Below are 106,977 nucleotides of genomic sequence, written 5' to 3' on the forward strand. Positions count from 1 at the left end.
AATCAATGTCGAATTGAGGTGGCCTATACTGATAAAACAGAGTAGCCTATGCCTGGGTTTAATAGTAATAACTAAATAAATAATAGCCTACTGAAACACTTGTGATAATCATAATCATAATCATAATAATCGTAATGCAAATATAAATAATAATAGCCTATTTGTTTTTCTGGTTGACGTTAAGTTGCAGCGACGTTGAAACTATATAACTCACATTTTATATATATATATATATATTGTATCGCCCTACAATTTAAAAAAAAATCATAAATCAAATCGCACAAAGGCACGCACTCAACCACTCTCTTTCATTCTCTCTCTCTCTCTCTCTGTCTCACACACTCACACACGCTCGCGCGCACACACACGCCAAGGAACTATTGGCTCTTCTTATCCAAGGCCTGTTTCGTCATGGTGAGATGCTTAAGATGTCTTTTTTCTAAAGATTTAAAGATCATTTACAATAAAGGACGCGTTTACATTGTAGGCCTATTGATGAGGTTTGTTCGAAACTGAGCGCATAAACTGCAAAATCGTAACTTATTGCTACATTTTAAAGCAGGCGAAAATAGAAATGATTGGTTATTCGACATATAACTGGAAGGGGTAAGATGTAAAAGAGACCGAGTGAATAGAAACGATTGGCCTCTCTTTCTCACTATAGGCTGACCGTGCATGTTTCATTAAACATATAATGAGGATGGTCCATGTAGACCACGATATGGAAGACGGGTATCACCAGTCGGTGTATTACCAATGATCTAGTTCCAATATGAAATCTGTGTCAGGCATAAATATGTATTCGATAATTGATTGATGACCACATTAAGATTATAATGGATTTGTATCGTTTTCTATCGTTTGCAGAAAAGCAAGCCATATAGCCTATAGCCTAATTGGAAAAATGTCGCAGTTTCTTCTCTATCGTCAAATTCGTCCCTGTTACATATGTCACTGATATAATAATTGCAATGCCTATCTATTTTGAAATATCCGTGACAATTCAAATGCAAATTATTAATACGTCATTGCTTTTGTAAAAAATAGGTTTATGTTCACGCAGCTCTCTATTATTACACTTTGCTGTAGACCTTGTTTGGGTCTGTATCTTGCTTTAGCCTAACCGTCAAATAGGTGCTATAGTGTGATTGGAACTGCACATGTATCTAGTTCACATAGCTGACATGCCTCACTTGACATATTGGTTCAAGTGCGTCACACTATTCCATGTTACAAATTCGAAAAAGGGTGGTTTGGTTTTACAAGTGGCAAGAGCAATTGATGTGCAATAATCTTAGAATGCACGCAACCCCATGCGTGTTTGTCAAAACAAACAACTTGCAGGTCGATGACAGCATGTACCCTGTTTGGAGGGAAAAATCTTTACGTGTGCCCGTCTGACCACTTCTATTGGGTGACACATAAGAGGAGCAGTTCGGGAAAAGGTTCACTTTTGACGAGGAGGCTGAGTTACGAGTAGGGACTACGGAATCTCCAACGGCTCGCACAAATAAATTGGGCTGGAAAATTGGCGACGACTTGATTGAGAGCGCGTGCATAGCCCAGCAGGAAGATTTGAATGGTGATGTAAAATATAAGGGTAAGTTAAACGTATCTCGTTTAGCCTAGCCTACTATATATAATGTGTTGCAATTCGATTTGATACAGCAAAACGCTCATTCTAAACCAATCATTGTTTGTGATTTAAAAAACGATAATGTCTACTAAAAATTCAACAATTAGCTACTTCAAGACAATGGTTCATAAGTCAGTGTTTCATTCCGTGTGTAAGTGTGTGTGCCCGCGCGCTTCCGCAAACGCGGCCTGTGTGCGCATCATTAGCCAATACAGAGGAAATGTCGCCTGTACATAGCCAATAGAGATACATACTGTAAGGTGGGTTAACACTTAACATTATTCAGATTATTCAAATGACCATAGGCTACATGTAGCCTATATATTTTTGTTGTTGTTGTAAAACACAATCCCGAGCACCTTTCCTGGAATATAGGCTAAATATAAATCCAGGTATCCTCAGCATTATTATAGCACTGAATCCCTTCCATTGATTGGCTGCTAGAATCTTATACATATCTTTGTCGAGAACAATAATAATATTATATTTGACAGTTTTACATCATTAGTCAACTTACAAACTTTCTGTAGGCCTATTGCCTTATTTTAACCCATTATAATCGGAATAGTCCTTTTTTTCAGCTGATAGGCTATGTGAAATTCGAAATACTGTAGGTTAACGCGTGTAGGTGCGCGTCATCATCCATAAATATCCATTGCAATCACTACAACCTAAAGCAAACGTAATAGCATGGAAAACGAAGAATAGAGAAAAGTAAAGCAATGCAAATCTACCTTTTACATATGCAACAATATAAAAAATAATACGCACGCTGGAACCAACAGCATCGGAGCATTGAGAATGGCAGAGTGGCTCATCTCATTATGCATGGGCGATTTCCCAGGCAGAACCCTTGGTTTCTTCACTTGATGTCTCCAAAGCACACCGCTCACACACCCTCGGAGCTTTGTCAAAAACAAACAGGACAATGTTCGCTTTCCAAACGGCAATCAAATACCCAAGAACCGGTTGGGGGAAATTGCTCTGGCAGCGGCTAGACAGACTATGTAAACTGGATTTGCATATTTTGATGCACTAATTTCCTTGATGTATTTAAATATGGCTGCACGTAGATGATATGCTTGTCTACGTCATTGAACGTGACCTCGCTGTTAAACCAAAACGTGAATCTGGTTAAATCACATGGATATGCCTGCAATTAGGCAGGGAAAAGACTAAGAGAGCTGTAGGAAATGACTTTGCCCTGATATAAATGTAGTGTTTCACAAAAAAAGGACATACTTTATCTCCTCCAAACTATCAACAAGGCATTTGAACCTGTAATAAGCGTAGCTATGTTGATAGTGTAATAACAAATAGGCGATAATAGTTGTAGTAATAATACTAATAACAAGAAGAATTGCAATTCATTACATTACCTGTATTACCTATTGTAACTTGTTAGTAACAATACCAATATTTCCATTGTCTGTAGGCTAGATATGTAACAGCCCAAGCATATCATGGCACATGGTCCTTCCACACAGGGGTGTCATGCACCCCCAAAATCTAAGGGGGCACAAAGTACCTGAGGATGGCTGGGGGTGGAAGTTAGAGAATGTAGCATTTGTCAAACACTTGAAATAGCCTTTTCCTGCAATCTAGAGCCATAATCACTACGCTTAATTCTATATATAAAAAAATATATTTTTCTGTATATCTAAGCATACCTCTTGAGCTGTAAGTATCCTACTGACTGGTGGTTATTTTAAAGAAACTAAATGTGCTTCTCTGCATATCTGCTAAAATCTTGGTAAAAGATTTAAAGGAATGTGAGTCTTATTGAGTACTTTTAGTAATTGCTTGCTTTTTTAAAGTCTACCAACCTTGCAAGTAGGCAGGCCAGCTAAGATAGTTAGACAAGCTATCTAACTTGATTGGTAGGCTGAAATGGCTTCTTGGTACAGGAGCTAGTTATGAGGTTGGGAGATTGGGAACCTATCTGAGCTAGCTAAAGCCAACTTCATAAAATTGCTGGGACACATCTGAGGGGGTCTGTGTGCCCCCTATGGGCACTACGCCTCTGCTTGCACAACATAGGCTAAAGAACAAGTTAGGGCCACACATTGCTTCCATCTTATAGCTGACTACTTTTTGCGATCTTCCGAAATTAATTTATCACAAGTTCAATTGGTACATCATTGTTACATTGTATAAGTCCTCTCATCATGGTGCGTGTGTGTTTGTGTGTGTGTGTCTGTGTGTGTGTGTGTGGGGGGGGGGGGGGGGGTGGTGTATACAAATTAACTAAATCCTTAGGTGAAAACATTTTGAGTGGAATTATAAAATGTTTTTCCCACAAAGACTATGATGTATTACTGGCCTCCTTCAGTCTTGGTTTGGGATTGTATCAAACACATTATGTTCACCCTTTTGTCTGAACGACTGTAAATATGTTCCGTTTGTCATAACGCGTTAAAGGAGGGCCTGCAGCAAATTCATTACCGACCGCCATCACTCCGTAACCTGGTCTGGGAATGGGGGAGTCCAGGCCAAAAGACGAACAATGCCTCTTCAGTTCGTGCCCAACAACAGAGCGAGAGAACTTGTTTGAATTTCAGAGCACGTCCTTTCTCACAGAGAAAGGATGGACCCCCCCCCCCCCAAAAAAAGAAGAAAAAAAAAAGAACTTGCAGACTCTCACAGCTTCAACTGTGCACTTTCTATTTGGTGCCGCAGACGTTATGGGAAAGTTCGGTCTCCCTCTCCCCTCCCTCTATCATGTGCTTGGAATATGCTCAGGCTTACTCAGAGCAACTGAAGCACGCATAATGAACTGAGTATTAGCGGCAATTTTAAATGAAGTGACGGCCGAGGACGGCTGGATATTTGGGGGACTGTCCACCGGGTCCCACAGAACATATATCCTACCTGGGATGATTTCTGATTGCTGTGTCTGATTGCGGTGATGCTTCTTGCGCAATTTGAGGAAGTAAGTTCAATTTTGGTGAAAATCCCTTGACCGCGCGTAAAGTTTATGTAGCTTGATGTGCGTAAAAGTTACAGTAAAGTTGAATGACTCGGTGAATAATAGACTATATTCATTGGTTCTTATTGGCTAGTGGACGTAATGTATAGAGATAATTTGTTTTAGCTGAAGAGGACCATGTAGGCTACGATTAGCTTTCATATCTATTTGAGCAGTTGCAGTTCATACTGCTTCGTAGGGTTGTAGTGCTCTTCCCTGGCACGTAAATACATTTGGTCACATTTGGAGATTTTGTAGGCCTACGTAATTCGCTGAAATAAATAATCATGGTGAAAACTCGGAGCATTTTTCAGACTGTTTGCATGAGCTTGTCGCAACCACAGGCACATGCACAGTGCAAAAGTAGCCAACGCCTCTCCATGCATTGAGCCAAAGTGCGGACTTTGCGCAATGACAAGTTCAATTATTGGTAGATGGTTTGTGCAATAAGTTAAAACGGCCAGCTGTGATTATTAACTAACTGAGAATGTCTTAAATTGCTCCGAACATCAGTTTATAGTGTGTTATGCCGGGTCAAATTGAATGTAGGCTACAACGTATGCGTAAAGATTGGGTTGCACATCGTCTCATGATGAAAATTGGGTAGGCTACCTCTGTATCGTATCGTACAGACTGACAACATATAAAACCTACAGTATAGGATCACGGTTGCAGGCTAGTCTATATGTTGCAGGGCAAATGTTCCATGCTGTATGGCGCGCAAAAAGCCCAAGGTGGGAGAAATGTTTGCTTTTTATGTTTAAAACTCACTTCTGTTGAAATTGAGAAATAATAGTCATATAGATTATAATATTATGTCAGAACTATTGGGAAATTTCACTTCACTGTATATAGCACTTTGGTAGCCTACTGTTAAAATTGTAGGCCTATGTGGGGTTGTATGATACAACAAATGCGTGGTTGCGGCCTGTGTTGCCTATGTTCAGAACTTAGGGTTTACCCTAACCCTACCCTGATTTGCAAATACATTATTAAAAAGTATAAAAATAGACTTTAATAAATGGGTCACTCTGAAATGATACATAATTGGATAGAGTCGTGCATGGCGCATTCTTGGAGGGACATTTTATTAGTTCATTAGCCTTCAAATCTCTGTCAGTTGGATCAACCGGTGTCACTTCGAAGGAATTTTAATATCAAGGCTACCACTTATGAATACTTTAACTTGCAGTCAGATTTTAACCGCGTTCCAAATAATAACTGTGCTTAATAATTGCACAGGGCCGGGTTTCGTGATCATATAAACGTTGAATTTAGAAGTGTTTTGGCTGTGCAATTGGATGCCTTCCAACCTATTTGGGTCTTTCATGTTAGCACCTGAACGACATGTTTCAATAGGGCCAATACATGAATATAGCGCGCAGCAAAAACACAAGTGAACAGGTCCATGTCACGACATAGATGGAAATGAAAAACATTTCAGTTAACGTGCAAAGATTAGGCAATATCGTAGGCTATAGGGTCTATATGCAGTTAATTAGGCCTACCCGTTGTTTGTAAAATACAGATAATTAAATAAGTGACTACAAAGTCACATTTTGTGCGGATCATCTCTGCGTTGTGAAAATAACCCAAGTTTGGAACCACAATTAGTATAGCATGGAAATATCGATCTTGTTTAGTTGGCCTATTGAAATCGCAATATTGGTGTATCATATAGCCCAATACCCTAATTGGACCTTACTGCTTCCGCCCTCCTCTCGCGCTCTCTCAATTGACACACACACACACACACACACAAAGCACACAACTATCTTGCTTTTTTGGTGCCAAATTTTGAGAATTCTTGCTAACAATACGTATACAGTAACCTACCCTATAGTATGGGTAATAGCCCTGGCATACATCCCAAACTCATATTTAAAATACATTTTAAAAAACGTCCGGGCGCATGAACACATATATCGTTAATAGTTAGGTTATTGAATATTTATATTTCCTACTAAGTATGATAAATATGAATATATAATTATTGTATGTTTGATACAGACAAGATGAAACGTTTTAGGTGTGTCACTGTGTAGAAAGATGAACGCGTATTTGATAATGCGACATCGCCAGTATAGCCTACCTGGAAACCATTGTAGCTTTTACATCGGTCTCGACGATGAAAAAACACATGAAGCCAATAGGATTTCGACTCAAATCGAGTCAATGAAAGTGGCTTGACTCGCATTCTCTCTCACACCCGTATATTCGATCAACCTGGCCCAGTTCCAAACTACAGCAAAGACCCTACTCGGTACTAGCTGCGACGAAAATACAAGACAATGCTCTACTCAGCCCTGGAATGCTGCCATATGTCCTCCATTGATTTGAGCTCTTTTATTTTGTGGTTTAAACTGCTGGCTATTATACCCTTACTGGCTTAAAAATGTATCAAGATGATCGTGCTCATACCATCGCACAATCATTTTGTCTTTCCGTCCTTTTTTTTGTCATTCCACAAAACGCGTGCAGACCGCGAGCGGAAACGCAATTATTCCGGTGCCTTGGTAATGACGCGATGAGATTTGCCACTTGCTCGTGCATGAATATCAGCGTGCATTTGTGATTTTTCATGACATCGTCATCATTACTTTACACTCCCGTGGTCTGAGGCCTTTGACCTCGCCGGGTTGGTCCAGATTTTGGCATTGGAAGCCCAGCCCTCCTCCCCATTTCCCCCCTTTCCTTGGGGATGGCCCTTTTCCCACTTCTTTCAGACGGTTGGCAGAGGCTAGCCAACATAACGGAACCCTTGGCTTAGAGTCCTCGGCATCTCTTTCCTCTAGCACGCTGGATACGTGCGGACAACTTTATATTTTTTTGGTCACAAACAAGGTCCTCTCCATATCCCGAAACAATCGCGACGTTGATCCTGTGTCATTTTCGCACTTTCTCCAGGAAACGGATTTTCCACCTCCTCCGTATCTTCTTCGCTGGCCTCACAGGATATCTATTGCGCCTGCCACAACGACTTAATAGGCGAAAGAGCCTTTTGTGGGATTGAATTAATTTGCATTGCAAATCAGGGCCTGTGCAAGGATGACTGCACCATACAGTTCTCCACCTTCCTTCAACTCAGTAATGTTGGCTAATGTCATCTGAATATGACAATCTAAACACATTATATTATATTTTTTGGATATTATATTTTTTAACAACTGGTGTGTGGAAGTTTGGGGCACTCGTTCCATGGAAATGGCCTTTATGGAAATAAAATAGGATTATGTATGGGAGTAATATTAGGCGTACTTCTATATTTTGGTTTATTTGCCTCAAAGTATGGGTGACCACTTCTGAAAGCAGGTGCATAATCCAACGCCCGGAGAACAGAAGACTATTATGGAATATTTTTGAAGAATGGGAAGTGGGTTGTTATCTTTGGTTATCTAGCTGTATGAGTGTGATGGCCGTCATAAAGCTAGATAACCGAAAGTAAAAACTACTTCCAGACTCATCGAGGACCTTGGAAATATAAACTGGAAATAACAAGACCCATAAACCTACTCTATGCACAAAATAAGAACCTGACGTTAAAATATTATTGAAAAAGTCTTAACATTTGAAATAATTGCTGTTACAGCTAGCATTGACGGGACATTTTCACCTATTGGAAATGTGAAAGAGTTGTATTTATGTATTACTTATATTAGGCTATATGTTTGTGTCAGGCTATTACTTTTGAAAACTTCAGGTAGCCTAGACTATAACTAATCATAGCATGAGTAAATGTTGCATTCACACTCACTTTTTAAGTATATGCTTAGGCTTTTATAGGCCTTTGGCAGATTCAGAGTGTGAGAGTTCTGATTTTGTATCTATCTTGTTCATGCTTCTTGCTATATTCTTTCTTGAAATACGTTATTATCTATAATTAAATGTGGCAAATAGAATATAGAACATATATCTGTTTGAGTTCTAGCCTAGGCTAGCATGCATGCTCCATCTGTTTGGCTAATGTAGGCTATAGCATTGAGAATGAGATTGACATTTAGGATGCGCGCCCTCCCCATTTTTTTATTTCAGCATGATCGACTCCAACCAGGAAACGGCGCTGGCATCCCAAACAGCAATAATTAGAACGTATACAGGGCTGACAAAAACGGAGAGGGGGGTTTGGTGTATAGGCTAAGGAGGAGGGGGAGGTGGGAGGGGTCTGTGTAAGTGAGGGTCGGCCCTGCTTAATTGATTCCGTTAACCGCAGTGCTGGAGATGTGAACGACTGGACGCTCCCATTCCCACGCTCGGGGCAAGTGGCAATGCCATGCTCAGTCCGAATATGACAGACAGGAAGGGAGGGGGGGGGGGGAGGGGGGGACCATGGGTGATGAAAAGATGTCAAGTGCGCCAGACTCATCTGCATCCCCATAGAAAGAGGCGACGTTTCCCACCCAGCCGACGCGACCTCCAAACTTGAGTAGCAACGGTTTTGAATGCGTAATGCATTGCCAATTATCTTAAAACTGGACGTGTTTATAAATCCAATCAACGATGTTATATAATTATGGAATTGTAGGCCTTTAATGGCCTAGCGCTCTAACGCTGATCTATTGTTTGTCTCGTGAGAATGAATTTGACAATGCAATATAGGCCTTAAGAAGTCTGCCAAATTGAATAGACGATATCCCTGCATGTGCTGTATTTGAACTTGACCCTGATTAATATAAAGGAATGTTTATAGAAGTAGCTAAAGCCAACATATTTATTTTATTCTGATATATAGTACATCCGAATAAAATTCATTTGAAAGAAATAGCTTAATAGTGCAGGCATAGCTTCTGGCCTGGTAATTTTGCGTGTTGGATGCTATTAGCTATAGGCTACAGGCCATTAGGCTTATATTAGTCACCGGTGGATTTGTTTATAACAAGGGAGCACGTGGCATGCATTAGGCACATGGTGACTAGCGGGTTAGTTGTCTTGTTTCTTTATTGATGGTAGCACAGTTGGATAGAATGTTACAAACACCATAACCATTAAAATGCTTTGTTGGCAACCCAATAGAGTTGTAAAAACCATTGTTTCTCAACGATGGCTTTCCAACAAGATCTATTTATGTTTGAGAATAGCCTCTGTGTATGGTGTCAATTGTAACCTAGGCTGTTTGTTTTCTTCATGGATGTTAGAAGAGTCTATTGTCTGGAGATGAGGTGATGTTTATTATCTACACTTGTTCTTGAGCTAGATATCTGCTTTTAATTGAGTCATAGTCTACATTTTTCTTTTGTGATTTTTTTTACATTTCAGATAGTATATTATTATTAATAGTAGGCCTTTTCATATGGATGTACGTTTTTTTTCGTGTAAATTGTGTAATGTCTTATGACTACTTTAAAGCCTATTAAAAGATTGATTAGCTGTAGCCTAATTGATGAAATTGCATTTTTTTTTGCCCAAGTGCTGGCCTAAATGTATTTTTAATTGATAGGCCGATGTGGAAGCGCCAGAGTTCTAGGCCGAAACCATCAGTGTATGCAGTGGTAGGCTAGTGCACATGGTATTATTCAAGTTCAATGTTAAATAGGCTCACAGTGGCTGAATTCAACACGGTCTTGCTGAAAGGGTCTCTGGCCGACTTTCTCACACCATCAGACAAAACTAGTGTGTCTTGTTCTGACCCTTATCAAAGAGTGTATACGATACTGGGTCATTATACGTTAGCCCAACATTTTATTTGAGAACACAATTTGGGAAAGCAGTGAATAACCAAGTTTCATTGTCCCTGGTTAAGTCGATTGAAATCACCATCTAGACTCATGAATGGCTGCATTGTTTTCTACTCTGGGTCCATACTAAATGTCAGCAGTGTAAAGAAAAACTTGAAGTCTGTAAGTAAACCAGCAAATATAAATCAGTTGATTCTCCACAGCATAAAAGGCCAGTGCACTAAACTGACTGAATCAAAAGATTTCTTCATCATTGGTAGTCTGAAGACGTTTTATGGTGTGAAATTGACCTAAATTCAATTTGATACTTTTGACCAAAAAAATGGTCTACCATTTCACCAAATTATTCCTCAGCCAATTGATATTGGTGGAGACATTTTCTTTTATTCTTCCTGTGTAATTATTTTTTATTTTGCCTGAAATACAAAACCAGTAGGCTATATCATATGGTAGCCTATTTTATTTTGTGTCTTGTATTTTGTATCTTATTGGTTTGCAGTAGCCTACTTTCATGTCCTTTCTAGGCTGTCATACACTATGTTTCCCCATATTGTAGCACTGTATCAAACAGAGGATGTTAACCCCAGTCATTCTCCTCAAAAAGTGCAGCATCACAATGCAATGCTAAATGTAGCCCAGTGTTGCCAGGAGAGAGAACAGTATCACATGTCTGAAACTGTTGCAAGTCACACTTGCATCTCTCTCTCTTAGTCACTCTCACTATTCCTGCTGTGCATACTGTAACAGTGATATTGGCTGGCAACGGTTTGCATTGGGCGTGCACTGCCTCCAGAGCATTAGTGTATATCACATTAATATTTTGTCCTCTTGCGAACACTGCCAAATCATGCATGAGTCTGTGGTAATATAGTAAATACTCTATCAAGCTGTAAATTTAGCTACAATTCATCTAATAACCGACAGCAGATAGTCCTACATACTTTTTCTCCAGCTCATCTTTGTTGGCTGAGTAGTGTATCTCACAGTAGGAAGTGCTTGGAGTGGCTGTGAGCAGGGGCGGACTGGGACCAGAAATCCGCCCTGGCATTTCTAACACACCGGCCAATTTCGTTTCGCTGAGGTCCCCACACTGGCCCATTTTTTTCCTCAAGGCCTCCACAACGGCTCAATTTTCCCTTCAGGCCCACATTGTTAGCCAAATAATGATCATTTTGTGCAACAAAAAAAAACCTAGTTAGACAGGCCCACTCAGCTAAAAATGGTTCAGCCCATCTGACACTTGCCTGAAATGCCAGATGGCCAGTCTGCCCCTGGCTGTGAGGATGCATGTGGTTATTTATGAAACTGCCATACAGGCAGGGTGGTGGAAGGAGAGGAGGAGAGGCCTTGCCATCCATTTCAAAAGGCCCATTTTCACAGAGAAATATAGACGTGTGATTTGACTATGTGTATAGAGATGGGTGGTGACAGCACCTTTCTCTGCTCAGTAACTCTGGCTCTGCTGTCCACTCCCTCCCCACCCACACTTACAGTCCTCCGCAGCCATTGTTGTCATGTGATTGGCTGAGTAACATAACCATGGCGACCATGGCAGGTTTTCCATATTCATTGGACGAGCAATCAGCATATTTCACACCAGCCCAGCGTGCCAGTTTTTTTATGTGCCTTCTTTCTGTGCAGAGGGCTCATGTTGTAATAATACAAGTGCAAACTGGCAGGTAGTGACCTTATGATGAGGTCCGTCTGGGTCATTTCTATGCTAGACAAAGGATTTCAAATAGTCACCATGTTGTTGCATCTGTTATTATAGTACTGTATTGTCATAACACAATGTGGTTTACACTGGGATTTAATTGCATACGGGTGGGTGTTCAGACCTAGCACATCCTTTTTTGTAATTTGTCTGTAGCTGTTACATAGTCGTGGGAAATACTTACTTAAGCACAGAAAACATCACACAAATCCACATATCCTTCAGCTGGATTTCCTAAAATGTCAAGCTATGTCAAGCAGAGACAGGTCACACCAGATCCAATGCCGTATTCAACGTTCGTCCAGGTCCCAAGGACGTTGGGAGATGCCTGTAGACGAGGAACAATGGTTGTGTCTCAGTAGCGTCTGTTCTGTCTGGCTTCACCATGTCTCTCTCTGTCTCTTCTGGACATGAACTTGAACTTGAGACAAGCAGCCAGACGCCATTTGTGCTCGATGGCTAATGAATTCAGGGCATTCAATGGAGGTTTAGCGCCACCATTGATGAGCAGAGGACCCTCAGACTGAGTTAGCTCTTCATCACTTATAGAATTCAGTCACCAATTCAGCTGTTAGTCCCATTTTTTTTGTTTTTGGAAATAAAAGTATGTGTGGGTGTTTGTGTGTGTTTAATGTGGTGGTCATACCTGCAAGTGTGTTCATGACTGTGATTCTCTATACGTTTGTGTGTATACATGTTACATTTACATAATCATGATAATACACATATTTGTGTGTGTAAGTGTGTGTTTGTAAATGTCTGTTTTCCACCTTGTCGACCGACTATTTCTAAGTAATCTAATTTCAAATCCCAGGCCAGCCATTATAAACAGGCTGCCGTGCTAAAGTCATTGCCTTGATAATTGAAAGGGCCGGTTTAGTGTTTCCCTAATAACTAAGGCCTGGTAACTGAATGAGGCGCTAGTGCTTAAACAAGCCCTAGCGCTGTGTGAATTCCTCAGGCCCTCCTTACTCCCGCTCAGGCATCTGTCACACACACACACACACACACCAGGATTTTCCCTCTGGTTGGTGTCGCCGTGGCAACGAGAGGTGAGCTCACGGTGTGCATGCCGGCATCAGTACCGCTGGAGCAGGACAGGTTCCTGGTTTTATTGTGTGTGTCTGTGTGCGTATGTGTGTGTGTGTGTGTGTAACAGACTAGAATGCCACTCTCTCCTTGTCTCCTGGGCTCAATTTATTGGATTCATTCCACACATTGAGGTGTTGCATTGTATTTCCTGTCAGGTGACTTCTCCATTAACAGTGGGGTGATGGATATTATTAGCAGTGCACAGGGTGACCAAAGCTATGTAGACCACATCAGTAGGTATGGCTGCTCATCTTACACAGTGACGACAGCCTGCCACTGTAGATGCTGTTTCAATCTGCATCAAACATATGACATTTCAGTGCATCTCCTGATTTTTGCACGTCACACACATACACACACCAAATATCTATTGACTCGTCTTTCCACTGGTTCACCATTTATAAGGATGTGGTCAGCCTCCTGCATCCTTGCTCATAAACGATCAACCAGCCATAATATGGGCTAATAATCCATTGTTGAATGTCATGGTTGGGCCCTTTTTAATGAAATCATGCATTGCCACTTGAGCGTCGTCGTGAGGAGCAGTGGACATGCTGTGCTCTGCCACAGTGCCCCTCCCTTTAGCAGCCTGCGTGGAGGTGGTCCCAGACATGGTCTCACTGCTACCAGTACATTAGCTACCTCCATGTCTCACTGTCCATGCCATTACCTTCTGAACATGACTGGATCAATGTCGGCTTAATAGGACATTAATGACAGTCAGTGTATTGTACGCTCCCACACCAAATGTGTTTTTATGATGGGTTTGTTTGTTAATGGGAAGTGTGAACGGGACATTGATAATTATGGTATTGTTTGAGCAAAACGTTGAATGAATTGAAGGACACTAAAATGAATGAGGAACAAAGCCTATTGTACAGTAACATCCTTTAAACTCACATAAAACATTTTAGTTTGTCTCATAACCACACATTGTTACTTACACACAGATCATGTGGGTAGATAATAGATAATACATACAGTAGCCTACATGTATAAAATACATATTTTAAAAACATATAGGCTCAAACATATTAAAGGACAAAATAGTAAACATTTGTTGATTTGCATTTTTCCAACATATCTCTCTGCCCATCCCATATAATGTTCAGCAGACTTCCACAAAGATGCTAATGCTAGCTAGCTACATTGCACTTATGTCATCTTAATTGCTAATGCCATTGATGCTAACAACACACAGCAGAAATTCTGGCGGCCACAAGATTAATATGACTGATGTTGTGAGCATTGGCGTTAACAATAGCTAGGCTGGCTGCATACGCATGAATGGCAGCTTTACAGTATACGGCTAAACCAAGCTGACTGGCTGCCTTTCCTTTTCGATATCTCTGTGCTCCACTGGCTTTTGATTATGCAAATACCCCTGCTATAAATAATTGCATCTGAAATACGCTTCGAATCCTCTCGTAAGATGAAAGCTTGTAAATAATGTATTTCATGTTACTGCATTATTCATTCTCAATTAATTAAAAATAACCAAAAGTGACACCTTGTGCCTTTACTGTTCTGACATACATTATGGCGACACTGACTGTACTTTTCCTTAAATGTTGCCAAATATATAATTTTGCTCTGGTATGTTAAGGCAGTGGTAGATCACAATGTAATTGTACATTTTCCCTTGCATTCTTTCAATTGCTCATGCATACTCTGAAAATACAGTCATTTTTCAGTATCTAATATTAATAGTTCACGGTGTCTTTCATGTGAACATATTTATACATTTTTAAGCAATAGTTGTAGAACCCACCTACCAATTCTTATGGCTCAAATAAGTACAGAATGTTTTATTTAATGCATGACGCCAACTACTTTATCTGCCGTTTTTACAATGGTGGGGGGGTTATAGGAGACTTGAAATACGCATAAACAGCTGTAGCGCTGCTACAATTAAAACAGGACAGTCGTTCTCCTTGGTACCTTAATGTGTTTTGAATACAGCGAGCCAATTGAATACGGCGTACTGTTTCGCAATTCAATTATGTGGGATCTTGGCTTGTCTAGGGAGATGGCAACGCTGCATATAGAGCAGTAAGCACTGCTAGTAGTCGTCACAGTTTCATTAGCATCTGGACCTTTTATGCAAATTTAAAGATCCGGCACCAGAGCCGGCGCCTTATATCCTTATTAGAAAGGGGGGAATTAAATATTTATTAGGAGGGCAGGGGTTAGGGAGGGGTGCCTGCCCAGTGTTGTTGTGAAGACCTGTGGTAGAGGAGGAGAGAGAGGAGGTGGTGCCTGGTGTCTCTCTCCCTCAAGGTGCCACCATCTTAAGGCGTTTGGCAGTGGTGAGCGCATGAGGAGGGTAGACCTAAAATGTCCGCTAGCACACACACACATACGCACACACGCACACACACACGCAGTGTGGTTGGTGCGTGTGGCGCTCTGAAGCCAATTATTCAATTAGCGCCGTCACCAGCCATGCCTGCCAAACATCTCGTTTGCATACATTAATCCTTTGATTACTGTCATCTTTGTGATTTTCTCGTGTCTTGCTTTCCAATGTTGGTCTCCCACACTGTATTGACCGTAACTGTCACACTGGTAAAGTGTGAACTGTATTTGTTAATATTGAATAGATTAGTTTTACATTTTTAAGGAAATTCTTGGCTATAGCCAAATAAGATATTTGTGTCACATAGCATGTGAACATTTTTATTCTCTCTTTGGCATTCTTTTAAACAATTTCAACTGTTGGCAAAGTTCGCTTGCAGACCAAAAGTAAAACTCAAAGATGGATTAATTTACTAAAGTCCATGATACAAAGATAAGACAGGAAGCCATTGCAAAGTAAGTAAATCACGTCCATATGCCATACCACATTTCTGCTATCATTAGCCTCAACCACTACACATCAAAGAAACAAAACATAATTTCACCTCATATCTGAAATAACATAGCTACAGTTATATATTCCAAACAGCAGTAAAGACGCTAAAAAACTATATTGTTCATGCTTATGTATTGTTGTTAGAAATGTTAAAAAAAAATATAAGACATATAGACAACAAAGAATCAAAGCAGTAATTTTCTATTACCCAATGCAGGAGGAAAAAGGAAGGCGGGTAACAAACAGTTTCAATATATTATACACTCAAAGAGGATGTAGCATAAACATAACCACTTGTAACATATGGAGTTGCATAAATATACGCAATTCCCAATGCAAAGTTACACCTCACTATTTTATTTTTTTTAGTTATTACATAAAACCGATCAGAATTTCGAAGAATGTTTTTTTTTTACTAGGGTCGATGTAATATGGAGAACTTGGCAAGCCAGCCTATTCCCTATAATGTAAGTGTCAGGCTGTGTATGAAGGCAAAGTCAGGTGCAGGAGAGCAGAGTAAGATAAATGAAGCGCACTTTATTATAGTTCCAAACCGGGAGCACAACAAAAACAAACGCGCTCAAAAAAACGGAACAATACAGTAAAGCGCTTAACAACCACAACATAACATGAAAATATTTACACACAAAACATGATGGGAAATAGAGGGTTAAATACAAGTAGATTGATTGGGGAAATGAAAACCAGGTGTGTATGAAAACAAGACAAGACAAATGGACATATGAAAAATGGAGCGGCGATGGCCAGAAAGCTGGTGGCGTCGATCGCCGAACGCCGCCCGAGAGGAGCCGACTTCGGTGGAAGTCGTGACAGTACCCCCCCCCCCCGCGGCTCCAGCGGCGCGCCGACACCGGCCTCGAGGATGACCCGGAGGACGAGGCGCAGGGCGATCCGTCCGGCAACTGTGAAACTCCCGCAGCAGTTCAGGATCCAAAATATCTGCAACCGGAACCCAGCACCTCTCCTCCGGTCCGTACCCCTCCCACTCCACGAGGTACTGAAGGCCCCCTACCCGACGCCTCGAATCCAGGATGGAACAAACGATGTACGCCGGGGCCCCCTCGATGTCCAAAGGGGGCGGAGGGACCTCCCACACCTCAGATTCCTGGAGCGGACCAGCCACCACCGGCCTGAGGAGAGGCACATGGAACGAGGGGTTAATACGATAATCAGAGGGAAGTTGTAATCTGTAACATACCTCGTTCACCCTACTCAGGACTTTAAATGGCCCCACAAACCGCAGACCCAGCTTCCGGCAGGGCAGGCGGAGGGGCAGGTTACGGGTCGAGAGCCAGACCCGGTCCCCCGGTGCGAACACAGGGGTCTCACTGCGGTGACGGTCCGCGCTGGTTTTTTCATGACGCGTGGCTTGCTGGAGATGGACACGAGCGGCCTCCCATGTCTCCTCCGCGCGCTTAAACCAGTCGTCCACCGCAGGAGTATCGGTCTGACCCTGATGCCACAGTGCCAGAACCGGCTGGTACCCCAATACATACTGAAAGGGGGAGAGGTTAGTAAAGGAGTGGTGAAGCGAGTTCTGTGCCATCTCGGCCCAGGGCACGAACGCTGCCCACTCCCCCAGCCGGTCCTGGCAATAGGACCGCAGAAACCTGCCCACATCCTGGTTGACTCTCTCTACCTGCCCGTTACTCTTTGGGTGAAAACCTGAGGTAAGGCTGATCGAGACCCCCAGACGTTCCATGAACGCCCTCCAAACTCTCGACGTGAACGGGGGACCCCGATCCGACACTATATCCTCAGGCACCCCGTAGTGCCGGAAGACATGTGTAAACAGGCCTCCGCAGTCTGTAGGGCCGTAGGGAAACCAGGCAGAGGGAGGAGACGACAGGTCTTAGAAAAACGATCCACAACGACCAGGATCGTGGTATTTCCCTGTGAGAGAGGAAGATCTGTTAAGAAATCCACTGACAGATGTGACCAAGGTCGTTGTGGAACGGGTAAGGGATGTAACTTACCTCTGGGCAGGTGTCTCGGAGCCTTACACTGGGCACTCACCGAGCGGGAGGAAACATAAACCCTCACGTCCTTTGCCAAAGTGGGCCACCAGTACTTCCCAGTCAGACAGCGCACCGTCCGACCGATCCCCCGGTGACTAGAGGAGAGAGACGTGTGGGCCCAAGAGATCAACTGGTCATGGACAGCAGACGGAACGTACTTACGCCCAACGGGACACTGGAGGAGAGCGGGCTCCGTACGCAACTCCTGCTCAATGTCTGCATCCAGATCCCACACGATCGGCGCTACCAGGCAGGAGGCCGGGAGTCTGATCCATGGGCCGCTCCTCTGTGTCATACATTCTGGACAGTGCATCTGCCTACTTATTTTGGGAACCTGGTCTGTAGGATAAGGTAAACACAAAACGAGTAAAAAACATGGCCCACCTTGCCTGACAAGGATTCAGTCTCCTCGCTGCCTGGATGTACTCCAGGTTGCGGTGGTCAGTCCAGATGAGGAAAGGTTGTGAGCCCCCTCAAGCCAATGTCTCCACGCTTTCGACACTTTAACCACAGCCAACAACTCCCGGTCCTCCACATCATAGTTACGTTCCGCTGGATTGAGCTTCTTCGAGAAGAAAGCACAGGGGCGGAGTTTTGGTGGCGTGCCCGAGCGCTGTGTCCTATCCCAGCCTCGGACGCGTCCACCTCCACTATGAATGCCAAAGAGGGATCCGGATGGGCCAGCACCGGAGCCGAAGTAAACAGAGCTCTTAGCTGCCCAAAGGCCCTGTCCGCCTCAACCGACCACTGTAACCTTACAGGACCCCCCTTCAGCAATGAGGTAATGGGTGCAGCAACCTGGCCAAAATCTCCGGTAGTAATTGGCAAACCCTAAAAATCGCTGCAACTCCTTTACCGTGGTGGGAGTCGGCCAATTACGCACGGCTGAAATGTGGTCACTCTCCATCTCCACCCCTGATGTGGAAATGCGATACCCTAGGAAGGAGACGGCCTGCTGAAAGAACAGGCATTTCTCAGCCTTGACATACAGGTCATGCTCCAACAGTTGTCCAAGTACCTTGCGCACCAAGGACACATGCTTGGCGCGTGTAGCGGAGTAAATCAGAATGTCATCGATATACACCACTACACCCTGCCCGTGCAGGTCCCTGAAAATCTTGTCTACAAAGGATTGGAAAACTGATGGAGCATTCTTCAACCCGTACGGCATGACGAGGTACTCATAATGCCCTGTGGTGGTACTGAGCGCTGTCTTCCACTCGTCTCCCTCCCGGATACGCACCAGGTTATACGCACTCCTGAGATCCAGTTTCGTGAAGAAGCGCGCCCCATGCATTGACTCAATCGCCGTAGCGATAAGAGGTAGCGGGTAACTGTACCACACCGTGATTTGATTGAGACCTCGATAGTCAATGCACGGTCGTAAACCTTCACCCTTCTTCTTCACAAAAAATAAACTCGAGGAGGCAGGTGAAGTAGAGTGCCGAATGTACCCCCCGCAGGGATTCAGAGACATATGTATCCATAGCCACCGTCTCTGCTTGCGACAGGGGATACACGTGACTCCTGGGAAGCGCAGCGTCTGCCAGGAGATTTATCGCACAATCCACCCGTCGATGAGGTGGTAATTGAGACGCCTTTTTTTACAGAAGGTGAGAGCCAAATCGTATATTCTGGGGGGGATGTGCACGGTGGAGACCTGATCTGGACTTTCCACCGTGGTAACACCAACGGAAACCCCTACACATCTCCCTGAGCACTCTCGCGAACACCCCGTGAGAGCCGTCTGTTGCCAGGAAATAGTGGGGTTATGCAGAGCCAACCAGGGAAGGCCTAGTACTACAGGAAATGCAGGTGAGTCAATGAGAAAGAGACTGATTCTCTCCTCATTCCCCTGCATAATCATGGCCAAGGAGATGGTGGCCTCCCTAATTAGCCCGAACCCTAATGGTCGACTATCTAGAGCGTGTACCGGGAAGGGTCTAACTATAGGAAAAATGGGGATCCCTAACCTAATGGCTAATGCTCTGTCGATAAAATTCCCAGCTGCGCCTGAATCGATGAGCTCCTTATGCTGCGAATGTGGGGAAAACTCAGGGAAACAAACAGGCACAAACAATTGATCAACAGAGGACTCTGGATGAGTGTGGTGCAAACTCACCTGGAGTGATGCCAGAGTGCCCTGCCTGTTGCCTCGACTCCCAGAGGAACCAACACGGCACTGACCAGCAGTGTGTCCTCTGCGGCCACAGATGGCGCACGTGATGGCTCCTCCTCCCGTCTCCCTATGAGCTGCACCTCCTAACTCCATGGGCACCGGAGCGGGGTTGCTGGATGATGGAACCAACAGAGCCCCCTCTGGACGTCTGCGGGTGACCAGCAGGTTATCCAACCGGATGGACAAATCCACCAGTTGGTCAAAGGTAATGGTGGCCCTGCAGGCCAGCTCACATCGGACGTCCTCTCGTAGGCTGCATCTATAGTGGTCAATGAGGGCCCTGTCGTTCCAGCCTGCTCCGGCTGCCAAGGTTCGGAATTCAAGGGCAAAGTCCTGGGCGCTCCTCGTCCCCTGCCTCAAATGGAAGAGCCTCTCCCCCGCCGTTCTGCCCTCAGGTGGATGGTCGAAGACAGCCCTGAAGCGACGGGTGAAATCCTCGAAGTGGTCTGGAGCCGTGTCTCCTTCTCTCCACACGGCGTTTGCCCACTCCAGCGCTCTTCCTGTGAGGCAGGAGACGAGAGCGGCCACTCTCTCCCCTCCCGAGGGAGCTGGGTGCACAGTGGCCAGGTAGAGGTTCAGTTGTAGCAAGAATCCCTGGCACTGTGCTGCCGTTCCATCATACTCCCTGGGAAGGGAGAGACGCATCCCCACGGAATTCTGGTCGAGGCACTGGAGAGACCTCCTGTCTCTCCCAGCGGTCCATGGCCTGGACATACTGCATGGCCGCACATGCCCCGCCTGCTTCTTGTTTACATCCCACTTCCTGTGATTGGTGGGTTGTAGCTCACTATCGCCAACACTTAGTCTGGAATGTAATTACATGTTAGCATGGGTAGTGGCTAGCGTTAGCCAGTTTGAGCTAACTACCGAGCTAGCATACAAACTCGGTAGCACAGAGTAGATCCTCCGTATAAGGTTGAGAACTAGTGCATTGTGGGTAGTTTAAAAGATATACGGAAATTAGCTAGCAAATTATTAGAAGATAGAAGGTACATAGTTCAGAATACACAAGCTGAAACATACACACACACAAAAAAAAAACATATTTCATTGACAAGCTATAAGTGAATTATTGATGACTAGAGCTGGAAACATTTCAGATGGCTTCCACAACATGTGAACAATATCAGAAAAAACTATGGGATTGAAAGACCTAACAACAAGAAATGGGCAGATGTTTTAGTAAGTGGTGTCAGGTGTGATCACGGGACGTTTCCAAGTGTCCCTAAACTTCTCCAAAGTGGCATATGTCTGTAAATTAGATAATTCCAGTGCTATTACATATTTGCAATCCCTAAATGCTATTTCTTCAGTATAAAACAAAATTTCTACCATATCAACCTCACTCAAACATTGTGGGGGTGTTATGGGGTATCCAGGGTACATTCAAGTGTTTTTTCAACGTCTCCAAAGTGTCCGAATGTGGTAATTAAGCTATTGTTGCACACTGGATGTGCCTAAAAGTTTTTGTTCACTATAAAAACTACATTTCTACAACACCAACCTCTCAAACATTGTGGTGGTGTCAGGGGACAAACAGGGAATATGGGTGCCTACAACACGTAAGCAGGTAAAATCATATTTTTGATACGCAAAGATATAGTCACTCAGTGGACATTCGATGTTGCCATTAAGTCAAACATCATCAGATAACATTGGCTAGATTTGTTCCTACCAACGTAAGGATTCATTTGATACCCCCCCCCCCCCCATGTAGCTGTAGCGCAAACACAGACCAAATCGAAGCTTACCTTGTAAGATGTTTGCTGTTTGGTGAAAATGTTTAGTAAAATAAAAAATTTGACTCTCTGGGCTGGGGATCAATAACGATAGGTCACAGGCAGACACATAAGTTATACTCATGATGTGTGAAGTCTCGGCTTTCAGTGTGTATCAACGTATTCTGTGTTTATTCCGTTTATGCTTCACAACGCTAACCGGAATGTAAGTAGCAGACATCTTGAAATTAGGTAAACGGCTCGGCCTGCCCTTGTAAATTCGTATGCCTATATATGGTAGTAAGTCATACCAAAGATTTGAAGGCACCGATCAATAGCCAAGATACTCAGCTTTCGCAGACACCCTGCTTTTGCAGATAGGGGCTACCGTTCTCATACCAAACTGAACTGAATAAATAAAAACAATCAAATAGGGTCCCCAAATATGGGGACTTTACATTTTAAGCCTGTTGCATGCTTCCCAGTCGAAACACTTCATGCATATAGTGCCTTCAGAAAGTATTCACATCCCTTAACGTTTTCCACATAAGTGTTGTGTTACAGCCTGAATTTAACATTTATTACATTGAGATGTTGTGTTACAGATCTGCACACAATGCCCCATAATGTCAAAGTGGAATTTTGTTGGTAGAACATAAAAAACAAATGTTTAATGACAAGCTAAAATGTCTTAAGTCAATAAGAAATCAACCCCTTAGTTATGGGAAGCCTAAATAAGTTCAGGAGTAAAAATGTGCTTAACAAATCACATAATAAGTTATAATAAGTTGCACAGACTCATTATGTGTTCAATAATAGTGGTTAACATGATTTTTGACTGACTACCTCATCTCTGTTCCCAACACATACAATTATGTGTAAGGTCCCTCAATTGAGCAGTGAATTTCTAGCAACTTCTCCTTTTCAATCATGGTGGTGGCTGCATCATGTTGTGGGTATGTTTGCCATCGACAAGGACTTGGGAGTTTTTTTAGGATAAAAATAAACGGAATACAGCTAAGCACAGGCAAAATCCTACAGGAAAACCTGGTTCAGTCGTCTGTCCGATAGACACTGGGAGACTGACTCACCTTTCAGCAGGACAATAACCTAAAACACAAAGCCAAATCTAGTTGCTTACCAAGATGCAGTGGTGTAAAGTACTGAAGTAAAAATACTTTAAAGTACTACTTACAGTTGAAGTCGGAAGTTTACATACACTTAGGATAGAGTCATTAAAACTCGTTTTTCAACCACTCCACAAATGTATTGTTAACAAACTATAGTTTTGGCAAGTCGGTTAGGACATCTACTTTGTGCATGACACAAGTAATTTTTCCAACAATTGTTTACAGACAGATTATTTCACTTATAATTCACTGTATCACAATTCCAGTGGGTCAGAAGTGCACATACACTAAGTTGACTGTGCCTTTAAACAGCTTGGAAAATTCCAGAAAGTTATGGCACGGCTTTAGAAGCTTCAGATAGGCTAATTTACATAATTTGAGTCAATTGGAGGTGTACCTGTGGATGTATTTCAAGGCCTACCTTCAACCTCAGTGCCTCTTTGCTTGACATCATGGGAAAATCAAAAGAAATCAGCCAAGACCTCAGAAAAAAATTGTAGACCTCCACAAGTCTGGTTCATCCTTGGGAGCAATTTCCAAACGCCTGAAGGTACCATGTTCATCTGTACAAACAATAGTATGCAATTATAAACACCATGGGACCACGCAGCCGTCATACTGCTTAGGAAGGAGACGCGTTCTGTCTCCTAGAGATGAACGTACTTTGGTGCGAAAAGTGCAAATCAATCCCAGAACAACTGCACCGGACCTTGTGAAGATGCTGGAGGAAACAGGTACCAAAGTATCTATATCCACAGTAAAACGAGACCTATATCGATAAAACCTGAAAGGCCGCTCAGCAAGGAAGAAGCCACTGCTCCAAAATCGCCATAAAAAAGCCAGACTACGGTTTGCAAATGCACATGGGGACAAAGATCGTACTTTATTGAGAAATGTCCTCTGGTCTGATGAAACAAAAATAGAACTGTTGTTTGGGCATAATGACCATTGTTATGTTTGAAGGAAAAAGGGGGATTCTTGCAAGCCGATGAACACCATCTCAACCATGAAGCACGGGGGAGGCAGCATCATGTTGTGGGGGTGCTTTGCTGCAGGAGGGACTGGTGCATTTCACAAAATAGATGGCATCGTGAGGCAGGAAACTGATGTGGCTATATTGAAGCAACATCTCAAGACAACCTTTAAGTAGTTAAAGCTTGGTCGCAAATGGGTCTTCCAAATGGACAATGACCCCAAGCATACTTCCAAAGTTGTGGCAAAATGGCTTAACAAAGTCAAGGTATTGGAGTGGCCATCACAAAGACCTCAATCCCATAGAAAATTTGTGGGCAGAACTGCGTTTGCGAGCAAGGAGGCCTCCAAACCTGACTCAGTTACACCAGCTCTGTCAGGAGGAACGGGCCAAGATTCACCCAACTTATTGTGGGAAGTTTCTGGAAGGCTATCCGAAACGTTTGACCCAAGTTAAACAATTTAAAGGCAATGCTACCAAATACTAATTCAGTGTATGTAAACTTCTTACCCACTGGGAATGTGATGAATGAAATAAAATCTGAAATAAATCAATCTCTCTACAATTATTCTGACATTTCACATTCTTAAAATAAAGTGGTCATCCTAACTGGCCTAAGACAGGGAAATGTTACTAGGTTTAAATATCAGGAATTGTGAAAAACTGAGTTTAAATGTATTTGGCTAAGGTGTATGTAAACTTCCTACTTCAACTGTAAGTCGTTGTTTTTGGTGGTGGGGGGGGGTCTGTACTTCACTATTTATATTTTTCCAACTTTTACTTTTACTTCACTACATTCCAAAAGAAAATAATGTACTTTTCCTTGACACCCAAAAGTACTCATTACATTTTGACATGAAAATTGTCCAATTCAAACACTTTTTAAGAGAACATCCCTGGTCATGCCTACTGCCTCTGATCTGGTGGATGTCTGAGTGTTGGTAGTTTGAGCCCAGGCTATCCGTAAATAAATACAGAACAAGAAAATTGTGCCATCTGGTTTGCTTAATATAAGGAATTTTTCATTATTTATACTTTTACTTTTGATACTAAAGTATATTTAAAACCAAATACATTTAGAGTTTTACTCAAGTAGTATTTTACTGTGTGACATTCACTTTTTCTTGAGTCATTTTCTATTAAGTTATTTTTACTTTTGAGTCCTCTTCCACCACTGCCAAGATGACATTGAATGTTTCTTAATGTGGCCTAGTTAGAGATTTTACTTACATCAGCTTGAACAACCAACTTGACAGCGCTTGAAGAATTCTTAAAAGAATAATGTGCAAATATTGTACAATCCAGCTGTGCAAAGCTCTTAGAGACTTACCCAAAAAGACTCACAGCTGTATTCAATGCCAAATGTTTCAGACATGTCTTGTCTCAGGGGGGTGAATACTTATCTAATCAATATACAGTGGGGAGAACAAGTATTTGATACACTGCCGATTTTGCAGGTTTTCCTACTTACAAAGCATGTAGAGGTCTGTAATTTTTATCATAGGTACACTTCAACTGTGAGAGACGGAATCTAAAACAAAAATCCAGAAAATCACATTGTGTGATTTTTAAATAATTAATTTGCATTTTATTGCATGACATAAGTATTTGATACATCAGAAAAGCAGAACTTAATATTTGGTACAGAAACCTTTGTTTGCAATTACAGAGCTCATACGTTTCCTGTAGTTCTTGACCATGTTTGCACACACTGCAGCAGGGATTTTGGCCCACTCCTCCATACAGACCTTCCCCAGATCCTTCAGGTTTCGGGGCTGTCGCTGGGCAATACGGACTTTCAGCTCCCTCCAAAGATTTTCTATTGGGTTCAGGTCTGGAGACTGGCTAGACCACTCCAGGACCTTGAGATGCTTCTTACGGAGCCACTCCTTAGTTGCCCTGGCTGTGTGTTTCGTTTCGTTGTCATGCTGGAAGACCCAGCCACGACCCATCTTCAATGCTCTTACTGAGGGAAGGAGGTTGTTGGCCAAGATCTTGCGATACATGGCCCCATCCATCCTCCCCTCAATACGGTGCATTCGTCCTGACCCCTTTGCAGAAAAGCATCCCCAAAGAATGATGTTTCCACATCCATGCTTCACGGTTGGGATGGGTTCTTGGGGTTGTACTCATCATCCTTCTTCCTCCAAACACGGCGAGTGGAGTTTAGACCAAAAAGCTCTATTTTTGTCTCATCAGACCACACGACCTTCTCCTATTCCTCCTCTGGATCATCCAGATGGTCATTGGCAAACTTCAGACGGGCCTGGACATGCGCTGGCTTGAGCAGGGGGACCTTGCATGCGCTGCAGGATTTTAATCCATGATGGCGTAGTGTGTTACTAATGGTTTTCTTTGAGACTGTGGTCCCAGCTCTCTTCAGGTCATTGACCAGGTCCTGCTGTGTAGTTCTGGGCTGATCCCTCACCTTCCTCATGATCATTGATGCCCCACGAGGTGAGATCTTGCATGGAGCTCCAGACCGAGGGTGATTGACCGTCATCTTGAACTTCTTCCATTTTCTAATAATTGCGCCAACAGTTGTTGCCTTCTCACCAAGCTGCTTGCCTATTGTCCTGTAGCCCATCCCAGCCTTGTGCAGGTCTACAATTTTATCCCTGATGTCCTTACACAGCTCTCTGGTCTTGGCCATTGTGGAGAGGTTGGAGTCTGTTTGATTGAGTGTGTGGACAGGTGTCTTTTATACAGGTAACGAGTTCAAACAGGTGCAGTTAATACAGGTAATGAGTGGAGAACAGGAGGGCTTCTTAAAGAAAAACTAACAGGTCTGTGAGAGCCGGAATTCTTACTGGTTGGTAGGTGATCAAATACTTATGTCATGTAATAAAATGCAAATTAATTACTTAAAAATCATACAATGTGATTTTCTGGATTTTTGTTTTAGATTCCGTCTCTCACAGTTGAAGTGTACCTATGATAAAAATGACAGACCTCTACATGCTTTGTAAGTAGGAAAACCTGCAAAATCGGCAGTGTATCAAATACTTGTTCTCCCCACTGTATATTAGTGTTTTAATTTTCATTAATTTCTCATAAAAAAATAAAAAAATCCTTCCACTTTGATATTACAGAGTATTTTGTGTAGATCATTGACCCAGAATAACAATTACATCTATTTTAATTCCACTTTGTAATACAACAGAATGTGGAAAAAGTCAAGGGGTGTGAATGCCTTCTGAAGGCACTGTATATTATCACGATATTATCATTTTGTTTGTTTTTGTTTGTTTTTGTGTGTGTTTTTTTATTCAGCTTTTTATTCAGCACAAGACTTGAGACAAGTCAAAGTTCGTCAGGAAAAGTCCTAGTATAAGTGGGAACTATGTACGGGATTCTTAAAAAAAAGTGTTTGTTGTCATTCAACGAGAGACGAGTAGTTTCCATGCACATTCTTCCACTTGAGAAATACTGCACCAAATATCTTAGTTAGATGTAAAATCGCACAATTTAGACCTAAAAAAATTGTTCTCTCTCTCTTCCTGTCACCCTTCTTCCTGGTAATGCATGGTATGCCCCAGCGTACTCCTAGAGAAGTCTGGATAATTGAACAACTGCGGGTTTGAGCCTGGCCTCTGATAATGGATTGTTAATGCGAGGAAGTGAGACAGCCAACACAAGTCAAACTCTGATAACATTACTGCTGTGTTACTAGCATTTACACAACATCATAATATTAGGAAAGTTAATTGAAGTGAATTATTAGTGGCCACAGAACACAAACAGTTTGAATGTGACTATGGGCTCTATTCAATCCGCATCGTGGAAATTCAGCGTTTTAGCTTTATGTCACCTCTATTGGAAATTATCTGTACATTTCTATTGCAGAATCTGTAACACTTCAGCACTACAGATTGAATTGAGTTTTGTATTCAAGCTCGTGTGTCTACCTGTGCCGTTGTGCTCTGTGGTTGAGACTTGGTACTTGAGCTTCTGTGGCACAGTGATTATCTGCATGTAGGCCAGAAGCCACAGAGCGAGAGGAGGGGGATGGGGGGCAAAGGAGAGAGATGCGATGAGACAAGCCACACAAGCCTCAAAGGGAACAGGGTGGGGGGTGCCAAGCAGCTACCCTAAACCCTGCCGTAGGGCTAGGAACAGACAGACTCGGTTAACCACAGAACCACAAGAACATACAAGTGCACATACAAAGAGGGTGAGAGAGAGAGAGAGAGAGAGAGAGAGAGAGAGAGAGAGAGAGAGAGAGAGAGAGAGAGAGAGAGAGAGAGAGAGAGAGAGAGAGAGCGAGAGAGAGAGTCTACAGTATGTGTGCGTGTGGAATACGTTTTTAATGAATCATAGCGTGAAATCACCTACCTATATTGAAAATATATATAAATGCAACACAACAATTTCAAAGATTTTACTGAGTTACAGTTGAAGTACGGAAATCAGTCAATTGAAATGTATTCATTAGGCCCTAATCTATGGATTTCACATGTCTGGGAATACAGATATGCATTTGTTTGTCACAGATACCTTAAAAAAATAGGACGTGGATCAGAAAACCAGTCAGTATCTTTGCATAGAGTTGATCAGGCTGTTGATTGTGTCCTGTGGAATGTTGTTGGATATTGACGGGAACTGGATGTTGCTGGATATTGACGGGAACTGGAACACGCTGTCGATCCAGAGCATCCCAAACATGTTCAATGGTTGACATCATGTCTGGTGAGTATGCAGGCCATGGAAGAACTAGGAAATGTTCAGCTTCCAGGAATTGTGCACAGATCCTTGCAACATGGTGCCATGCATTATCGTGCTGAAACAAGAGGTGATGGTGGCGAATGAATGCTATGACAATGGGCCTCAGGATCTCGTTAAGGTATCTCTGTGCGTTCAAATTGCCTTCGATAAAATGCAATTGTGTTCGTTGTCCATAGCTTATGCCTGCCCATACCATAAACCCCACTGCCACCATGGGGGCACTCTGTTCGCAACACAGCAAATCGCTCGCCCACACGACACCATACATGCTGTCTGCCATCTGCCTTGTATTGTTGAAACCGGGATTAATCCTTGAAGAGCAGTGGCCAACGGTGTGACAGTGGCCAACGAAGGTGAGCATTTGCCCACTGAAGTTGGTTACGACGCCAAACTGCAGTCAGGTCAAGACCCGGTTGAGGACAACAATTACACAGATGAGACCGTTTCTGACAGTTTGTGCAGACATTATACGGTTGTGCAAATCCACAGTTTCATCAGCTTCCCGGGTGGCTGGTCTCTGATGATCCTGCAGGTGAAGAAGCCGGATGTAGAGGTCCTGGGCTTGCTTGGTTACACGTGGTCTGTGGTTGTGAGGCTGGTTGGACGTACTGCCAAATTCTCTAAAATGACGTTGGAGGCGGCTTATGGTAGAGAAATTAACATCAAATTATCTGGCAACAGCTCTGGTGGTCAATCCTGCAGTCAAAATGCCAATCTGTAGCATTGTGTTGTATGACAAACAACACATTTTAGAGAGGTGTGTTATTGTCCCCCAGCACAAGGTGCACCTGTGTAATGATCATGCTGTTTAATCAGCTTCTTTATATACCACACCTGTCAGGTGGATTATCTTGGCAAATGAGAAATGCTCACTAACAGGCATGTTAACACATTTCTGAGAATTCTGCTTTTTGTGCGTATGGAACATTTCTGGGATCTTTTATTTCAGCTCATGAAACATGGGACCAACACTTTACATGTTACGTTGATATTTTTGTTCAGAGTAGATTCAGTCCTTTGATATGTTTTCTGAAAGTACATGCTTTATTCAGCAATTTCAGTGCACTCAATGATGCAGGGATGTAGTACTCTTTCACACTTTTATTGGTCTTATTATAGACTGGCAGACAACTTCACGAAAACGATGCGCACGCGTCGATAGAGCCGGAAGCCGTACTTTGTTATGATTCTAAACGGTGACATAGCTCGCATCAATGGCAAGAAGCTGCAATGTGAAGATTCAAAGGTGGCTCGTTTCAGCTAGTTTTATCTTGGTATTGATATCATGTCAATGCTAATATGGCTAAATCTTGCTAGATAACAGCATTTCAGCGACAAGTGCTCATTGTGCCAATGTATTTATGTTTTCAATAAACATTTGGAGACTAAATATAGTACATGTTGTCATCATGTATTTGTGCGTGTGTGTGTGCGTTCATCCTAGTTTGACATGGAGGCTTAATAAGAACTGGCAGCTGTCAGTCTCCTGTTGACGTCTATCAGGAAGGCCACAACCTCACATGGGCACACAACAGAAACTCTCGAAGACAGTGGAAAGATACTTGATATAAAGATAACACGCATTGTAAAGCCTACCATCACAAGTGCCCACAAGACACGTGTTTAGACAGTAGGTCAGGATGAAAATAACCATTCCAGTTTTGCCAAATAGACATCTTTAGCCATTGAGATAAAGGCTATATATATATACACACAGTTCCAGTCAAAAGTTTGGACACACCTACTCATTCAAGGGTTTTTCTTTATTTTTACTTTCATCTACAATATGTACTAATAGTGCAGATATCAACACTATGAAATAACACATATTGAATCATGTGGGAGCAAATAAGTGTAAAACAAATCAAAATATATTATTCAAAGTAGCCACCCTTTGCCTTGATGACAGCTTTGCACACTCTTGGCATTATCTCTACCAGCTTCACCTGGAATACTTTTCCAAAAGTCCTGAAGGAGTTCCCACAAATGCTGAGCACTTGTTGGCTGCTTTTCCTTCACTCTGCGGTCCATCTCATCCCAAACCATCTCAAGTGATTTGAGGTCGGGTGATTGTGGAGGCCAGGTCACCTGATGCAGCACGCCATTACTCTCCTTCTTGGTCTAATAGCCCTTAACCAGCCTGAAGGTGTGTTGGGTCATTGTCCTGTTGAAAAACATATGATAGTCCCACTAAGCGCAAACCAGATGGGATGGCATTATCGCTCAGAATGCTGTGGTAGCCATGCTGGTTAAGTGTGCCATGAATTCTAAATAAATCAGACAGTGACACCAACAAAGAACCCCCACACCATAACACCTCCTCTTCTATGCTTCATGGTGGGACTCATCAGACCAAAGGATGGATTTCCACCGGTCGAATGTACATTTCTCGTGTTTCTTGGCCCAAGCAAGTTTCTTCTTCTTATTGGTGTCCTTTAGTAGTGGTTTCTTTGCAGCAATTCGACCATGAAGGCCTGATTCACGCAGTCTCCTCTGAACCGTTGATGTTGAGATGTGTCTGTTACTTGAACTCTGAAGTATTTATTTGGGCTGCAATTTCTGAGGCTGGTAACTCTAGTGAACTTATCCTCTGCTGCAGAGGTAACTCTGGGTCTTCCATTCCTGTGTTGGTCCTCATGAGACCCAGTTTCATCATAGCACTTGATGGTTTTTGCGACTGCACTTGAAGAAACTTTCAAAGTTCTAGAGATTTTCCAGATAGACAGACCTAGACTGACATGTCTTAAAGTAATGATTTAAAGTAATGATGGACTGTAGTTTCTCTTTGCTTATTTGAGCTGTTCTTGCCATAATACGTACTTGATCTTTTATCAAATCTTCTATCTTCTGAATACCACCCCTACCTTGTCACAACACATTTGATTGGCTCAAATGCATTAATTGAAATGTATTTCAGGTGACGACCTCATGAAGCTGGTTGAGAGAATGCCAAGAGTGTGGAAAAATGTCATTAAGGTAAAGGCTACTTTGAAGAATCTCAAATATCTAATATATTAATATTTATTTTAACACTTTTTTGTTTACTACATGATTCCATGTTATTTAATAATTTTCAGTGTTATTCTACAATGTAGAAAATACTAAAAATAAAGAAAAACACATGAATGAGTAGGTGTGTCCAAACCTTTGACTTGTACTAATATATATACTGTATATATATATATATATAAATAATAGTACCGTGGCTTGCGAAAGTATTCACCCCCTTGGCATTTTTCCTATTTTGCCTTACAACCTGGAATTAAAATATATATTTTTGGAGGGTTTGTATTATTTGCTTTACACAACATGCCTGCCACTGTGAAGATGCAAAATATTTTTTGGGTGGCAAAGTCATTACTTTGTCGAGCCACCATTTCTCGGGGCATGTCTCTATAAGTTTGGTACATCTAGCCACTGGGATTTGTGCCCATTCTTCAAGGCAAAACTGCTCCAGCTCCTTCAAGTTGGATGGGTTCCGCTGGTGTACAGCAATATTTAAGTCATACCACAGATTCTCAATTGGATTGAGGTCTGGGCTTTGACTAGGCCATTCCAAGACATTTAAATGTTTCCCCTTAAACAACTCAAGTGTTGCTTTAGCAGTATGCTAAAGTATGACCCTAAGGTCATTGTCCTGCTGGAAGGTGAACCTCCGTCTCAGTCTCAAATCTCTGAAAGACTGAAACAGGTTTCCCTCAAGAATATCAGTGTATTTAGCACCATCCATAATTCCTTCAATTCTGACCAGTTTCCCAGTTCCTGCCAATGAAAAACATCCCCACAGCATGATGCTGCCACCACTATGCTTCACTGTGGGGATGGTATTCTCGGGGGGATGAGAGGTGTTGGGTTTGCGCCAGACATAGCATTTTCCTTGATGGCCAAAAAGCTCAATTTTAGTCTCATCTGACCAGAGTACCTTCTTCCATATGTTTGGGGAGTCTCCCACATGCCTTTTGGCGAACACCAAATGTGTTTGCTTATTTTATTCTTTAAGCAATGTTTTTTTTTCTGGACACTCTTCTGTAAAGCCCAGCTCTGTGGAGTGTACGGCTTAAAGTGGTCCTATGGACAGATACTCCAATCTCTGCTGTGGAGCTTTGCATCTCCATCATTGTCTCTTTGTTGCCTCTCTGATTAATGCACTCCTTGTCTGGTCCGTGAGTTTTGGTGGGCAGCCCTCTCTTGGCAGGCTTGTTGTGGTGCCATATTCTTTCAATTTTTTTATAATAGATTTAATGGTGCTCCGTGGGATGTTCATAGTTTCAGATATTTTTGTATAACCCAACCCTGATCTGTACTTCTCCACAACTTTGCCCCTGACCTGTTTGGAGAGCTCCTTGGGCTTCATGGTGCTGCTTGCTCGATGGTGCTCCTTGCTTAGTGGTGTTGCAGACTATGGGGCCTTTCAGAACAGCTGTATATATACTGAGATCATGTGACACTTAAATAAAGTCCACCTGTGTGCAATCTAACTAATTATGTGACTTCTGAAGGTAATTGGTTGCACCAGATCTTATTTAAGGGCTTCATAGCAAAGGGGGTGAATTCACATGCATGCACCACTTTTCCCGCTCGATTCCCGTTAGCGGGATTGATTTGACAACATCCAGTGAAATTGTAGCGCGCCAAATTCAAACTACAGAAATATCAATATTCAACCTTCACGGAAATATAAGTGCAATACATCAAAATACATCTTAACTTCTTGTTAATCCAGCCGCTGCCCTGCATACAAACACATGAAAATCATTTTTCAACCAGGCAGGAAAGACACAAAAGTCAGAAATAGCCATATAATAAATGCCTTACCTTTGAAGATCTTCTTCTTTTTGCAATCTCAAATGTCTCAGTGACACAATGAATGGTCGTTTTGTTCGATAAATTCCTTCTTTTTATCCCCAAAATTTCAATTTATTTGGCGCGTTTGATTCAGAAATACACCGTTTCCAACATGACTACAAAGTATCTAATAAGTTACCTGTAAACTTGGTCCAAACATTTCAAACAACGTTCCTAATCCAACCTCAGGTATCCTAAAATGTAAATAAACAATCAAATTTAAGACGGAATAAATTGTTTCGAATTCCGGATAAAAACAACGTGAAGCGTGTTCCAGTTCACACGCAACAAAAAACTAAAGCCCTTCAGAGTGACACCTACAAAGCACAGCCCTATTTCTTCAATTCTCAAAAGAAAAACATCGAACAATTTCTAAAGACTGTTGACATCTAGTGGAAGCCATAGGATCTGCAATCTGGTCCCTAATAAATCAGGTCTCCCATAGAAAACAATTGGAAAACACAGTGACCTCAATTTTTTCCCCCCTGGATGGATTGTGCTCGGGATTTTGCCTGCCAAATCAGTTCTGTTATACTCACAGACATTATTCTAACAGTTTTAGAAACTTCAGAGTGTTTTCTATCCACATCTACTAATTATATGCAAAGCCTAGCTTCTGGGCCTGAGTAGCAGGCAGTTTACTTTGGGCACGCTTTTCATCCGGACGTGAAAATACTGCCCTCTATCCCAGAGAGGTTTTATTAAACAAGTTATTTTTTTTCATTTCACTTCACCAATTTGAACTATTTTGTGTATGTCCATGACATGAAATCCGAATAAAAATCCAATTTAAATTACAGGTTGTAATGCAACAATAGGAAAAACGCCAAGGGGGATGAATACTTTTGCAAGGCACTGTATGTGTTGTCATTATACAATGTCTCATCAATCACATCCCTTGATCAACCAGAACATTGGTAGCCACTCAAATTAACTTTGCAAGAGTAAGGGGACCAGTTAGGTTACTCTGGCTTCACTCAATTGTATATGAAGGTCAATACATTTGGTTGACTGGATACAGTTGTCAATGGTGACCTTCTCTATGGAGCGCTATTACAGAGATATGGATTAGAAGGCTTCATATATTGTTCTCCATTGGTTGTGGACTAATCCATTCTCTGTGATGTGGAGGCCATCACTAGTGATGCTGTTGTCTCTGGAAAGTAAATTAGATTCTTCTTGGTGGGTTGCAGAGTAAACCCTTGACCCCAGAGGGCCATGTCCTCCTGAGAACAGGGTCTAGACCCCACTCTCCCACCACCGCCCCCTTCTGTCCACAGAGTGGGGTCAGGGATCAGGGAGACATGGCAGCTCATGGAGCATCGGTATGCACCGAAACACCTCTACAAGCAGCTCTAGACAAGGCAGTCTGGGCTACAATTCATGCCATACAGTATTTAGCTATTTCATATGTTTTAATATATTTTATCAGGCCTTGGGATAACACTTCTTATACATATACCATTGCTGCTGCTATTCATTTTTATCCGCCATTCTAAAGAACAATGGCGGATACAATGTTGAACATATCAGAGTAGGCTATTGTGGGTTAATTTCATCACACATTGCGCATATCTTCAGTCAATTGACATTGACTGAAATTCTTTCACTGAAATATAAAAATAAATAAAAATCTAAGTGAAGCGAAGCAGTCATATGACATCAAGGTGTTAGAGCTGCTATTTGTGGCTGTGTGTAAAGGTTCAGCAGCGTGAAGTTATTACCAATTTGAATTCTGTAGAGCAAACTTAGCGCTGGTAAATGCTACCTCTGCTCGCAAGCATCATGTGATCACCCATCTGCCTCTCCTCTGGAACATGTTAATTGTGATTTACTCTAGAAACTATATTTGACATGTAAAGGTTACTGGCTGCATGGAAAAACATTACATTGACACTTTTGCCTCTGTGTGTGTGTTCCCTTGTGTTGTAGGGTTGGAGGAATATGGCCCTGATTCCCCTGCTGTCGGAGAGAGGCCTAATGGAGATGTCTGGGACTTGGCCTACTGCTAAACCAACATGAGGTGAGCTCAGGTTAGAAAGCCAAAGGGCCCAAAAGACACAAAGAAGCAAATGCTCAACTGACCATGCTGTGTGTGTGTGTATATATGTTTGTGTGTGTGTGCGCATGTGCGTGCACTCTGTTCTTGTTCATGTGAGCGTCTGTACATGTGTGCTTGAGCGTGTGTCTCTGCATGCCCGCAGCAAAGTTAGCCTCTGTGTTGAGTAAACCCTTGGATATTAGTAGAGGTCCAGGGAACACAGTAAACAGAAAAAAAACACTGGTTTGAGGGGAACTCATGCAATGTGGCCATAGGCAATATCAAATCCAATGACCCGTTCCTCTGCCCTCTGGTCCGTACCAAAGACATGAGTCAAAGGGGGGCAGAGGCTAGCATTCCCTGTTTGCCATCAGCACAACCTCACAGTCTAAAAGGTGGAACCCATATTAAGGTAGTACAAATGGCTATAGTCATTGCAAATGATGTACAAACAGGCACGGTTCTTGTAGAGGTTATTTGGAACATCCCCGTATTATTCACCACATGATCTGTGCATGATGTGTGGATGTAGCGTTGTAGTCGTACTGCCATATTGGTTGATCTATGACATTTAATATGACAGAGGACTACACAATTAGCTTGCTTTAGTGATGTGTTGCAGAAGGTCTTGTTTCGTGATATTTTTATGGCCTATTTCCTCAGCATTTGTTTTATCCTTGATTGGACCTTTGACCTTATCCTTTTGTATAACTATCTCAGACACAGCTGGAGAGATTGACAGGATGTTAGTTTCCTGGGATATTGAATGTGCGTGCTGTGCACCATATGCTAAATCAGTAGACATACAACTCTGTCAGCAAAAATATTCCGATAGCTAAAAATACCGACCTCTCGCTCACTCTCAAAACAGTACCAATACCAAGAGCTTACCCCTAGTACCATTCTGACCGAATGTTCTGGCAACTCCAAAAGGCTGTTTGTATGTATTGGTATTCCAGTAAAGCTGATTTCTTGTGTGATGTTGTGGAAATCAAGGGTTCAAGAGAGTGAGAGTGATGTCAGCACCCATGGGCCTCAGCGTCTGGTAGTGTACCCACTGTAATTACTCCCTCCACTCCCTGTCAACTGGTGGAGTGCTCTGAAGGGCCAATTAGGGAGGGCAGCCCGAGTCGCCGGGCAGGAGAGTCAGCAGCAGAGTCACTACCCGCCATTTAAACTCCAAGACCTTTAGCTGTCATAGAGAGGAGCACTGTTATCAAATCATTAGTTTATTTTTAAACCATTGATACAGTCAAGGCCAAAGATTTGTGAAAAAATACCAACAATACTAATTTCTCAGACTGAGAATGTGGTTTAGAGTTTTGGTATTAAATAGCAAGAAGCACCCTGGCATGGTAATATTGTGTGTATTGTAATTCAAATCTAACTCTACCTCTCTCTGGAAGGATGCAATTTACGCTGTAGCCAGTGTTGGCTAAGATCATACGCTATTGTCCGTCTGGTTGGTGTTCCATTGAAACGAAACAAAAAAACTCCAGTCCATTATGTGGGTAAATGATACCATATGTGTCTTCAGGAAAGCGTTGTGTTGTGGACTTGTAAGTCAGGAGGAAGGTAGATGGATATTGTTAACTGGAGTCTTTCAGTATCGGGCCATTGGTTTGAGTTCATTCTATATTTCAAATGCTGATCAAATGTGAATGCAGGCTTTAACCATGGTCCTCTCCAAAATACTAAATCCACCTTGTTTATGATGTTTTTACAACAATACCAGAGCATCCATGTCACCATCCTAAAAGCAGTGTGTTTTAATCATTAGACCACTATATCCACTGTTGCATTTAGGTAGACTGCAATGGAAGATAACTGGCACACTACGCCTTTTAAGAGTCAGAGTGGTGTCTAACCTCCCATCAGCCATTGCCTGTGTAAGCGCATGGTCGGGGTCATGGGGTTAAGGCCTAAACAGGAAGAGATGGCTATTTTCAACTCTCAGATCAAGACGTGCAGTGACACTCCTAAAACATCCCCCTGGAAACAGGTCTAATGCAGGCCTATCATTTCTATCTCCCTGTTATACTCCCCTGACCATATCCAAATTACAATCATTGCTTTTGTGTTTAAAAGTTTTAGAACACCTACTCATTCAAGGGTTTTTATTTATTTGTACTATTTTCTACATTGTAGAATAACAGTGAAGACATCAGCACTACGAAATAACACATATGGAATCATGTAGTAACCAAAAAAAGTGTTAAACAAATCAAAAAATATAATTTATATTTGAGATTCTTAAAAGTAGCCACCCTTTGCCTTGATGACATTTTTGCACACTCTTGGCATTCTCTCAACCGGCTTCATGTGGTAGTCACCTGGAATGCATTTCAATTAACAGGTGTGCCTTCTTAAAAGTTAATTTGTGGAATTTCTTTCCTTCTTAATGCGTTTGAGCTAATCAGTTGTGTTGTCACAAGGTAGGGGGTATACAGAAGATAGCCCTATTTGGAATAAGATGCCCATATTATGGCAAGAACAACTCAAATAAGCAAAGAGAAACGAGAGTCCATCATTACTTTAGGACATGAATGTCAGTCAACACGGAAAATTTCAAGAACTTTTAAAGTTTCTTCAAGTGCAGTAGCCACAGGAATGGAAGACCCAGAGTTACCTCTGATGTAGAGGATAAGTTCATTAGAGTTACCAGCCGCAGAAATTGCAGCCCAAATAAATGCTTCAGTAACAGACATATCTAAACATCAACTGTTCAGAGGAGACTGTGAATCAGGCCTTCATGGTCGAATTGCGGCAAAGAAACCACTACGAAAGGACACCAATAATAATAAGAGACTTGCTTGGGCCAAGAAACAAGCAATTGACATTAGACCGGTGGAAATTAGTCCTTTGGTCTGGAGTCCAAATTTGAGATTATTTGTTCCAACCGCCCTGTCTTTGTGAGACACAAAGGGTGAACAGATGATCTCTGTATGTGTATTTCCCACCGTAAAGCATGGAGGAGGAGATGTTAAGGTGTGGGGGTGCTTTGCTGGTGACACTGTCTGTGATTTATTTAGAATTCAAGGCACACTTAACCAGCATGGCTATCACAGCATTCTGCTGCAGTGATATGTCATCCCACCTGGTTTGGGCTTAGTGGGACTATCTGCTGACTATCTGCTGCATCAGATGACCTGGCCTCTACAATCCCCCAACCAAATTGAGATGCTTTGGGATGAGTCGGTCAGCAGAGTGAAGGAAAAGCAGCCAACAAGTGCTCAGCACATTTGGGAACTCCTTCAAGACTGTTGGAAAATTATTCCAGGTGAAGCTGGTTGAGAGAATGCCAAGAGTATGCAAAGCTGTCATGCAGGCAAAGGGTGGCTATTTGAAGAATAAAATATATTTAGATTTGTTTTACACTTTCTTGGTTACCACATGATTCCATATGTGTTTTTTCATAGTTTTGATGTCTTCACTATTATTCTTAATTCTAATATATATATATACACACACACACACACACACACACACACACACACACACACACACACACACACACACACACACACACACACACACACACACACACACACACACACACACACACACACACACACACACACACACACACACATACATTTTATTCATAGAATAGCAACCATGAAAATGCAAAATATCACACGTTTATATCCTATTGCTTTTATATGACACAGCGTTACTTGTACAATTTAGCACTCATGTTTATCTAAAATAGAACCTGTGGAAATATGATAGAGAGTGGTTGTTAGGTGTTGCGGTTCAGAAGGCACAGCCTATGTTTGCCTAGAGTAGACCTTTCAGAATATAACCGCATGCAGCCTCCATGTCATTAACACTAGGCCACAGGACATAATGAAGTCCCCTGCATGTGTTTGCATGATTAAAGAGAGGTACAGTGTGTGTGTGTGTGTGTGTGTGTGTGTGTGTGTGTGTGTGTGTGTGTGTGTGTGTGTGTGTGTGTGTGTGTGTGTGTGTGTGTGTGTGTGTGTGTGTGTGTGTGTGTGTGTGTGTGTGTGTGTGTGTTCATCTGTGTGTGTTAATTTTTGTGCGTGTGCTTTGGCACACAGATGACATTAGGTGCCAGCGTACAACACGGCTTTTGGAAGTCCATAAGCAAAAATCTACAATATGAATTAAGTCTTTAATATCGTGCAATAAATGCGTAATAAACAAATAGTAGATCGTGGTAATAAAGCAGCAAGGTTAAAGCATTACCCAAAGAAAATAGGTCATTTGCTAAATGTATTTATATGAAAGCTGCTATTTCATTAAAATTATTTATTTTCCATCTATAATTTTCCTATTACCTATTCATCATGTAATTCCATATTTCATGCCTGGGTGCGATCCTTCCACCATGTTATATATTACTGAAGCTTGTGCCTCTTAGTGATAGCACATTCTTTCCGGCATTTTCCCCCCCACAAAACCGTAACATTTCCATATTTTTTGCTCATTTTGATTCGCGGAATTACCAGGAGTAGGGCATTTGGGGTGGGGGGTGGGGGGGGGGTTGACGACATCAGTTATCAATTTATAATTAAAAGGAATAAAACTGCAGTTTTTTTCTCCATTTAATATCCAAGTAGCCGTCAGTGGAGTGTGTAATAGCGCTGCGTAGGTAGGGTTTCTCCTGCATCATCATTTTACAGCGAGAACAAAGAATATGCGCATAATAAAATCATGCAAATGAATGCAAATCGCTGGCAGCAAGGAGGAGAGGGAAGGTGGAAGGAGGGAGGGGAGATGCAGAAGCCAAGAGGAGTGGTAGGGCTTGGTACTTACCCTCGCTAGGCAAACCTCATGCCCTGTACAATTTAAGATATCGCTATTTTGACAAAAGGGGTAGATGGCCAAAAAATATTGCTTCATTTATCTCTGTCTTATTCCAAACCCTTCTTTTTAGTTGTAGATTTGTACCGAAGTGTTTTTGAATATCCCTCCTTTGGGCCTGGATGGACCAATTTGAATTCAGATTCTCCAAATGCCAATTTCGAAGTTGCAAGACAATGCAAAGCCCAAACAAGATACATCTTGCATGTGTCATTTCCCTCAGTTACTCCTTATTCTCCTCCCTTCCCTCCTTAGCAACATTTTGCATAAATGTTTTTTGAGAATTACATAATCTATTCTCAATCCTTTTTATCATCTGCTGAATGCAGTGAATCGAAATGAAAATGTGTCTCTTGTGTTTTGATGGAAGAGACCAGGTTAGGGAGGGCAGGGCAGTACTTCGTGTGTTGGCTGATGCAACGCTGCTATGGCCCTATACAGCATCAGAGAAATGCAAAACATATATTACTAACACCACAGCTAATGAAAGTCTCCCCCTTACCCCCCCCCCGTCCGTCCGTCCGTCCGTCCGCTCACTAAAAACCAGCCGACACTTCAACCTTATCAAAAATGTGACATTTTCCTGAGTACGTTCATTAAGCCCAAGCGAGGGGGATTAGGGTTTGACAACCACCCCCGCCCTTTTCTTGCCCTTAGCCCTTTTCACAAATCACATATTCACATTATATTCCTGGATATTCAAATCAGTGTACACCATGCACATTGAGATTTGTTTGTAATGTATTATATATACTTGGGATGAGGAAAATGCACTCTGGTCATGCAGGTTGTATGTGTAAAAACATTTTCAATAAACATTTTACAGTGAAAATTTGAAATACAATTTGCCTTTCGACTGCTCAGTGTTTTCAACTGGGAGATAGCTTGCTAGCAGATTACAGGTATGCCATTCTGTGTACATCTAACCAGGGATGGTGTACTCAACCTTAAACTTAATTCCAATATAATTCACACATTTAAGATAGCTTTGACTACTTTTACTTTTGAACAGTATTTTGTAGTTTAATATAGCTTATAACTGTGAAAAAGGCATAGACTGAGCTGAGCTGCCCATATTTAAACAATGATCAGTGATTTGTGTGCAGTAGCATATAAAAGAACACTTGAATAATTACATCTCGCGCACGCACGCACGCACGCACGCACGCACGCACGCACGCACGCACGCACGCACGCACGCACGCACACACACACACACACACACACACACACACACACACACACACACACACTGGACTACTCTTCAGCCACAATATGGCGAGTGAGAGGAGAGGGGGAAGGCATAGACAGACACTTACAATAATGCATAATGATGTTAACATTCCTGCATGTCTAATAGAGGCGGGACTGAGACAGACAATGGCCAGGCCGTCGTCTTGGTGTGTGTGTGTGTGTGTGGGTGTGCATGTGTATGTCTGGCAACAGTTAATAAAGATGAATTAATTGTGGCCTGGTGGGTGTACTACAGAGGTATTGCTCATGTTTGTTGGGTGCCATGCCGAACTGACTGAGAAACTTTGGCTAAAGCATTAATCCAATCAAAGATTATGGAAGATCTTGCATGTGTGTGCGTGAACGTGTGTGGGTCTGTTAACTAAGCATGTTTATGAATATACAGTACCAGTCAAAAGTTTGGACAGAGGGTTTTTCAAGGGGTTTTCTTTATTTTTACTATTTTCTGAATTGTAGAATAAGTCATTAAAACTTTGAAATAAGACATGGAATCATATAGTAACCCAAAAAGTGTTAAACAAATCTAAATATATTTGAGATTCTTCAAAGTAGCCACTGTTTGCCTTCATGACAGCTTTGCACACTCTTGGCATTCTCTCAACCAGATTCACCTGGAATGCTTTTCCAACAGTCTTGAAGGAGTTCCCTATATGCTGAGCACTTGTTGGCTGCTTTTCCTTCACTCTACGGTGCAACTCATCCCAAACCATCTCAATTGGGTTGAGGTCGGGTGATTGTGGAGGCCAGATCATCTGATGCAGCACTCCATCACTCTCCTTCTTGGTAAAATAGCCCTTACACAGCCTGAAGGTCTGTTTTGGATCATTGTCCTGTTGAAAAACAAATGAAAGTCCCACTAAGCGCAAACCAGACGGGATGGTGTATCGCTGCAGAATGCTGTGGTAGCCATGCTGGTTAAGTGTGCCTTGAATTCTAAATAAATCACTGACAGTGTCACCAGCAAAGCACCCCCACACCATCACACCTCCTCCTCCATGCTTCACGGTGGGAACCACACATGCGGAAATCATCTGTCCACCTACTCTGCATCTCACAAAGACTCGGCGGTTGAAACCCAAAATCAAACATTTGTACTCATCAGACCAAAGGACAGATTTTCCATTGCTCGTGTTTCTGGGCCCAAGCAATTATATTCTTCTTACTGGTGTCCTTTCATAGTGGTTTCTTTGCAGCAATTCGACCATGAAGGCCTGATTCACGCAGTCTCCTCTGAACAGTTGATGTTGAAATGTGTCTGTTACTTGAACTCTGTGAAGCATTTATTTAGGCTACAATCTGAGGTGCAGTTAACTCTAATGAACTTATCCTCTACAGCAGAGGATAAGTAATGATAGACTGTTGTCTCTTTGCTTATTTGAGCTGTTCTTGGCATAATATGGACTTGTCTTTTACCAAATAGGGCTTTCTTCTGTATACCAACCCCACCTTAACTTTCAACAAAGCACACCTGGTAATTGAAATGCATTCAAGGTGACTACCTCATGAAGCTGGTTGAGAGAATGCAAAACTGTCATCAAGGCAAAGGGTGGCTACTTTGAAGAACACTTTTTTGGTTACTACATGATTCCACATGTTATTTCATAGTTTTGATGTCTTCTCTATTATTCTACAATGTAGGAAATAGGAAATAGTAAAAATAAAGAAAAACCCTGGAATGAGTAGGTGTGTCCAAACAAAACCAATGCGCTGGAAGCTATATGACATCCACAGTAAAAACCGAATAGGTTGCATTTCTACAAATAAATCCTTTATTTAATCTCATTTAAATATTTAATAAGTGTGTCAAAGGGGTGGGGCTTAATTATGAGTGTAAGCATACACATCACCAAGTTCTCCACCAATGTCTATTCTCTCTAAACCTCCCGTCACGTCGAGCGATACATAACCACAGAAGATAATGGATTGGATATCAGAACTGAAGGAAGTGATACAGAACGGAGATGGGGAAAGACAGGGCAGTGTCTCCAGACGAGGACTGGCAAAAATGAAGGTCCTTTTCTGTGGGCACCCGTGGCATCTGGATTGCAGATCACTGAATTCCCCCCGAATGCGTTTCCGGGCTTAGGTGAGGGGGCCTTGGTTTATAGCCTACGAGGCCCCATCTCTGCCTCGGTACACTTTGTTTTTTTCCTATTCAAAATATGCATTTAGTATTTCTGAATCAAATGTCAAGTTCATTTCCTGTGTGCCATGAGTGGTGTGTGTCCTCCCCTTGGGTGTGTGTGGCAGCACCGAGGATGTGTGTGTCCTCCCCTTGGGTGTGTGTGGCAGCACCGAGGATGTGTGTGTCCTCCCCTTGGGTGTGTGTGGCAGCACCGAGGATGTGTGTGTCCTCCCCTTGGGTGTGTGTGGCAGCACCGAGGATGTGTGTGTCCTCCCCTTGGGTGTGTGTGGCAGCACCGAGGATGTGAGTGGGGGAAGGGGGCACTGCGAGGAAAGGAGAGAGGAGAGGAGAGGAGAGGTGTGGAGGCGGGGGCGAGTACAGTATACTAGTGTTTGTAAATTGGCTCTCTCTGAAGCGCCGGAGTGGCGGGTTGCGTGCATGTGTGTACATACAAAGAGTAACTGGTTGTGTTTTTGGTGTTCATTGAGTGTGTATGTGTATGCATGCATGCACGTGTTCCCTTGAACACTTACATTTCTAAAACTGTTTCTGGACGTGAAAGTGTTTGCAGGTGTACTTGCTTCAGTCTGATGCTATTCCACGTGATTATTTTGTCATTTATGGATTTTCTGTTTGAAGTTATCAAGTTATCAGCATTATTATTTTCAATAATCATTTATCATTTCAAGTGTGTTTTCCTATTGGAATTCTACACCTACAGCCAATGATATCACAAAACGAACCTGTTATGTTATCATGTGGCGCACATTCCACCCTCATTAAGGAGAATAGTCCCTTATGACACGGCCAATCAGAATGCTATCTTTCTATATTTCAGCTACAGGGAGCTGACCCATGGGCCCTGGCCATTAACTAATGATATCTCACTGTTCCATCATTATCACAGCCTCTCATCTTCATACTCGACCACAAAGACCTCTGTGTGTCTGTCTGTGTGAGTCTCTCTGTGCGTATGTGTCCATGAGTGTGTGTTAGAGCAATGTGCAGTTTAGAGTGCATTATCTCATCAGCAGTGTCCTATCTGTAAACTGATTTAAAACATAACCCTATCACTAATGTCACCCATTACATGTGATCTTTCAAACATGCATGTGCTCTATTATTATATTCAATAACGCTTCTCATGTAGGATTTCTAGCTTCTGTGTGGCCTTCTGATGGCAGTCTCGGTCTCTTTCTGCCACTGTGGACTCTTGCTATATTCATTGAGGTTTTGTTGATTTTCTTTCCCAGTCCCCCCTATTTGCATTGAGTAATTGGGTGCTTCTGACAATCCTCATGTCTAGTGTACGTGTCCCTTTCATTTACGGGGTGCATCTTTTTTTAGTATTCTTTGTGTGAAAAGAAACAAATACTGTTGTTTTTTGAGAAACAATCAACACACTATTTGTATATATTTTATATGATCAGTCAATATTGTTATGCTGGAGTTAGTGACACAATATTTTAATATGAAATAAATAAAATTATAGAAAATCATGCAATATTAGTATTTTAATGTCAACAGCCACTCTCATTTGAAATGTGCATGTGTTGTGACAGCCATCATTCCAGTGTCTATGAGTGTACAATAAGGTGCTATCTAGAACCTAAAATGGTTATTTGGCTGTCCCCATAGGAGAACCCTTTGAAGAACCCTTTTTGGTTCCAGGTTCAACCCTTTTGGTTCCAGGTAGAACCCTTTTGGGTTCCATGTAAAACCCTTTCCACAGAGGAACCCAAAAGGGTTCTACCGGCGCTTTAAAAAGGGTTCTTCTATGGGGACAGCCGAAGAACCCTTTTGGAAACCTTTTTTCTAAAAGTGTATGAATGTGTATTTGCGTATTGCGACAGCCCTGTAAAACGCGGTAATGTGAAGAAATGGATCATTCATTTGTCATGTGTGCTTTCGCTGATGTATGCTCCTGCCCCACAAAAATGTCACATCCCATAACCCAGAAAAATTACACCAGTCCCACCTAATTACACATATTCATGATGCTGCTTTGCATGGCGCAGGTCTGTAGCGAGGCACCGCGATCCAGCGATGTGTCAGAGCAAAAGGCTCGGAATCCACTGATTCACTGTGTCTCCTCACAAGCGTAGGTTGGATAACACTCCCTTCATTCATGTACATTTTATTATGATTCGAGAGCACTTGGAAAGCATTTTTGCATGTGGTGGTATAGCCTCTACATGCCCGCAACATTTAATCTGTATTAAAGAAATTAGCTTTGTCCTGGATTATCAAGGTCATTCTGAAAGAGAGGATTTTTCTTTTAAAAGAGAGGAACTCTCTTTTAGCCATATCTCTTTCTTCATATTTCAAAATAAGTTTTTTCCTATTGTTCTCTCTTTTGCACTCCCTCTTTTTTCCTCCCCGTCTCTCTCTATCTACCTCTCTCTCATTCTTCCTCTACAATCTCATGAGTGTGGTTATGCGTGGACATTGATGAACCTTGCTGACCTTGATGAACCATGTGCAAATCAGAGAGGGAATGCTGTTCACATCAGAAATAGGGACGAGGATGAGACCGAGCGAATGAGAAACAAACCAAGATGGAGGAAAGAGTGATGATATCGGGAGAGAGATGGGAACAAGGGGATGGAAAGAGAGGAGAGGAGGAGACGAAGGGTCCTAGTGGTTGGCTCAATGGCCCTTTGTAGCAGCTTGCATAGCGGAGGGAGCAGACTTAATCAGAGGACAGGGTTTGGGCTGTGCCACTGCTTGGGTAAACAGCGATTGTTCTCAGCGCGGGGTTCCAAACACTGCCAACAATGGCACCATTGTCCCGCCAGCTCTCATTAGGGAGAGAACCAGTGGCAAGAGGGGCAAAGAGGGTAGGGAGAGAGGAGGGGTGGTTGGGGTAGATGGAGAGACTAGGAAGCTGACAGGAACAGGGAGTGGGGGGGGGGGGGGTAGAGGCATCATCCTTTCCCTCTCTCTCACTCTCTAGCTTCTTCTCGTTCTCTTATACACTTGAAGTCGGAAGTTCACGTACACTTAGGTTGGAGTCATTAAAACAGGATTTTCAACCACTCCACAAATTTCTTATTAACAAACTATAGTTTTGGCAAGTCGGTTAGAACATCTTCTTTGTGCATAACACAAGTAATTTTTCCAACAATTGTTTACAGACAGATTATTTCACTTATAATTCACTGTATCACAATTCCAGTGGGTCAGAAGTTTACATACACTAAGTTGACTGTGCCTTTAAACAGCTTGGAAAATTCCAGAAAATTATGTCATGGCTTTAGAAGCTTCTGGTAGGCTAATTGACATAATTTGAGTCAATTGGAGGTGTACCTGTGGATGTATTTCAAGGCCTACCTTCAAACTCAGTGCCTCTTTGCTTGACATCATGGGAAAATCAAAAGAAATCAGCCAAGACCTCAGAATAAAAATTGTAGACCTCCACAAGTCTGGTTCATCCTTGGGAACATTTACAAACGCCTGAAGGTACCACGTTCATCTGTACAAACAATAGTACGCAAGTATAAACACCATGGGACCACGTAGACGCATACCGCTCAGGAAGGAGATGAGCGTACGTTGGTGCGAAAAGGGCAAATCAATCCCAGATGAACAGCAAAGGACCTTGTTGAGATGCTGGAGGAAACAGGTCAAAAGTATCTATAGCCACAGTAAAACAAATCCTATATCGACATAACCTGAAAGACCGCTCAACAAGGAAGAAGCCACTGCTCCAAAACCTCCATAAAAAAGCCAGATTACGGTTTGCAACTGCACCTGCGGACAAAGATCGTACTTTTTGGAGAAATGTCCTCTGGTCTGATGAAACAAAAATAGAACTGTTTGGCCATAATGACCATCGTTATGTTTGGAGGAAAAAGGGGGATTCTTGCAAGCCGAAGAACACCATCCCAACCGTGAAGCACGGGCGTGGCAGCATCATGTTGTGGGGGTGCTTTGCTGCAGGAGGGACAGGTGCACTTCACAAAATAGACAGCATCTTGAGGAAGGAAAAGTATGTGGATATATTGAAGCAACATCTCAAGACATCAGTCAGGAAGTCAAAGCTTGGTCGCAAATGGGTCTTCCAAATGGACAATGACCCTAAGCATACTTCCAAAGTTGTGGCAAAATGGCTTAAGGACAACAAAGTCAAGGTAATGGAGTGGCCACCACAAAGCCCTGACCTCAATCCCATATAAAATTTGTGGGCAGAACTGAAAAAGTGTGTGCGAGCAAGGAGGCCTACAAACCTGACTCAGTTACACCAGCTCTGTCAGGAGGAATGGGCCAAAGTTCACCCAACTTATTGTGGGAAGCTTGTGGAAGGCTACCCAAAATGTTTGACCCAAGTTAAACAATTTAAAGGCAATGCTACCAAATAATAATTGAGTGTATGTAAACTTCTGACCCACTGGGAATGTGATGAAAAAAATAAAAGCTGAAATAAATCTCTACTTATTCTGACATTTCACATTCTTAGGTGCCTTGCTCAGGGGCACAACTACAGTTTTTAATCTAGTCGGCTCGGGGATTACGAACCAGCGACCTTTCGGTTACTGGCTCATCGCTCTTAACCGCTAGGCTACCTCCTCTCACCCTCTTTGCCCCTCTCCAACCTATTTCTCTCATCTGCTTACCTTACTTCCTTGCTGTATCCTTCTGTTTTCTCTAACTCATCTTTCCATCCTCCTACCACTTTCTTATTTCCTCCTTTTCTCTTTTCTTCCTCTCATCCTCCCATTGTTATCCTGGCTGTGCCATTTGGGGCGGTAGAGGATGCCTTGCCTGTCATATCACCCAACCACTAAGAGAGAAAGAGGCAGAAAGAGAGAGCGGGGGGGGAGAGAGAAAGGGGAAAAACTAAAAAGATCATGTTGTTTCCTGCGATAATGAACATGGACGAATGATGAGCATAATCGAATACATTATGCTCTTGTTAGCCTAGGCAATCAAGTAGGGGACAGCACACCATCCGACTTGACTTGGGCACCATCTTTTTCACACCTTAAACCAATGCTTCCGCCTCACCACTTTCCAACCCTCAATACCCAATGGCCACAAAAGATCAGATTTGATTCTTTAATGTGAAGGAGGACATAGTGTTGCATATGCATTTTCCTTCATTCATTCATTCATTCCACATTCCCGGAAATATTAGTCATGTTCCTCTACATTAAATGGTTTGGCAGTGCGTGTGTGTGTGTGTGTACGTGTGCGTGTGAATGCTGCATGAGCATGCAAACAAATTTTGGCAGATTAAACAGATGACACGTATTTTTTTTACTTTTATACTTATTATGTTCATATGGGTAAGCCTCAACCATATGGACAAACTAATACAAAATAGATAACACAACCATAATCTATTTAGTAAACCTTCACTTGCTCTCCAGAACTATGCAAAGGAAAGGGGAAAAGCGAGATGGCTGGTTCCCCTGAATTCCAACTGTATTCTGACACTTCTAAAAGAATGTCTGTGGTTTAAGGAGATGAGAATCCGGCCTGACAATGTCTCTGAGTGACAATGACAATTGCATACAAAATTGTCATTCAAGTCCCATCAGCGATTCATACAGAGTTTGGAGAAATTCCTCTGTCTTCTTTCATGTTTTTCTTTTTTTTGCCCGCCATGCAGAGAAATGGCCCCGGTAATGGTAGCAATCTGTACCCAGAAAGGCAAGGGGCATTTCAGCTCCAACACAGGCACAAATCATGTCTGTCTGGAGGATTTGAGAGGATGTTGGCAATCAGTATAACATATAGACTTTCACGAAAGGAACTCTGTGATCTAAGTGTTTTTTAGAAGTTCAATGAGACAAAAGAAAGGAAGAAAGAAAGAAGAAAGAGAGAAAATACAATTAATACTGTGAGAGAGATGGCCTCCTGTTCAAGGGCAGGAGGCTGGGTTGCTATGGCTCCAGGTCTCTGATATGCCCATATGCAGCACAGAGAGGGACTCATTTAAATGCGTGTGCATGTGTGTGCGGGTGCATTTGCATGTGTGTGCCTTCTATAGAAGATTCTGAAAAAAACTCAAATTATGTAAGGGATAATCAACGAGGGGCTATGCTTTCTATGGAAAATAATGAACGACATGGAAGGTGTGTTCCACGGCGTGTTAGCGGAATGGAACTGACCTTCCATGGAGTTGCATTATTACCCTTAGAACGCATTGCATTATTTCCCTTAGAACGCATAGAGCCCCGAGTTGATTATCCCTTTTATACCATAGCTATAATGTAACACATCTGCTGCTAGAAATGTCTTCATTTGCAGGTAGAAATGTGTTCAACATCCACTGAAGTAGCTAGCAGGTTGAGTAGATAGCTACAGTAGTTAGTTGCCTTGGTAACCAAACAAACAGACTTGCTAGTTTAGCTACCCAAACTATCTGTCCTAGCTTGCTATTATGAAAATCGAATTCAACAAGACTTTTGCTTTCAAAAGCAGCTCAAACGTAGGACATGTAAGAATGTACTATAGCCATTTAGTTCTACTCTCTAGAATGCCCTTCAAGCCAATCAGAAACGAGTATTCAAGAAATATATATCTGTACAGTATATACTGTAGCAATTGTTCCATCAGTGCACTTGAACTCCCTATGAACTTACAGATTCCTAGAATCAAATCAAATTCAATTGCATTTCTCACATGAGCCGAATACAACAGGTGTAGTAGACCTTACAGTGAAATGCTTACTTACAAGCCGTTAACCAACAATGCAGTTTTAAGAAAAAATAAGAAATAAAATCAACAAATAATTAAAGAGCAGCAGTAAAATAACAATAGCGAGGCTATATACAGATGGTACCGGTATAGAGTCAATGTGCGGGGGCACCATTTCATCGAGGTAATATATACATGTACACTACCGTTTAAAAGTTTGGGGTCACTCAGAAATTTCCTTGTTTTTGAAAGAAAAGCAATTTTTTTTGTCCATTGAAATAACATAACATTTATCAGAAATACAGTGTAGACATTGTTAATGTTGTAAATGACTGTTGTAGCTGGAAACAGCTGATTTTTAATGGAATATCTCCGTAGGCGTACAGAGGCCCATTATCAGCAACCATCACTCCTGTGTTCCAATGGCACGTTGAGTTAGCTAATCCAAATGTATAAGTTTAAAAGGCTAATTGATCATTAGAAAACCATTTTGCAATTATGTTAGCACAGCTGAAAACTGTTGTTCTGATTAAAGAAGCAATAAAACTGTCCGTCTTTAGGCTAGTTGAGCATCTGGAGCATCGGCATTTGTGGGTTCGATTACAGGCTCAAAATGGCCAGAAACAAAGACCTTTCTGCTGAAACTCATCAGTCTATTCTTGTTCTGAGGAATTAAGGCTATTCCATGCGAGAAATTGCCAAGAAACTGAAGAGCTCATGCAACGCTGTGTACTACTCCCTTCACAGAACAGCGCAAACGGGCTCTAACTAGAATAGAAAGAGGAGTGGGAGGCCCCGGTGCACAACTGAGCAAGAGGACAAGTACATTAGAGTGTCTAGTTTGAGAAACAGACGCCTCACAAGTCCTCAACTGGCGGCTTCATTAAATAGAACCCACAAAACACCAGTCTCAATATCAACAGTGAAGAGGCAACTCCTGGATGCTTTTCTTTCAAAAACAAGGACATTTCTAATGTGATCCCAAACTTTTGACCGGTAGCGTAGGTAGAGTTATTAAAGTGACTTATGCATAGATAATAACAGAGAGTAGCAGCAGCGTAAAAGAGGAGGGGGAGTGGCAATGCAAATAGTCTGGGTAGCCATTTGATGAGATGTTCAGTAGTCTTATGGCTTGGGGGTAGAAGCTGTTTAGAAGCCTCTTGGACCTAGACTTGGCGCTCCGGTTACACTTGCCGTGTGGTAGCAGAGAGAACAGTCTATGACTAGGGTGGCTGGACAATTTTTAGGATCTTCCTCTGACACTGCGTGGTATAGAGGTCCTGGATGGCAGGATGCTTGGCCCCAGCGATGTACTGGGCTGTACACACTACCCACTGTAGTGCCTTGCGGTCGGAGGCCGAGCAGTTGCCATACCAGGCAGTGATGCAACCAGTCAGGGTGCTCTCGATGGTGCAGATATAGAACCTTTTGAGGATCTGAGGACCCATGCCAAATCTTTTCAGTCTCCTAAGGGGGAAGAGGTTTTGTCATGCCCTCTTCACGACTGTCTTGGTGTGCTTGGACCATGTTAGTTTGTTGGAGATGTGGACACCAAGGAACTTGAAGCTCTCAACCTGCTCCACTACAGCCCCGTCGATGAGAATGGGGGTGTGCTCGGTCATACTCTTCCTGTAGTCCACAATCCTCTCCTTAGTCTTGATCACGTTGAGGGAGCGGTTGTTGTCCTGGCATCAAACGGCCAGGTCTCTGACCTCCTCCCTATATGGTGTCTCGTCGTTGTTGGCGATCAGGCCTACCACTGTTGTGTCATCGGCAAACTTAATGATGGTGTTGGAGTCGTGCCTGGCCGTGCAGTCATCAGTGAACAGGGAGTACAGGAGGGGACTGAGCACGCACTGCTGAGGGGCCCCGTGTTGAGGATCAACATGGCAGATGTGTTGTTACCTACCCTTGCGGCCCGTCAGGAAGTCCAGGATCCAGTTGCAGAGGGAGGTGTTTAGTCCCAAGGTCCTTAGCTTAGTGATGAGCTTTGAAGGCACTATGGTGTTGAACACTGAGCTGTAGTCAATGAATAGCATTCTCACATAGGTGTTCTTTTTGTCCAGGTGTGAAAGGGCAGTGTGGAGTGCAATAGAGATTGCATCATCTGTGGATCTGGTGTGGCGGTATGCAAACTGGAGTTGGTCTTGGGTTTCTGGGATAATGGTGTTGATGTGAGCCATGACCAGCCTTTCAAAGCACTTGGCTACAGACATGAGCGCTACGGGTCGGTAGTCATTTAGGCAGGTTACCTTAGTGTTCTTGGGCACAGGGACTATAGCACTTGAAACATGTTGGTATTACAGACTCTTTCAGGGAGAGGTTGAAAATGTCCGTGAAGACACTTGCCAGTTGGTCAGTGCATGCTTGGAGTACACGTCCTGGTAATCCGTCTGGCCCTGCGGCCTTCTGAATGTTGACCTGTTTAAAGGTCTTACTCACATTGACTGTGGAGAACGTGATCACAGAGTCGTCCGGAACAGCTGATGCTCTCATGCATTTTTCAGTGTTACTTGCCTCGAAGCGAGCATAGAAGTAATTTAGCTCATCTGGTAGGCTTGTGTTATTGGGCAGCTCTCGGCTGTGCTTTCCTTTGTAGTCTGTAACAGTTTGCAAGCCCTGCCACATCCGGCATCAGAGCCGGTGTAGTACGATTCGATCTTAGTCCTGTATTGACGCTTTGCCTGTTTGATGGTTCGTTGGAGAACATAGCGGGATTTCTTATAAGCTTCCGGGTTCGAGTCCCGCTCCTTGAAAGCGGCACTTCTATCCTTTAGCTCAGTGCGTATGTTGCCTGTAATCCATGGCTTCTGGTTGGGGTATATACGTACAGTCACTATGGGGACGACGTCATCGATGCACTTGATGATTGATGAAGCCAGTGACTGATGTGGTGTACTCCTCAATGCCATCGGAAGAATCCCAGATCCTATTCCAGTCTGTGCTAGCAAAACAGTCCTGTAGCTTAGCATCTGCTTCATCTGACCACTTCTTTTTATTGACAGAGTCACTGGTGCTTCCTGCTTTAATTTTTGCTTGTAAGCAGGAATCAGGAGGATAGAATTATGGTCAGATACGCCAAATGGAGGGCAAGGGAGAGCTTTGTACGCATCTCTGTGTGTGGAGTAAAGGTTGTCTCGAGTTTTTTTCCCTCTGGTTGCACATTTAACATGCTGGTAGAAATGAGGTAAAACTGATTTAAGTTTCCCTGCATTAAAGTCCCTGTTTCACTAGGAGCGCCGTCTCTGGATCCATAGGCGAGAGGTTTTTATATTTAGCCCTTGAGCTAGAATATGATCAAATGTATTCTTTATTTGTGCCTTTGTTTCCTTACAGCGATCTATAATGTATTGAATCTCCCTCATTGTCACCCCCGAATCATACTCTGCTTCTCTCCTATAGCGTATAAGAGCATTTCTGCAACTATTTACGCTATATTTGTGTTGTTTGCATTAGTGTTGTTTACTTGCCTCACATCTCCACCACAACCCAGCTTTTAGCCATCATTTTCTTAGCACTCCATGTTTTGCTCCAACCATCTTAAGACAGTACGACCATAGTGTGTGTGTGTGTGTGTGTGTGTGTGTGTGTGCGTTTGTGCATGTGTGTGCAGGTGCGTGCGCACCCGTGCACGTGTGCATGTGTGTCTGTGTTTGAGTGTAGTCACATTGTTAATTGTAATCATTGTAATCAATTGCAATCATTATTCATTGTCATCACATTGTAATCACATAATCACATTATTATGAATAGTGTTGACGTCAAACGGGAGAACCAAGGACACGGGTGGCTCCTAACGTTGTGAGATTCTCGCTAGTGTTTAGAGAACAACTGGTTCTGAGAGATTAGGATCAGGACCTGCAATCGTAACAGTAAGCAACTGTAACAAAATGGATGACTGCAGTGTAGCCGTTATTCTGAGTACATGTTTCATGGTTTGCTAAGGCATAAGAATATGAACGTGTGTATTCTTATTTGAAATGTACTGTATGTAGTTCTGTACCTGCTTAATGTTATGTATTATGTCATTTCATGTAGTTATGTCCTTCAGCCGTAAATGTCTACTAATTGTATGTATTATGTCATGTTTTGTATTTTGTGTGGACCCCAGGAAGAGTAGCTGTAGCTTTGGCTGTGGTTAATGGGGATCCTAATAAAATACTAAATACTAAATGCTTTGTCAGTCTCTGCACTTGAAACTTGAAATGTTCAATATTTCATAAAGTGGGAGCAGGAGTAGGGGTTACGGTGTGTATTAATGATTATGTGTGACTGGAGACTCCCTGTATGGGATCAGCTAGCTGAATATAGTTCAGTGACAGAAACCCTTTTAGAAAAGCCTTTCGCTTTAACAACCTATGTGTTCAGTCATAATGTTTCTAAGTGGCTTCTTACTGTATCTGCAAATCTCTGTTGCTCTGTTAGTTAATGTCCATTAGCTTATTTTAGTCTGAACAATCATTTTGGTCACATACCTGTAACTAACACTGAGGGTATGTCTCCATGTGAATCATTAGCCTCCGTTGGCTCATTACATCACTGATTGTCTTAGGGCCTCACACTGATAGGTCCACTTGAAGGTGGCCATGCCGGTGACATTTATGGCCGTGCAGGTCCCACTGACATGGCCTTTACCACCTCCTGCTGGGCCCTGGCGCTCTCCCCGATCTCCCAGCTGGGATCCTCGACCCCATCCCCCCCAGCTACAGCCCCTTTATCCTGGCAGTGTCCATGTTCAGCTCTTCTCTAGCCTGTTACACAGCAGGATACACGCTGTGGAGCAAGCCTAGGCAAACTCTCGCTCCAGTCAACCACTGGCGAACAAATAGTCCCACTCACCAATCAGCAGTCTCCTTCTGATGTGCTGTAGTGAACTGTCTGAACGGGAAGCTAAGATGTGAGGGCAGAGTAGCTCTGTCCGTAGAAATTCTTCACTGGTTCCCCTTGATTTATTTAACTTTTATCTGCCTATCATGTTTATTCTGAGATACAGTACATTATAAAGTACCTCTCTCACACACACACACACACACACACACACACACACACACACGCACGCACGCACGCACGCACGCACGCACGCACGCACGCACGCACGCACGCACGCACACGCACACACACTGTCCCTGCAGCCATGGGAATCGAGAATGCTGAGGTTCAAGGTCATTGCTAGTATTCAAGCTGCCTCGGGCGCTTCATTGTCTGTGCACAACATCCCCATCACACACATCCTCACACACTTAGGTGGGCAGATTCACACCACATGCACATACCTAGCTCCCTCCCCCTCTGTTGCCTTCTCATTCTCTCTCTCTCTCTCTAAAGAGCCTAAACAGAGACAGTACACTGTCTATCAGGTGATAACACAACCTCAAAACACACAATAATTGGTGTGAACACCTTCTTCCGTACATCCTCCGTCATTTATACACACCTGCAGCATAGGTCTACACACATCAGATGTTAAATCATAAAACAATAAAATAATGGAATACTTTTCATTATTAGTAGCCTGTATTTATATGTGTAATTGTCATTGAGTCATTGACATATGTAAATTGTCCTGTACATTGTGTGCCCAAACTGTTTTTTCTACATAGACTTACATACATATGTGTCTATATCTAATGCATGCCTTTATCTGAACACATACAATAGTTTGACCTTTGTTTTACAATACATAAACATAGATAACTAACTGGTAATAGCAAATTACTCTCTAAGATAGCCTCTCCGCTAGCTGCTCTGCTAGCCAGTCAGATTGCAGGGGCCTGATGTGGGAGGTGGTTGGGGAAAAGATTGAGTAAGTCTAGGTCCAGTCGGAGGAAAAAGCGAGATAGAGATAGAGAGAGAGAGAGAGAGAGAGAGAGAGAGAGAGAGAGAGAGAGAGAGAGAGAGAGAGAGAGAGAGAGAGAGAGAGAGAGAGAGAGAGAGAGAGAGAGAGAGAGAGAGAGAGAGAGAGAGAGAGAGAGAGAGAGAGAGAGAGAGAGAGAGGGGTAGAGAGAGACAGGGAGCCCCTGTGATTAGCTCCTTTGTTGGAGGTCTGTCGTGCTTCATTGGCTCCAGAGAAAGGCCTCCTAATGAGCCCAGCCAAGCTTGTCCCAAACTTTGTGCGGAAGACAAACTAAGTTATGGTGGTCCGGCGGAGCGCTGGGGGGCTGGCAGGGTGATATACAACGCCTGGACATATGGTGCCCTCCCCATCAGGACCTCTCCCAGACACTTTCTCACGTGCACTTTGCAGTGTGTGTGTGTGTGTGTGTTGTTTTGTGTGTGTGCACTGTATGTGTTTCTATTTGTGTCCAGAGGTGCATGTTTTGGTGTATCTTGCATGATGCTCAGTAAAAGCGACATAAGCCTTCTCACAGGGCTGAAAAGAGAGCTGGAGGCTTTGTCTCTATACCTCTCTCAACAAAACAGAATCATGTCTGACACATATATTCACAAACAAACAAATAACTGAAAATCCGGCAAGCTGCGGTCAGACACAGAAATAACTGATACACAATGAAACGTTACAGTCAGATTAGTTTGTTATTCACACAAGCACGCACGCACACACACACACACACACACACACACACACACACAAGCTCTCACAGTCTCACTGCAGAATCCGACGTTTCTCCATAAACTTCAAAATTCAATGGTTAAGTTTAGGCATTACTTCCAAATGGTTAAAGGAAAGATTTTGTGCATCTCCGAGCAATGTTCTATCGATTCCTGGGTATTTGATGATTTCATGTGTATTTGAGCTATTGCCGTTCAAGCAGGCAGAAATACAGCCAGTATGACGAGTTCTGCATCATATGATCAAATTCAAAATGGATGAATCTTTCCTTTAAGTTTAGGGTTAAGTTTTGGGATACGGTTAAAAGGACTGTCAAAAGACTAAAGTAATTAATAGGGTTAATGGCATTAGTTAATTGTGATTAATCACAATTGTTTTTATTTGCTCAAATTTGGCCCTAACGAAAGCTTATTCCATTGAAATATGCGTTACAGTATACTATGCTTTGATTGTAAGGGACGGAAACAAACATTGCTCTACATTGGAATGTTTTAATAGCATTTTCACCATAAACAATTAATGCTCCCAATGTTTAAGTAGGCCTACTCCCTCTTATCAATGTTCTTGAACTTTAACACTTGCGCACAGCACACACACACACACTTTCTCTCTTTTTCTCTCGCTCTCGCTCTCCCTAACACTAATTCTAACCTTAACCCTAAACCCCCTAGAAATAGCATTTGACCTTGTGGGGACCAACAAAATGTCCCCATTGGTCCAATTTTTCTTTTGTTTACTATTCTTGTGGGGACTTCTGGTCCACACAAGAATAGTTAAACACACACACACACACACACACACACACACACACACACACACACACACACACACACACACACACACACACACACACACACACACACACACACACACACACACACACACGTTAAGTGCTTAAGTACTGTTTAAAGCTTCCGGCATTCTAAATGAGTGTGACTATAGGAAAAAATAACCAGCTCTATGGATACAAAGACCAAGGAGCTTTTAAACTTGTCCAACGATGTTATGAAAACAGTGTGACCATCTGTACTGTTCAGATAACTTTACACACATAGGTCTACACACTCTTCCTCCCTTCCTCCCACACACTATCACCGGGCGAGTTAGTTTTGCCCTGGGTTTTGAACAGTTTAGGCCATTTCATTGGTCCATATGTGAAATCTCCACCCATCCGTGGAACCGGGCCATGCAAAATGATCTTGCCCGCTTACTCCCGCTCTCACATGCATCCTCTCACACACACAATCATTCACACCCCACTCTTGCATATGCATCCTACCTTTGAGGCATCTCTGAGTAGCCTATTCCTATTCTGTTCTTCCTGTGCATAACTGTCACGTTCCTGACCTATTTTCTGTTGTTTTGTATGTGTTAGTCGGTCAGGGCGTGAGTGTGGGTGGGCATTTCTATGTTTTGTGTTTCTATGTTTAGGTCTTGTAATCAGCCTTATATGGTTCTCAATCAGAGACAGGTGTTTGACGTTTTTCTCTGATTGAGAACCATATATAGGTTGGCTGTTCACACTGTTTGTTTGTGGGTGATTGTCTCCTGTGTCAGTGTATGTGCACCACACGGGACTGTTTTGGCTGTTCGTTCGTTTGATGTAGTCTGTTCCTGTTCGTGAGTTCTGCGTGTAGTATGTAAGTTCCATGTTCAGGTCTGTCTACGTCGTGTTTGTTATTTTGTAATTTTCAAATGTTTTCGTGTTCATTTCGTATTTCAATAAATATCATTTATGTCATCATACCTCGCTGCGTGTTGGTCCGACCCATGCTCCTCCTCGTCTAGCCAGAGCCGTCCAGCCAGGACCAGCCAGAGCCGTCCAGCCAGGACCAGCCAGAGCCGTCAAGCCAGGATCAGCCAGAGCCGTCCAGCCAGGATCAGCCAGCCAGCCAGGATCAGCCAGAGCCAGCCAGCCAGGATCAGCCAGAGCCAGCCAGCCATGAGCGTCCAGAGCCGTCAGCCAGCCATGAGCGTCCAGAGCCGTCAGCGAGCCATGACCAGCCAGAGCCAGCCAGCCAGGATCCGCCAGTCATTCTGGTGTTGCCCCCCATTCTGGTGTTGCCCCTTAATTTAGGTGGGGTTATTTGGAGGGTGGTCATTTTGAGGAGGCTACGGAAGCTGGGATTGACTATGGTGGGGTGGGGACCTCGTCCAGAGCCTGAGCCACCACCGTGGTCAGATGCCCACCCAGACCCTCCCCTAGACTTTTGGTAGTGCGTCCGGAGTATGCACCTTGAGGGGGGGGTTATGTCACGTTCCTGACCTATTTTCTGTTGTTTTGTATGTGTTAGTCGGTCAGGGCGTGAGTGTGGGTGGGCATTTCTATGTTTTGTGTTTCTATGTTTAGGTCTTGTAATCAGCCTTATATGGTTCTCAATCAGAGACAGGTGTTTGACGTTTTTCTCTGATTGAGAACCATATATAGGTTGGCTGTTCACACTGTTTGTTTGTGGGTGATTGTCTCCTGTGTCTTTCGTGTCAGTGTATGTGCACCACACGGGACTGTTTTGGCTGTTCGTTCGTTTGATGTAGTCTGTTCCTGTTCGTGAGTTCTGCGTGTAGTATGTAAGTTCCATGTTCAGGTCTGTCTACGTCGTGTTTGTTATTTTGTAATTTTCAAATGTTTTCGTGTTCATTTCGTATTTCAATAAATATCATTTATGTCATCATACCTCGCTGCGTGTTGGTCCGACCCATGCTCCTCCTCGTCCGAGGAGGAGGCAGATTTAGAACGCCGTTACAATAACCTAGTCAGTGGTCAAGTTATCAGGTTGCTAGCTAGTTAGGTAACATGACTAGCTAGCTAAACAATGTTGTTTGTTATCAAACCAAAATAGCGGATTGCGAGTAGTTTAAAACAGCCCACGACATGCGCATGAATCCGCGGCAGAAAGAAAAAAACATAGCTCCGGTAATACTGGGCATACTTTTTTGTTCCGTGTTGTGTTCTTATGGAAACGTGCGATTAAAAGGTTCCGTGTGGTGAAGAAATGGAGGCGCGATTAAAAGCGGCAAAGAAACGTATGCCGATTAACACGTTAACCTTGACAGCCATAGTTTAAAAAAAAGTTAAACAAGTGCCTAACATTGAACATACGACCCTTAGAGCTGGAGCTTGCGGTTTATGCCAATCCTCCATCCCCATCCACAACGCCCTAGCAAAACCCAAGCCTACTTGACGGTAAGTAATAGCGCTCACCATTGCCCCTGATTCATCTACCAACTTCCTGCTTACCTGGATGGACGTTACATTTCGCAGTCTATCTTGAGCGACCTGGCTGTGCGCGCACGCGCTCACACACACACACACAAAACAACACGTTTGGGGATTTGAGATGATGTGTAGTGAGGTGTGTGAGGTGGACTAGAGGGTGTTTTGGTTGTTTGGTAGGAGCTGGTTGTTTGGTAGAAGTAGGAGGGGGAGTCTCTATTTGCCTCCTTGTAGTTTGAGGCTAATTGTTTGGGTCAGGGTGGGAGCATGGGGATGGGGCCGTATGTGTCCCGGCAGCCAGGCCCTAGGTAACTGAGCCGGCGAGGGGGAGAATAGGCCCACTCCAGGGCCACACAGCAGGCTCAAACAGCACCTATTCTCCTGGCCAAACTGTCAGCCAGAACAACTTCATTGTGCCCAAATTGGAGTTGAAAGTGAGGGGGTAGAGGGAGTGAAGAGCTGGGGGAGGGAGTGGGGGACAGAGGGGTCTGACGGAACATGGGGGACTGGAAAAGGGGGTGTCCCAGAGAAAGCAGGGTCTCTGACAGGGGAAGAATAGGCAAAGCCGTGTGAGCTCATTTAGGAGGAGGATTCCCATAGATTCTACATGAGGGGCTGCCGGCCTGGAGTGGGGCAGTCAATGGGATGTACATTTATTAAAATAGTTTCTTGGGAAGGAAAAAGGTGCTGCAGTTTTTTCTTCTTCTTGTGCCTAGATTCCCCATATTGTGCCGTCATAAGCACAGTGCTAGGACAGCGGTGACACAACACCAACATACAGTGTACCTTCACACACACACACATGCGCACACACACACACACATCTGCTTTAGACAGGGTTGTAAAGTTTGTCCTTGTGGGTAACCAGCCGGACCCTAACCCATATAATCACGACTGTTTTAAACACCTAGTCTATTTTTCACTCCGAGTTTGGGCAAATGTAAAATGCCTTCGTTTGTGCGCTGGCGCGTATGTGTGTAGAGTTCGTGTATATTTGTGTGTGTGAGCATGTGTGTGTGTTTGATCCGGAGCTAGCCCCACAGGGACCCAATAAAAGGCCTCTTCTATCAATTGTATGAGCAGTGTTTTACCCAGGAGAGGCTCAGTGTGAGAGGGCCCGGATCGCTTTCTCCTCACATGGATGTTTATTCGCTCTGTGGTCCAGCAGGCTGCCTGCCTGTTCAAAAAGACTCCCCTTACCATTTTGACATCTATGACACACACTTCAAGAAGAGAGAGAATGAGAAAAAGTGCCTGTCTGTTATCAGCTGTCATGCATGGTTTGTTGAACTACTGTTTGCGATGGGATATGGACGGCCATTTTGTTTGCTCCTTGTCTTTACATCGAGTTCCTTGTCAAAGTTGGTCATGATTTTAGATCCACCTTAATGCGTCCAACGAGGTTTCCCTGACTTTCCTGACAACCCTCTACAATGTGATGTACTTGTTCTTTCATCTGACGAGAGCTACTGAGGGTCTGGTGTTGGTTGTCTTTTGTGGGGCAATCTTTTATCAGATTTTCTGTTGTGGACTGCTTATAGTGCTGATGTAGTTCGCTATCATGTTGAACAGCCAGAGAAAACCAAAGACTTATCTCTCTCAGCATGTCTGTATGAAGACTAGGAGATCTACACTGTCTTTCCATGACATAGACTGACCAGGTGAATCCAGGTGAAAGCTATGATCCCTCATTGATGTCACGTGTTAAAAGTTTTTCACGCTCAACAGTTTCCCGTGTGTATCAAGAATGGTCGACCACCAGAAGGACATCCAGCCAACTTGACACAACTGTGGGAAGCATTGGAGTCAATATGGGCCAGCATCCCTTTGGTACGCTTTCGACACCTTGTAGAGTCCATGCCCCAAAGAATTTAGGCTGTTCTGAGGGCAAAACGGGGTACAACTCAATATTAGGAAGTACACTCAGTGTATGATCCCCAATAACAAACCAAGCTGAACCCTATCATAAAAGAGATGTAGTAACCATACATACAGTACACTTAAAAACACACTTTTTCAAGTTTTTGGTATTTTCACTAATTTGAGTACTTTGTGTAGACATTAATTCACTTGTCCTCAATATATATTTCTTCACCAGTTTATATTGGCAGCTTCAGCTATCTGAGGGCTTTAACCCTCTACACTTGTGTGAATTGGCCTATATCGACAAGGCTAAATTGAAAATTGTCTTACAGAAGAAATATGAAAAGCATATACATAGCCATTGTAGAAATTGAAAGGGAACAGTTTGGAGATTATGGGAAACGTATTAGACCAAAGGGGAGGATACAACAGTTCAACTGACACAAGACGGTATCCAAGCATTACAATGCTGATTTCATGTGCATTTTACAGGAACTAGAGCAAGCACACTTGCAATTGTTTTGTTTGGAACACAGCCCCGCGTCCACGCCATCACGCAATTTACTGTTGTTGTTTACCCAATCCAAAAACGGTCCATTACAAATTTCAATCTGGGTCAGGCGGGCATAATTTGAAAGTTCCATTGCAAACACGACTAACTAAGTTATAACATACGATCTTACGGTGTTACACTCTCACAATGCAATTCAGGGAAACGGATCATCATTTTGGTGCGCATAGACAGGAGTCATGAGTATATTCAGGTGTATGTGACCCATCAATGTTCTTCACAATAGACAAACATAGGCTCAGAACTTCCCAGGGTATAACCCTAACCCTAACCCTAACCCTAACCCTAACCCTAGCTGTACATCAAACACAGTGATCATAAACGTTGACACTGTGTGTGACGTGAGTTTTATGATATGGAAATGTGAAGTGCACATTTGGACTCATGGGTGTTTGGCTTGCTTTGTATGACATTGAAGCGGTATTTATTATAATCCTCAACATCTCCTTTTTCAAAATACATAGGAGTCCTCTTAATTTACAGCATTTCCCTCACTCAGACAACAAACCATTTGCCCAATTAGCGGGAGGGATGGGGGCAACTTCTTGTCACGCGGGGTGTTCAGAACGTCTGCCAGTCAAAACCCATACAGCGCTGCGAATCTCTGATGTCATGTATAGCATGTTACTGTACAGCCAATGCATTCCAATGTAGCCATCAGTGCCCAAATGTTCAACCTGTACGAGTGTAAAGGGCTACCGAAGTTTCTCTTGTGTTTTCTGAGTGTGAATTAGTGCGGCTCTCGGTATAGATCTCAGTGGCTGGAGGCAGACAGTTCAAAACAAACACGGCTCACCGATATCATCTAATCTGTGAAACACCATTATCGTCTAAGATATCTCCACACAGCCCCCCTCCCTTTTCCTCCCCCTTCCTCCTACTCAACCCACTCTCTCTCCACCCTTTGAGCTAATAAAACAGAAAAAGATTACTTGTGGAAAAAGCTGTTGGTGTTGAGGCGGAGGGTGAATGGAGACCATTGTTGTGGTGTAACCGGACTCTACAGCAGGTTGTTTGATCCTGTTTGGGCCTGAAAAGGATTCTTTTTTTTTAAAGTCACATCAGCTGAGAGGGTCAGGGAACAAGACTCTATCCCCCCCTGTATTGTTCTACCCCTGATCTCTGTCTCTCTCTTTCTTTCGTTCTTTTTTTCTCTCCGTCTCTCCCTCTCTTTCGCTCTCGGTCTCTCTGTCTCCTGGTGGAGGCTCTGGCTCGGAGAAGGTGTAAACTACATAGAACACAACTACTAGTTAATATGGTGAGTTATACGAATTATGAAATGACAAAGCCACTCTGAGGTTGGATAGATGCTTTTCCCCATGGTCGTTTTAGTCCACATTATCCCCAGTGATACAATGTGGCATTGTTGTGGCATTGTTTACATAACAATGTTAATACCATAGTATTGCATAGCCTATAATATCTTTACTGTTTTGGTGTTGAATGGCCCTTCTAGGCCACAGTTAGAGTTCCAGTATTGTATCGTCAATTTACGATATGTTTGGTGTTCAGCATGGACAACAAGCATGCAAATATCACGGTCCCATTATGCAAGCTTTCTTTGTCTGGGAGCTTTCTTGTCCTGGAGGTACACATAAAGAGGCAGACGGGAAGACACTGTGTTTTTTGGAGGGAGAATTGTGTCTGCACCCATCTGTGCTCCCAACCTTTTCAGACATGAGAAACTGCCCATGCATTTGCATAAGAATAATTGACACTTAAAATGTGCTTTCCAATCACAGAGGATTATTTTTCCTGAGCATACGTGCAAGAAGAGAGCGCTGTCGTATTGGAAAATATTAAAGGGAGGGTAGGGTGAGCGAGAGGAGGTGTCATAAAATATTAACTCCTTTGCTTCTGTTTGCGAGACTGGATTTTATGGATTTGTTTGCGGGACAATATTTTATGTGGTGTGGTATTTAACGCAACTATGACTGTGCATAACCATGTTGAGTGTCAGCAATTGTATTAAATGTTCTTCTTTTTTTTTAAGTTCTAAGACTTGAGTGTGAACATTTGAACCGATCAACACACCTATGTTCACCTCAATGGAAAAGTGCACAGATCATAAGTGGCGAATGTTAGGCAGAGTGGAGAGTTTGAACACAGAGCATTTAAGCCAGTGCACTGTTGAATAATTGACAGTGGCTTATGAAAAGGATATCTCCAGGATGAACCTCAAGTTGAATCCAGGCCTCAAGCAAACAGACACACACACACACACATTTCACTGTCGCATTCAGCTCACTCAAGGCGTTGGCCCCGGAGATACATCTGTGCAGGTTTGTGGAGTCTTATTTAATTCTTGTGTTACTCCTGGTTCAGCCATGTGTCTGTGTCTCCTGTACCTCCTACTCAGAATGCCATGAATTCATTATCACTCCACTGAAAGGCAGACAGGACCCTGGTATGGGGTATGGATAGTGGCTGTTAGTCTCAGGCCTAGCCAGCAAAAAAACGGGGAAAAGAGCCATGGAGAGGGGGTTTGGGCTGTGATATGTGAAGGGGGAAAGAGGTGGGGGTTGATGGGTTGAGGGGGGAAGGGAGGTGGAGGGGGGGAAGTCTCGGCGCCGGCCCCACCGAAGCGCTCAGCGTCCCCCGCTCATGGTATGGCGGATGTGTCTGGTGGTATCCATGACAACCCTTCAGCATGCCAGGGAGATACTACGGCGACATGGCCAAGGGCAGAGGGGGTAGACGGGGGGGAGGGGGGAGAGCATGGAGATCCTTTAAGAACCACATATCTCGGTGACATTAATATTCACTCACACACAGTAGACTAAAGCCAGAGCCAGTTAGCTGTGTACAGACATACATAAATTACCCACACCTTTCATCTGCCGCAATGCTCTTTGATTCATCAGTTCAACACGGATTTGGTCCAATTTATTCACACTCACCCAGAATGTAATTGTTGCTAGAACATCAGCACATTGTTGTGTCTTTGTTTAGCTTCTATTTTTAGTTTAAGGGGTGGTGGAGGTAGTGGTGTGAGTGTGCGTGTGTGCACGTGGGATGGGGGTGAATGTATTCAGTTGTGTTTTAGGGGTTTTATACAGTTGTAGCCCCAACAATGGTTGCTGCTAATGGCTTGCTTTGCAAAGTTTTGTGACTGTACTAACACCATGTATACTCAGACAGACACACATTCAGTCAGGGCAAAGAGTACAGAACACAAGACAGGGCAGGTGAATACATCTCTTACTCTTTCCAATACACTACACAGAACACACACACACACACACACACACACACACACACACACACACACACACACACACACACACACACACACACACACACACACACACACACACAGAGATCAAACTGTGTTATAATTATACCATCTGGGACCTCATGGTGTCTCAAAAAGATCATAATGTAAATGTAAATAATAATATATATATATATATTTTAATATTGTCATGTTCCTGACCTGTTTTCTGTTAGTTTTTGTATGTGTTAGTTGGTCAGGACGTGAGTTTGGGTGGGCAGTCTATGTTTTCTGTTTCTATGTTGGTTAATGGGTACCTAATATGGTTCTCAATTAGAGGAGATGAAAACCACCTGCCTCTAATTGAGAACCATATTAGGTACCCATTAACCAACATAGAAACAGAAAACATAGACTGCCCACCCAAACTCACGTCCTGACCAACTAACACATACAAAAACTAACAGAAAACAGGTCAGGAACGTGACAAATATGTAGACATTGTTTTTCTTCACATAAGTAGTGCACAGAGCTTTTACCATATTAGCGGCCCAAGCCGCAACGCAGAATTTTTATGTTTTGTTGACAAAAGTATTGAAAAAAAGTATGTATGTGACATAACATACACACCTGTGCCTGCGAACACATACACGTGTACTAAACGCCCAGTTTAGGCACAAGTGTGTATGTTATGTCACATAAATACACAGAGCCCCGGGGGGGGCAGCCTGCACATTTGCTGAGGTGTGAACAGAAAATCAAATAAATAATTGAGAGTTTTTGAAACTCTTTCAATGTACCTCCAACTGGTGGGAAAGAGGGGGAAGGGAGCCATAGAGAGTTATGTCGTGGTGCCACAATAGCCAGACTTAAGATGCGACTCTACTGTCAAAGGCTTCTATAAGAGAACCAAACAGGGACATAAACATAGGACAAGTCTGTGTCACTGCGGTCCGCTCATGAAACATAGTGATTCGGAAAGTATTCAGACGCCTTTACTTTTTCCACATTTTGTTACGTTACAGCCTTATGCTAAAATTGATTAAATCATTTTTTCCCCTCATCAATCCACACACAACACCCCATAATGACAAAGCAAAAACAGTATTCAGACCCTTTACTCAGTACTTTGTTGAAGCACCTTTGGCAGCGATTACAGACTTGAGGCTTCTTAGGAATGACGCTACAAGCTTGGCACACCTGTATGTTGGGAGTTTCTCCCATTCCTCTCTGCAGATCCTCTCAAGCTCTGTCAGGTTGGATGGGGAGTGTTGCAGCACAGCTATGTTCAGGTCTCCCCAGAGATGTTCGATCAGGTTCAAGTCTGGGCTCTGGCTGGGCCACTCAAGGACATTAAGACTTGTCCCGAAGCCACTCCTGTGTTGTCATCGCTGTGTGCTTGGGTCATTGTCCTGTTGGAAGGTGAACCTTCGCCCCAGTCTGAGGTTCTGAGCGCTCTGGAGTAGGTTTTCATCAAGGATATCTCTGTACTTTCATCTGTTCATCTTTCCCTTGATCCTGGCTAGTCTCCCAGACCCTGACACTGAAAAACATCCCCACAGCATGATGCTGCCACCACCATGCTTCACCGTAGGGATGGTGCCAGATTTCCTCCAGATGTGACGCTTGGCATTCAGGCCAAAGAGTTCAATCTTGGTTTCATCAGACAAGAGAATATTGTTTCTCATGGCCTGAGTGTCCTTTAGGTGCCATTTGGCAAACTCCAAGCGGGCTGTCATGTGCCTTTTACTGAGGAGTGGCTTCAGTCTGGCCACTCTACCATAAAGACCTGATTGGTGGGGTGCTCCAGAGATCGTTGTCCTTCTGGAAGGTTCTTTCATCTCCACAGAGGAACTCAGGAGCTCTATCAGAGTGACCATCAGGTTCTTGGTCACCTCCCTGACCAAAGCCCTTCTCCCCCGATTGCTCAGTTTGGCCTGGCGGCTAGCACTAGGAAGAGTCTTGGTGTTTCCAAGCTTCTTCCATTTAAGAATGATGGAGGCCACTGTGTTCCTGGGGACCTTCAGTGCTACAGACATTTTTTGGTACCCTTTCCTAGATCTGTGCCTCGACACAATCCCGTCTCGGAAGCTCTGCGGACAATTCCTTTGACCTCATGGCTTGGTTTTTGCTCTGACATGCACTGTCATCTGTGGGACCTTATATAGACAGGTGTGTGCCTTTCCAAATCATGTCCAATCAATTGAATTTACCACAGGTGGACTCCAATCAAGTTGAAGAAACATCTCAGGGATGTTCAATGGAAACAGGATGCACCTGAGCTCAATTTCTCATAGCAAAGGGTCTGAAAACTTATGTAAATAAGGTATTTCTAAAAACCTGTTTTCGCTTTGTCATTATGGGGTATTGTGTGTGGAAATATTATTTAATCAATTTTAATATATGGCTATAACGTAACAAAATGTGGAAAAAGTAAAGTGGTCTGAACACTTTCCCCTGTATTGTCAGTGGGAAACACTTCTAACATCCCATTATGTTATTCTGTTTCAGGTGAGAGGAGCCAGACAGAGAGAAAGAGGATAGCGACTGATTTGTCCATGTGTTAAGTGTGGCCCACAGATCGAAGAGGTGAGTGAGAGATCTGGCATTTCACATAGGTCTGTTCTTGTCCTCTCGTTAGCTGGGCCATATCTGTCTCAATAACCTCTTATCATGGATCAAATCATCCTTACCTCAACCAATTCATAGTCTGAAATAGTTTTGGCCCCACATGTCCCTAAGATGTGATGAGTGACATTGCATCTGTCAAACACTGATTGAATGAGACAAAGAGAAACGCTGTGCAAATTAAATGGTCTGACCCACATTCTGTGGTGCTATCCATTTCTCTGAAGACCCTGAAAGCCCATTTATAAAGGTAAACCCTGGATGATCCCTGAAGTGAAAGACTGGGCTTTTTCACAGTGCAGGAGAGACTATACATTATTTACTCTCTGACTGCAACACCGAAGGAGATAATGCAATGTTTCAAGCATCCAAAACAAATAGCCTCCCTCTGCTGGAAAGGCTTTTGTTGTGCGTTTTGATCATGTCTGTTTCCATCCAACCTGACATGTACAAAAGTATGTCTCCTTAAGGTTTCTATAGCCCTATACTGTAAGAATTATTCTGAGGTGAATTGAAATTGATAACCATTTTTTTTAAACAATAACACATACTTAATAAAAAATGTATGTAAGTTGTTGAAATTTTTGTTAATTACATTTTACCAAAACAGTTCAGAATAAATCAATCGCAATATGTTGCTTAAAATAATTGAGTTGAATCCCCCCCCCCTCCCCCATTTTGCCCTCAAAACAGACTCAATTCATCGAGGCATGGATTCTACAAGGTGTCGAAAGCGTTCCACAGGGTTTCTGGCCCATGTTGACTCCAATGATTCCCACAGTTGTGTCAAGTTGGCTGGATGTACTTTGGCCCTTAAATTTTTTGTCTTGCCCAGTCACCCTCTGAATGGCACACATACACAGTCCATGTCTCATTTGTCTCAAGGCTTCCATGTCTCCTCCCCATCTACACTGATTGAAGTGTATTTAACAAGTGACATCAGTAAGGGATCATAACTTTCACCTGGATTCACCTGGTCAGTCTGTGTCATAGAAAGAGCAGGTGTTCTTAATGTTTTGTATACTCAGTGTAATGTTCTACCGAAATATCTCTACTGGTTTTCACTGTAAAATCTGGACAATGGATTGCATTTATACATCTCATTCTTTAAAGGAGTTTTGAAATACGTTAAATACTTGTCTTTGCTTTTAAAATACCTTCAAAAGTAATTTAAATCAAGAATGTACCTTTCGAGTTGCTTTTTGGAGGACAAAGGTACTGCTTAAATGGATGTGCATTCCAGAAAAAGGAACAAAGCTGTGTGTGTGTGTGTGTGTGTGTGTGTGTGTGTGTGTGTGTGTGTGTGTGTGTGTGTGTGTGTGTGTGTGTGTGTGTGTGTGTGTGTGTGTGTGTGTGTGTGTGTGTGTGTGTGTGTGTGTGTGTGTGTGTGTGTGTGTGTAGTCAACCATTAGCCCCCTCCATCTGGCTGTGTCACTAAGTCGCCTGTACCACCATAGAAAGCCACAGGGCCCATCCGAGGTAACTGAGAACTCTGGGATAGGTATAAGCAACGCCCAGTCACTCAGTGGTGGGATAGAGATGTGTTAAACACACACAAATGTACACGCCCACACACAGACAGTCACACACGTGCGTGAAGCATGTGTGTAGTTTGACGCGGCTTTAGCTCCAGATAGATGTGTAAATGTGCAGACTCAAAGGGAGTAGGATGCAGAGAGTAGGATGTAAGAAAGAAATAAAAGAACCTGCCTGCCACAAACGGCCAGAAGACAGGCATGCGAGAAAGGAGGGAGGTAGGGAGGCAGGGAGGAAGGCAGGCAATAAGGGAGGGAGGCAGGTAGGCAGGGAGGGAGGGTGACAGGCAGGCAGGGAGTGCCCTTAAGGTGCTATGTGCAAGCAAGTAGGTGTGCCCTTTGAACTCTGCTCTGTTCTTTCTTCCGTTTGGGTTTTGTTGTTCGAGGCAAGGAGAGACGCACAGTTGAATGCAGTGGGGCCCCATCCACTGAAAACCAGTTGTGTATTAGCAGCTACAGTATATATTTTAGTGCTCTCCAAATACCTGCACAAAACAGAAAGTACCTTGTAATATACACTGCTGTGCTTACCCCCAAAATGTCAACTGCTGGACAGCAATGTATCAAGATGATAGACAATGTATTTATCCTGAATCATTTTTACACTATTTAAAGCAATAACCAGCCGTATCTCTGTTGAAACTCCAGTAGCCCCAGCTGCTGTAGCAACATGGTATATACTTTCATAATGCCCCATAAAGGCTACCAGAGTCTCCATGCTTGTCAGCAGCCTCTATAGTTGCGAGAAACGTGATAGCATAATACCTTGTTGGAGGGAGTGTCTGGTGAGGGAGTGGTGGTGGTGGGGGGGGGTTGTACAGAGGATCTGAACCCAGGTTGGGGTGAGTGTAAGGGGGATCTGATAAGGCGTTCCCCAGCTCCATCGCCCCATCGCCCTATGAGAGAATAATACGCGTCTGGGAGACACTCCCAGGCCTTGTGTCCCCAGCACAAAACCTGGCTGTCTTATCCACTTCTAAGAACATAATGTAAGGCAATACATGTGAGAAGGCCAGGGGAACAATGCGTGGAAAGTGCAGTGTGATATGAGGTAGACTCATGTCAGGAGCCATTGTTGTGGCCCTTTGTTGCTGTCGAGTACCTTGGGAACTTTGAACTCAGAGTCCTCTTCATCTGCAGGCCTGGAGTTTGAATGTGGTGAAATGTATGCAAAATGTATAGTAGAAAGTTCACTCTTAGAAAAAAGGTTCCAAAAGGGTTTAGGGGGGCCTTCGTGCTTCAGCAAACAAAAGACAGTAGGGGTGTTCAACAACAATGGCAAAAAATCACGAGAAGGGCTTAACAAGAAAAACTCCCAAAAGGACTAATTCAAGGTAGAAAGGAGTTGGAGCACACACAAAAAAAGCTAAGATTTATTTATTTTAGGGTTATTCTGCAGTCCCCACAGGATAACCCTTTTTGGATCTGTGGAAAGGGTTCTACCTGGAACCCAAAATAGTTTTAGCTGGAACCATAAAGAGTTAGTCACAGGGTTCTCCTATGGGGACGGCTGAAGAACCATTTTAGGTTCTAGATGGTACATTCTTAGAAAAAAAGGTGCTATTCCTCATGTTTTTGACAGTAGCTACACTATGTGTGTTTGTTGTGCTGTACTTGTAAGTAATATGTTTGGATGAACAGTTGGTTTGAAAAAATATATAAACTCTATTGTAACATACAGTGGCTTGCGAAAGTATTCACCCCCTTGGCATTTTTCCTATTTTGTTGCCTTACAACCTGGAATTAATATGAATTTTTGGGGAGTTTGTATCATTTGATTTACACAACATGCCTACCACTATGAAGATGCAAAATATTTTTTATTGTAAAACAAAAATAAGAGAAAAAAATGAACATTTGAGCATGCATAACTCTTCACCCCCCCAAAGTCAATACTTTGTAGAGCCACCTTTTGCAGCAATTACAGCTGCAATTCTCTTAGGGTACAGTATGTCTCTATAAGCTTGGCACATTTAGCTACTGGAATTTTTGCCCATTCTTCAAGGCAAAACTGCTCCAGCTCCTTCAAGTTGGATGGGTTCCGCTGGTGTACAGCAATCTTGAGATCTGGGCTTTGACTAGACTATTCCAAGAGATTTAAATGTTTCCCCTTAAACCACTCAAGTGTTGCTTTAGCAGTATGCTTAGGGTCATTGTCCTGCTCAAGGGTGAACCTCCGTCCCAGTCTCAAATCTCTTGAAGACTGAAACAGGTTACCTTCAAGAATTTCCCTGAATTTAGCACCATCCTTCAATCCTGACCAGTTTCCCAGTCCCTGCCGATGAAAAACATACCCACAGCATGATGCTGCCACCACCATGCTTCACTGTGGAGATGGTGTTGTCGGGGTGATGAGAGGTGTTGGGTTTGCGCCAGACATAGCGTTTTCCTTGATGGCCTAAAAGCTCAATTTTAGTCTCATCTAACCAGAGTACCTTCTTCCATATGTTTGGGGAGTCTCCCACGTGTCGTTTGGTGAACACCAAATGTGTTTGCTTATTTGTTCTTTAAGCAATGGCTTTTTTTCTGGCCACTCTTCTGTAAAGCCCAGCTCTGTGGAGTATACGGCTTAAAGTGGTCCTATGGACAGATACTCCAATCTCTGCTGTGGAGCTTTGCAGCTCCTTCAGGGTTATCTTTGGTCTCTTTGTTGCCTCTTTGATTAATGCCCTCCTTGCCTGCTCCATGAGTTTTGGTGGGCAGCCCTCTCTCGGCAGGTTTGTTGTGGTGCCATTTTTGAATAATGGATTTAATGGGGCTCCGTGGAATGTTCATAGTGTCTGATATTTTTGTATAACCCAACCCTGATCTGTACTTCTCCACAACTTTGTCCCTGACCTGTTTGGAGAGCTCCTTGGTGTTCATGGTGCCGCTTGCTTGGTGGTGGTGCCCCTTGCTTAGTGGTGTTGCAGACTCTGGTGCCTTTCAGAACAGGTGTATATACACTGAGATCATGTGACACTTAGATTGCACACAGGTGGACTTTATTTAACTAATTATGTGACTTCTGAAGGTAATTGGTTGTACTTATCTTATTTAGGGGCTTCATAGCAAAGGGGGTGAATACACATGCACGCACCACTTTTCTGTATTAAATTATTCTTATTATTTTTGAAACAAGTAATTTTTTTCACTTCACCAATTTGGACTATTTTGTGTATGTCCATTACATGAAATCCAAATAAAAATCCATTTAAATTACAGGTTGTAATGAAACAAAATAGGAAAAACGACAAAGGGGATGAATACTTTTGCAAGGTACTGAAAACACATAGCTGTCCATTGGATAACAAAAGGAAAATACTATTCATTGCCTGGGGTATGAAAGTAATGCCCCTCTAAGTTCAAAGTTCCAAGTTCACCCAAGACACAAGAGTTTAACATGAAGAGAATGATCACTTGGACAGAGATTACATTGTTAAACTAATAGTGTGTGTTTGTCTTGTCTAGGTGGAGCATCTATTTGGGTGACTATCTACAGCTGTCTGTCGTGGAGAGAGAGGCATGGACTGTCATCTCCATCTGATCATCAACAACAGTCAAGATACAGTATGCTGATGAAGAAGGATACAGCAAACGACTATTTCTTATCAGCATGCATAGTCAGCACCCAGTCATTTCTGTATCATTGTGATTTAAAAATCAGTTGCAAAACTGTTTACCTTCTACTGGGCTGTAAAAGTACAACATCATTTATTCTGAATTGTAAAAGTCTGTATTGCTGTACTGGATTTCAAGTGAATCTGTCCTTAGACTTGAGTATAAGTGAACCAAAATGGAACCCATAGTGCAGTTGCTCTTTATCTGAAATATGAATTGATTGAAACAGTACACCAAATCACTGTATTTTCTCAATAAATGGAATAAAGTATATTCAATAATATTTTTGAGAAGTATTAATTTTCCCCCACATGATTTCTGTCTACAGCAAGCCTTGTCTGTATGCCTTTGACATAATTAGGTCCTCTGTGGGATCAAAGGAGAACGGTTACTGACATGGCTGTATTTGTTTCTGATGGACCCTGACAATGTTGAGAAACATACAGTTTGCATACAGTACAAAGACCGTATGTGTTCCTACATTGTCAATGTGTTAGCATATGTCAAATTAGACACAACTGTAAAATCTAAAATGGATAAGATACTAGCTACGCTCATTACCCGAAGCACCTTGTCAACCAGAGAAAACTTTGTAAGATTTCAGGTTAGTGTTTGAATCGTCTACGTTTCTCCTACATACCCCACACGTGACATGGAATACTAAAGGCAAATAGATTTAATTACATTTTAAAATGAATGGATTCGCGTACAAAGCATACAATTAAATGACATACAAGGCATAAGCTTAAGGCAACACTGGCATTAACAAAGCATTCATAATCTAGGTGTCATCAGAGAGGGAGAAGTCATGGCTTGAAAGGCCACGAGGAGGAAAGGAGGGAGAGAAGTGGTAGTAGTACGAATAAGTACGACAAATGTATACATTCACTACTGTAAGTCACTCTGGATACACCTCTTCTCTCTCCCATTAAACCTTTCCCCTTCTCCCTCTTTCTCCTTCCTCACCCTCTCCCTCCTTTTCATTTCCCTTATCAACTCTCTCTCTCTCCCTCCCCTCTTTTCTCTCTCTTTCAGATGGCAGATCAGAGTCTAGGCTTCCGTTTGCCCTGTCATCACATTTTTCACGCAGCCCCATCCCTTAATTGGGTCTGTATCATCATATCATGTAGAGTACCTGGACGCTGCAGGAGATGAAAGATGGCTTCGATCTTTCCCTTACACACACACACACACACACACACACACACACACACACACACACACGCACACACACACACACACACTAGTGTGTGTACCAGTGGAGGCTGGTGGGAGGAGCTATAGGAGGACAGGCTCATTGTAATGGCTGGAATCAATGGAACGGCGTGAAATATGTGGTTTCCATATGGTTTGATCTGTCTGATACCGTTCCATTGATTCCATTCCAGCTATTACAATGAGCCTGTCCTCCTTTAGCTCCTCCCACCAGCCTCCACCGGTGTGTACTAACCAAGCTAGAGTGGAGCTGCGATAAACTGTCGTTATGTCTCATTTTTTATTAACAAATTCAAACAGTACAATTTTTTTTAAAGGTCCTATGTTCTGTATTTCAGTCAGACAATCCAACCTGTCTCTTGCAGTCACGTTGTGCTTACGAAAAAAAATAAAAAATATATATATCATAAGGATGTGGTACTGGTGATCTAAAACACTTCTCCAATTGTTGTTGAGATCTGATATTTGGCGCAGCACAAGATGAGACGTAGGCCAATGTCATAGGCCTATCGTCAACCAATCACACACTCAAATCCTAAATTCCAGCTAAATGTCTAACTACTTACAAAAAGTGTGCTTCTGATGAAGAGCGAGCTACAAAAGTAAGTAAATAGTAAATAGCAAAAGTAAGTAAATGGTAGAGTGAAAGATATTGTAAAACTTGTGAAGCTCTTAATGGTCATTCGTTTCTCATTCAACATACTGTATATACTGCCACTTCATTCAATCCTGTTTCAAAAGTCTCCCTTTCTAACAGTTTTACGTTCCCTGAGACCCACCAGAAATGTTTACATGGCCACATATTCACAGATTTTCATAAAACAGCCACACATGTAGTCTCTCTTTTCTGCATTACAAAATGTATTTTTATTGTATTAATATTATTTTTCTATTCGTTTTACGGTATTGAAAATCATACCAATGAAAACCAATGAAATATATTTCGAAATCCCCCGGTATACAGAATAAATGGTTTATTTAAATGTTATTTCATTGAACCTTTATTTAACATATATCGCCCAAGCCTACAATGTTGCAACACAAGCAAAAAATATACTACATTACATAGGTACACTATTAGAGTAAATGGTTCCAAAATAGTTATTTGGCTGTCCCCATAGGAGAACACTTTTTGGTTCCAGATAGAACCCTTTTTGGTATCAGGTACAACCATTTTGGGGTCCATGTAGAACCCTCTGTGGAAAGGGTTGTACATGGAACCCAAAAGGGTTCTACCTGGTTCTCCTATGGGGACAGCCAAATAACCTCCTTTAGGTTCTAGATGGCACCTTTTTTCTATGAGTGTACGCAGGGACTGGCAACTCCAGTCCTCGGGGGCCTGAATGGTGTCACACTTTCTCCCCATCCCTAGCAAACACAGCTGATTAAACTATTTGAATTATAAACTGAAGATCATGATTAGTTGATTATTGGAGTCAGGTGTGTTAGCTGTGGCTCGGGCAAAAATGTGACACACCCCGGCCCCCGAGGACTGGAGTTGCCCATCCCAGTGAGGAAAGTGGCCACATTGAAAATTAAACTACACTACCCATAACACCTTGGCAGTGGGCACACAAGGGTTCCTCCCGCAGTACACAACACATTCCCTCAGATTTAAATATAATTTATGTATATTAATATTATGTGTGTTTTGTCCGTGACCAACTTTTTCAAATATTTGACCCAGACATGTGTCATGACTTTTACTATTACCAATATAAAGATAGAACAGAGAATACAAATTGTAACCTCACATCAATCTCAACTCAGGACCTCGAAGCCAGCTCCACTGCTTGTTTTCATTGTTCCCCTCTAATCGGGGACTGATTTAGACCGTGGGGGCAATTCATTTTCAGTTAGAATAGAAAACCCGCAGGCTTCTGGCCTCGTAGGGTAAGAGTTGAATACCCCTGCGTGGACTACTCTATAGTTGACGAGAATATAATTTGATTATTCATCAGAAATGGTTTAGCGTAAACATTCAGATTAAGTATTTCTTGTCATATGTAATCCAGCATTAGCAATACAAAATGGATGCCAGGGATCAAATTCTATAAGACTGATTGTTTGATGAATGTCTATTGAAATCCAATGAAGACTGATGCAACATTTGAAGTCATGGATGACGGGGTAAACCGTTTTTCCTGGAATCGTATTGCTGGGCTCTACATTTTTCAGCACAATTGAATTGAGCCAGGAGCATTTGGGAACCACAAAAAGCTCTGCCGGCCTTGTTCTGGAGTCACTTAGGATTGATCCCCAGTAAACAGTGAAGAATTTCACTGTTGACACGTCATTTGAAGGAAAAATGTTCAGGAGAGTTTCTTTTGACCTTGGTCGGGCAGGCGAGGAGTATCTAACTTCTAAACTCCATTATGTCTGAGAGAGAGGCTTTTTTCCTCTCTTTTTTTAAAGTCACAGTATTTCACTTTTATCTGCAGTTAACAGGACTTTGTTATCTTATTTGGTTTTGTGAGAACACTCCCAAGTACCATCCACCTCATGATCCCAATGTGTGGCCAGATAATAAACACAATTCTTTAAGTTTGGAAACTTCTCTGCAAGAAAAATTACATATGACTGTATGTACTGTAGTGTTTTCCACACAATTCTCCCCCAGGAGAAAGAGAAGTAAAGCAGGGCTGCTAGGAGAAACTTATTTTTGTATTTTTTTAAAATATTTAACCTTTATTTAACTAGGCAGAAGAGGAGAAACTGTAGGGAGAGGTAATGTGAAGTAGCATGCTTGTAGAACGGTAGAGAGGTAAACAGACATACTGTATTATCTAACAGGCAGTATGATGCATATGACAGAACATAACATTGGAACGTATATGCCCTGCTCTATTTATACATTTCAGACCCTCACTCAAACCCTCCACCCCAACCCTGCCCATCTTCCGAAAGCATCTGAAACTCTACATCTTCTAAGAGTATCTTAAATATTCCCCCTCCTCACCTCGACCCCCCTCTCAAAAAAAATAATTATATAATTCCTAAACCCCACCCCCGCTTTCTGGCACTGACTCTGCTGATAACTACTTTATTGAGGAAAAGTGTACATACTATGCCTGTGATGTGATTGTCCCACCCAGCTATCTTAAGATGAATGCACTAACTGTATGTCGCTCTGGGTAAGAGTGTCTGCTAAATTACTAAAGTGTAAATGAATTGTATTGAATACTTTGTACTGAAACTAGATTTAATAAAAAAAATATATATATATCTTTACTACCATTTAATGTCCTCTTCTTGTCCTCTTGTATTTGCTCAGTGTCTCTGAAATGCAGGTATGAGTGGACAGTGGACAGCCTGTAGGACATGGCCAGCCCAGACACCAGACCTCTCTGTCTTCACAGGGAATCACATCTCATGTTATCACACTGACATGACATACTGAGACTGCTCAGGTGGAGCTGGACAAGATATTCTCAAACACATTCGGTGTGTGTGTGTGTGTGTGTGAGAGAGAATGTGTGTGTTTAAACCTGCGGATAGTGATTGATTATGAAGTGTAGAATCTTGACGGAGTGTCCGGGTATCCCATGAGGCACGAGACCACAGGGCCGAAACAGACGAACATCCTCTCACTCTACCTTTTTTCTTTCGTCCTCCATCTCTGCCCCCTCTCTCATTCTCTCTGTCCCTCTGCCTGTTCCTCTCAATCTACTTACCTGCCTCTCTACTGTTGCTTCTCCCCCTTGCTTAGATGTTGTTATTGACATACAGCATGACTATTTATGGCTGTCAAAATGAGCTGCCGTCTAGCGGGTGCGGAATCCTTATGTGAGTCAATAATAGACAGTCTGCCTCTGATTTGATCTCAGTAAATTCACAGACGGTATATTTTCACTCTTGAGATATGGGCCCATGTCAAACTCTGCGAAGACAGATAAATTAGAACGGTCTCTAATAATGTAACAGTGTTTTCAATAGCCATGAATAGCATAGCCGTACACCAGGGGTGTCAAACTCATTCCATGGAGAGACTAGTGTCTGCACTTTTTTGGTTTTTCCTTTCAATTAAACCCTAGACAACCAGGTGTGGGGAGTTCCTTACTAATTAGTGACCTTAATTCATAAATCAAGTACAAGGGTGGAGCGCAAACCCGTAGACACTCAGCCCTCCGTGGAATGAGTTTGACACGTGCCGTACCCTATCCATGTTTATCATACGCCACAATGACAGTTAGTGTCCAGAACCATAGAGGAAGTGTTTATTGTAAATGTCCAATGAGGGGAAAGTATGGTAGTAATAACAATGAAGGCCCATCTTCTCATTAGTCAATCGTGTTATTCCCTTTTCTCTCCTTATCACCTGCACTGTAAAAATAGAAAGTCTCAAAACACCATGATTGTGTAATCAAACCACGAGAAGTAGATATGGTGTTTGGAGGGTGTTTAATGTAAGAGTTTTAATGCACATAATGTGTTTTACGACATAAATGAAGTACTCCCAAGTACACCCAAAGTGGTTCTTCAACCTTAACATGGGTGTTTTTAAGAGTTGTGAAAACACTTTTTGAATGTTTCAGTGCATGTAAAGGTAGCATCAAAACATAAAAACGGTGTTTCTCATACAATCAATGGTTTATAAATGCAAATATTTTTTGCCTACACTCATTTATGATAAGGGCCTATGGATAATATTTTGGGGGAATTCCGCCTTTTTTTTTATTTAAAAAGATTAGAAAACAGGAGGGGCAGTAAGATGGTACATTTCATTTTGAATTTTACCCACTCAACCACTGGTAAGAAATTATTCTTGGGTGAATTGCAATTTACAAAAAAAAAATATATATATATACTTAATAAAAATGTATGCAAGTCATGCAAAACCTGTGGACACGTCACCCCTCTCCCCACCGAAGACCGGCGTTAAATTCCCCGCTCCAATCCTTCAATCTGTTTCTCCCACCTATCAATCAACATGTCTTGCCACATGACTCAGATTTTAGAGGACTGTGGTTAATTAAAAAATCTTTTGACTTTTTGATTATTTCACACAATGTTGCATACATGTTTGTATAAAGGAAAGCATATTTCAACATTAGTATTAAGCTTGTTGTGCCATGAGGTGTAATGGATCATATTGAACGGATATAAAACCGTTAAGGTTTCGTCTTCTTCGCATTGGTGGCAGCTCAGTTTGGTGTTACAAAACACAACATTTTAACAGTGTGGAGAAAAACACCTGAGATCATCATAGCTGTTTCCAATGAGTAAAGGAGATACTGTATTCTATACTCAACGAGACCCAGTAACACATCCTCACAGACATTCTATGGAATCCAGCAAAATATGCACCCCTCTCTATTATTATCAGAAGCCCACAGGCAGCCGTACTAAGCACGTCTCTTTACTACATCAGCTGGGAACCAGAGGACTCTTCTCTACTACTTGAAGACTGCATCAATGGCAGAAAATGCAGAAAATGCAACTGGCCAACATTTTCAGGCTGGTTTGGAGGTCATGGAAACGATGGTGCCTGACTGACAGCTAACGGTACAGATAGGAAAGTAAAACAATTCGAATAAACATGTCTAAAGCTAATGATAATGGAACATGACACACACACACATTAACATACACATACCAGCGCACGCACGCACGCACGCACACACACACCTATCCAGCTACAAAAGGGCCCGTCATTATTGTCCAGTCTCTGTCCCAGTCCTTCATACACAGAGTCAAGGATGGGCCTGAGTCATCCTCAATTACTGTAGTATTTATAGACGCTAGAGTCAAGAGCAGGCCCTGGGTTTCTCCTCTACACACAGTAAGTCAAACTCAGCAGTCCGGGGTCCAGTGACTCACCATCTACACTGAACACGCCAGCCCAGCGATGACATCCCCAGGATGAGACGAACACACAGAGTTACTGCCCGGAGAGATGACATCACTCTGGGCCAGGCTGAAATAGGGCCTGTGCTTACAGTATGTGTCATGTCAGAGGAGACAGCAATGAGGCTGCCTCATCTGGAGAAGAATAGGAAAAGGGTCCAGCCCAACCAATCAAGGAGGTGCTGCCGTAGCATAGTTGACGTGATTTCCCTCTGATCAAGGACTCTGAACACACAGGGTTGCCGATGAAGAGTCATTCAGATTAAGAACTGTACAAATGTTATAATAATGGTCAAAATATCCTGGGTTGTATTTTCATACTATTAGTCACACAACAATAAAGGTGAAAATATTTACTCAGTTGATACATTTGTTTGACAATTGGTATCTACATCTACTTCTATTTACCAAAGTCACATTCTCATCCAAATTGCTTACATGACATTGTACGGCACGCAATCCAATATCAAAACTTACATTTTGTGCGCGACAATTTTCACAAACGACTTCTGCTACTATTGTCACTGCCATTTGTCCGCAGCCAAGTTAAGGTGTGTGTGTTGATTTAGACAAGGATGAATGGCTGTTCACGTTCAGGTTTGGAGGACAGACAGAGAACCAGTTCACACCAGCACTCCTCCCATCACCCCTCCTCACCACACACACACACACATAGGCTCTCAGGTCTCCATGTTGTTGATGTTTGAACATTTCAATTCAGGGGGCTAGAAGGCCTGCAGCTGCCCGTCTCGCCTGGCTGAATAGGGGGGGCTTTTCTTGGGCAGGAGTGCGAGGGGCCTGTGAATGCTTTCCCGATGAGAGATGAGGCATATTGAAAACTATATTAAATTACCCTGATTAACAATTTAGCAAGGAACAGGCGAGCCGTGGGGGCACTCTATGGGGAGGCCTGGGGGCTATTCATCGCCACAGCACCAGGGTCGAAAGGTGCCCCAAGTTCACAGGCTCTGGTGCTTTGTTATGCTAACGCTCAATCCAAAATCAGCTGCCTGCTCCATGGCCAGACACAAACACTTCCCTGAGAACTTTCAGGGAGTTGTCATTCCACTGCGTGCCTTTCCCCCCACTCCTCTCCCCTGCCCAAATACTGGGGACCTTTTTTTATGGATGTGTGCATTCATGTGTGTGTGTGTGCATTCATGTGTGTGTGTGTGTGTGTGTGTGTGTGTGTGTGTGTGTGTGTGTGTGTGTGTGTGTGTGTGTGTGTGTGTGTGTGTGTGTGTGTGTGTGTGTGTGTGTGTGTGTGTGTGTGTGTGTTTGCTAAAATAATGAGCAAATGCATCAAATTATCACTATTTGATCATCTTACAACTGGAGCAAAATAGCCTAATAATAATAACAATAATAATGTTGTTTGTTAATATATTATTAAAAATATACTTTTATCCCTGCTTGGTGAGTCTGTGCATCAAGATGTATGTAAGCCTATTAGCGCATGTTTCAATCGGCATCAGCTCATTTAATGTCAAAGTTTTTGACACTGTCAGCTACACGACAGACGCTTTCATGAATTGGCCATTTGATTTTAAAGTATAAGCCTACAGAACAGTGATTTTTCACATTCGTTTCCAAAAGCGTATCACTACAGATGAGCATTTGGAGTCTACTTTTCGATTCGTTTATACAGTCAGATCGACTGTAATGCACCCTATTATTCTCCACAAATGATTGACATCTACACCTCAAAACTAATTTCAACAAGGCATGATGAAATTTCCCAAATTATATGAGCAACAAAGCACAAGAATTGACATCAATAATGAATATAAACACTGGAAATCTACATGAAATTATTGTTCCAGATTGATTTGGCCTGGCATTGACTGAAGAAAAATGAAATGCTTTATGGGGTGGGAAGGGAGGGGAAAGTGGGTATTAATATACAATTAAGTATTTCATTTTCGTTGTTAGGTAGATAGATATTACTTACCTTTATAAAATGGAAATATCCAGTGAATATTCAATAATTTAATTCAAAGTAGGAAAAATCTAATTTGCAAGTAACAAGAATCAAAACAAACATGTACCAAACCTGTCAAGTATCAATAATGTTTTGTTCTTTTGTACCATTATTGTGTGATGTCTCCGGGGAGAGGTGATCAATAGCGGTTAACAAGCAGGGGTTGATAAGGTAACATATGTGAGGTCAAATGATGGTCAAACACCCTTAACCCCAAGGTCAAAGTCTTGCACAGAAACATATATTGTTATTCTCTTACAATTGACTTCTCAATAAACTGCTGGTGCCTCTCAAATCATTTTTGTATTAGGCTGCAATAAACTATCAAATGCAAATGTGTTAATTAAATGTATTAAAATACATACAAAAAGATTGCATAATTCTATATCTACATAAAAATAAAAAATAAATTAATTGCCAATATTATAAGCCTAATACAAAACGGTGCTTCTTTCACATTGAAATTATAAAAAAGGTATCTTGATAAAATAGGCACAACAACAAAAAATATAACCTAGCCTTCTTTAAAGCAGCCTCTAAGTTAAATTTATAATTGACATTAAACTAATTCATTTGACTGGCAAGACACTTGACAAACACACACGTCACGTCTCACAAGCAATCAGTACCAAGTTAATTTAGTGACAGGTATTATCCTACATTCATTATTCACACAATTCATGGTTTACTGTATTTGAATAGGCCTACTTGTACATATTAGACATATATGGACACTGTACATACATATTGTCTATATTCATAAAAACAACACAGAGGATATACTATTACATTGAAATACAAAAGTATGCAGACATATACAAAATATCCTATTAATTGGTAACTGGGTGGGTTTGTAAGTTCCATCCAGTGAGGCCAGAGACCTTGGTGAGAAGGATGCTGGGCCCCTCTCGCTGTGCTGTGGTTGTGAAGAGCTAAAGCATGAAGAAAATCCTCATCAATACAAATGAGCGTCCAGAACCTGGGGAACACTGCGACCGGGCGCTCCCAGGCCTCACCTTAAAATCCTGTTGTCTTACACCAGCCTACAGCCACTCCAATCCCAGAGAGTCTGCTCTATCCAAGGATTAAGTCTGCAATCACTTCAACGTCTCTATACTCTGACTGCCGCCTGAGAAAATAAGGATACTTCTAATTCCACTGGCGGAATTACCTGATTAAAATAAGCGTTTCTCTCTCTCTCTCCCTCCCTCCATCCCCTCCTTACTCACGCTGAGCTGCTTCAAGAATGTTAGAAAAGCATTCCAGGTGAAGCTGGTTGATAGAATACCAAGAGTGTGCAAAGCTGTCATCAAGGCAAAGGGTGGCTACTTTGAAGAATTTCAAATATATAATATGTGTTGATAGATCTGGGGAAGGTTTCCAAAACATCTATGCAGCATTGAAGGTCTTAAAGGAAGAAGTTTGGAACCGCCAAGACTCTTCATAGATCTGGCCACCCGAACAAACTGAGCAATCGGGAGAGAAGGGCCTTGTTCAGGGAGGTGAGCAAGAACCCGATGGTCACTCTGACAGAGCTCCAGAGTTCCTCTGTAGAGATGGGAGAACCTTCCAGAAGGACAACCATCTCTGCAGCACTCCACCAATCAGGCCTTTATGGTGGTGTGGCCAGTTGGAAGCCATTCCTCAGTAAAAGGAACATGACAGCCCGCTTGGAGTTTTCCAAAAGGCACCTAACGGACTCAGACCATGAAAAACAAGATTATCTGGTCTGATGAAACCTAGATTGAACTCTGGCACCATCCATCCCTACGGTGAAGCATGGTGGTGGCAGCATCATCCAGTGGGGATGTTTTTCAGCGGCAGGGACTGGTAGGGACTGGGAGACTAGTCAGGATCGAGGGAAAGATGAACGGAGCAAAGTACAGAGAGATCCTTGATGAAAACCTTCTCCAGAGCGCTCAGGACCGCAGACTGGAGCGAAGGTTCTCCTTCCAACAGGACAACGACCCTAAGCACACAGCCAAGACAACGCAGGAGTGATCTCGGGACAAGTCTCTGAATGTCCTCAAGTGGCCCAGCCAGACATGAACCCGATCTAATATCTCTGGAGAGACCTGAAAATAACTGTGCAGTGACAATCCCCATCCAACCTGACAGAACTAGAGAGGATCTGCAGAGAAGAAAGTGAGAAACTCCCCAAATACAGGTGTGCCAAGCTTGTAGCGTCATACCCAAGAAGACTCAAGGCTTTGTCATTATGGGGTATTGTGTGTAGATTGATGAGGGAAAAAACGATTTAATCAATTTTAGAATAAGGCTGTAATGTAACAAAATCTGGCAAAAAGTCAAGGGGTCTGAATACTTTCCAAATTCCCTATATATAGTGCCTTCAGAAAGTATTCACACACCTTGACTTTTTCCGTATTTTGTTGTTACACCTTCAAATTAAAATGGATTAAATGTAGATGTTGTGTCACTGGTCTACACACAATACCCCATAATGTCAAAGTAGAATTATGTTTTTAGTAATTTTAATTAAACAAATTAATTAAAAATTAAAAGTTAAAATGTTTTGAGTCTAAGCATTCATCCCCTTTGTTATGACAAGCCTAAATTAGTTCAAGAGTAAAAATGTCATAATAAGTTGCATAGACTAGTGTTTAACATGATTTTTGAATGACTACCTCATCTCTGTACCCCACACTTACAATTATCTGTAAGGCCCCTCAGTCAAGCAGTGAATTTCAAACACAGATTCAACCACAAAGACCAGGGAGGTTTTCCAATGCCTCGCAAAGAAGGGCACCTATTGGTAGATAAAACATTTTGAAAAAGCATATCCCTTTGAACATGGTGAAGTTATTAATTACGCTTTGGATGGTGTATGAATACACCCAGTCACTACAAAGATACAAGCATCCTTCCTAACTCAGTTGCTGGACAGGAAAGAAACCGCTCAGAGATTTCACCATGAGGCTAACGGTGACCAGTGACGATTTTAGCATGTAAATCTTGGTGGTACAAAAAAAAGAAAAGTTTTGGATGCATGCCAGCAAAGTCATTACACAACACAACTAAACACTAAACAATACATTCATTGGACTATAACGGTGACAAACAGTGCTCCCAAACTGTAGGGCCCACATAAAGCTGTCCCAACAGCAGAGTCCCAACAGCAGTCCCAACACCTTACCACTGCTACACCTGGCTATTAGCGGAGCCTTGTCTGGCAGCAAAACAGTTAATTCAGCCTCATTTACTGCCCTTTAAAAAAACATATCTTATAATGGCTGACTTGCTTATACATATATGGTTTCCACTGACAATTGAGATGTACAAACTATGGCATAAGGGGACGACGAGCGGATAAGAGGCAATCCGTCATTTCGATTAAGACATTAATGAGCAAACTAGATCGGACTATTTGTTCAGCACTTATGAAATGTACAGCGACAGATTTGAGAACATGGGCCGTTCTTACAGTATTCTCCCTGTACACTTAGTCAGAACCGTAGTATAAATAAAGGGGGCATATAAGCATGAAATTAAACTCTTACAATATTCAATAATTGCATTTCTCTAAAACAGGCTATAGGCTATATGTGCACCACCAAGTCAGAACTGTAGGTGAAATTAAGAGGGGAAAAGGGACCAAATTATTAGGGTGAGGCACATGGGCTACTAACAGCTTACTACACAACATACACTTAGTATTACTTTCTTAGCTACAGTATACATATCTTCCTGGAATATTACATAATTTATGCAGCAGCATACAATACATTTTTGGACTCATCTTGTTGTGCTGTGCTCACTTGAACAGGAAGGTGTTGTGGCAGTACTTCGTAGGCAAATTTTGTCATCAAACTTTCTCATTCTCTGTATTCATGGTGCTTTCAGACAACTGGGAACTCTGAAAAAAAACAAGGTCGAATCATGATGACGTCAGTGATCTTCAGGTCAAAGCTCTAGAAAGAGGCCCGAGTTCCTGACTTACAATCCGAGTTGAATGAAGTTCAAAACGTATTTTCCCAGTCTGCGCTTGTTTTTTCCTGAGTTCCCAGTTGTCTTGAACTCACTAATGTCAGATTTCCCAGTTCCTGAGTTTCCAGTTGTTTTGAACACAGCAGAAGTCATGCTGGATTGACAGCATGGCCAATGTTTAATGTTTATCCTTTTAAGCTTGGAAAAGAAACCCTTAAACCCATACTTGGACCACACATCCACTCCACTGAATAGCAGGCTAGTGACTGCTTTGCAATGCTTGCAGTTTGCCACTTATTCCTTTCAAACCACTCATTGTTGAATTTGCGATTTCCAAATGGTTGTGTAATGTGTAAGTCCAATGGCCGATGAGCACCGATTGACACACCCTGATCTGTTTCACCTGTCTTTGTGATTGTCTCCACCCTCCTCCAGGTGTCGCTCATCTTTCCCATTATCCCCTGTGTATTTATACCTGTGTTCTCTTTTTGTCTATTGCCAGTTCATCTTGTTTGTCAAGTCAACCAGCGGTTTTGTGTCTCAGCTCCTGCTGTTCCCAGTCTCTTTTTCTCGCCCTACTGGTTTTGCCCCTTGCCTGTCCTGACTCTGAGCCCGCCTGCCTGACCACTCTGCCTGCCCCTGACTTGTAATGTTGCCCCACCTCTGGATTATTGACCTCTGCTGACCCTGACTGCCGTCCGGTACCGTTGCCCCACCTCTGGTTTACTGACCCCTGCCTGCCTTGACCTGTCTATTGCCTGCCCCTGTTGGATTATTAAACCATTGTTAATTCGACGTTGTCTGCATCTGGGTCTTACCTTCGTTTCTGATACTGATACGTTTTATCTATAATTTCTCTTAATTATTTATCTTCATATGACAAGGATGAAAGAGGATTAGCCAGTAGATTGTCAACTTGATTCATGATGATGACTGCTAGCTAAGATTTTGAAAGTATGATGTTGACATGATCAGTCCAATCAAAGCTACTGTACATATAACGTGATTTGACATAATTTTATCTGTGGCCAATGACATTGAGTCTTATTGGATGGGCACTTCTAATGTAACTCTATGGCAGCACCCAAGGGCCTTGAATTTTCGAGCTCTACCCTTAGATTTGGCAGTGATTTAGTGTCCCCATGAGTGACACAACGCTGAGCCAATCAAGGCGCAACTAGAGAACATTACAAACCCCTTCGCTCTGTATTTTCCACTGGCTGCCCCACCACCCGAGTGGCGTAGCGGTGTAAGGCACTGCATCTCAGCACTTGAGGCGTCACTACAGACACACTGGTTTGAATCCAGGCTGTATCACAACCGACCGTGAGTGGGAGTCCCATAGGGGGGAGCACAATTGGCCCAGCGTCGTCTGGGTTTGGCCATTGTAGGCCGTCATTGTAAAAAATAATTTGTTCTTAACTGACTTGCCTAGTTAAATAAAGGTTAAATAAAAAACAACAACGAAAAACACAGAAAGCACTGAGCTAGGCTGAAACACCTGCATTTTAGAGCTACAAAAGGAGACCAAGATTGTATGCGGCTTTATTAACTCAATGTTATTTATAAAAAATTTACATTGTTTGCAAACTGATATGTGACACGTATCAATGCCAAAATAACATGCAAATCAGGCAACCCAAAACGTTTTTTTTTATTGTTTAGGCTAAAAAAGGTGGAGCTTAAAACTGTTGGGGCTCGGCTTGCTCTGCCTCACTTGCCCTGAATGACGGGTCTCCACTGATGGTGACTTTAAAACAGTTACAGAGTTTAATGGCTGTCATATGAGAAAACTGAAGTTGGACCAACAACATTGTAGTTACTCCACAATACATATCCTAAATGAGAGAGTGAAAATAAGGAAGCCTGTACAGAATAAAACTATTCCAAAACATGCATCCTGTTTGCAATAAGGCACTAAAGTAAGGCAAAGAAAGGAACATTTGTCCTGAATATAAAGTGTTATGTTTGGGGCAAATCCAACACAACACATCACTGAGTACCACTCTTCATATTTTCACACATGGTGGTGTCTGTGTCACGTTATGGGTATGCTTTTCATCGGCAAGGATAAAAATAAACTTAATAGACCTAAGCACAGGCAAGATCCTAGAGGAAAACCTCACTCAGTCTGCTTCCCAACAGACACAGGGAGACAAATTCACCTTCCAACAGGACAATAACCTAAAACACAGGTGTCTTGTTTACCAAGACAACATTGAATGATCCTGAGTGGCTTAGTTACAGTTTTGACTTAAATCGGCATGAAAATCTATGGCAAGACTTGAAAATGGCTGTCTAGCAATGATTCACAACCAACTTGACAGAGCTTGAAGAATTTTTAAAAGAATAATCTGCAAATATTGCACAATCCAAGTGAGCAAAGCTTTTAGAGACGTACCCAGAAAGACTCACAGCTAGCCATAATTGCTGCCAAAGGTGATTATAACATGTATTAACCCAGGGGTGTGAATACTTATGTCAATTAGATATTTCTGTATTTCATTTTCAATAAAATTCTAAAAACATGTTTTCACTTTGTCATTAAGGGGTATTGTGTGTAGATGGGAGAGAAATTAAATATATTTCATCAATTTTGAATTCAGGCTGTAACAACAAAATGTGGAATAAGTGAAAGGATATGAGTACTTTCTGAAGGAACTGTATACAGAAAACATATATATTTCCTGAAATAGGAAACTATATAGCCTACTGAATAGTGGATGTGTGGTGGAACAGTGTATAATTGAGGGAAAAGCTTGTACTGTAAAAACACTGGGATTATTTTAGCACGGGGTCCAAGGAAGGACATTGAAAGGTTCAAGTTGCCGGGTTGTATCATGCAGAGTTAGCATCAGATGGTGAGGAGCTAAAGTCAGTGGTTTACATATTGACATATTCAATAGCAGAGGCAGAGAATATTAAAATAACCCAAATGTTTCATTTGCTATAGCTCCAGAAAATTTCACAAATAATTTGTGAGGAAAAATTAAGTATGTAATATTCAAAACAATGGCAATTCCCTCCATGCAATGACAGTGGATTTAAAATACAGGTAAATGTTGCACAAGAAAGTCATGAAATAGAGGGGTCTGTATATCAGCTCCCTAGTATGTCCAGTAGGCCTACTGGCATTCAGGTATGGTAGAGATTATGGAGGTCAGGTTGAATACAGCACAGCTAAAACCCAGCCTGTCACACAAGAATACGATTCAGAAGCATGTATTGATGATCCTTATAAAATACAGCTTGAGTAGACGTTTACATGTGCAGCTTCTACCAAATAGTCAAACAGAACCGTTTGTATGCTGCATTGCTATGGCGAAAACAAATGTATGCTCCAAAGCTACATTATTCTATTTAAGTGGAAAGCTCTTGGTTTGCATTAAGGAATACAATACATAAATTATTCAGTAGTATTTTCATTTGCATTTTCATTTGCATTCTTGTAGATTAGAGCGAATGAGGAAGGAGGCACTACACCAAAGAGACTTCAAAATTGCTCTGCGAACCATTTCAGTGTCTGGGTTGACTGGGCTTCTTGTTCCATTTCCTTCCTCACCGAGGCAGTATACTGCTGAGATTAGTAGCATGCATTTCAAACTGTTGAATGACTAGTAAAATAAGGAAATTATCTATAATGCTCACCAGCTCTCAAATACCAAAAAGCTCTGTCATTAAAAGTGAAGTGTGACATTGCGCAATGAGTGTGTTTGATTGACTATGCGGAGGTTTTACTGTAATATTTCTATCAGCTTTATTTATCTTGCAGGGCTCATGAGCGGGAACTCAGAAGAGCAGGAGACACTGAGGAGATGTCACATGGATTAAACCAGGAACGAGTTTGAAACTCAGCAGTACGCACTGGATGCCGACGATAATGTTTCATCTAAAAATAAAACTAGACTTGAGATCTGGGCTGTGTTAAGAACAGAACTCCTCTGTTCCACAGAGAATACAGTCCATGTTCTAGCAATGACAGAGCTGCTGACTGTATGGGGGCTTACAGCATGGACGCAATATAATACAGAGCATTGCTTTTCATTACGAATTTAAAATGTTATTGTCACTAAGTCACAGTATACTGTCAGAAAAGTATCACAAATACGTACGTATAGAACTTGTGGTGTATGCATGTGACCTTATTTCCACAATTAATTGCATTCTCTGCTGACTTTAGATTACAACACATTAAGCTCAATTCAGGCCTGAGGTGTGATTTCTTAACAAGGGAAATGAGTGACGTTGCAGATTGAGAAACAGGGGAGAAACACACTCCTGTGTGTGTGTGTGTGTGTGTGTGAAACACACTCGCGCACGCCCTAAAGTTGGCTGCCCAGACCCATGCAGATGCACATTCACACTCCCAACACTTCCCCCAATCTCCCACCCTTTGATATCAATGGTAAGTATACATGACACAAGTCATGTTGAGACTGAGAGTAGGCCTGCTATGAATCACTGCAGATATTTAGATTGCTTTTAGAATAGGAAGTTAAGAAGCAATGTAGACTTGTTGATAACTCAATACGCATTGACTGTAGGCTACAGCGTATCAATCCATAATTTTGCAACACTATGCCAGATTGTTCAGGCTAACATTCCATATGGTCTTGTACTAGGCTGTATACTGTCTTCCCCTACTGTTAGGGCAACATATCTACAAAATAAATTATCTAGACTGTTGGAATAATACAGTATTGTAATTATGTTGCTTCTTAAGTCCTAAACATGAGCCATATGTTTCCATTTATTCATTATGGAAAGGATACGAGTAGGCCCTTCAAATTGAAATCTGGACCTTGATGCCAGTAACACTGCTTTTTTTTATTCTTGCCCTCTAATCAGGGAACAGAAGACCAGCAGTACTTTGGACCTCCAGGGTAAGATTTGAGTACCCCGGCAGTAGGCCATCTCTTGAATATTGTGCAGCATACACAATCTAATTGGCCATAGGCTATTTCCCTATTTACACTGTTGATGAAGGCCTTTTCAATGTAAAATGTATTATGATTCAGAAATACACAAACATAATTTAGCCTACTGCGAATGGACATTTAAACTCTTGGCCAATCTCTGATGTACTATATAGGGAGGGGCATTCAACCTGTCTAACTGTTTATGGACCAATTAGCATCTATCAGTCACACCCAAAGGACAATGTCAACCCTTTTCACCATAGCTATACACAACTCAAAAAGTCGTGAAGGGTAAACACAATGTGGATTGGACAATGTAGTGATTCCTATGTTGACGATGTAAAGAATATTTGCTGGTCTGTGGTGTGTAATGAGCAGCCATACGCTGCACTTGACACATTTATGAAATTGGTTACTCCAGTTAATAATAAGCATGCACCCATTAAGAAAATGACTGTAAAAACGGTGAAATCCTCTTGGATTGATGAGGAATTAAACAGTTGTAAATTGAGAGGGATGAGAGGGATGAGGCAAAAGGAATGGCAAATAAATCTGGCAGCACAACCGATTGGCAAATGTACTGCAAATTTAACTAAATAAAAATAAGTTGAAGAAACTATACTATGAAACAATGAAAAATTATATAAAGAATGATAGTAAAAAGCTTTGGAGCACCTTAAATTAAATCTTGGGCAAAAAGGCAAACTCAGCTCCATCATTTATTGAATCAGATGGCTCATTCATCACAAAACCCACTGATATTGCCAAATACTTTAACAAATTCATTGTCAAGATTAGCTGGCATGACATGCTAGCAAAAAAAAGCCAACACTACACATCCAAGGAATACATGACAAAATTATGAAAGACAAGCATGTGAAAACAGTATTGTTGTCTATTAACAAGCCATAGGGGTCTGACAACTTTACTCCAACTTACAATGCCTACAAGGCCCCCCTCCGCCCTCCATTCGCCAAATCTGATCACGACTCCATTTTGATCCTCCCTTCCTATAAGCAGAAACTCAAGCAGGAAGTACCCATGCTAAGGACTATTCCTGGTCTGACCAATCGGAATCCAACCTTCAAGATTGTTTTGATCACGCGGCCTGGGATATGTTCCGGGTAGCTTCAGACAGAAACATAGACGTATACACTGATACGGTGACTGAGTTTATCAGGAAGTGTATAGGAGATGTGCCCACTGTGACTATTAAAACCTACCCTAACCAGAAACCGTGGATAGATGCAGCATTCACGCAAAACTGAAAGCGTGAACCATCGCATTTAACCATGGCAAGGTGACTGGGAATATGGCCGAATACAAACAGTGTAGTTATCTTCTTATGGCTGGGGGCAGTATTGAGTAGCTTGGATGAATAAGGTGCCCAGAGTAAACTGCCTGCTACTCAGGCCCAGAAGCTAAGATATGCATATTATTAGTAGATTGGATAGAAAACACTCTGAAGTTACTAAAACTGTTTCAATGATGTCTGTGAGTATAACAGAACTCATATGGCAGGCAAAAACCTGAGAAGAAATCCAACCAGGAAGTGGGAAATCTGAGGTCTGTAGTTTTCAACTCTTTGCCAATCGAATACACAGTGTCTATGGGGTCATATTGCACTTCCTAAGGCTTCCACTAGATGTCAACAGTCTTTAGAACCTTGTTTTAGGCTTCTACTGTGAAGGAGGAGCGAATAAGAGCTGATTAAGTAAGAGGTCTGGCAGAATGCCATGAGCTCAGTCAGGCGCGCGCCCGTGAGAGGTAGCTGCGTTCCTTTTCCTTTCTAAAGACAAAGGAATTCTCCGGTTGAAACATTATTGAAGATATATGTTAAAAACATCCTAAAGATTGATTCTATACATCGTTTGACATGTTTCTACGAACTGTAATGGAACTTTTTGACTTTTCGTCTGGCCTGCACCTCGTGAATTTGGATTTGTGAACTAAAAGCGCAAACAAAAAGGAGGTATTTGAACATAAATGATGGACTTTATCGAACAAAACAAACATTTATTGTGGAACTGGGATTCCTGGGAGTGCAATCTGATGAAGATCATCAAAGGTAAGTGAATATTTATAATGCTATTTCTGACTTCTGTTGACTCCACAACATGGCGGGTATCTGTATGGCTTGTTTTGGTCTCTGAGCGCTGTACTCAGATTATTGCAAGGTGTGCTTATTCCGTAAAGCTTTTTTGAAATCTGACACAGCGGTTGCAATAAGGAGAAGTTTATCTAAAGTTCCATGCATAACACTTGTATCTTTTATCAATATTTATTATGAGTATTTATGTAAATTGATGTGGCTCTCTGCAAAATCACCGGATGTTTTGGAAGCAAAACGTTATTGAACATAACGCGCCAATGTAAACTGAGATTTTTGGATATAAATATGAACTTTATCGAACAAAACATACATGTATTGTGTAACATGAAGTCCTATGAGTGTCATCTGATGAAGATCATCAAAGGTTAGTGAATCATTTTATCTCTATTTCTGCTTTTTGTGACTCCTCTCTTTGGATGGAAAAATGGCTGTGTTTTTCTGTGACTAGGTGCTTACCTAACATAAATCGCATGGTATGCTTTCGTCGTAAAGCCTTTTTGAAATCGGACACTGTGGTGGGATTAACAAAAAGTTTATCTTTAAAATGGTGTATAATACTTGTATGTTTGAGGAAATTTAATTATGAGTTTTCTATTGTTTGAATTTGGCGCCCTGCACTTTCACTGGCTGTTGTCATATCGAACCCTTTGCGGGATTTCAGCCGTAAGAAGTTATTCCCTCCGTAAGGCAATCAAACATACAAAACGTTAGTATAGAAACAAAGTGGAATCGCAATTCAATGGCTCGGACACGAGACAGATGTAGCAGGGTCTACTGACATTCCTGGACTACAAAGGGAAAACCAGCCATGTCGCAGACCCCGACGTCTTGCTTCCAGACAAGCTAAACACCTTTTTCGCCCACTTTGAGGATAACACAGTGCCACCGACGCGGCCCTCTATCAAGGACAGTGGAATCTCCTTCTCTGTGGCCGATGTAAGTAAGACATTTAAGCGTGTTAACCCTCACAAGGCTGCCAGCCCAGACGGCATCCCTAGCCTCGTCCTCAGAGCATGCGCAGACCTGCTGGCTGGAGTGTTTACGGACATATTCAATCTGTCCCTATCCCAGTCTGTTGTCCCCACATGCTTCAAGATGTCCACCATTGTTCTTGCACCCAAGAAAGCAAAGGTAACTGAACTAAATGACTATCGCCCCGTAGCACTCACTTCTGTCCTCATGAAGTGCTTTGAGAGACTAGTCAAGGATCACATCACCTCTACCTTACATGACACCATAGTCCCACTTCAATTTTCTTACCGCCCCAATAGATCCACAGACAATAAATCACCATCACACTGCCCTATCTCATGTGGACAAGAGGAAAACCTATGTAAGAATGCTGATCATTGACTATAGCTCAGCATAAAACACCATAGTATCCTCCAAGCGCATCATTAAGCTCGAGGCCCTGGGTCTGAACCCCGCCCTGTGCATCTGGGTCCTGGAATTCCTGATGGGCTGTCCCCAGGTGGTGAAGGTAGGCAACAACACCTCCACTTCGCTGATCCTCAACACTGGGGCCCAACAAGGATGCGTGCTCAGCCCCCCTCCTGTACTCCCTGTTCACCCATAACTGTGTGGCCACACACTCCTCCAACTCAATCGTCAAGTTTGCAGAAGACACAACAGTAGTAGGCCCAATTACCAACAAGAATGAGACAGCCTACAGGGAGAAGGTGAGGGCCGTGGGAGTGTGGTGCCAGGAAAATAACCTCTCACTCAACGTCAACAAAACAAAGGAGCTGATCGTGGACTTCAGGAAACAGCAGAGGCAGCACCTCCCTATCCACATCGAAGGGACCGCAGTGGAAAAGGTGGAAAGCTTCAAGTTCCTCAGTGTACACATCACTGACAAACTGAAATGGTCCACTCACACAGACAATGTGGTGAAGAAGGCGCAACAGCGCCTCTTCAACCTCAGGAGGCTGAAGAAATGTGGCTTGTCACCTAAAACCCTTACAAACTTTTACAGATGCACAATTGTGAGCATCCTGTCGGGCTGTATCATGGCCAGGTACGGCAACAGCACCGCCCAACAGCACCCAATGTCACAAGAAGGCCAAAAAGATCATCAAGGACAACAAACACCCGAGCTACTACCGGTACACCCCGCTATCATCCAGAAGGCGAGGTCAGCACCGGTGCATCAAAGCTGGGACCGAGAGACTGAAAAAGCTTCTATCTCAAGGCCATAAGACTGTTAAATAGCCATCACTAGCACATTAGAGGCTGCTTCCCTATATACATAGACGTTAAATCACTAGCCACTTTCATAATTGGAACACTAGTCACTTTAATGATGTTTACATATTTTGCATTACTCATCTCATATGTACAATATACACTGTATTCTATCCTATTCTACTGTATCAGTCTATGCCACTCTGACATTGCTCGTCCAAATATTCATATATTCTTTATTCCATTCCTTTACTTTAGATTGTGTGTATTGTTAGATATTACTTGTTAGATATTACTGCACTGTTGGAGCTAGAAACACAAGCATTTCGCTACACCCGCAATAACATCTGCTGAACACATGTATAAAACAAATCACATTTGACTTGATTTGGATAGAAAATTTATGAGGATAATAGCGGACAATATTGCCACTCCTATTTGCCATATCTTCAATCTAAGCCTACTGGAAAGGGTGTGCCCTTAGGCATGGAGGGAAGCAAAAGTCATTCCGCTACCCAAGAATAGCAAAGCCCCCTTTCCTGGCTCAAATAGCCAACCAATCAGCCTGTTACCAACCCCTTAGTAAGTTGTCTTTTGAACAGATACAATGCTATTTTACAGTAAACAACTTGACAACAGACTTTCAGCACGCTTGTTGGGAATGACTTTCAACAAGCACAGCACTTACACAAATGACCGATGATTAGCTGAGAGAAATTGATGATAAAAAGAATGTGGGGACTGTTTTGTTAGACTTCAGTGCAGCTTTTGACATTAACGATCATAGTCTGCTGCTGGAAAAACGTATGTGTTATGGCTTTACACCCCCAGCTATATTGTGGACAAGGCTTACCGGTCTAACATAACACATATGCTGTTCTTTAATGGAAGCCTCTCCAACATAATCCAGGTAGAATCAGGAATTCCACATGGCAGCTGTCTAGGCCCATTTATTTATTTCAATCTTTACTAATGATATTCCAATGGCTTTGAGGTTTCGGATGACTCAACACTATACACTACTTAGTCCTAATTATTTCAAAAACTAAAAGCATTGTATTTGGGACAAATCATTCACTAAACCCTAAACCTCAACTAAATCTTGTAATGAATAATGTGGAAATTGAGTAAATTGAGGTGTCATAGTCAAAACATGTTGATACAACAGTAGCTAAAATTTGGAGAAGTCTGTCCATAATAAAGGGCTACTCTGACTTCTTAACAACAATATCAACAAGGCAGGTTTTACAGACAATAGTTTTGTCGCACCTGGACTACTGTTCAGTTGTGTGGTCAGGTGCCACCAGAGTATGTGAGCAGAGAGGAGCTGGAGCGAGGAGCAGAACATGCCCAATTTGGCTGGAGCATTGGCCTTCTCGCCCGCTCCAGTTTCGAGAGGAGCTGGAGCGAGGCGCAGAACATGCCCAATTTGGCTGGAGCATCGGCCTTCTCGCCCGCTCCAGTTTCGCTACAGTAACAGTCCAGTAGTGCTCCAGTAGAACTAATTTCATGAGCTCAGGGAATGCCCGGCTCAGCATGCATTTCTAGTCTACTTGTGTGCTGCTATAGCCCCTAGCTTTAGCTACTGTCATGGAGTTCGCTAAATATTTTCATATAGGGGGCGGCAGGTAGCCTAGTGGTTATAGCGTTGGGCCAGTAACCGAAAGGTTGCTAGATCGAATCCTTGAGCTGACAAGATAAAAATCTGTCGTTCTGCCCCTGAACAAGTGTAACGGGGTGAGTGACTGGTTGCCGGGAAGCCAGGCGCAGGAGAGCAGAGATGGGTGATAACAGGATAACTTTAATATACACCCTGGCCCAAAGGCACAGGTGAGGCAGCACAAAGCACAACCACGGTAACATGAACCGGATTAAACAAAACAAACAAACCTAGGTTTGAAACAAACCTAGCGCAAGCCAGCCTGTACTGTAACACCCTACACAAAGAACAATTCCACACACAGACATGGGGGAAACAGAGGGTAATATAAATTTAGTCTGATGATGGAATGTGAACCAGGTGTGTGGGAAATCAAGACAAAACAAATGGAAAGTGAAAGGTGGAGCGGCGATGGCTAGAAGACCGGTGACGCCGAACGCCGCCCGAACAAGGAGAGGGACCGACTTCGGCGGAAGTCGTGACAACAAGGCAGTTAACCCACTGTTCCTAGGCCGTCATTGTAAATAAAAATGTGTTTTGACTATTGACTATATAACTGACTTGACTATGTCACGCCCTGACCATAGTTTGCTTTGTATGTTTATATGTTTTGTTTGGTCAGGGTGTGATCTGAGTGGGCATTCTATGTTGTGTGTCTAGTTTGTCTGTTTCTGTGTTTGGCCTGATATGGTTCTCAATCAGAGGCAGGTGTTAGTCGTTGTCTCTGATTGGGAACCATATTTCGGTAGCCTGTTTTGTCTTTTGGTTTGTGGGTGTTTGTTTCCGTGTCAGTGTTGTCGTCACACGGTACTGTTTCGTTTGATCACATCGTTTATTGTTTTTGTTCCTGTGTTCAGTTTTTGTATTTTTATTAAAGACATGAACACTGACCACGATGCGCTTTGGTCCTCCTCTCTTTCTCCTGAAGACGATCGTTACAGACTAGTTATAGGTTAAATTAAAAAAATATATAGAAACTGATAAAACACACAGATACAAAATCAAGGTGACTTACAAAGACGAGGACCAACAGCAAGAGAGGGAGTGCGGTGATGTAGTGAATCTGAAAAGACACATATCCCGAAAGCATGATTGTGTATGTACTACATGCACATGCTAAAAGAAAGGAACGAGGTGGGTAGATAACATTGTCATTGTGGCGAAGTATTTATGAACAAAAAATCTGATATTTTAAATGTTTTGTTCATTTTGGTGCTATTATCTATACAATAAGCCATAATTGATTTTGGCCCAATAGGCCTGGCATATTCCCACATTCAAGAAGCTTTACGTTTTGATTAGGTTAGGTTGCCTTAGATTGATTAGATTAGGTTGCCTAAAAACCTTTAGGCCTACCTACAGAAAAATAAACAATACTGCATCTCCGCCCAGCCTTGCGAGAGTGGCCAAAAGGGTGTTTTGCATCCCCATTGGCTCTGCAAGTCTGGAGAGGATGTTCTCCACTGCTGGCCTGCTCTGCAGGCACCGTCTCATGAGCCTGAAACCACGGACTGGCCAAACTGGTGATTCTAGAAATAAATTCAAAAGGCACTAATAAGTAATTTTTTGTTTAATTTGTATTTAATTCTAAGTAAGTCATTGCCTAGATACGCACAATTTATAGACTACATAGATTTAATACAACAAAATGTTGTTTAAATGCTGAGCGCTTTATGTCCCTACCAGCCTATTGTATCACACTCGCAAATGCTTCACAATGTATTTATTTTTAGGCTATAGCCTTGAAATAATATAAATAATATAGTCTAAATAATTCATCTTCGTTTCTTCTTAGGCTCCCTGTCTGGCTCCTGACCTATTTAGAGTGTTTATATGCTGTTTAATATGACATGTATTCTATTTGAAATAATGTGTGCTTCTTACATTCACATTTGAATGTTTATTCAAATACTGTACTTTTCAAATCATATAGTTTGGTTTCAATACTTCAAAACCAAATGGTCCAGGGAGTCACAAAAATAGATGGGTGTTGGTCAAATTATGATTTTAATGAATGGAGCGAATTCGGAGCTGCAGTTTTTTCTAATCCAGAGCGATAAGTGGGACTTCCAACCACTCAACTCTGCTCACATACTCTGGGTGCCACAAAGAGGGACTTAGGAGAATTACAATTGGCTCAGAACAGGGAAGCACGGCTGGCCATTAAATGTACACGGAGAGCTAACATGAATAATATGCATGTCAATCTCTCCTGGCTCAAAGTGGAGGAGAGATTGACTTCATCACGACTTGTTTTTGTAAGAAGTGTTGACAAGCTGAATGCACCAAGCTGTCTGTTTAAACTACTAACACACAGCTCGGACACCCATGCATACCCCACAAGACATGCCACCAGAGGTCTCTTCACAATCCCCATGTCCAGAACAGACTATCGGAGGCGCACAGTACTACCTAGAGTCAAGCATTAGAGTCCGATTTAAAAATACATCTTATGGAACAGCGGGGACTGTGACGAGACACACACACAGGTACAGACACACGCACTCTACACACACATACATTGTAATATTTTTGTATGGTGGTATTAAACATTTTGTATTGTAGATATTTAATGGTGTAATCATTTTATGATGTACTGTTTCATATTTTCTTTTATGTGTGATATAAGTACATTAATGTGTTTGGACCCCAGGAATAGTAGCTGGTGCCTTGGGTAATGGAGATCCCTAAAAATACTGTTGATAAATATCTTCGTAGTAGCAATGACTTGTCATGGCAGCCATTTCTGCAGACATGCAGGGTCAAAGTCAGAGTTTACATATGCTAGCATTGTGTTAGGTGTGCGGTTGACACTGGTGAAGTTGTAGCCGGTATTAAATCGCTAAACACTGACAGACAGCAACATCTATTGGACGTCTTTTTTTGATGCTGTCCAGACCGGTTGATTTTTGGTGTTTTGGTTCAGATTTGGTCTGGACCTGCCTTGATTTGCCCCAAACATCGACCTCTATAATTAGTTCAGATTTGGTTCAGTCTGGTATAGTGTACTGTATTGTACCCTTACTACCCTACTCTAATGTACTCTACTCTGCTGAACTAAACTGTACTGAATTAAACTATACTGTACTCTACTGAATTAAACTCTACTGTACTCAATTGTACTCTACTGACTAAAAATCTACTGTCCTGTACCGTACCGTACTCTACTGTACTTAACTGTGCCGTACTGTGCTGTTCAAACGGGGGGGGGGGGGGGGGGGGTGTTGGTAGTGTGAATGTTATTTTACATTTACATTTTGGTCATTCAGCAGACACTCTTATCCAGAGTGATTAGTCAGTGCATTCAACTAAAAAGACAACATATCACAGTCATAGTAAGAAAAAAAGACGTATGTAACCGTTACTGTGAATGTTATTGTAGTCGAGTCGTGTTGAGACAGAGTATGCCTACTATGGGCCACAGGAATCATTCAAGACCCCCCATAGTCGAGGTTGTCTGTTGATTTATTATGTAGGTTGGACAACATTGAACATCATCACTGGCAGTTTTCAAGTTTTAAATTATATGTTGCAATCTTCTGTTGGTTCCAACGACCAGACCAGACAACACCCTTCCAACCCTCTTTCTCCAAATCCCCAATTAACCCACCTGAAGATGACAGATGCACATTCACACTGGCAACACCTCCCCTCCTTTGATATCAATGGTAAGCGTATATGACACAAGTCGTGTTGAGACAGAGTATGCCTACTATGGGCCACAGGAATCATTCAAGACCCCCCAGTTACTAGAACAGTTTGGGTTAAAATACAGAAATTGCAACGATTCAACGTACGTATTTTCAACGTATGGAAAATACATACTTTAAACACCCAGAAAATACGTATTTTCACCTTTCATTCAGAACATGAAATTAACCTAACTTCAATGTCTGCAAAATATGCCTTTTAGAAGTATTTTCAATGCCGTTATGCTTACTGGGTTAGCTGCGGCATGCTAGAAGCAGAGCCATTGGCTAGTGAAGTCACCTTCCTTGAACTCTAAGTGTCGGTATCCTGGACACAGATTAAGCCTAGTCCTGGACTAAAATGGATTTTCAATGGAGATTCTCTATTGAGTATGTTTTTTAGTCCAGGCCTAGGCTTAATCTGTGTCTAGGAAACCAGCCTTAAAAAATCAACTTTCTCTCATATAGTGCCAGACCACAGTAACCACTTGATCTGTCAGCTAACATGGTTGGCATGTGTGTGGAGCATACCTGGTTCAACCCCAGTTCAGGGCTGACATGGAAGGAACTGCTGGGGTTGCTGTGGGAGACGTAAAAGTTGTAGCCGATGTGAATTCACTCGTTAAGTTAGATGTGGAGTCATTGTGCAGTATCACTGGTTTATGCAAGAATAAAGTGTCACAACTCAAGTAGCTGAAGACGAAGAGATACCTTAAACCCAGACTTAGACCACACACCCACACCAGGGTGGGTATAATTTATGGATCGTTCCAACAGGAGTCTGTTCTAGAAACTTTGTAAAGTACAAGGATGCCAACAAACAACGTATACAAAGTAGCATGATCAATTCACCTGGTTAACAAGCTGCCGAATAGGCATCAACTCACCACGTAGCTTGTACTTAATGTTTGTCCATAGGCTACCAGAGTGAGGACAGACATTTTTGGGAATAAATGTAGTGAGTGAAAAACTTAATGAAATTGCCCGCTCCCTACCCGGTACCTTAACTTTGTATGAGCTGTTTGTTGGAAACCTTGTTATTTACTATGTTTTTGGAACAGATTCCTGTTGGAACATTCCACAAATTATACCCACCTCACTGAATAGCAGGCTAGTGATTGCTTTGCAATGCTTTCCAAACCACTCATTGCTGAATTTGCGATGTCCAACTTGTTGTGTAATGTTTAAGTCTAATGGCCGATGGGCACCGATACATTTTAATTTCTCTTCATAATTTGTCTTCATATGACAAGGATTGGAAAGGATTCGCTAGTATATTGTCAACTTGATTCATGATGATGACTGCTAGCTAAGATTTTGAAAGTATGTTGACATGATTAGTCCAATCAAAGCTATGGTAGATATTTGTATTTTTTTATTTCACCTTTATTTAACCAGGTAGGCTAGTTGACAACAAGTTCTCATTTGCAACTGCGACCTGGCCAAGATAAAGCAAATGTCACGCTCGTCGAAAGGAATGGACCAAGGTGCAGCGTGGTAGGCGTACATTTTACTTTATTAAATGAACACCGAACAAAAACAACAAAATATCAAACAAAACGTAAAGCTAATAATAGTGCTGACATGCAACTATCCATAGACAAGATCCCACGAAACACAAAGTGAAATAGCTGCCTAAATATGATCCCCAATCAGAGACAATGATAAACAGCTGCCTCTGATTGGGAACCATAACAGGCCAACATAGACATATAAACCCCTAGATGACCCACCCTAGTCACACCCCGACATAACCAACATAGAGAATAACAAGCTCTCTATGGTCAGGGCGTGACAGTACCCCCCCAAAGGTGCGGACTCCGACCGCAAAACCTGACTCAATAGGGGAGGGTCCGGGTGGGTATCTACCATCGGGGGCGGCTCTGGTGCGGGGAGAAGTACCCACTCCGCTCGCAGATATGTCTTCCTCCATGGCGGCTCTGGTGCGGGGATCGTCGCCGGAAGCTCCGGACCGTGGGTCGTCGCTGGAGGAACCGGACCGTGGATCATGGCCGGAGACTCCGGACTGTAGATCGTCGCCGGGGACTCCGGACCGTGGTTCGTCGCCGGGGATCCGGACCGTGAATCGTCGCTGGAGGAACCAGACCGTGAATCGTCGCTGGAGGAACCAGACCGTGAACCCCCACTGGAGGCTACCGACCGCAGACCGTCGCTGGAGGCTCCGGACCGCGGACCGTCGCTGGAGGCTCCGGACTGCGGACCGTCGCAGGAGGCTCCGGACCGCGGACCGTCGCAGCAGGAGGCTCCGGACTGTGGAGGTTCCGGACTGTGGAACGTCGCCGGAAGCTCTGGACTGGGACCTGTCGCCGGAAGCTCTGGACTGGGAACTGTCGCCGGAAGCTCTGGACTGTGGAGACGCACTGGAGGCCTGATGCGTGGGACCGGTACAGGTGGCACCGGGCTGATGACACACACCTCAGGGCGAGTGCGGGGAGGAGGCACAGGACGTACTGGACTGTGGAGGCGCACTGGAGGCCTGATGCGTGGGACCGGTACAGGTGACACCGGGCTGATGACACGCACCTCAGGGCGAGTGCGGGGAGGAGGCACAGGACGTACTGGACTGTGGAGGGGCACTGGAGACCTGATGCGTGGGACCGGTACAGGTTGCACCGGGCTGATGACATGCACCTCAGGACGAGTACGGGGAGGAGGCACTGGACGTACTGGACTGTGGAGGCGCACTGGAGGCCTGATGCGTTGGACCGGTACAGGTGGCACCGGGCTGATGACACGCACCTCGAGGCGAGTGCGGGGAGGAGGCACAGGACGTACTGGACTGTGGAGGCGCACTGGGGATACAGCGCGTAGAGCCGGCGTAGGATATCCTGGTCCGAGGAGGCGTAGTGGAGACCAGGAGTGCTAAGCCGGCACAGAAGGTTGAGGGTTCGAGACCTGCTCCCTGCCTGTTTCATTACATCGGTGTCAGAAGTAAAAACGTTGATAAAAGTTAGCCAGCTAGCTAGCTGACTTCTGTGGGCTAACTACCGTAGGTAAGAACGGGGGTTGAAAATGCTTCGAGGGAATCCGAAAAGTGAAGGTGGAGGTAGGGGACGATTATGGCCAAGGACGTGCGTGTGCATGGACGTTGGAGGATCTGGCTGAGGAGATTGCCAGGGCGTCGAGCCCAGAGGCCGCTTGAGGGAGGACGTTAGAGTGATGGCAGCTGAAGCGGGCATGAGTCCTTCGTCGACTGTGCTTCGCGCGGATTCTGGTTGGCAGACCGAAGGGGTGACGTCGACGCAGCGGGACGAGGAATCTGGGGCTCAGGATGTAAACAAACATGGCGGTGCCCAGTTCCCGGCTGCGTCCGTATCTGTTAAGACCCCGAAAGTATTCCGGTAAGGCGGATTGGGAAGCTTTTCATGCTCAATTTGAACTGTTAGCTCATTTTAGGGGGTGGTTGAATGAAGATAGGGCACTGCAGTTGGCTTTATGCCTCACGGATGATGCTCTGGACTGTTTGATATTGATTAGCCACGAGGACAGACGTGATTATGGTGCTTTAGTGGGAGCACTGAGGCGGCGCTATGGACAGTGTGTACAGCCCGGGCTACTGCCCTCCGAACTAATAGACGCAGGCAGCCTGGAGAGCCTCTACGGGTGCTAGCTAATGACATTGAGAGCCTCTCTCGGCGGGCATATGCTCACATGCCCCCCTCCGTGCAGAGCGAGCTAGCACGGGACCAGTTCATACAGGCTCTCTCTCCTACGGAGCTGCGCATACAGACCCAGCTGGCTCATCCTGAGTCATTGCAGATAGCCTTGGAGATGGCTTTGGAGTGCAGCTCCGCACAGTCACAGGTGAGCTGGCACCCATGAAAGGGAAGGGAATAATGACTCTGACAGTAGGGGGCAGGTCTGTGCGTCATCCTGTGTGGGTGCCGGCTGTGCAGGACCCTTGTATACTGGGGTTGGACTTTCTTAGGAGCACAGGCTGCCAGTTAGACCTAAATGGGGGCACACTGAGCTTCCAGGGAGGGCCGGAAGTCACCATGGCCCCCCCTAATGTCACATTCACTCAACCCAACAAACCCTTTACTACAACAGTTAAACAGCAGAGACTCATGGCTGCCCCCCCTCCCCCACCTCTGTGTGTGACTTTTCCCCAGCCTGTCACCTACGGCTGTGTGTTACATTCCCCCAGCTACCTCCACGACACAGCCCTCTGTGAGCCCGGGCCGCGCCCCCCCAGCCCAGCTACCCCAGATGGGAGAGGAGAGGACACTGTCTGCAGTGAGGGAGATATGGGGGAGGAACTGTTTTGGTCTTGACCCCGAGCAGCAGGAACGGTTGTGGAAGTTGCTGTTTGAATTCAGAGACAGCTTTGCGCTGAGTGAGGTAGAGGTGGGTCAGACTCATCTGGTGCAGCATGAGATCGACACAGGTGATGCTCGACCCATCAAGATGCGTCCCCGCCGTATCCCGCTGGCACGCCAGGAGGTGGCGGACAAGGTTGTGTTGGAGATGCAGCGGGCAGACTTCATCGAGCCCTCAGACAGCCCCTGGGTCATGGTTCCGAAGAAGGGGGGCAAGCTGAGGTTCTGTGCGGACTACAGGCGGCTGAATGAGGTAACCAGGAAGGACTCATACCCCATACCACGTATCGATGAGTCGCTGGACCTGGTTAGGGGGTCCTCCTGGTTCTCCTCACTAGACCTCTGCAGTGGCTACTGGCAGGTGCCCCTCTCCCCAGAGGCCAGAGCCAAAACTGTGTTCTCCACTAACAGAGGACACTGGCAGTTCAAGGTCCTGTGTTTCGGCCTGTGCAACGCTCCAGCTACTTTGGAGCGTTTGATGAACAGGGTGCTGGATGGCATCCTGCGACAGCAGTGTCTGGTATACCTTGATGACATCCTGGCCCATGGCAGCTCCTTGCAGTCAGCCCTGGTGGCGCTACGGCGTGTGCTGGAGATGTATGCTGCCGCAGGTCTGAAGCTCCACCCCGAGAAGTGCCACTTCATGAGAGAGGTGTCCTTCTTGGGCCACCGAGTGGGGAAGGAGGGGATCAGCACCATGGAGGACAAGGTGGGGGCTGTCCGAGACTGGCCCACCCCCATCGACCAGCGTCAGCTGAAAAGCTTCCTGGGCCTGGCCTCGTACTACAGGAGGTTTGTACAAGCACCTGCCTATGGTCCTCATGGCATGCCGCTCCGCTGTCCAAGACTCCACCTCCTGCACGCCTGCCCTCCTCATGCTGGGGAGAGAGATCCGCACCCCTGCGGAGAGGGCATTTGGTCGGCCCCTGGATAGCCCTCATGTTCCCTCGGGGCTGGAGTATGCCCGGAGACTCCAGGACCCGCACAGACAGCGGTGTGTTATGTGTTAGGCTATTAGTGGGTTGTGTTGTACTTACCAGTGTTTGTGGGGTCCGACATGCCAATCAACCTGCTATCTGCCAATCACGGGAATGCCTGGAATGTTCTGATACCGGGCATCCTGGTGGTTGGCGGAGTGGCGTGGAGGGGGGTTGGGCAGGGGGATGGAGCATTGGAAGTTAAGACCAGGTTTAGCCATTGTTCTTTCTCTTACGTCTGTCCTTCACAAGAGAAGGTCACGGTTGGCTTGTGGGGTATCTTTCATTTATTTGGCATGGGCTACAGCCAAACAGTAGCCTGTGTAAAGTTGGGTTAATAAACCATCAATTCGTAAACTCAATCCTCTGTCTGGACAATTGTTCCTTTATGATCTAGTGAGGTCATTACATTGGTGTCAGAAGTGATCGGACCTTGCATCCACGACAGTGCGTGTGCCTGGCCGGTGAGCG

At 43.0% G+C, this 106,977-nt stretch overlaps 1 long non-coding RNA gene across 6 annotated transcripts; it reads left to right on the forward strand.

Moving 5' to 3' along the window:
• The first annotated feature begins 312 nt into the window (after positions 1–312).
• On the forward strand, positions 313–73,919 carry LOC139545744 (uncharacterized). Of its 6 annotated transcripts, none has more exons than XR_011669125.1 (5): positions 368–414; positions 31,618–31,676; positions 35,478–35,568; positions 68,385–68,462; positions 73,487–73,919. It is a non-coding gene; the product is annotated as an uncharacterized lncRNA (long non-coding RNA). The 6 variants fall into 6 exon arrangements; XR_011669124.1 differs by lacking the exon at positions 368–414 and adding an exon at positions 1,419–1,600; XR_011669123.1 differs by lacking the exon at positions 368–414 and adding an exon at positions 4,405–4,568.
• The last annotated feature ends 33,058 nt before the right edge of the window (positions 73,920–106,977 follow it).

This window comes from Salvelinus alpinus, chromosome 19, assembly GCF_045679555.1.
Source record: "Salvelinus alpinus chromosome 19, SLU_Salpinus.1, whole genome shotgun sequence".
Lineage (NCBI taxonomy): Eukaryota > Metazoa > Chordata > Actinopteri > Salmoniformes > Salmonidae > Salvelinus > Salvelinus alpinus.